Source organism: Lissotriton helveticus, chromosome 8, assembly GCF_964261635.1.
Source record: "Lissotriton helveticus chromosome 8, aLisHel1.1, whole genome shotgun sequence".
Lineage (NCBI taxonomy): Eukaryota > Metazoa > Chordata > Amphibia > Caudata > Salamandridae > Lissotriton > Lissotriton helveticus.
This window is the reverse complement of record NC_136069.1, coordinates 602,559,759-602,703,937: the sequence shown is the minus strand read 5'-3', so window position 1 is coordinate 602,703,937 and position 144,179 is coordinate 602,559,759.

Sequence of the window (144,179 nt, the reverse complement as noted above, 5' to 3'; positions counted from 1 at the left end):
TTTTGAACGTTAATTTCTCAAAATCCACTGGAGCACACATATTCAGACCTAGCAAAGGCACATCGGGCTACCAGTCCCTAATATTTTACCAAGTTTCGTGCAAATCCATTCAGCCGTTCGATTATTATTATTTTTTTTTTTTTTTGCCCCGCGGGGCCCTTTTAAAACCTCCACATCAAACCTAGGGGGTCAGCGAGGATCTACTATGCCCCCTTATGGTCATTTGCCCCTTCGCTTTGGCCTCCTCTTGTCTCTCGATCCTACCGAGAGACAAGATGGCGGCCGCTACGGACTGTTTGGAATGTTTACAGACGCCGGAGAACCAATCAGCTTCGCTTCACAAAGCTCCGTTGCGCGAAAAGTACGCGTCCTGGAGCGCTGCCCGGTCCGCTGTTACAGATATATATCTTTTTTTAAACGTTAATTTCTCAAAATCCACTGTAGCACATATATTGAGACCTACAAAAGGCACATCGGGCTACCAGTCCCTACAATTTTGCCAAGTTTCGTGCAAATCCATTCAGCCGTTCGGGCTAAAAGTGAGGCCAACCGCCCTATGGAAAACTCAATGTTAAAAACACGTTTTGGGACCCCCCTTTTTTCTCGGCCCCCGCTTGACGAAACCCCCCCAAACTTTCAGGGGACGCTCAGAAACAAAATGTTCCATTTTCCTGAAAATTTCAGCTAATTCCGTCCATCAACGCCAAAGTTATTCAACATAGAATTTTCAGAAATCCCTATTAAAAAAAATCCTAACAATATATACCTACTGGCGACCGCCAGTAGGTAATATATATATATATATATATATTCGCCTCACCACTTCAATCTCCACCGAGGAGTATTACGAGAGCAGGCCCGATTTCTGTGCAGATTATTGCTCACATCATTCGCCATAACTTGTTTTGCGTTTTCGGTATATATATTTATATATTACCTTCTAGCCTATATTCATTTATATGTTTCGCTTAGTGGTAACTTTTTGTGTGGTAAAGGATATGCCTGGTAAAGGCATTGCATTGTAATTGATATGTGGTAAAGGCCTGCGCGCTAATGTCATAAAGAAGACCTCGGATGACACCATGGTGCATTCCTATCACTTAGATTTTTTATTTTGTCCCACACCTCTTCTTTCTTAAGTTCAGTAAACTGTGCTGGGATCATTCTCTTTGTGTGTCCTTGCTTGAACTCAATGTAGAATTCGTCTCTCGCTGGTATTATATTCAGGCGTTAAAAAAAATGGGAATTCTTGATAATCTCACACCATCCCATTGCCTGATTTATGTGGGCAGATGTACTTGCTTTAATTCATCATTTTGAGACTACCAACAGAAAGAAGACCAAGAGATCCTTGCTGGCTCTGCTTAGGGACCATTGAAGTAGGGGAGGTCAAAGAACAACTTCTCTGATATCTTTGTGAATCATCCCCTAAATATTAACTGAATATCTAACCATATTATTATACACATACATCCGATGGTGGGTCTAGTTAGTCCTTAATTGCTATACCCCAGGTCATTTCTCGAATGGGTACACTATCAATATACAACCATGCAGTTTCCATTCAATACCTTGTTACAGTTTATGATCAAATAACTAAACCCTTGACTAATCAGATAGAATTGGATATTTCAGCTTGTAATTGTCACTATCCTTTCAAGAAATAACACTATCTTATGTCAGCCTCAGTGAATAGTGGTGGTCCAAAGACTATTATTTATGGTGTCACAATTAGTCAACAATTTCAAATTTCGTAATCAGAGTATAGTAATCTACTCTAATCAAATGAATTGGATAATCTCAAAACGCAACAGCAAAAACAAGCATTCAGTAGTGGTTTATTTGTTTTTCTACCACTCTAAGTGATACACATAATTATAAAAATACATCTGGGTCAAGTTTGGTTGCCCCAAGTGGAGCGTGCAAAAATAGAAAAGAGTGATAAAGTTCAGTGATAAGAAAAGAAAGGAATTGCAAAGATAAGTGACATAAAAACACAGTAGTTATATTAAACAAAAGGATCCATTAATCATCCCCACACTAGAGCCTAGCCTAACCAAAAATCAAACATCAATTATAAGTTAATCAAAAACCTATATTGGTAAATTATAGTGCACGGGGGAACAATCTATAGGTCCAGGCAGATTTTAAATGGGCGTCGACGTTTCGACTCAGCTTCTGGCCTCCCGGTGATTTAAACCTGGGCCTTGCGAGTCTTCATCAGGACTGTATCGGGCAACCATACACCAATGAATGACCCCTAGCGATGAAGAAGATTCTGATATATTTATTCTGTTAGTCGATCAATGAATGAGGCGTCCTCCTTCTCCTGCATGTATCCAATGGGAGGGTCAGTCAGAGTTTTTTCCAAACTGAAGTGTTCTGTGTCTCTCAAAAGCGCACCAAGAACCGTCCGTGTTCAGTTCGCGACCGAACACGGGACATACCGGAATGCTTGAAACTGTACTCCGCTTAGTGATCCCTTGAATAGACTGGACCGTCCACAATCCGAGGGAATACTCTGAACCTGTGCTCCCTTCTGAAAAATTAGTTACTTAAGATATCGGCAACAGCTGTGTGGTACAATTTTATCTGACTGTACGGATTTTGACGGAACTCCGGTTCTTGGTGCGCTTTTGAGAGACACAGAACACTTCAGTTTGGAAAAAACTCTGACTGACCCTCCCATTGGATACATGCAGGAGAAGGAGGACGCCTCATTCATTGATCGACTAACAAAATAAATATATCAGAATCTTCTTCATCGTTAGGGGTCATTCATTGGTGTATGGTTGCCCGATACAGTCCTGATGAAGACTCGCAAGGCCCAGGTTTAAATCACCGGGAGGCCAGAAGCCGAGTCGAAACGTCGACGCCCATTTAAAATCTGCCTGGACCTATAGATTGTTCCCCCGTGCACTATAATTTAACAATATAGGTTTTTGATTAACTTATAATTGATGTTTGATTTTTGGTTAGGCTAGGCTCTAGTGTGGGGATGATTAATGGATCCTTTTGTTTAATATAACTACTGTGTTTTTATGTCACTTATCTTTGCAATTCCTTTCTTTTCTTATCACTGAACTTTATCACTCTTTTCTATTTTTGCACGCTCCACTTGGGGCAACCAAACTTGACCCAGATGTATTTTTATAATTATGTGTATCACTTAGAGTGGTAGAAAAACAAATAAACCACTACTGAATGCTTGTTTTTGCTGTTGCGTTTTGAGATTATCCAATTCATTTGATTAGAGTAGATTACTATACTCTGATTACGAAATTTGAAATTGTTGACTAATTGTGACACCATAAATAATAGTCTTTGGACCATTGTTTTATAATATTGTCAAACACCCAGGTCCTAGATCATTTGGGTTACCCCATTTTCATTAATGGTCAGTGAATAGTGGTTGCAGAAATGTAACTCTCAACTCACTTTACCTGAGACAAATTAGCAGGATATATTGTGACATCTTAATCTGACTCTGCTTCATTTTCATTTGTAACTGTAATTTATACACAAGAGTTACAGTAACGGTACCTTGGTGCATAATCACCAATGAACAAGAACTTTATGCATGTTGAATCTTGTAGAGACAGGTCTGCTCGTCCGTGAAGGGCCAAATATTTTGATAATTAGATTTGTGATTGTAAAATCACAGTCTTATCTCTATAAAATGTGCATGTGGAACTGATAAAGTGTAATAAAGTTCAGCTTATAAATCCTAGCATTGGTCCACAATGTCACTGATGCTTCTTCATTCATACAACACCACACCATCACACACACACACATTTACTGTTATATCATGAAGTGCAGCAAGCAAAGCTGCTGAGGCGATTGCATGAAAGGGGGAGAGCAGGATATCATAATTTGTTCTAGGATGCGGTGCTGCTGCTCTCTTCCCTAGGATTGGTCCTCGAATTGGCTACCTTGCACTACACACACACACACACACACGCACACATATATATATATATATGTTCAGATAGATAGATAGACAGATTGATAGATAGATAGATAGATAGATAGATAGATAGATAGATAGATAGATAGATAGATAGATAGATAGATAGATAGATAGATAGATAGACAGACAGACAGACAGACAGACAGACAGACAGACAGACAGACAGACAGACAGACAGATAGATAGATAGATAGATAGATAGATAGATAGATAGATAGATAGATAGATAGATAGATAGATAGATAGATAAATAGATGGCCATTTCCCTTGCAACCACCTATGAACTCTGAGACAAAGCTCCAAACCCTTAAATGGATGCCCCTTGAAGCATGGGTAAGGTTTAAGAAAAGTTTTTTTTCCAAAACCTTTCAAACTGTGCATGTGTGCTGCTTTGTACAACACACAAAAAATGGGGAAAGTGTTAAACTGTGTTTAAGCATAGTATTTAGAACTGCGAGGGTTTACTTCCAGTTAAAACTCTATGCTTTACATCATGCACACTCATGTGCACTACCTTGCAAGAGTGTGTGCGTTGGCCCAAGGTAGCCTAAAGTGTGCCAGCGCACGAAGTGGTGGAAAGAAGTAAAGCCATATTGTAGAAGATATAGTGCTGCTCTACTCTGTCCTTTCACACAACTTGTTACTGTACTGTATTGCTTAGAGTGTGAACTTCTTAAATCTGCCTCTATATTTTAGTGATTCCGTTAGTAGTATGTGGTCTTCTTGAATGTAGTCCTTTTAGCTTTTTTGGAAAGAGGTATGGCTTTTTAAGAATCATTAAAATCCCGTGAACACATCCGGCTCGCAGACTTTTATGCAATCATCTTTTATTCATCCGCACTTACAGTGTCCACCTTTCAAATGTTTTCCACTGAGGTGCCTGATTCTCACTGAGTCTGTCAAACTTCCCTGAGAATGCTATGCACTGTGGAGGCCTACAGCAGTCTGACCCTGTGATGGCCCCAAACATTGTTCTCAAACCACAAATGCAGCTCTCAAAGGGACCGTTTAGAGGCAGATGTTGCGTTTTCAGAAAATGCTATCCAGAGTTCATAACCCCACCATTTCAGCATCTTGTTATGAGTCACAACCGTCTATCACCAAGGGAGCTCCCTGGCCTGCCTGATGACCAGACAGAATAAACATTAGGGATCCCCACTAAAATACAATTGGCAGACAACTTATTTTTGTTGTCATTTGTATGACAAAATAGGGCAAAGAGGCTAAAACCTTTACTATTGCACTACAAGATTCATATTAGGGAAGATACAGTTTTGCTAGTAAAATAAAATATGATTACAGTGTTCTTTCTAATGGCCAACAGCAAATGCAAGCCACGGGGCATTGTGGGAATCCCCAGTCCCCTATGGACATTACGGTACCTCTACCTGCACCCTTGGTGGGTGCAGCGGAAGCCAATTGCAATTGTTTGCTCTAGCCCGGCAGGAACAGAGCAGCTTTTGTTCCTGCTCCCGCCAGGCGGGTGCAATGCTATGTTCCCTGCCTGCAAAAGCGAAGGCAGGGAACTTAAGTACTCCTGCCCATTATCGTACCTGCAGGGACAAGCAGTGTCCCGGGAGTAGGGTTTCCCAAGACACTGCTGTCATTGTGCACCAAGGGATGGGGTCCCTGGTGCCACAGGATGGCTCTTTATGGAGGCTCCGGGTCCCTCTACAGAATGCTTAGGCCTCAAGGGAAGGGGTCTCAAAAGCCCTTACGTGCCTCGGACAGTAGGGCTTTATGACCCCACCCCACAAAAATGATTCGGAGCTTAGGAGAGGTCCTCCAAAGCCATCCCATGCCTCCATAACATCACTTTAACCTTTGCTTGTTTGAGTAAATATTTTGTGAGGCTCCGGTGAAGCAAACAACAAAATTATATTCCATGAGGCTATGCAAAGCCACTTTCCATGGCTTTGAATGACCTCATAGATATGGAGTAAGGCAAGGCAGTGCAAATTGCTGCATTGCCTTACTCTGCGCTCGGGAGGCATTCCATGGACGTTGCGGTAGGTGTTCCCATTGATTTTGATGCTTCCCCAGATTTTTAAGACCATGTAAACATGGGTATATACAAAAACCTTACTCCTCCCAAGGTGAAGCGTAACAAGGAGAAATAACTTTATTTCTCTTTTCATGTGTGCTGCATTATGCATTTAACAGCATCATACAGCAGAATAAGAAAATCACACACTGTTAAAAAGACATGACAACAATTTACAATAATAGAGTGTACCTGTATGAATTTTTAAAGACCTTGACCATTACAATTCACTAGAGGGTTCCGGAGATACAGATTTTATAACTTTTTATCACTTTTAAATGCAACCACAAACAAGCATTAATGTACGGTTTGAAAACTTTTGAAAAGTTTTGAAAAGTTAGTGCGAGTGTGCAGGCCTGGCTTGGGTGACCAAATCCGACAGGGATGAGGAACAGGGGGCCGGAAAAGATACTTTTACTTTGAGGGTCATCCCTCGAAGTCCTCTGCATTGCTATAGTTACTCAGTGGCTGGTGCACTACTGGTTATGAAGCACCGCGGTTCGATGCAATACCTTTGGTGGGGGATGGTGTTGATTACAAACAACAAACCAGGCCTCTGACAGCTCTCTCAGGTCGAGAGATCCTCTCACAAGAGCGCAAAATAAAAACTGGAGCACTGTGATTGGTCGAAAGGCCGGTTTTTGCCAAGAGCCTTCACACCCTCACGGGAGCGACAACCTACCATGAGCCCAGCAAGAGCAAGCACTCTGATTGGTTGGCTGTTGGAATGTTAGAAAAATAATGGTTACCGTTTGCTGTGAAAAATTGGAGGTGCTGTGGAAATGAAAATTAAAAAAAAATATATATATATATATTTTTTTTCCACTGAAAAAAACATAGGTTTCACACACGTTATAGTTAGCTGGTCATTTCACTCATACAAAACCATTGAAATTCCCCCGTTGTAGTTAACTATAACTCGCGCGCCCGCAATGCACTGCTGTTGACGTCACATATTACATCACTCATGACATGGTCAGTGACATCACTGATGACATCTCAAATGACATTACTAATGACATCACTGATGACATCAAACAGTGAATGTGTGTCTTTCTGAAAAATAAATATTTTTTATATATGTATATCTAAAGGTCGTCAGTAGAATAAATGGATAAATAAGTGTCGAAATTGATGTTTTTTAATAAAAAAGATTGCATAACTAACTTATTAAGTGTATCTTACTGAATACATGTATTAGCAAGTAATGTTTAAATATGTAAATAGCTGTATCAGTGTCTCACTTTGTGTATAAGTGGCTGCAAGGGTTGGTGAGTAGTTACATGAGTGTGTGTATGGGTTATTAGTTGTTTTTTTGAGTAGCAGAATGAGTGTCTGTATGGTTTGGTGGGGTGTATTACTTAGCGCATAGATGCATGAATGGGTGACCCACTGTTTGTATGTGTTTTGAAGACAGCATGTGTGCAGGACTGTATGGGTGGATGAGTGTGTATATGGGTGTGTTAGTGAGTGAATGACTGTCTCAGTAGTATCTTTATGAGTTATTACATATGTTTTAATCTAGTACATATGAGTATTGATGTATATAAGTGAGTATATGTGAGAGTGACAGATTGGAAGAGTTCCTGTATAAATAAGTATGTGTTTTTATAAGTGATTGTTTGAGAGAGTAAGTATGTGTATGTTTCTGTAGAAATTAGTGTAGTGGTGGGTGTATAGCTATATATGCAAGTAAATGGATGTTTGATAGTTGATTTGCATGTGTGAGTATGTGTGTGAGTAACTCTAAAGATGAGTGTCGGTGTGTAATAAGATGTATAGGTGTATGAGTACATATGATGAGTGAGTACATGTATGAGTGCCTATATAGAACTGTTTGTGAATGAGTGTATGTGTCTGTAGATGTTGGAATTACTGATGAGGTTGTTCTAACTAGTATTGGTATCTCCATTGTTTTGAAAATGTTAGTTTCTATTTTTGAATGTGTGTGTCAAAGATTATATTAGGGAGAGAGGAGGACTGTCACTCTGTCACAAGGATGATGTCATCAGTGATGTCATCACTAATGTCATTTGAGATGTCATGAGTGATGTCATGAGTGATGTCACTGACCATGTCATGAGTGATGTAATATGTGACGTCATCAGCAGTGCATTGCGGGCGCGCGAGTTATAGTTAACTATAACGGGGAATTTCAATGGTTTTGTATGAGTGAAATGTCCAGCTAACTATAATGTGGGTGAAACCTATGGTTTTTCAGTGAATTTCTAAGGTTTTTTAAATGCTAATTTTTAACTATAACGTGTGTGAAACCTATGGTTTTTTTAGTCAATTTCAAAGGTTTTTTTATGCTGATTTTTAACTATAACGTGGGTGAAACCTATAGTTTTTTCAGTGAATTTCAAAGGTTTTGTAAATTCTAATTTTTAAATGTTTTAATTGTTATATTTTTTTATACTGATTTATTACTACACTATTTTAAATTATTTATTTTTAGATATTTTATTTTTTAATTACATTACATATTTTTTATATAAATTTAAATAAAAATGTTTTTAAAAACATTGAAATTGTAATATTTTTGTAAAATATTTTTTTATGTATATATATTTTATATAGCTGGCAATTATATCCTATGGAAGGAAATTCAAGTTACTGTAACTACGATTAGAACTACTTTTCAGGATCAGCAGTGGGCTGAAAGATGCAGCACTGAGGTCTCTCCTGATAACAGGTGAGTAAATCGGAATTCGTAGTTCAGATGATTTTTAAATAATTTTCTTATGTTCCAAAACTCCACACTTCGAAAAAATTCCAAGTAAAACCAGTCAATGTTAGCCTATGGAAGGAAATTCAAGTTACTGTAAGTATGGTTACAATTACTTTTCAGGATCAGTAGTGGGCTGAAAGATGCAGCACTGAGGTCCCTCCTGATTGGTGGGTGCAGCGGAAGCCAATTGCAATTGTTTGCTCTAGCCCGGCAGGAACAGAGCAGCTTTTGTTCCTGCTCCCGCCAGGAGGGTGCAATGCTATGTTCCCTGCCTGCAAAAGCGAAGGCAGGGAACTTAAGTACTCCTGCCCATTCTCGTACCTGCAGGGACAAGCAGTGTCCCGGGAGTAGGGTTTCCCAAGACACTGCTGTCATTGTGCACCAAGGGATGGGGTCCCTGGTGCCACAGGATGGCTCTTTATGGAGGCTCCGGGTCCCTCTACAGAATGCTTAGGCCTCAAGGGAAGGGGTCTCAAAAGCCCTTACGTGCCTCGGACAGTAGGTCTTTATGACCCCACCCCACAAAAATGATTCGGAGCTTAGGAGAGGTCCTCCAAAGCCATCCCATGCCTCCATAACATCACTTTAACCTTTGCTTGTTTGAGTAAATATTTTGTGAGGCTCCGGTGAAGCAAACAACAAAATTATATTCCATGAGGCTATGCAAAGCCACTTTCCATGGCTTTGAATGACCTCATAGATATGGAGTAAGGCAAGGCAGTGCAAATTGCTGCATTGCCTTACTCTGCGCTCGGGAGGCATTCCATGGGCGTTGCGGTAGGTGTTCCCATTTATTTTGATGCTTCCCCAGATTTTTAAGACCATGTGAACATGGGTATATACAAAAACCTTACTCCTCCCAAGGTGAAGCGTAACAAGGAGAAATAACTTTATTTCTCTTTTCATGTGTGCTGCATTATGCATTTAACAGCATCATACAGCAGAATAAGAAAATCACACACTGTTAAAAAGACATGACAACAATTTACAATAATAGAGTGTACCTGTATGAATTTTTAAAGACCTTGACCATTACAATTCACTAGAGGGTTCCGGAGATACAGATTTTATAACTTTTTATCACTTTTAAATGCAACCACAAACAAGCATTAATGTACAGTTTGAAAACTTTTGAAAAGTTTTGAAAAGTTAGTGCGAGTGTGCAGGCCTGGCTTGGGTGACCAAATCCGACAGGGATGAGGAACAGGGGGCCGGAAAAGATACTTTTACTTTGAGGGTCATCCCTCGAAGTCCTCTGCATTGCTATAGTTACTCAGTGGCTGGTGCACTACTGGTTATGAAGCACTGCGGTTCGATGCAATACCTTTGGTGGGGGATGGTGTTGATTACAGACAACAAACCAGGCCTCTGACAGCTCTCTCAGGTCGAGAGATCCTCTCACAAGAGCGCAAAATAAAAACTGGAGCACTGTGATTGGTCGAAAGGCCGGTTTTTGCCAAGAGCCTTCACACCCTCACGGGAGCGACAACCTACCATGAGCCCAGCAAGAGCAAGCACTCTGATTGGTTGGCTGTTGGAATGTTAGAAAAATAATGGTTACCGTTTGCTGTGAAAAATTGGAGGTGCTGTGGAAATGAAAATTAGAAAAAAAATATATATATATATATATATTCACTGAAAAAACCATAGGTTATAGACCATATATAGTTAGGAATTAGCATTTAAAAAACCTTATTTTACTCACACAAAACCATTGAAATTCCATATATAGTTAGTTGCACTAACTATATATCGCGCACCCGCAATCCACTGCTGATCATGTCACATATTACATCATTCATGACATGGTCAGTGACATCACTGATGACATCACTGATGACATCTCAAATGACATCACTGATGACATCACTGATGACATCTCATTTGACATCATTCTTGTGCTAATACGATAAACCTCTTCAGACTCTAATATAACCTTAGATACACTCAGTGTATACAGACACTCACACACTGCCACTCATCCATGGAGTTACTCACACACCCAGTCAGTCATGCAAAGAAACAATCTCAGCTCCATTTCTTCAACTATACAGTTAAACACACCTTACTTATTGAAACATATACTAACACATATTTACTCTCTTATACAATCCCTGATACAAGTTCACAATGATCGATACAACCACTCACTCATTCAGTGGCTCTCATGCACAGTTATTTATATATGCCAACTCTCACATGTACTGTGTTTTACATATGTACTTACTATGACATGTAGCATTGAGATATCCATTCACTCATCAATACACTCATGCACACAGTCAACTGCCCATGTAGCTGTTTCCACATGCACTCTTGAACTCATACACCTAGTGAATAAACTGCTCACACATCTATGCATAGAGTCACACACCTTCCAGCCACCCCCACACAAACTCAATCTCCCATAGAAATACTTGGGCAACCAATTAATAACACATATAGCCTCTCGTATAGCTAATGATCAACACATGCAGCAGTTTACAGAACAACAGACATAATGATGCACAAATTAAGACAGTTTAGTCACTAACCCATGCATTCAGTGAGACACATTTAATCACTCACTCATACAGTCAGTCATGCACCTACTAAATCCTTCATCCAGACACTTATACATCCACTCAAGACATATTTTAACTTTACAGAAAAATACAGTCACTGGATGTTGTCATCAGTGATGTCATCAGTGATGTCATTTGAGATGTCATCAGTGATGTCATCAGTGATGTCACTGACCATGTCATGAATGATGTAATATGTGACATGATCAGCAGTGGATTGCGGGTGCGCGATATATAGTTAGTGCAACTAACTATATATGGAATTTCAATGGTTTTGTGTGAGTAAAATAAGGTTTTTTAAATGCTAATTCCTAACTATATATGGTCTATAACCTATGGTTTTTTCAGTGAATTTTCAAGGTTTTGTAAATGCTAATTCCTAACTATATATGGTCTATAACCTATGGTTTTTTCAGTGAATTTCAATGGTTTTTTTAATAGCAAATATCATAAGCTGTCGAATGTCAAGTACGTGGTAAGTGAAAACATTTTCGTGTTTATGCACACTGATCTGCTTTGAATGGTGCCCCCCCCCTCATTTCTATTAGGAGTACTCTCTCTTTGCAGATAGTGAAAGGTAGTTAACGCAGGCGTTTGCCCCCGTTGTAATCCGTCGCGCCTGCTTCTCTCTCCATTTGATTGATTGTTATCCAAGTATTTACTGTTTTAGAATTAGTTCTCTTTGGTTCATTCTCTATTTACAAACAAACACAGAGTCGCAATACTCTGTTTAGTCTTTGCAGATAACGAAAAATCGTGTAAAAAAAAAGAAAAGGAATCGAGCAAAATCAGTAGGCCACTAATGGGATCTCTTTTTGACCTCGCTAAAATAGAAACATTAGGAACAACCCCTCATGACAAATACAAAACTAGTGAGATGAACTGAACTCCACACAATGATGGCTGCAAAACAGCTCGGCTCCGCCACCCACCCGCCCAAAATAACGATAAAGAACGGCTGCCATGATTGGTTGCGGAATGACCACGACGGAGCTACGAAATGGTGCTGCTCTCATGCTAACCCCAGCTTCAGTCTGAAACATCCAGAAACACTGTAGACTACCAATTCGATCAGTTCCGGTAGCGCCCCAATGTAACCCGGTAGAGAAGAACTAGCCCTCTCCTCTTTGACTGATGGTTCTTGTTGCCTGTCCCTTCTGTTGCCATTTAACAGAACTATTTAGCCTGCTGAAAGGGGTTGTGTTCCGACCGCTGGTTGGTGGAGACATTTTGACAATATTCTGTACCTGCGTTGTCGCATAATGCGTCATATGACGCGCCGCGTTAGCGCATCCGGAAGTCATCCGGGGCGCAGCGCGTAACGTAAGCATAACAAGTCATGTGACTTGTAAATAAAACTTTTCATTGGTTCATTTTACTTTTCTTATTGTAATGATGAAAGGCTTGGTCATATGACCTAAAAATTACGCTTTTCATTACTTCCGAACATTATTTTTTCTTAAATATATGTTATAATGTTCCAGGCTAATGTACTTTCCCGGAAATTTTACAACTGTCCTGCAAGTAAAATATATTCTTTTTTCGAGAAAAAGAGCGTTTCTTCGTCCCATGACGGAGCCGTTGAGCAAAAGAGGGTCGACCTGCTGTCTTAGTCGCCGATACGCCTGAATATGAGATTCTTATCGATCACTTTATGTTGCAGGAATAGAAAACACAACAGCCCTTGACCATTTATCTTTACTGCGTTCCTTCGTATTATACCTTTTACCCTTCATGTAATTGGTCTGCTTTATTTCACTTGCCTTTTAATGATTCTAAAACAGTCACTATTATTAAAAACTTTACCAATGTATATACTACTACCATGTTTTCTTTTAAAAACCTTTATTGTGAAAATGTCATTATACAAATACGAGCCTATAACCACGTGGGCCTGCCACAGAGCAAACTGTAATCGTATATGATGAATAGACATTTACACTGTAGAGCAGAGGTCTTCAAACTTTTGGATGCCGAGACCCCCCTTTCAACATTTTCAGGTGTGAGGACCCCTTCCTGACAAAAATGTCTAAACCTGTAGGCCGGGCTACTGGAATTATTGGGCAGGTGAGGACCAAATTACGCGACAGGTTTGACTAAATTGTGTGGGAAGAAAACGTAAATAATATTATGTTATTCTGCGTATTTTGGGATAGCATTGCTTCATTATTTTGACTTTTTTTACTCACAGTAACACGGAGGAACGATTTCACCACATCAGTACCAGTTTATAACCAAAATACAGCAATTAACATCAGAATGAGGTCTAGTCAAACTTTGTGAAGGCCACTCCACTCTGCAGGAATACATGCTGCTACATTAGAAGCCCACTTGGCCCTGGCCATGAGCAGCAGGGGTAACTTAAAACCCTGGCGGTCTTGTGCAGAGTTAAGCGGTTTACCAATGCTGCTTTCCTCTCACCCCCTCCCTTCCATCCCTCTCTTCTCTCGTCTCCCAACCCTGGATCCCTCTCTCACTTAGCAGGCCATTTTCTTTCACCCCTTTTTACAACATCTGAACTCTCCCCATGCAACCTCTCACTTCACCTTTAATCACCCCTTGCCATTCTGTATTTTCACTGCCCTCATCTCTAGCAGACTCTCGCATTTATCGCATTTATCTCATCGCCTCTCTGGCCCCGTCACTTCTTGTGCTCCTCAGCACTTCCCATTCACCTCACGTCTCTTAATTCAAATGTTTGTCTGTTTGTATCTTACAACTCTCCAGTCCCCCATTCATCTTTCACATCTCCCCTTTGTTCTTCCACACCTTCTTGAACCAACGTCCCTCTCCCCTGTTACCTCAGCACCAGTGCCTAATTTGAGCAGGTGGTTTCCGGTGCTCCGTACTGGCACCTAACTGTCTCATCCTCTCATCTCTCCTCACGGAGCTTACGGGTCGGACTGGTATGCTCCTCCCGGCCTGTGCCTTTCTGCTTATTGTTCCCTAGTTCAGGAAGGCATGAATTGTCTGTCTCACTGCTTTGGTGCAGGCCGCACAGTTATGGAACTTGCACCCTCCTTTGCTTCGCTCCACCAAGAATTTATAACTAAATCTGCATATTCATCAAACTCCAGCTCTGGTCCAGGCAGCGCAACAAGTCATACCTCGTCGAAACTGGTGAAGGTAGAACGCCGGATTTGCGGCGGGGCGCATAAGAAGGTCCAGGGACATACGGACTTTTATCGAGATACGAAAATTTAAGTTTCCAGTTAACACTTTCACCGACTGTGCAGCACCGTTTATAAACACTGCCGATCTGTCTTTACGGATCAACTATATTTCAATCACGCGCCCCAGATACGGCCACTTTCTGATTTACACGATCCCTGCGGGTAGGTGAGTCACTGAACCAAGACGTATTAAACCATATCAATTGAATGCGCAGGACACCCTTACCGGGTTGGAATTATCACCGGTCAAGTGGATTCACAACAAACGCCATCATCTCGAGAAAGCCCTGAAGAGTCAGAGCAATTCTGTACTCTGACGAAACACGTGTCGGCTGGCGTAAAGGTTTTTTTTGGGCAATAAAGAACAACAATTGCTCAAACAGAAGAAGCGAAATATTATTTTCTAAATCTAAACCTATTGGATAACTGTTCAAAATACGATTGAATCTATGTATTGTGTGCACAGGAATTTGTGTTGTATATAGTCTAGGTGTTATTTTCAATACCTGGTAAAGGGTTCAGAGGGTTTCCCTTTTCCTGTGGCACCAATGGTAAACGTGGTCTCCAACCTAACAAGTTGTCAGAAACTTATGTAGAGCGCAAGTGGTCCCTGTCCATAAAACCCAGTGCCTTTGAGTATATAGCGCAACAAGTTTTGGTCCCAGAGCAGGAGTGGGCAAAAAGCATGGATTCATGGCTCTGCCAATGCCGCAGGTTAACAAACAGTTCCCTAAGCCTACATACTCAGTGCTTTAAAATTTTTACAACTCCAGCACATCCACCGGCAGGGGCGGCTGGTGACATTTGAAAGTGGTGGACGTAAACTAATTTGCATATTGCAGCGCAGCGAGCGAAGCGAGCGAGCCCGAACCACCTTGCATCCATCCATACATCATTCATGCATCCACCCATCCACCCAACCACCCTGCATCCATACATCATTCATTCATGCATCCACCCATCCACCCTTCCATCCTGCATCCATCATTCATTCCGGCATCCACCCATCCACCCATCCTGCATCCATCATTCATTCATGCATCCACCCACCCATCCATCCATCCATCCATCCATCCATCCACCCACCCACCCACCCACCCATCCATCCATCCATCCACCCATCACCCACCCTGCATCCATACATCATTCATTCATGCATCCATCCATCCATCCATCCACCCACCCACCCATCCTGCATCCATCATTCATTAATGCATCCACCCATCCATCCACCCACCCACCCTGCATCCATACATCATTCATTCATGCATCCACCCATTCATCCACCCATCCATCCTGCATCCATCCTGCATCCATCATTCATTCATGCATCCACCCATCCATCCATCATCCATCATTCATTCATTCATGCATCCGCCCATCCATCCACCCATCCATCCATCCATCCACCCATCCTGCATCCATCCTGCATCCATCATTCATTCATGCATCCACCCATCCATCCATCCACCCATCCACCCATCCATCCACCCTCAATCCATCCTGCATCCATCATTCATTCATGCATCCACCCATCCATCCAACAATCATTAATGCACCCACCCTGCATCCATCATTTATGCATTTTTATGTATACATTTCTACAACTACACACCAAAATCGGAACATACATATTGAGCCCAAAGTCATGTATACATTTCTACAACTACACACCAAAATGGGAATCCCCGCTTTCTCCCATGCGAGCGCATTTTGAAATGCGCTGATAGTCACTAAAGAGGGCAGCATCTGATGCTGCTTGGGAGGCAGAAGCGAACCCCCCTCCCCCCCCCTCCACCGGACCAAATTCTCACAAGTTGGAGTGCCGAGATGCAATGGGACTTGCATATAATGTTTTTATAAGATAAATTATTCTTATAATAGAAATTGGCAAAAGTGGAAAACACTTTGTGTACAGAAAAAAACCTTTTAAGATATATGAACCCCGGGGAATTAGATGAAAGGTGGGATATTGGTGCTTTACAAATACACAGATAAGTTGTTTCATTAAGGGACAACTTGCTTATGTGCTGTTTTCAGACAAGCACTATCAATAAACACCATGTAAAATAAGTGTTACTGCACACGATCCCTGCTAAATGGCTCTCTTTAATGACCTCAGATAAAGGAAAGGTTGTGCAATCCCTCAATGATTTGCTCACGAGACTTGAAGTCTGTATGAACATTTATTCACTTATTTGTACAGCGCTATTTCACCCTTCTGTCACTTCTGAGCGCTAGGGTGACATTCTTAACTTCCTGGAGTTTTATTCACAGCTGTGTTTCATAGAACTGTTTGAATGTAAGGAATAGGCAGAGTGGGGGCTCAGGGAGTGCTGGAACCTGAATAAAAGAACGAAGCCTTCGTAAGCATTAGAAAGGCAAGTAAATATGCAAATGTTCTTTAACGACCTGTCAAAAACTCGGGAGTGCCGGAGATAAGACTCCAGACACTGCCCAGCCAAGCCCACAGCTGCAGCAGCCCGGCTGAGACACACGAAGGGAGCAGGGGGGCTGAAGCCATTAAAGTTCGATGGGCCTGGGCAGAAGTGTGAATGGGAGTGCGCGACCCCCTTTGTATTACTCCAGGCCCCCCCTGGGGGTCGCGCCCCACAGTTTGAAGACCCCTGCTGTAGAGGAACGTAACGGGCGGGCCATTAGGTTGCAAGAACTAAGGTGTCTAACAGTTACGGAATCGGTGGACGTACATTTTATAATTAAAATACGACAGGGCCAGTTACAATAAAATTATCTAGATATACATTTGCGGGCAAGTACCATGGGTGACGTTAATTCGAACTTTCAACAGTACAGTAATCAATAACACATCAGAACTTAATATCAATAGGGATGTCGAAATAGTCAATCAATTCTCGTCCCCGCCCGCCATGTACTTCAAAACTGCATACGTATCTCGTGATTTCAAGGTTCTGCAACCAGTACACAACAAGGAGTTACGAGTCCCATTTATTCCGGCGCCATTTTGGGCGAGGACGGGCAGGTCCAGGATATAGTCAAAATGTCTCTACCAACCATCGACTATGATGATGTTCATATGCTGTATTTATTAGAGTAACACTCATCTGTCCACATGAAATTAATTTGCCACAATCTAAACATGTCATTTTAATCTTTCCAAAGTTCTTCTAAATATTTGGGACCGTTTCCCTTGCCTCTGAAGCTCTCAGTGCCACTTCTTTGATGAATGTACTAGCAGGTCAGGGGTTCTCCTCCAAATCTCTCTTTTATGCAGCACTATAATTAATTGGTGCCACCTCTCCATATGACGATGCATGCTATAGTTACCACAACTATATTTTTTTTCGGTTCCTCTGGAGAGTTCATCGTGGCAGATGAAGCGTGTAACGTACCGGGCATTTACCTTTTTTTGCATGTACAGGAAAGGAAAAAAAAATCGAGCGTCCGAGTTCTAAGGTGTGCCAGGGCCATTTTAGTGGACCAGGCCCAAATCCAAAGAACAGGCCGCCATTTTGAGAGTCCTCTTGCAGCCGCCTGTCGCTGTAGCATCAAGAGCAGCCGAAACTCAGCTGAATGGCAACTGAAACGGTAAAGGGGCGCCCCACTACAGCAGACGAGCCTCCACCTAGGAAGGCCCATTCACGCCGGCTCCCCCCCCCTTCGGGCACCCCACGCCGTTATTCGGAGCAGTATTGTAGGATGGCCACACCAGTGCGGCAACTTGCTAGACATCACCTCGGTGGTAACCGAATCTCAACGCCTTGTGGTGTCTTCTATTCAAAAAACATTGTTATGCTGCCTTCGACCTATTCGCCGCAAGTGCGCACACAACTAAACTGCATAGCTTGCTAGACACCACCTCGGTGCCATCCGGATCTTGGAATGTCAGCACCTTTTGGTGTCTTCTCTTCAGAAAATATTGTTGCGCTGCCTTTGGCCCCATTCGCACATCAGTCCGCTACTGACGCCATCTCACAGGCTAATGGGGCGCCCCACGCCGACTTTCAGCATTGTAGAATGACCACACCACTACAGCAACTTGCTAGACATCACCTCGGTGCCATCCGGATCTCGGCGCCCCACTGCAGATGAAGTGCCTCTCAACTATGAAACCACCACGGTGACATCCGGATCTTGGCGCGTTGTGCTGCCTTCGGCCTATTCGCACATCGGTCCGCTACTGACGCCATCTCACAGGCTAATGGGGCGACCCACGCCGAGTTTCAGCATTGTAGGATGACCACACCAGTACAGCAACTTGCTAGACATCACCTCGGTGCCATCCGAATCTTGGCATCTCAACGCCTAGTGGTATCTTCCATACAAAAAATATTGTTACGCTGCCTTTGGCCCCATTCGCACATCAGTCCGCAACTTAGACATCACCTCGGTGCCATCCGGATCTTGGCATCTCAGCGCCTTGTGGTGTCAGTCAGAAAATATTGTTGCGCTGCCTTTGGCCCCATTCGCACATCGGTCCGCTACTAACGCCATCTCACAGGCCAACGGGGCGCCCCACGCCGACTTTCAACATTGTAGGATGGCCACAGAAGTGCGACAACTTACTAGACACCACCTCGGTGCCATCCGGATCTTGGCGCGTTGTGCTGCCTTCGGCCTATTCGCACATCGGTCCGCTACTGACGCCATCTCACAGGCCAACGGGGCGCCCCACGCCGACTTTCAGCATTGTTGGATGGCCACACCAGTGCGGCAACTTACTAGACACCACCTCGGTGCCATCCGGATCTTGGCGCGTTGTGCTGCCTTCGGCCTATTCGCACATCGGTCCGCTACTGACGCAAACTCACAGGCCAACGGGGCGCCCCACGCCGACTTTCAGCATTGTAGGATGGCCACACCAGTGCTGCAACTTGCTGGACACCACCTCGGTGCCATCCGGATCTTGGCGCGTTGTATTGCCTTCGGCCTATTCGCACATCGGTCCGCAACTGACGCCGCCTCACGTGCCAACGTATTTTCTACGCATTTTATACCCTATGCCGCATAACAGGTCATGTGACTTGTTTATAAAACTTTTCATTGGTTCATTTTACTTTTGGTTTCCTAATGATGGAAGGCTTGATCATATGACCTAAAAACAACACTTTTCATTGGATGAAAACTTTTTTTTTTTTCCCAAACGATGAAAGCCCCACCTTGTTTCTGGATGTTTCAGACTAAACTGGCGTCAGCATGAGAGCACCACCATCTCGTAGCTCCGTCGTGGTCATTCCGCGAGCAATCATGGCAGCCGCTCCCCACCAGAAGCCTGCAGGAGTCGGGGCCCCCAAAACTTTTGATGAATTCTCAAGGCGGAGGGGACGCTTTCGAGAATGGGGTCCAAGACCTAGCAGACAAGCGTCCGATTTCCAAGGTGTCCCAGGGCCATTTCAGTGGACCAGGCCCAAAAAGGAAAGAGCCTGCCGCCATTTTGAGAGTCCTGTGACAGCCGCCTATCGCTGCACCGCAAGAGTGGGCGCAACTCAGCTGAATTGCGGCTTTTGACACAGTGGACCAAAAACGGACGGAATGGCAACTGAAACGGTAAAGGGGCGCCCCACTACAACAGATGACACTCCACCTGGAGAGGCCCGTTCACGCCGCCTCCCCCGGGGCGCCCCACGCCGTTATTCGGAGCAGCATTGTAGGATACCAAAACCAGTGCGGCAACTTACTGGACATCACCTTGGTGCCATCGTTCTGCTGCCTTGGAACTATTCGCACAACAGTTTGCTACTGATGACCCACCCCCCGCGACGCCCCACGCCGTTATTTGCTGGGTGGCAACTTACTAGACATCACTTTCGTGTCATCTAGATTTCGGCGCGTTCTGCTGCCTTGGAACTATTCGCACAACAGTTTGCTACTGATGACCCACCCCCCGCGACGCCCCACGCCGGAAATCTGGACGTTGTGCTGCGTTGGGACTATTCGCACAGCCGACCGCTACTTCGTTGTTTTTCCCTAAAAATGTTTATATGTTATTACTATTTTTGTTTTCTTGTATATATTTATAAATTATTAAAGTTTTATAATCTTACTACTTTGTCGGAGTGCTATATATTTTTAATGTGACACATAATTGTAAAAACTTTGATGTACAAAGAGTCATCCCTGGAATATTCCGCTTCACGCTCGGTCCCCTCCCCAATCACAATACAGGATGGTTTTCAGATAATAGCAACGCTTTTGCTGTGACGGATCTCATCGAGTGTGGGCCTTGATCTACTATAACTCCTTTGAAGAGGGGTGATTCTTTACAGCTGTGGCCATAAACTACATCTGCAGGGCTAGCTGATAGCCTAGGACCGGCCTGGACAATCGGACACAGAGGAAAAGAAGTGTCAGAGGGTGCGGTAGTGAATAGGGCGAAAGGGAGGTGTCGGGCGGGCACAGGGTGTGATTCTCAGGGAAGAGCAGCGCAGATGGGGGGAGGTTTATTACCCATGCATAAGACAGAGAGCGGGGGTGACCACTGCCTGGGTGAGATGCTTGCGAGGGTGGGGAGCCATGCTAAGGATCGACAGCGTGCACAGAGTGGGTCTGGTCAAGGCATCTAAAATGGCTGCCGTGCACGACAAAAGTGTGGCATTTGAAAAAAGACAAGATGGCGCAGACAATGTTTTTCAACACTTCCTGATTTCCTTCGAATCGAACGTTAACAGACGTTGGGGCATATTACCAAAGTTAAGCGATATTTATCCCTAACGATGCATTGCAAAGATTTTTTTACTGTCAGAAATTATCGCAGATAAACCTTGCTATTATCAAGGTTTATCGCAAATACGATAAAAAACGACCGCAATGCATTAATATCGCTGAAAACTCAGCGATATTCATGCATTACCGAGCTAATGCTCTTAGCCATGTTATCCACCTCCCATTGGATAACATGGCTAAGAACTGCTCAGGGCAGCTGTTACTTTTTGGAGATATTCGCGCTTATCTCGAATATTTCCAAAAGTTGATAATAGGAGATAGCGATGTTAGCGACTGTTTCCAGTCGCTAACATCTTGGCATGCCCACTTTGCATGTCATTAGTGATAAATATCACTCACATGCAAAGTGGGGCCCAAGATGGTCGCTATCTCCTACTAGCCGTCGCTAACTGGTGTTAGCAACAGCTAGGTAATACAGATATAATTTTATCTCCGCGAAGCGGAGCGCTGTTACAGATATATATCTTGTTTTTGAACGTTAATTTCTCAAAATGCACTGAAGCACATATATTGAGACCTAGCAAAGGCACATCGGGCTACCAGTCCCTAATATTTTACCAAGTTTCATGCAAATCCATTCAGCCGTTCGATTATTATTATTATTATTTTTTTTTGCCCCGCGGGGCCCTTTTAAAACCTCCACATCAAACCTAGGGGGTCAGCGAGGATCTACTATGCCCCCTTATGGTCATTTGCCCCTTCGCTTTGGCCTCCTCTTGTCTCTCGATCCTACCGAGAGTCAAGATGGCGGCCGCTACGTACTGTTTGGAATGTTTACAGACACCGGAGAGCCAATCAGCTTCGCTTCGCAAAGCTCCGTAACGCGAAAAGTACGCGAAGCGGTGCGCTGTTACAGATATATATCTTTTTTTGAACGTTAATTTCTCAAAATCCACTGAAGCACATATATTGAGACCTAGCAAAGGCACATCGGGCTACCAGTCCCTACAATTTTGCCAAGTTTCGTGCAAATCCATTCAGCCGTTCGATTATTATTTATTTTTATTTTTTTTGCCCCACGGGGCCCTTTTAAAACCTCCACATCAAACCTAGGGGGTCAGCGAGGATCTACTATTCCCCCTTATGGTCATTTGCCCCTTCGCTTTGGCCTCCTCTTGTCTCTCGATCCTACCGAGAGACAAGATGGCGGCCGCTACGGACTGTTTGGAATGTTGACAGACGCCGGAGAACCAATCAGCTTCGCTTCACAAAGCTCCGTTGCGCGAAAAGTACGCGTCCTGGAGCGCTGCCCGGTCCGCTGTTACAGATATATATCTTTTTTTAAACGTTAATTTCTCAAAATCCACTGTAGCACATATATTGAGACCTACAAAAGGCACATCGGGCTACCAGTCCCTACAATTTTGCCAAGTTTCGTGCAAATCCATTCAGCCGTTCGGGCTAAAAGTGAGGCCAACCGCCCTATGGAAAACTCAATGTTAAAAACACGTTTTGGGACCCCCCTTTTTTTCTCGACCCCCCCTGGACGAACCCCCCCCCAATTTTCAGGGGCTGCTCAGAAACAAAATGTGCCATTTTCCAGAAAATTTCAGCCAATTCCGTCCACAAACGCCAAAGTTATTAGACATAGAATTTTCAAAAAACCCATAGAGAAAAAATCCTAACTATATATACCTACTGGCGACCGCTAGTAGGTAATATATATTTTTTTTCCACTGAAAAAAACATAGGTTTCACACACGTTATAGTTAGCTGGTCATTTCACTCATACAAAACCATTGAAATTCCCCCGTTGTAGTTAACTATAACTCGCGCGCCCGCAATGCACTGCTGTTGACGTCACATATTACATCACTCATGACATGGTCAGTGACATCACTGATGACATCTCAAATGACATTACTAATGACATCACTGATGACATCAAACAGTGAATGTGTGTCTTTCTGAAAAATAAATATTTTTTATATATGTATATCTAAAGGTCGTCAGTAGAATAAATGGATAAATAAGTGTCGAAATTGATGTTTTTTAATAAAAAAGATTGCATAAATAACTTATTAAGTGTATCTTACTGAATACATGTATTAGCGAGTAATGTTTAAATATGTAAATAGCTGTATCAGTGTCTCACTTTGTGTATAAGTGGCTGCAAGGGTTGGTGAGTAGTTACATGAGTGTGTGTATGGGTTATTAGTTGTTTTTTTGAGTATCAGAATGAGTGTCTGTATGGTTTGGTGAGGTGTATTACTTAGCGCATAGATGCATGAATGGGTGACCCACTGTTTGTATGTGTTTTGAAGACAGCATGTGTGCAGGACTGTATGGGTGGATGAGTGTGTATATGGGTGTGTTAGTGAGTGAATGACTGTCTCAGTAGTATCTTTATGAGTTATTACATATGTTTTGATCTAGTACATATGAGTATTGATGTATATAAGTGAGTATATGTGAGAGTGACAGATTGGAAGAGTTCCTGTATAAATAAGTATGTGTTTTTATAAGTGATTGTTTGAGAGAGTAAGTATGTGTATGTTTCTGTAGAAGTTAGTGTAGTGGTGGGTGTATAGCTATATATGCAGGTAAATGGATGTTTGATCGTTTATTTGCATGTGTGAGTATGTGTGTGAGTAACTCTAAAGATGAGTGTCGGTGTGTAATAAGATGTATAGGTGTATGAGTACATATGATGAGTGAGTACATGTATGAGTGCCTATATAGAACTGTTTGTGAATGAGTGTATGTGTCTGTAGATGTTGGAATTACTGATGAGGTTGTTCTAACTAGTATTGGTATCTCCATTGTTTTGAAAATGTTAGTTTCTATATTTGAATGTGTGTGTCAAAGATTATATTAGGGAGAGAGGAGGACTGTCACTCTGTCACAAGGATGATGTCATCAGTGATGTCATCACTAATGTCATTTGAGATGTCATGAGTGATGTCATGAGTGATGTCACTGACCATGTCATGAGTGATGTAATATGTGACGTCATCAGCAGTGCATTGCGGGCGCGCGAGTTATAGTTAACTATAACGGGGAATTTCAATGGTTTTGTATGAGTGAAATGTCCAGCTAACTATAATGTGGGTGAAACCTATGGTTTTTCAGTGAATTTCTAAGGTTTTTTAAATGCTAATTTTTAACTATAACGTGTGTGAAACCTATGGTTTTTTTAGTCAATTTCAAAGGTTTTTTTATGCTGATTTTTAACTATAACGTGGGTGAAACCTATAGTTTTTTCAGTGAATTTCAAAGGTTTTGTAAATTCTAATTTTTAAATGTTTTAATTGTTATATTTTTTTATACTGATTTATTACTACACTATTTTAAATTATTTATTTTTAGATATTTTATTTTTTAATTACATTACATATTTTTTAAATAAAAATGTTTTTAAAAACATTGAAATTGTAATATTTTTGTAAAATATTTTTTTATGTATATATATTTTATATAGTTGCCAATTATATCCTATGGAAGGAAATTCAAGTTACTGTAACTACGATTAGAACTACTTTTCAGGATCAGCAGTGGGCTGAAAGATGCAGCACTGAGGTCTCTCCTGATAACAGGTGAGTAAATCGGAATTCGTAGTTCAGATGATTTTTAAATAATTTTCTTATGTTCCAAAACTCCACACTTCGAAAAAATTCCAAGTGAAACCAGTCAATGTTAGCCTATGGAAGGAAATTCAAGTTACTGTAAGTATGGTTACAATTACTTTTCAGGATCAGTAGTGGGCTGAAAGATGCAGCACTGAGGTCCCTCCTGATAACAGGTGAGTAAATCGGAAGTCGTATTTCGGCTGATTTTAGAAGAATTTTTTAAAGTTCCAAAACTTCACACTTAGAAGAATTTCCAAGTAAAACATGTCTATGTTAGCTTATGGAAGAACATTCAAGTTACTGTACGTATGGTTACATTTACTTTTCAGGATCCGTCTTGGGCTCAAAGATGCAGCACTGACGTCTCTCGTGATAACAGGTGAGTAAATCGGAATTCGTAGTTCGGCTGATTTTACAGGAATTTTTTAAACTTCCAAAACTCCACACTTAGAAAAAATTCCAATGCGAAACCAGTCAATGTTTGCCTATGGAAGGAAATTCAAGTTACTGTAAGTATGGTTACATTTACTTTTCAGGATCCGTCCTGGGCTCAAAGATGCAGCACTGACGTCTCTCGTGATAACAGGTGAGTAAATCGGAATTCGTAGTTTGGCTGATTTTAAAGGAATTTTTTAAACTTCCAAAATTCCACACTTAGAAAAATTTCCAAGTGAAACCAGTCAATGTTAGCCTATGGAAGGAAATTCAAGTTACTGTAACTACGATTAGAATTACTTTTCAGGATCAGTAGTGGGCTAAAAGATGCAGCAATGAGGTCTCTCCTGATAACAGGTGAGTAAATCGGAATTCGTACTTCGGCTGATTTTAGAGGAATTTTTTAAAGTCCAAAAACTTCACACTTCGAAGAATTTCCAAGTAAAACATGTCTATGTTAGCTTATGGAAGAACATTCAAGTTACTGTACGTATGGTTACATTTACTTTTCAGGATCCGTCTTGGGCTCAAAGATGCAGCACTGACGTCTCTCGTGATAACAGGTGAGTAAATCGGAATTCGTAGTTCGGCTGATTTTACAGGAATTTTTTAAACTTCCAAAACTCCACACTTAGAAAAAATTCCAATGCGAAACCAGTCAATGTTTGCCTATGGAAGGAAATTCAAGTTACTGTAAGTATGGTTACATTTACTTTTCAGGGTCGGTCCTGGGCTTAAAGATGCAGCACTAACGTCTCTCGTGATAACAGGTGAGTAAATCGGAATTCGTACTTCGGCTGATTTTAGAGTAATATTTCGCTCAATTGTCAAGGAAGGAGGCGGGGCCTGAGGACATATGTATGCAAAGACGCCCTGTGGCTCATTTTAGGTTGGAGAATATATTCCTCTTCAATCCTGAGCTCACCTGTGAGCCAACTAGCCCATAAGGTACCTCCAGTTTGCGCCAGGGAGCTGCATTGTAGAGAGGTGTTCAGAGACCACGCCCCCTTTTTACAACACTCTGCAACACAGCTCCGTGGCACTTACTAGAGGTACCTGTTGGACTAGTTGGCCCCTAGGGGACCTCTGGATTGAAGAGGAATATATTCCCCAACCTAAAACGCACCACAGGGCATGTTTGCACACATGTCACCTCAAGCCCCGCCCCCTACCTTCACCACTGTGCAAACATGCCCGTAACACGTTCTAAGTTGGAGGATTAAGTCCCCTTGCATACTGGGGGTCCCTGGGGGCCAACTAGCCCACCAGGAACCTCCAGTATGCGCCAGGGGGCTCCTTTGCAGACAGGTGTAATGAGGCCACGCCCCTTTTTACACCTCTCTGCAACGGAGCCCCCTTGCATATACTGGAGGTAGCTTGTGGGCTAGTTCGTCCCCAGGGACCTCCAGTATGCGAGGGGAATTACTTCCCACTTTGCAAAGGGGGCGCGTTTGCAGAGACATGCAGGGAGGAGGCGTAGCCTCCTCCCGATCCCGTTTTAAAAACAACAAAAAACTTTTAAGAAGGGGGGCCCGCAATGTTTAAAATGATTTTATTTAAATCGGAAGGGGGCCCCCCTCCTATGCCCTCCTTAAGGCCCCGGGGACCCCATCCCCCGGAGCCTTTCTTTTTTTTATGATTTATTTTGGGAGGGGGGACACGTGGCCCCCATCCCGGGCCACTTCTGGCCCCAGGGACCCCATCCCCCGGAGCCTGGCCTTCCTTGTTGGAGGCCGTGGAGGGGTCCCCAAGCCCCCCACGGTCCCTGCCGGCTTCCCGCATCCTGCGGGAGCCGGCATTGCTTTTCTGTATGGGGAGCAGCTAACATGCTGCTCCCCATACAGAAAAGCAATCGCCTTTGATTTTTGAAAGAGAGAGCAGGTTTCCTTCTGCAGGGGGGGCCGTGAGCCCCCGCATACTTTCAAACGAAGCCTCGGGGGGGGCAGTCCCCGGGGCTGCGGGGGGGCCATGTGCCCCCCTGCTAGCACAATAACTTTGCCCCGGGGGGTGGCGGTCCCCGGGGCAGTGTGGGGGGGATTGGGCCCCCCCACACTTTTTTTATAAAATATGCCCCCGGGATTTGGTCCCCCCGGGGGCTAATATTAAAAAATAAAACACGATGATTTTATTTTTTTTGCGGAGTTCGCGCACCGTGCATGAACCCTGCGATTTAAATAAAAAAGATTTTTTTTTTTTGCCCTTGGGGATCCTTATGAACTACTGAACGGATTTACACCATTCAACAAAAAGGCCCATCTACGAACAGAACTCTACCTTTTTGCCAAATTTGGTGTAATTCCGTTCTGCCGTTTGGGCTGTAGCCCCGGCTAAAGGTCCTATGGAAAATTGCAGGGGGAAACATGTTTTGGGACCCCCTTTTTTCTCGGCCCCAACTTGAGGAATCACCCCCAAACTTTCAGGGAAGGAGAGGAGCGGAGCAGGCCATTTTCTTGGAGAAATTCGCGAACCTTCGTCTACCGGCGCCAACGTTATTCCCAATAGAATGTTGCGGATTTTCTATGGTAACTAGGTTTTAACTATAACTACCTGCTGGCGACCGCCAGTAGGTAATACATATATATATATACATATACACAAAAAACGATCACCTCTTTCAAGCAATCCAAGGCCACAGCTGGGTACTTGTCGGGAAGCCTTTATTCACAGGTAACAGCTGGGCATTATGCATTTCGGCTTGTCGCCTTCCTCAGATGCCGCTTGTTTACCCATGTTATACCTCCTCCCACCTTTGAACTTGTTGTGGCACTCCCATTGGAGGGAGATTAGCTGACGCCGCTGCTGGGGGCAACTGCGTCAATGGTGCAACTACAGTTCCCAAAATGCACCTCGATGGTAAGTACTGCAGCAGGATGTATTTAAGTCCATTGGACTTAAATAGTCCAATGGACTTAAAAAAAGTTGTCTAATAACATTCCAACATTAGAGTTTTAGTAATTTATAAGGTTATATAAATATAATTACTTATAAGGAAATCCTGTTCTTAAGTTTTCTTAAATTTTGAAACAAGTCACTCTTTATGACTATAGGAAAAGACTCAGGCTGTTATAGTAAAATGCAGTACTAAAAAATTTAGAATATGTCTATGCACCATACCCGATCCAAACTAGTAAATGTGTTTTAGTAAAATGCAAGGAATACTGTTGGTTGTCCAGAATAACACTGTGTATCTGTGTATATTTAGGTACCATTATCACACTAGTTTTTGAATACTTCATGTGTTTTCACACACATCAATTCTTAAAGACCTATCCAGTACTCACCTTTTAACATAATAAGAAAGTAGTGATTCCTTATATAAGTCGAAAATACTCTCAGCAACAGGTATAGAACACCACTTCAACACAAAGTATTGTGTATGAGGAGGACATATTTACATTGAGAAGAAAAACTACACACAGTAACTTATCCTGTCCTTCTAAACATAAAAGAGTATTTGAAAACACTCTCTGTGACATATTTTATGTAGAATAATTTGATCTCTTTTAATCCTAAAACCCTCTGGTCTCTACTAGTCAAGCATGTCTTTCTATTCAATACCATACTGGTACGTTGCAGAAAGCTGTTCTGAAGCCATGTACCATTTTAAAAATCTCTATAATAAAAGTCTCTGGCATTTTTTAAATATATGTTCAAAGATAGTAGGTCCTCAGGTACACTCAATATATATGTTAACTTTCTCAAATGTATTTAAAACATACAAACCATCTTTGCACAGATATGTACTCCATCCATCTCTTGTTCCTTCAGCTCTGTAGAAGCACATCCCATTGACCAATTTTTATAGTTACTTATACTTACCTGAAACATAATAAATAATAAAAAAAAGTATATATTATAAATTTAGCATCTGTGGAAGACAAGAAAAAATACAGTTACAATATATATTTTACAACACAAAATAATTTGAAAACATTTCATTTGCCTTTTCTGCTGTTCTCAGAATATATTGAATTTCACTAGAAACAGTGAGTTCAATAGAACTCATCACATAATAGCGGGCAAAAAAAAAGACAATTAATAAGATTATCTTAAAAAAAACATTCAACATTCTCAATAGCAATCTAAAAAATAGAAATAAAACATATGTTAAATGTTTTTCTAAAAGCACTTTCTTACGTAAATATGAGACATCTCAAACAATCATAAAATAACAAAACATTATGATTAATTTTCATACACTGTAAATAATGTTACTTACAAATATATGCTGACAAAATATACAACAAAAAAGACCTTAATGGTTTTACATACTTTTCCTCATGGCCAAATAGTATGTGTCAAATCCTTAGTTTGAAAGTTGTTCAATAGTAATCTTCAGCGTCCGCCTCCCAGCCTTCTGATCCAAAACCACCAACATAATTTGCGGCATCCCCCAGGGCTCATCCCTCAGCCCGACGCTATTCAACATCTACATGGCCAACCTCACTCAAGTGGCCCGCCATCACAACCTCAACATTATCTCCTAAGCTGAAGATACCCAGCTCGTCCTCTCCCTCACCAAGGAGCCACATACCACCAAAAGCAATCTCCACGAGGGAATGAAAGCCGTCGCCAACTGCATAAGGATCAGCTCTCTAAACCTCAACTCGGACAAGATGGAGGTACTCATTCTTGGACCCACTCCCTCAGCCTGGGACGACTCCTGGTGGCTGACTACACTGTGAACAGTACCAACACCTACCGACCATGTACACAACCTAGGATTCATCCTCAACTCCTCCCTCTCCATGTGTAAGCAAGTCTACACCGTCTCCTCATACTGCTACAACACCATCCGCATGCTCAGCAACATTTACAAGTGGATCCTAACCGAAAGAAGAAGAGCAGTGACACAGGCCCTCATCAGCAGCAGACTACACTATGGCAACACACTCTACACAGGAATTCCAGCCAAACACCTACAACGACTACAACAAATCCAAAACACCTCCGCCCGACTGATCATCAATGTCCCCTGCTGCAGCCACATCACCCACCACCTGATACACCTACAGTGCCTCAACGTCAACAAGAGGATCATTTTCAAGCTCCTCACACTCACTCACAAAGTACTCTACAACACCAGACCAGCCTACCTTAACAGCAGTAATCCTGAAAGACCAAATTTTGTTCTTAAAACTTTGGCTTTAAAATATTAGGTAAGAATTTGGTAACTCTAGGCAAACGTTTAAAAAAAATTGACTATCATTACAATATATCCAACCTTTTGGACATTTTAAATAAACAGTGTAATGTCCAGATGTTGTAGAAGGACCATCATGAAAAATAATTGCTACAGCTACAAAAGTTCTTCCTGATATTGATACTTGAGTAGCTACAACATTTTTAATTAAAGTTTCCAATTTTCTTCCATCAGCTCTACAACGTTGCAGCATTAAAATTACATACTTTATCTTTGTATAACTAATCTTGATGACATTTGTGATTTACATTGGCTACACTCCATGTTTTGACTTGCTCCTCTAAATAAATTGTTAAAAGACACTGATTCACAGTCTAGTAAAGTCAAATATATAAATCTTTCAGTGTCTACGTTAGTACTACATGTAAACAAACAATTTTCACAGTCATGTTGCCATTTATAAGAAAGGACAAAAAGGTTTTCAATATCTATACCTTCATCTTCCAATACAACAAGCATATACATTAGAAATTCCTGACAATCTTGCTGAATATTCTGTGTAAATTGAGTAGAACCAGAACATATGTCCAAACATTTCGAATATCAGAAACACTTTGTATTTTACTTTTATCACTACTACATTTCTCATAAAGAGAATACAACAATGAACAAAATCTTTTTTCCCGATTTTCAACAATTTGCTGTTGCTAACTTTCTAGAAAAAAACAACATTAACAACTACAGTAGCATAGCAGTTGACACCAGAACTATTTTCAAACTGATAACCAACAATCTCTTCAACAGTGTCCTTTTTCCTTTTGTTTTTTTTTTCTTTCTCTACAGCTTCACTACAGATATTCTCATATCTTCTTTTTCTACCTACCACACGCTTTTCAAATGCTGGATATTGACCTAAATTGGGTGCATATTCTCTTCTTCACCTATTCTACTCTTCACACAATTTGCATCTGCACTAATCTTTCTCTCATTAAATTCAGTTGAGTACAATCCAGATAAAGTTCTCACTGGAGACAAAGCAACATATGCCATACCCTCTTTAAACACAGTACTTCCAATATTCAGTAAAGCACTATCTACACTTAAACCTTGAGATTTATGAATGGTCAACGCATACGCCAAAGAAATAGGAAACTGTTTTCTGCGAACATACAAATCTTTTACAAGCAAAAACTGAGCTGAACAACGACTAAATTGCTGTACTTCTTCAATTTGATCAAATTTGATTTTCAAAAATTCAATACCATCTCTATTCACGTAATTAACGAAATCAACAACTTTACCCATTGCTCCATTTACTAAACGTTTTTCCACATTCAAATCACGTCGTAAAATTACCCTACAGTTTACACATGCATATAAATTCTTTTCTAAACCAGCAGTTTTACTTATCTATTTCTCTAAAGAATCCAATTTCCTCTTCAACTTTTCTGTCAAAATAATAGTGATTCCTTCATGTTCTATTTTATCAATAGCTTCCAATTTCATAATTTCTTCATTTTCCAACTTTAAAATTCCTTAATTGAATATAGAACATTGACGCAGTGTTGGCATTAAGCAGATTACAGATTTGTTTTCTGCAATTCTCATATATATTTTCTCAGGAACAATATTTTCATTGAGAAACAAATTGGAAAGTAATCATCTCTGTAACGCTTGCTTGCCATGTTCAGTCACCTTTCCAATTCTTATATCTTGAAGAATAGTTCCATAATCAACATCATTTGCCTGTCGCATATTTGTAATAAATTCCTTATACTCAAAATATACCCAAATGTTAACATTTCCAATGCTCCCAAAAGACTTTCTGGTATCTTCATGCGCCAGTGTTGTAAACACTGGTTGTCCTTTTACAGGAGTAAGTTGTAGTAGATCTCCAAAAACTATGACATGTTTTCCTCCAAATAATATGTCATACTCTGTTTTAAGAATTGGCTGCATTCTTAAATGCACAAAGGCAAGCATTAGGTTGGATACCATGCTTACCTCATCAATAATGAAAAGTTTCATTTTCTTCAAGACTCTTGAAACTTCACAACAAGCTTCTCCAGATAGCTTGTGGTATTCCAATTTGTTTTCATGCTCTACTGGTAGCATTAATAAACAATGTAAAGTAATTCCTTTACTATTGTGTGCTGCAAACCCAGTTGGAGCAGTGACAACACAAGACACATGCAACTCAGTTGTTTTCTGTAGATCAGTTGTAATTACTTTAATTAACAAAAAATGTCCTGTTCCAGCTTGTCCACTCACGTACATTCGGATAGGTTGAAATGATGAGCAAGAGGACTCTTTCTTTTCATGAAGTAATCCATGGTAAATCTGTTCTCTCACTTGGTCATATATTTGTTTCAGCTCAACATTTAGTTGTTCTTCCAAGTTTCCTAAGTTTGTTACATCTTCTTGAGCTTGATACATTGCTGTTTCCTCCTCATCCATGGCAGTTGCTGCTTCATTTTGAACAATTGTTCTCCTAGTGGATCCTGACTCAACGGAGCAGAAGTTTGACTGTCTTGAGAACTGTCTCTAGCAATCTCAGCTTCAATTGTAGCTTCTTGCTCAATTTCGTCATTCAACATTTTCACATAATTAGCAAAAATAGGACATTGTATAGTATCTTTAGTTGTGTTGAACGAATCTTCATAGCTCCTAAAATCTCCAAGTAATTCCAATTCTGAATGCCATGGCTTGAAGAGTTGCAAAAGAGCTAAATAGTAAAATTCCCTTTTTGTCAGGAGTTTTGCAACTCAGTTTACGGTGATTAATCAAATGTCCTTTTCTTTGCTTCACCAAACATCCTTCAGAACCAATCACGGCATATATACCATTATTGATGTTTTCTGTAATATTCCGTTTAAAAATATAGTTTTGCAGCACTTCATAGAGACAAATGTTCTCAATACGATGACTTCTATTTGGCTAATATGTATCCAACATATTTTCTTTCACAATATCTGTACTTTCTAGCTCTTTTTTAGCTAAATATTCAATTTCTTGTACAGATTTAAGTACTCGATTTCGTGTTGAAGCAAGACCTAGACTCACCCAAATGATTCTTCTAGATTTGGAGTATAGACTTGCAGATGATAAGTGATCCGAGCATTCATACACTCCAATTTCTCAATGAGATAACATCTTCAAACTGTAACTATATAATTTCTTACTCAGACTCTTCTCTTGGAAAATCTCTTCCCACATTTCCTTCAATTCTGTCTTTTCTGATTTTGTTATGTAGGATGTTACATATCGAGCAACAGCAATGAAATTGTCCGCAACGTATTGAATATCCCTGTTAGCATTCCACATGGACAAAATAAATGGGTTGTAGTCATTTATGTATTTTGACTCTTCATTTCTTCTTAAATTGTGGGTATTTTTTGGAGACTTTCTTGTGATAGTATGTCGCAAAGATGACATAAAACTGTTCACTCTTCCTTTCGATATTACAGGACGTGGAAATCCAAAACGACATTTGGTGTAGAATTTGTCCTTAGATTTGTACTTTCGACGACAGTATTTCCCACAACGATGGCTTTGGAATAGTAAGACTTGTTGTCTTGAATCCTTTTCCTCTGTACTTTTGGTTATAGCACATGTAGCATATTCTTCAATAAAAGACAACACAGTATCATCCGAATCTGTTCCAAATTTGGGGGCATCTTTGATCCATATTAGCATATGTATGTGAGGAGCACTTCTCGCTTGATACTCCTTTCTCCAAAAGAAATCCAGAACCTCTCCAAGAGGAGGATTTTGTATTGGTGATAAAAGACATCATAGCTTCAAATCTATGATTGAAATACCTGCATATATTAAGTGGATCCAAAGAGCACAATTCTACAGGTGTCTTGTATTCAATATTTACTATATTTGGATTTGCCTCTCGAAGAAATTGAAGTAAATCACCCCAAGCATATTCAGCACAGCTTAGAGTAAGGAACCATGTAGGAGTTCCTAAGTTCCTTAGCATACATTTAAGTTCTCCATGACCACGGTACCAGTACTCATTAGTACTGCGCTGACATGTCATGAGATTAATCAGCTGAGATTCCAAAACATTATCTTTCTGCTGTACTTTATCCATAAATTTCTTGGCCGAAACATTTTGCAGATGTACACCTGTTTTCAATATATGGTTGACTGCATAAGAAAGTCCAGACAAGTCACTCTCAAACAAAAGATGAAACAAATACGGAATACATTGTCGAAATCTTGGATCTTCTGCATACAATATTGATGTCCGGTATTCAGATGCAGGGATCCACACAGGTCGGTCATCATATCTTCCTCCTTTTCCTGTTGGAAACAACTGAGGGAAACAACAAGCTTCCAAGCTTTCTTCCCAAACACTAATTGGACTTCCCTTTGCTTCTTTCATTTGGAATAACTCTATAGCATTCCCCATCACTTCTTTAGAATGAAGTGGATGAACTCTGTAATGTTCGTAGATTTCTTCAGTTCTGGACACATCCACTTTTTCAATTTTTCCAGTTGACGAGTCATAATATTCTTCTACAGTTATTTCTTCTTCTCCCACATACATATTTTTACAGAATTGAATATTTTGACCAGATACAACGTTGCCTTTTTCACTTTCCTAACATCCACTAATTCTTGCCAGATTTTCTTACTCTTAGTAGGAACTCCATTAATAAGAATAACTAGAGGTTCATCTTCTACATTTTCTACGCCAATTGTTTCAACATTTTTCTTTAAATCTAGAGGCAAATATACAACTCTTCCCTTTAATCCTCTCTGTAAATCTGAAGGAGGCAATTTCCCTGTCTTAGGCTCCATAGGAACAATAGCCTGAAATGGATGCACACATTGAATAAAAATAGACTCATATGTATTTAAACCATCAGTTCAGAAGGAATATTTACCAACTCAAGATTATTATGCACAGCTCTAGCAGGCATTTTGTTCTCGTCTAATTTGTTATAACAATATTTACAAATACGCTGATCAGAACCCAAATCAAAACAATTCTCTATCAACAAATAAGTTGCAAAATCCTTCCACTCATTATTATTTTCCTTTTCACTTTTTAAATACAGATAAACAGTCCTGGTCTGATTTTTGTAATGAGTTCGTCGACAACAAATACAAGAATAATTTGGCCTTTCACCTTAAATCACCTTAAACTTCGTAATTTCCTGCTCAACATTTTCTGTACTACAATGTTGTAAATTCTCTTCACATTTACTTCTATTAATGTATCAGTTTCTGCACTGTCTTCCTCAGGACCAAAGTAACTAACCTGAATTTCTTCACAAACGTTCATTACATCTGATACAGATCCACGCAAAAGAGCACTGTTCAACTTTTTAACATTAGTGCTGGACTTTTTGCATAATACAATGTTCTGACTAATTTCCTCATTTGAGTATGTTGAACAGCTAACATCCTGAAATAGTGAAAAGCACTTCAACATACTTTTTTAGAAAGACAAGCAGGAGAATGACCTTGCAAACCAGTATTTTCTCTCACTCTGCAAGGGTCTAGTCCTTGCAACATCTTAATCTTTTGTTTAACACTTTTCTTATTATTCTCACATAAGAAATTGCGTAAAAAATCAATAGATTCCTGCCGTACACTACAAATACTACTGCAAATCCAAGTGTACACTGGAGCTCTAGGACGTCTCCCTAAACCTTCATCAGCTAACACCTCTTCTGCATTTCTAGGACCAATTTTCTCTTTCTCAATAGGACAACCATTTCTAACCTCATAAGCACGGCCAATAGTGTCAACTGCATGCAACAAATCATTACTCTGAAAATAACTCTCTTCATTAAAAAAAGTGCTCAGAACTTGAACTATGTTTCCATTCACCCCAAAAAAAATTGAAAAATTACTTCTGTTAATTACTCTTCTCCACTTACTTTTGGCCTTCATTAAATGGATTGGCTTATCTAGTGATCGAATTCTATTGATTACTAAAATAAACAACTTCTTTTTCAATTCAAAAACCTTCTCAACTATATTTTCTTTACGTTTCTTCTTCTTATAAAATGTTGTTTTTCTTTTACATTTCTTCATTTCCTTCATCAAATTCAAAACAACTCTATTATAAAACATTCATTTTCTAATTTCCTGAAATTGATTCTTCCACCTTGTACTACACAGTGTTTGTTTAGAAGATGATTTCCCATTGTTTTTCTCTTTTCTCTTGTTTTTTTGTTGCAGATACACTGTTTGTATTTTTCACATTGTCTAAACTACTACTAGTGTTTGATAACTTTTTCAAAAAAATCTTAGTTTTCTTACCAGGAGTTTTTTTCTTTTTGTTCACACATTGTTGTTCAGATAAATCTTGTGGATGACTTCTCTTTAAATAATCAGCTTTATTATGTTGTTTCCTCTGTTCACTTTTTGAAGGCATGATGAATTTCTTTTAGTGTTGATAAATAGAATCTGTTAAAATAAACATTATACAAATAAATATATGAAATATACAATTCTATTACTAAATAAATACAATGTAAAATGACTAAGTATAAAAAACAACTGTGTAACTGATAACAGAAGTGCATACATACTACATAAAACTTTCAAGGACTACATCTGGAAGAAGAGTACCTTAATGAATTTATTAGTAGTTGAACTTTTGAGCAGTGAATGGATTAGTACATGCTACTAAATGCATCACTAGAACAGTACAAGGGGAAACACTTACCATAACAATGGAACTGAAGGTATAAAAGACAAGTTTACAGGTACATAGAAGACTGCATGCATAGTGTATAGGGGTTTGAAGCAGTCCATGGCCTAAGGCCTACTTCAATGCATCAGTACTTGGGTACTGACTAAATAATTACAGTTCTGTAAGTAGATTGCCTGACTGAATGCATAAGTCATTCAGTGTTAGTGCAGTGAATGGAATACCTCAGACTGCTAAATTGGTCACTACAGTACTGCAAGAACAGTCACAGAGTGTTTGGTGGAAGTATAAGCATACAGAGTGGAGAATTGAAGATATAAAGCTCAAGTGTACACGTTAATAGAAGAATACATATATACTGGATAACAGTTTCAAACAGTCCATGGCCTAAGGCCTACTGCACTACATCAGTACTTGGGTACCGACTAAATGATTATAAATCTGTAAGGAGAGTGCCTAACTGAATTTATAAGTGCTTCAGTGTATGAGGACAGACGAGGAGTATGAGAAAAGAGGGAAGAATATGAAGAGAGACGGGGAGAATGACGAGAGAGAGGGAAGTATAAGGAGACACAGGTGTGTATAAGGAGAGAGGGGTGTGTATGAGGAAAAAAGGTGGAGTATGAGGAGAGAGGGGGGAGTATGAGGAGAGGGCGGACTATGAGGAGAGGGGGGTGAATGAGGAGAGAGGGAGGAGTAAGAGGAGAGAGGGGGAAGTATATGGACAGGGGTGAGTATGAGGAGAGAGAGGGGAGAATGAGAAGACAGGGGAATATCAGGAGAGAAGGAGGAGTATAAGGAGAGAGAAGGAGAGTGTGAGAAGAGAGAGAGAGGAGTATGTGGTAAGAGGGGTGAATATGAGGAGAAAGGGGGAGTATAAGGAAAAAGAGTGTGTATGAGAAGAAAGGAGGGAGTATGAGGAGAGAGGGGGGAGAATGTGAAGAAAAGATAAATATAAGGAGAGAGGGGGTAGTATGAGGAGATGAGAGAATATGAGGATAGGCGGGAGTAGGAGGAGAGAGGGGGAGTATGAGAAGAGGAGGGAATATGAGGGGAGAGGGGAGTATGAGGAGAGGGGGAGTATGACAGGAGAGAGAGAGTCTAATGAGAGAGGGGAGTAAGAGGAGAGTGAGGAGTATGAGGGGAGAGGAGCAGTATGAGGAAAGGGGGGAGTATGAGGAGACAGGGGGGACTATGAGGACAGAGGGAGGAGTATGAAGAGATGTAGGAAGTATGACGAGTGAGTGGGGTATGAGGAGAGAGGTGGGACTATGAGGAGAGGATGGAATATGAGGAGAGTGGGGAGTAGGAGGAGAGAGGGGGAGTATGAGAAGAGGAGGGAATATGAGGAGAGAGGGGAGTATGAGGAGAGGGGAGAATATGAGGAGAGAGAGGAAGTATAAGAAGAGGGGGCAGTATGAGGAGAGAGGGGGGACTATGAGGAGAGAGGAAGGAGTATGAGGAGAGAGCTGGCAGTGTGAGGAGATAAGGGGGAATATGTAGAGAGAGGGGCAAGTATGAGGAGAGAGGAGGAGTATAAGGAGAGAAGGGGAAGTATGAGGAGAGAGGTGGGAAAATGTGGAGAGAGGTGGAATATAAGGAGAGAAGGGGTGTATGAGGAGAGAGGGGATAGTATGAGGAGAGAGGAGGGAGTATGAGGAGAGGGCGGAGTTTGAGGAGAAGGGATGTATGGGGAGAGAAGGAGGACTAAGAGGAGAGAAGAGGGAGTATGAGGACAGGGGAGAGTATGAGGAGAGAGGGGGGAGTATGAGGAGAAGGGGAAATATGAGGAGAGGGTGGAGTATGAGGAGACGGGGTATGAGGGGAGAGGGAGAGTATGAGGAGAGTGAAGAGTATGAGGGGAGAAGGGGGAGTATGAGGAGAGAGATGGGAGTATGAGAAGAGAAGGGAGAGTATAAGGAGAGAGAGGAGGAATGTGAGAAGAGAGGGGGAGTATAAGGAGAGATGAGGGAGTATAAGAAGAGACAGAGGGAGTGTGAGGAGAGAGGGGGAGTATGAGGAGAGAGAGGAGGAGTATGAAGAGAGAGGGGGAGTATGTGGAAAGAGGGGAGAGTATGAGGAGAAAAGAGGAGTATAAAGAAAGAGAGGTGTGTATAAAAAGAGAGGGGAGAGTATGAGAAGAGAGGGGGAGAATGTGGAGAAAAGGGGAGGATAAGGAGAGTGGCGGTGTATGAGGACAGAGGGTGGAGTATGAGGAGAGAGGGAAGAGTAAGAGCAGATGGGGGAGTATGAGGAGTGAAAGGGGTATGAGGAGAGAGGGGGAAGTATGACGAGAGGAGGAAATATAATGAGAGGGGGAGTATGAAGAGACGGGGAGTATGAGGGGAGAAGGTGAGTATGAGGAGAGGGGAGAGTATAAGGAGAGAGGGGAAAGAATGAGGAGAGAGGTGGGAGTATAAGGATGGAAGCGATTGTATGAGGAGAGAGAGGGGGAGTGTGAGGAGAAAGGGGGAGTATAAGGAGAGAGGGGGGAGAATATGGAAAAAGGGGCGAGTATAAGTCCTAAGTGTACACAGATGCACAGTGTGATTCTAGACCAAAAATATAAGACCATGTATTTTACCAAAACACATTTACTAGACTAAAACGGTTAAGTGACTGCACACATTCCATTTATATAACTACTACATTTCAGTGGACAACCCTGACTCATTTTGCAAATACATATGCAATTTGCTGCATTATTTTTGCCAACATTACATCAAAAAAGTGACACAATAGAACAATAAAGAGGCGCAAGAGGCTTGTAAATCTGCCCCAGAATGTATGCAGCAGTGTGTGTATACTGACTGGGAAATTGTTAAGGGGAGGTATGAGGAGAGAGGGAGGAGTAAGAGGAGAGAGGAGGGAGTATGAAGAGAAGGGGGAGTATGAGGAGAGAGGGAGGAGTAAGAGGAGAGAGGGGAGAGTATGACAACAGGGGAGAGCATAAGGAGAGAGAGGGGAGAATGAGGAGAGAGAAGGAATATGATGAGAGAGGAGGGAGTATGAGGACAGAGAGGGGGAGTATGAGGACAGTGGGAATATGAGAAGAAGAGTATGAGGAGAGAGGGAGGAGTAAGAGGAGAGACGGGGAGTATGAGGACAGGGAGGAGTATGAGGACAGGGGGGAGTATGAGGAGAGAGAGGTAAGAATGAGGAAAGAAGGGGAATATCTGGAGAGGGGGGAGTATAAGAAGAGTGAGGGAGAGTGTGACAAAAGAGGGGGGAGTATGAGGAGAGAGAGAGGAGTATGAGAAGAGAAGGGGGAGTATGTGGAAAGAGGGGCGAGTATGAGGAGAAAGGGGAGTATAAGGAGAGAGGAGTGTGTATGAAGAGAGAGGACGGAATATGAAGAGAGAGGGGAAAGAATGTGAAGAAAAGAGGAATATAAGGAGACAGGCGGAGTATAAGGAGAGAAGGGGTAGTATAAGAAGACAATAAGAAGTATGAGGAGAGGGGGGAATATGAGGACAGGGGGGAACATGGGGAGTATGAGGGGAGAAGAGGAGTAAGAGGAAAGGAGTGAGTATGAGGAGAGAGAGGGTATTATGAGGGGAGAGGGAGGAGTGTGAAGAGATGGGGTAAGTATGAGAAGTGAGGGGGTATGAGGAGAGAGGGGGGAGTATGGAAAAAGAGGGGCAAGTATGAGGAGAAAAGAGGAGTATAAGGAGAGAGAGGTGTGTATGAGGAGAGAAGGGAGAGTATGAGAAGAGAGGGAGAGAATGTGGAAAACGGGGAGTATAAGAAGACAGGGAGTGTATTAGGAGAAAGGGGGTACTATGAGGAGAGAGGGAGGAGTATGAGGAGATGGGGAGTATGAGGAGTGAAGGGGTATGATGAGAGAGGTGGAAGTATAAGGAGAGAATAGAGAGTATGAGGAGAGAGGAGGAGTTTAAGGAGAGAGGGGAGTATAAGGAGAGAGGGGTGTGTATGAGGAGAGAGGGGAGAGTATGAGGAGAGAGGGGGGATAATGTAAAAAAGGGCCAATGTAATTTCTAAATGTACACAGACACACAGTGTGATTGTAGACAAAAATATAAGACCTTACATTTTACCAAAACACATTTACTAGTCTAAAACGGTTCAGTGACTGCACACATTCCATGAATATAACTACTACATTTCAGTGGACAACCCTGACTCATTTTGCAAATACATATGCAATTTGCTGCATTTTTTTTGCCAACATTACATCAAAAAAGTGACACAATAGAACAACAAAAAGGCGCAAGGGGCTTGTAAATCTGCCACAGAGTGTATGCAGCAGTGTATGTATATTGACTGGGAAATTGTACATTTAGAACACAAGTCTGATTCTAGACAAACAACACTACTAATTACTCTTGAAGGGCTAATATCACTGCACACATTACAGAAATATACTTATTGCATTTTACTGTACAACCATGAGTCATTTTCCGAATACAAAACCAATAACCGGTTTTTAATTCTATCAAAACTAGAAAAAAAGATAGCTTTATAAGCACTTATGTATCTGAAAACACAATACATACAAAAATGCTTCTCTCAGAACAATTACTAAATGCAGACACGTGCACAGTGTGATTCTAGACAAAAAATATTACACCTTGCTCATTTTGCAAATACATAAGCAAATTGATGCATTTTTTGTGCCAACATTACATCAAAAAAGTGACACAATACAGCAACAAAGAGGCACAAGGGGCTTGTAAATCTGCACCAGAGTATATGCAGCAGTGTATGTATACTAACTGGGAAATTGCAGATTTAAAACACAAGTCTGATTCTAGACAAAAAAACAATTAATTACTCTTGAAGGGCTAATATGAGTGCACACATTACAGAAATATAATTACTGCATTTTACTGTACAACCATAAGTCATTTTGCAAATACATAAGCAATTTGCTGCATTATTTGTGCAAACATTGCATCAAAAAAGTAACGCAATGGCAGCACAAAGACGCACAAGAGGCTTGTAAATATATCCCAGAGAATTTACAGTAGTGTGTGTATACTGACTGGAAAATTGTAGATTTAAAACACAAGTCTAATTCTAAACAAGCAACACTATTAACTAATCTACAACTGAAAAAGCGACTGCACACATTCTAAATTTTTTAGTACTGCACTTTATTGCACAAAGCTTACTCACTAAACACATTAACTTACCAAATGGTTTTTATCACAATAGTTATCCAAATTCAGACAAACTCAGAATGTGATTCTACACACTTTAGAAGGATAAACACATTACTCTTACTAAAAACAAAATGCACCACATACATTCCCTTACAAGTTATCAACTCACCTTTCACATTGATTTGTAGATTAAGAAGAATGCCAGTCACACAGCAGATATTCTTATACAGAATCTCTCTACTTCAGTGTTCGCAGCGAAACCAAAAAATGGCACATTTTCCCTCTCAATTTACACATATATATATATACATGTAAATAACAAATCAAATTGCTTGACACATTAATTCAAAACCAAACACACATTTCTATTGGTTGAACATTTGAACCCTTTCCAACTGACATAACTTTGAACCCTACCCCCAACAGATCATGCAAAAGTCAACTGTCCACAGAGGTCAAAAGTTCAGCACACTGTAAAACACTCCTCCTCAACAAGTTTAGACTCTGCTAAAGGTACTTACTTATAAGTACCAATAAAGAGAAAAGCTCGTCTAAGAACCAACCAACATCTAAACACATAAGCTTGATAGATATCTGTAAAACATATTTTTTTATTCTCTTTTTCTTGCTTAGGTACGCGTACGGGACGACTTAGGAACCTCGCACCATATGTCGTCCGTCCGCGCATGGTACGCGTACTGAAAATTTACCGTAAATAAAAGAATAGCCCCTATCACAAATTTTTATTATCCCCGGGGACCCCATCCCCGGGGCTCAAATAAAACATTTGGGATAGTGGGGGAAGCCCTAACGCCCCCACGGACCCAGCCGGCTCCCCACGTCCTTCGGGAGCCGGCATTGCTTTTCGTCAGAGAGAAGCTTACATGCTGCTCCCCCTGACGAAAAGCAATATGCTTTCCTATTTGAAAGAGAGAGCAGGTTTCCTGCTCTCTCTTCCAAATAGGAAAGCAGTTTGCTATGGTAGGGTGGGAGCCGCGAGGCTCCCGCCCTACCATAGCAAATAGCAGTGTCCCAGGGGTAGGCACCCCAGGACACTGCAGAAGCCGGCCCTGGGGGGTGGCGGTCCCCAGGGCCATCAAGGGCTCCTTGAGGGGAGCCGCGCGGCCCTGCTCCCATCATTTGTAAAGCCCCAGGGATGTGCCGGTCCCCGGGCATGTGGGGGGGTGTGAGCCCACCCAAACAGGTTTATTTCATTTTTCAAAAAAGAAGCCCTGGGGGCTGGCGGGCCCCGTGGCTGCGGGGGGCGTGAGCCCCCCCGCATACAAAATATTAAAGCCCCGGGGGGGGGGCGGTCCCTGGGGCTGAGGAGCCCCTCTGGGCCTCCCATTATTATAAAAAAAAGAAGCCCCTGGGTAGGTGGTCCCCTTGGCTGTGGTGGCCTCAGAGCCCCCCACCCTATTAAAATAAGCCCCAGAGGGGGGGGGTCTCCGGGGCTGGGTGGTCTCTCTGGGCCCCCTTTAGAAACAGTCAATTGCCCCGGGATTCAGCCCCCCGGGGGCTAAAAAAGAAAACAAATAAGCTTTATTTTTTCTTGGCAGGGTACGCGTACCTACGCGTGTCCTCCAATTTCTAAAAAAACAAATTGGGCGGCCTTGGGGGCCAGGGTGTTTCTACCCTGCCCCCTTTTTGCGTTTTTTGTGTTTCCTTTTCTGTTTTCTTGTGCTTCGGTTCTACCGAGGCACAAGATGGCTGCCAACACTTCCTGGTTTGGAGTGTTGACAGGCACTTTTTAGCCAATTAGCATGCAGTTCGTGTTCGTAATGGTACGCGTACTGTCCTCGGACGGTACGCGTACGGTACAACTTTGCAAATATATCTATGTTACTGGAGTTACCTGGTGGGCTAGTTGACTTCTAGGGGACCTCTGGATTGAAGAGGGAGTCATTTCCCAACTTAAAACACGCTACAGGGCATGTTTGCACACATATCACCTTAGGCCTCGCCCCTTACCTTCACCACTGTTCAAACGCACCCCGTGGCAAGTTTTAAGTTGGGGGATTAAGTCCCCTTGAATCCTGAGGTCCTCTGGCAGCCATCTAGCCCAACAGGTACCTCCATTATGCACCAGGGAGCTGCATGGCACAGAGGTGTTCGGAGGTCATGCCCCTTTTTACACCTCTCTGCAACGCAGCTCTGTGGCACTTACTGGAGGTACCTGGTGGGCTACTTCGTTTGCAGAGTGATGCAAGGAGGGGGCAAGGCCTTAGGATGATCATGTCTTTAGCAGGCCTAGGGGGTCAGGGTGTGTCTACCCTGCCCCCTTTTCGCGTTTTGCGGCGTTTGTTTTGGGTTTTTTGTGCCCCGTTTCTACCGAGGCACAAGATGGCTGCCAACACTTTCTGATTTTGACTGTTGACAGCCAATCAGAATGCAGCTCGTGCACAGCAGGGTGCGTGCAGGCTGCGCTTTGGGTACGCGGATAGATACGCGGATCCACCGCGCCCATAGATATATAAATGACTTTAACCGTAATTGTCTCAGGAGCTACTGAACAGATTGACTCCATATAAGCAAAAGGCACAAGTCGGAACTGAGGACTACCTCTCTGCCACATTTGGTGTAATTCCGCTTAGCCGTTCGGGCTGTAACCGTGTCTAAAGGTCTTATGGGAATTTGCATGGGGAAAACACATTTTGGGACCCCCTTTTTTGTTGGCCCCCGCTTGACTAATCACCCTCAAACTCTCAGGGAAGGAGTGGAACTGAGCTGGCCAAATGTTCGGAAAATTTCAAGAAGATTCATCAATCGACACCAAAGTTATTGCCAATAGAATGTTGCGGATTTCCTATGGATAATAGGTCCTAAATATAACTATCTATTGGCGACTGCCAGTAGATACTATATACCAATAACATAAAATCTTTACTAAACAAACCATTCTAATGAAATTGAAAAAGTAAATGACTTAAAATTTTGTTAAAATATTTTACAGATTAAAAACTTTAATCATTCTAAATCTTATAATTTGAAATAAACATAAAACATAATAATATAAATTATAACAAAATGAAATAAAATATAACATTTAATACATATAATATTTCCACTACAATTTGCACAAAACTACGCAAATCATTATAATAAATATATAAAAAATATACTACTCCTGCATCTCTCCGGTTAATGCAAAATTCACTATTTCCACTCCAGTCAGTGCAACAGTAAGGACATTGTTAGATTGCAGAGGTACAATTTACTCTTCCCAGTCCAGTCACTACAACAGTAGGGAAATTGCTAGAAAGCGAAGGGGAGACATTTACTATAGATTGTTCATAGCATTGCACATAATAGTTTTTTGATTCAAATTGATGGGTGATGGGTGATGAATACATTATCCCCATAGGCAATGTTAAACGGACCAATTCTATGATTTTTTCTTGTCAAAATCAATGGGGTGGCTGAATTATATTGGGCATACACCCTTTTATAACATACTTATGTAGGATTATTATCATTCCAGTTTTTGTTTCCCGTGTTGTTGGGATCCCCTCCACACAAGTTGATTCAACTGGAATCTCGTGTGATCAGTTACTTGGTACTTTGACCGAACTACGGTTTGACCAATAGCAGGACTGGTAGCAACATACGTCCTGAAGAAGACCAGGGTGACCTCCTTGGCGCAGTAAGTCGGTCGAAACATGTTGACACTAGCGGTATCAGGAGAGTTGTTTTGAGAACTTCATTTTCTCTTGGAAACACTACCCATCCTTTTTTCTCCTTTTAATCCTGGTTGTGGAACCTATGAATAAAGTTTTGTTTGGTATCCCCAAACCAGTTTTAAACACTTCCCTATTAACTGCACGTGTTGTACACCAGTTCTAGTCACAGGGTGACATTCACTGATCACTTTTTGTTGTGTATATATGTTGTTTGGTTTTGTATTGTGTCCTTTGGTCTTTTATGTTCAACCCCTCCCTTATGCTCCGTCCAGAGTGTGGCTACAAATGGGCGTATTGTAAGCAGACCCGATGATGAAGCATGTCACACACTTCGGTGTGTGAGTGAGGGCAGTATTTTCAAATCAGTTACATTTGTTCTGTTTTGTGATGTTATATGTTTTTTTTTTAGTCCCTCCACCCCTCTATGTGTGTATGATTGTGGTTCAGGGGGTTCGGGGTGAGAGAGTTGTAGATACGGTTGACCCTCTCCCCTTACTTGTGTTGAATGATATTTAGAGCGGCAGCTTAGCCGCGGGTTTTTTTTTCTTGTGACCCTGTGACACAGTCTATGTTCTGGACACATTGCAATGCTATATTGACTATCTACATTTCTTCCCTCAAGGTCCCTTTCATCTCCATGTTTCTTATCATTACTCTTTTATGACTCAGGCCATCCACTGTTTAGATAGTGGTGGTGGTGGCCTTGTTGGATTTTTTCTAACCTCACCAATATGGCCCTGATCCCTGGTTTATCTTTTGGGGAAGACATAGTGTCAGATATTTTGGCGGGACCTTCCCTTTTAGGTGATGCTGCCGTTTCAGATGTCCTGGCACAAGGGGAAGGCTGGGACAAGCTTTTGGAATTAAAGAAAACCCAAGTCAAGACGATTTTACATGGGGCAATTTTTACTGAGTACCTACGGGTTAACGTTGCCCCAAAGGGTCTTCTTGTTACTAATGAGCCTTTAATATTTTTAGAAGATGAGGCCTTTAGACGCGATTGGGCCCTTGTGGCATGGAAGTGCACCCGTGACTGGTTAGTTTTGATTATCAGCACGGCTAAGCGACTAGCAGATGCCTTATTGATCCAGATTCAAACCACTGAATCTGGACTTCAAACTATGGGGCCGATTAGGATGGCGGACGGACTTGCGTCCGTCCGCCATCCCAGAGGTGGAGGGACCGTCCGCATGGGCTGCGGCGGTCCCTCCGTGCAAATTAGGATGTGACCGCCACCCTGGCGGTCACATCCTGGATATTTAACATTGCGGCGGGTGCTGCTTCAAGCAGCACCCGCCGCAATGTTAAAAGTGCATGTTTTACATTTACATGCAAAAAGCGGCAGGCACCGCGCGGTGCCTGCCGCTTTGTGCATGTAAATGCTGGGGGGTACCATAGGTACCCCCCATGTGCACCCCCCACCCGTCCACACCCTGGGGGCCCGCAACGGGCCCCCAAAATCAAAAGTACACATGCTTTTCCACGGCGGAAAAACCGCAGCGGAAAAGCATGTTTCCAAATGTTTCCTAATTTGGCTGGCGGTGTCTGATAGACACTGCCAGCCAAATGGGAGCTTTTCCGCCGCGGTTGTAATCCGACCGCGGCGGAAAAGCAGCGGACAGAAACCAAGACCCACCAGCCATCGTAATGCGGCGGTGGGTCTTTGGTGACTCTGCAGAGGATTTTCTGCCTCCTCCGGGCCGGAGGTGGCTTCCGCCGGCCCGGAGGAGGCGGAAAATCCTCCATCCTAATCGGCCCCTAAGATTGTAATGACTGCATTTGACCACAAATTGGACTTGATCAACACAGAATTGTCTGAATATAGGGACCATTTAATACACTCCAAAATCTCAAAGTTACAAAAGGATTTTAAAAATTTCTCCAGGGAAAAAGCTTATCCCTATACCAATGATGATGAATACGCCAAACAGAAATTGGCGGAGAACAATAAGAACAATCAACAGTGCTGACCTCGCCATTATACCACCAGTAGCTCTAGCGAGGGCAGTGAAGAGGATTTTCAACAGAAAAGGAGAGGAAGGGGCCGAGGGCAGTGGCGGGGGCCGAGGCCACTGATGTCCATCAGCCATTCCAACAATACCCTAACCAGCCGTTTAATTGGTCTGGAATGGGTTATCTTCCCACGGGACCTTTCCAAAATCCTCAGTTTCAAAACCCACAATTTGAGAATCCCCGTTTTCAAAATCCACAGTATCAGAACCCACAGTTCCAAAATTACCAAGTGCCTTTTTTAGGGAGAGGACGGAACAAGGGGCGTGGGAAACAGAGAAGTCAACAACAAGTAACCTGGGAGGATCCGAATCAGGAGATCACGCAACGGCTCACCAGGAGCATGGCACAGAGCAGCCTTCTGAGTACCAGCAGTAGACCTCCCTAGTTGTTAACTTATCTTCCTATTCCTTATCCACTCTACAGGAACAGGTACTGAATAAGGGACTGGGTTTTGTCCCTACGAACCCTCCTGATTTATTCAAACTCCGCCAAGATTTGGCAGCCTTTTTTCGTAACCTGAGACTTAAGGTTTACTTCCAAGATCAGGAACCTTTGGATTCTGATAGAGGTGATACCTCCTTTCAGCCGAAATCTCAATTTACCCCTCAATTATCTCTGTTACTACCACAATTGGCGTTTTTTGAACAGGCGGTTATCCATGATTTGGAAAACTCGAGTCTGGAACATCATTATTTTTCCAATTTGTCCAACTTAGAAAGACAGGCTCTTAAGGAACTATCTGACAATAAAGAGATCATCCTGAAGCCGGCGGATAAAGGTGGGGCCACGGTGATCCTTGACCAGGAAACCTACCGAAATGAATGTATCCCCTTACTCTCAGACTCGAGAACCTATCACAGATTGATGGAGGAGCCCACTAATACCGTCACCAGGGGGATCACCATGGTGGTTGAGGAGGCTCGTATTAATGACTGGATCACAGGACATGAGGGGAAGTTTTTGATAAACAAACTTCCAAAAACTCCGTACTTTTATATCTTGCCAAAGATTCACAAGGCAGCTAGACCCCATCCCGGGAGACTAATTGTCTCCGGGATGGGGTCACTGCTCGAACCTCTTTCACAATTTTGTGATTTTTTCTTTAAACCCCTTGTACAAAGACTCCCTGCATACTTGAGGGATACCCTGGACATTTTGAACCTCCTCAAAGACACCCCCTTTGACCCCGACACATTGAGTTTCTTATAGGCCTGGACATAGAGGCTTTATACACCAATATTCCCCAAAGAGAACCCCTTCGAATGTTGTAAACTATTTTGTTTGAGGAGGAATGGCGATACCACACACCTAGAGCTTTCATTCTACACTTGGCGGAAATAGCCTTAATGAGAAACTTTTTTGAATTGGTGGGCACGATGTACCTACAAACCCATGGTACCTCCATGGGGAGTGTCTTTGCCCCCAGTTTGGCTGGATTATATGTGGGGGCATTTGAACAACTCATAATCTTTGACACCATGGGCCCCTGGTTCTCTCATTTGAGGTTGTGGCGTCGCTATATTGACGACGTCTTGGTGATTTGGAGAGGTGATGAGACAACTGTGGGTTGTTTCCTTGAATGGCTAAACTTGAGAAACCCCCTCCTCCATTTCACCTCGACTTTCACTAAGACCAGCCTCCCCTTTATGGATTTGCTGCTTGAACCTAGTAAGGGCATTTTGAAAACTAGGGTTGTGCACAAACCTACAGACAGGAACGCATTGCTGGCATACGAAAGCTTTCACCCTAAGTCCCTATGGGAGAATTTACCGGTGGGCCAATTCTTTCGGATACGTCGCAACTGTTCAGATCGTGTAGATTTTGTTACAGAGGCCAATGCTCTAACACTGAAACTACAGCACAGGGGGTATGCATTGAATACCATCAAGAGAGCTAAGAAACGGACACTGAACGCCAACCGCGACTCCCTTCTTTCCATAACTACTAGACCCAAGACAAATTAACCTGTCTTTGTTGCTACCTTCAATACAGCATCCCAGCAGATTAGACGACTGGTTTTGCGTAACTGGAAAATTCTAAACACAGGGGGGTTGCACATGGAGAAGCCTCTCTTTTCTTTCAGACAGATCCGGAACCTGAAGGACTTGCTAGTCCACACGAGACCCAGAGTTACAAATGTGACCACGGACATCGTGTCAGTGACTGGACTTCCTAGATTGATGGGCCATACCAAATGTGGCTCCTGCAGTGTATGCACTTTGACGTCCAACACCAAACATATTGACTTGGGCCTTCCCACCCCCTGGGAACAGAGATCCCATACCAACTGTAATTCTCAGGGGGTGATCTATCTTATCACATGCCCTTGCAATATATTTTATGTGGGGATGACGAGTAGGAGGGTGCGTACAAGGATTACACAGCACCGGAGTACAGTAAGATGTGGCAGATCGAACACCAGACTGACAGCACATTTTTTAGAAATGGGACATTCGGCTGATGAATTAAGATGGACTGTCATTGAGAAACTGAACTTAGGTAGGCACATGGCAGATGAACAGTGCATTTTACTTCATCGGCAACAGAAATGGGTTTACCGCCTGAGAAGTCATATTACAGGTCTTTATGATGACATACCTTGGCAATCATTGGGAAGATACTAGTTAATTCATCACGAAAGGGCTGGTATAGCAACACCAAAAAAACCTGGATATCGTGTTGCACCTACTCGGGATTAGACTGCTGGAGTAATTGATGGTGATGGCTATTTTATCTGTTGCCTTGTTACCTCACTACTACAATCGGGACTAGATACATTCATCCTTCTCTATCATGCTACCTGCTAAGATTGTCACTGTACACTGTCACAGGGGTCACTCTGGACTTTTTTATATGGCGGTACACTTGGCTGTTGCATTGATATAAAAAATAACCCTGTATCAACCACTCTTTCAGGCAGTCTGAGGGGGCTGTCATTCCATATTTTAATCGACTGTGATGCTGTCTTAACCACTGTTTCAGGCAGTCTGAGGGTTCTTATTCCAGATTCCAACCTATGGTGATGTTTTCTCATTGTAGAACCTATTAAGTCGTACTGAGTCTCTTTGGTCGAATGATCCGGTTGCTTTTCCGGCACCCGCGACCTGGAACTAAATTTCCCATGACCACCGTGGTCTTCCCGTCGGACGTAATGACGTCGGACGCGGAGCCACGTGGCGCGCGTAGTGCGCAAACTGACGGCAGGACACAGAGGGCATTTCAACGAACTCCCGGAAGCCGCTGTTACCTACGCGGCGATCCGGAAGCAGGCAGCCGTACGAGGTTTCTCCCTCAGAACAGTAAGGAGGATGTAGGGGGTCTGGCAATTGTTCTATCTTTTGACGCTGGCTCTCCTCTACGGGCTAACGCTTGTTCACTTCGTTATACCTGGCTTACTTACGTGTTGTCATTGACGCCTGGGGCAGGGGCTCATTTTTTGATCGAGCTTTATATGATAGAGCCTTGTCGGTGCTATTTGTCTCTCTTACCTTGTTCCCTTGAATACAGGTTGTGTTCTTGGAACACCTACCTGCAGGGCGCCATGTCGAGTTTACATCTTTAATAAACTCGGTGAGTATATGAACGGGAGTCACATTATACATCTCTCAGTGATGTTGCATGTGGGTCATATATCCTGTAAGTTAATACCACTACAGGATACACGTTCCGGACCTATGAAGATATGTAGATTTCTGTTTGTTCATAGCATTGCACATAATAGTTTTTTATTCAAATTGATGGGTGATGAATACATTATCCCCTTAGGTTATATTAAACGGACCAATTCTATGAGTTTTTCTTGTCAAAATCAATGGGGTGGCTGAATTATTTTGGGCATACTCCCTTTTACAATATACTTATGAAGGATTATTATCATTCCAGTTTTTGTTTCCTGTGTTGTAGGGATCCCCTCCACTCATGTTGATTCAACTGGAATCTCGTGTGATCAGTTACTTGGTACTTTGACCGAACTATGGTTTGACCAATAGCAGGACTGGTAGCAACATACGTCCTGAAGATGACCGGGGTGACCTCCTTGGCACAGTAAGTCGGTCGAAACATGTTGACACTAGCAGTATTAGGAGGGTTGTTTTGAGAACTTCATTTTCACTTGGAAACACTACCCATCCTTTTTTCTCCTTTTAATGCTGGTTGTGGCACCTATTAATAACATTTTGTTTGGTATCCCCAAACCAGTTTTAAACACTTCCGTATTAACTGCACGTGTTGTACACCAGTTCTAGTCACAGGGTGACATTCACTGATCACTTTTTGTTGTGTATATATGTTGTTTGGTTTTGTATTGTGTCCTTTGGTCTTTTATGTTCAACCCCTCCCTTATGCTCCGTCCAGAGTGTGGCTACACCTGGGCGTATTGTAAGCAGACCCGATGATGAAGCATGTCACACACTTCGGTGTGTGAGTGAGGGCAGTATTTTCAAAACAGTTACATTTGTTCTGTTTTGTGGTGTTATATGTGTTTTTTGAGTCTCTCCACCCCTCTATGTGTGTATGATTGTGGTTCAGGGGGTTCGGGGTGGGAGAGTTGTAGATACGGTTGACCCTCTCCCCTTACTTGTGCTGAATGAGACATTTACTATTCCCACTCCAGTCAGTACAACAGTAGGGAGAGTGTTGGATTGCTGAGGGGTAAAATATACTATTCCCACTCCAGTCAGTACAACCGTAGGGAAAGAGTTGGTTTGCAGAGGGATAACATTTATTATTCCGACTCCAATAAATGCAACATTAGGGAAAGTGTTGGATAGCATAGGGGTACATTTTATAATTCCCACTCCAGTCAGTACAATAGTAAAGAAATTGTTGGATAGTGGAGGAGGTAACATTTACTATTCCCACTCCAGTCAGTACAACAGTAGGGAAAGTGTTGGTTTGCAGAGGGATAACAGTTACTGCTCCCACTACAACACATGCAACAGTTGGTAAATATTGAATTGCAGAGGATTGTTCCCACTCCAGCCAGTACAACGTTAGGGAAAGTGTTGGATAGTGAAGAGGCCAAAAATATTATTACCACTCCAGTGAATACAACAGCAGGGAAAGTGTTGGATAGCGGAGGGGTAACCTTTACTATTACCATTCCAGTCAGTACAACAGTAGGGAAAGTGTTAAATTGCAGAGGGGTAAAATATACCATTCCCACTCCAGTCAGGACAACAGTAGGGAAAGTCTTGGATAGTGGAGGGGTGAAATTCACTATTCACACTCCAGTCAGTTCAACAGTAGGGAAAGTGTTGAATAGCAGGGGGGTAAAATATACAATTCGCACTCAAATCAGTACAGCAGTAGGGAAGGTGTTGGTTTGCTGAGGAATAACATTTACCATTCCCACTCCAATAAATGCAACAGTAGGGAACGTGTTGGATTGCAGAGGACAAACATGTACTATTCATAATCCAGTCAGTACACCAGTAAGGAAAGTGCTGGGTAGTGGAGGGGTAAAATTGACTATTCTCACTCCAGTAAATGCAACAGTAGGGAAAGTGTTGGATTGCAGAGGGGTAAATTCACTATTCTCACTCCAGTCAGTACAACAGTAGGGAAAGTGTTACATTGCAGAGAGATAAAATATACAGTATATTTTATCTCTCTGCAATCTAACACTGTTCCCACTACAGTAAGTACAACAGCAGGGAAAGTGTTGGATAGAGGAGGGGTACAATGTACTATTCCCACTGCAGTCAGTACAACAATAGGGAAAATGTTGGTTTGCAGAGACATAACATTTACTATTACTACTTCAATAAATGCAAAAGTAGGGAAAGTCTTGGTTTGCAGAGGGGTAAAATGTACTATTCCCACTCCAGTCAGTACAACAGTAGGGAATGTGTTGGATAGCAGGGGGTAAAATGTACTATTCCCACTCCAGTTAGTACAACAGTAGCTAAAATGTTGGATTGCGGAGGGGTAAAATTTACTGTTGCCACTCCAGTCAGATTCGAATTCGAAAAATAAGAAAATAAAGAAAAATATAAAAATGTAAAAAACGAATATATTCAATAAATACATATCACTATGTTAAATACATATCACAAATAACTACAAATATTATTATAAATAAAATGCAAAAATAATTTGCATACAAATAAATATTTTTATTTAGAAATTATATATTAATGAAAAACATTAATTACATACATTTTATTTAGTTACTTCACACCCTTTAACCCCATAAAACTCAAAACCTGCACCTGAACCTTAACTTTAAAAAGCAATATTTTTGCACAATTATTATAAATATTTATCAACAACCGACTGCGTTGTCTACTATTAAATTGGTTAAACATAGCAAAAAGTGCACAATTCTCTTGGAGAATCACAATATAAAACGTGCGTTTATCACGGAGTCCTGGACAGAACAATGCCTCGGGACCTGATCCTGCTAAAGCCACCCCACCTGGGTTTCTTTGTCACACACAGGATAGGCCTCTCAGGAGAGGGGGGACTGACAGTTATATATCATAATTCATTAGACACTGCCTTTCTGACAGCATCCAGTATGGCATGCAAGCATTCTCCTATAGTTTTTATATCCCTCATCACCACTCCTTTAAGGGCATCCTTTTGTACAGACCACCTGGCCGAAGAAACGCGTTCCTAACTTCGGTTGGAACTCTTATCGAGGTTGGGCTTTGCGCTGACTCCTTCACTATCCTTGGGAATTTTAACTTTAACTTGGAAGCATTCACTGAACCTGATACAATAGCTCTTGTTGATGTGATGAATAGCGGAGAATTAAGGCAACAACTAGAAAGTCCCATTCATGTTGCAGGGCACACCTTGGATAGGATTTTTTTCCAAACAACCACAGCTATCTTGCTGCCACTTGCTTGGACAGACCACATTGCAATTTAGTTTGAGCTGGTCCCTCCCAATCCTCATTATAGCTTGGGAGTTTTCAGGAAGCAGATAGAAACAAGTGCCTGGAATAAAATTAAGGATAGAGAGTTGGAAGATCTAAATACAGCAACAGTCTGTTCTCTTCCCACCGAGGTGGAACAAGCTACAACCGGCTATACAGAGTGGATAGAGACAACTTGTAAAAAAATTGCCTCATTGAAAACATGGCTTCCTAAACTTTCTTAACCAACAGCCCTCCGGTATTCTGAAGAACTTAGAAAACAAAAACTTGCCTGTAAGCACCTAGAACGCAACAGAACTCTTCAGGACGGTAACCAAACTGGCCTCCCCAATCCCTCTGAAAATTCAGAGTAGTCCAGAACTACCTGAGGAAATCGTTGCCTTCTTTTCACAGAAGGTGGAGGCTATTTTCTTGTCCTTTACACTCTCCCCGATAGGAGGAACAGATGGGCTATCTGTGAGGGCCAAAACTGCAACTGACCCACAGCCTACTCTGGATAGGTTCTCCCCTCTGGATACGTGTGATAGGATAAATCTCTTGGACTCCACCAATTCTGGCTCCCCCTACAACCCCTGCCCAGTTTTTGTGATTAAACAAGCTGCAGAACGTATTGGAATTGCACTCACTCCCTTATTTAATGCTATGTTTGAGTCTGGGTATTTTGCCAAAATATGAAACTCAGCATTGATTTTTCTTTTGTTAAAAAAACAAAATCTTGACCCCAAGGATCCTAATAATTAATGGCCAATTTCTCGACTTCCTTGCCGGCGAAACTGGTAGAAAACAACATGAACGTTCAACTGAGTGCGTTCCTCCAGGCAAACAACATTTTAGATCCTACTCAGTATGGATTTAGGGAAGGACACAGTACAGACTCTGCCCATATAAAATCCACTGAAGATATAAGAGAAGCTCTGGACCAGGGAGAAAAAGCTGATCATGCTGGACCTCTCTGTGGCCTTCGATAAGGTCCACCATGAAGTCTGGATTGACAGTTTGTCGGCTTGTGGGGTTCAAGGCACAGCCTGGAAGATATTGAAATCTTTCCTGATTGGAAAGAATTGAAACTGTGGATTTGGACTAAGTCCACTCCACACCTTTCTCCTTACCATGTGGAGTACCACAGGGTTCCTCCCTTAGTCCCACACTTTTTAATGTCTATGTTTCGCCCCTGGGTGATCTGATTAGATCTTTCGGATTTCAGCTAACATCTTATGCAGATGATATAAAAATGGTGGTGTCTCTGTGACTGAGGCAGGAGTCAGAGAAAGGGAAAATGTTCAATGACTGTATGAAATTGGTCAAGACGTGGATGACTCTGAACTGCCTGAAGTTAAACTCCAGCAAAACTGAGGTCCTTATTTTGGGAAATAATGCCAATTTCTGGACCCCAGATTGGTGTCCAGAAGTACCGGGAACTCTCTCTAGACCAACTAGAAAAGCCAAAAAATCTGGGGGTCATAGTCAGCAATAAACTAACCTTCAGGGACCAGATAAATGCAGTCGCTTCCGCTAGCTTCCACCTCCTAAGAATGATTAAGAAAATAATGCCCTTTCAGTTGGAAGACAGTCAAAGTGTAGTTATAACATCTCTCATTCTCTCGAGGGTGGACCATGGTAACAGCCTCTACCTAAACATTCAAAAACGATATTTAAACAAACTTTAACTCCTGCAGAATGCAGCAGCTAGACTGCTCCCTGGCACACAAAAGTTTGTATACGTTACTAAGGAAATGAAAAGGATGCACTGTCTTCCAGTCAAATAATGGATAGAATTGAAATCCTTTTGCATCCTTTTTAAAGCCCTTCAAGAAACAGGGCTTGAATATCTGAGAGTACATTTTCAATGGTATGTCCCTAGAAGACCCCTACGCTCTTTAGGAGCCAAATGTGTGCTAATACCCTCCTTTAAATAAGTCAACTGGGGAGGAAGAAGTTTCACCACTTGTGCTGCAAGGGCCTGGCATGAGCTTCCTTTCCATATTAGGAATGCCACCAAACTAATGGCATTTCGGGAAGGACTGAAAACCTGGCTTTTCAATGCATAGGCCGTCATGTACTTCTCTGTACGGAAGGCAAAAGCCAGCGTCAAGACACCTTCGGGCAACCGTTGCAGTTAAAAAATATAATTAACATAACAAATTAATTATCATTAATTCATTATTCATTATTAATTATTTATAATTAATTTACTTCCCACAATATACTGCCACAAAACACACAATACACTTATAAAATGTAACCAAAAAAGTATTTACACAATTAACATAATTAATAATCAATTTAATAATTAATATTAATAAAAAAATTACACACGCTAATATGCACACCTGTCATCTGAGAGAGAGGTCGTTGAGGAAAGGGCAGTGCTTCCCCCCTCATTACTACATACACCCCACATCTGAGAGAGATGTCTCAGCGGAGACGGCATTCTCTCTTCACACACTCAACTATGCGCACCTATCATCTGAGAGAGATGTATAAGACAGTCTTTCTCTACACACTATGCACACCCCTCTTCTGAGGCAAGCATCCCAGTGGAGAGGCTAGTCAGTTCCGATAGGCCCTACTACACACACCTGTCATCTGAGAGAGAGGTGTGATAAGAGAGACCAGTCATCCACACTGCGCTAATCCTATGGTTAAAGACTTTTCTGTTGAAAGGGCAAAATATTTTGTCCCTTTCTATCTTACCATGTATGGCACTGTTCTAATCATATGCTATAAAACTTTGATAGAAAAGCAGACCTTTGAGGTGAGCATATTCAGAATGCGCTGGTGTTGTAGGGTACTCTATGCATGAGCTGCTCTCCACCTAAACATGGGAACTACCCAGAGTTCTCTGCTTCTTTTTTGCATAATTTATGTGTCACTCTATGCTTTAAATGGTATTGTTTTGACTTATACTGGGTACTTCCTTCTGCCTGGACAAAGCTAAACATCTCTGAAAAGCTATAATGAAAATGAAACACATATCAGGGGTTGCATTTATTAATTTCAGGTTGATTTGGTTGGTATTTTACCAATTCAAAGCTGTAATCCTGTGCCTGGAGTGGTAAACATTTTTTTTATTTTACAGATCAGTGTAGATGGCACTGTGCTAAACTTAGGGTTTAAAGACTTAGGGACCTATTAGGATCATGTTGGGAAACTCTTCCAAACGAATCGGTTTCTGAAGCATTTCAGAACGCTTAAGTCGGATGCTTCCGGATACGATTCACTTGGACGGCCATTGACTTCAATATGAGCCTGTGTTTCGAACAAGAACATAGGCTCCCATTGAAAAAAGGGGTGGTTGGGGAAAACCTTGCACCCTGAGGCAGGCACCCTATGGTGCCTGCCACACTGTGCATGGTTGGAAAGGGTGGTCCCTTGGGTACCCCCACAGGCCCCATTCAGAAGGCCCCGGATGTAGTGGGGCCTGCTACGGGCTCCCAAAGACAGATTCCGACAGCCGTTTCACTTTGGGCAAACTGAATTGGAACTGCTGTCCGGATCAGTAAACATAATTGCTCGCTCGGAAACCGTGTCCATAGAGCTGTAGCTCTAAAAGACTCAACCTGTCCAAATGCCTTTTGGAACCGCTTCCGATAGTGCTAAGGGTTTTCAGTGTAGGTGTCACTGTGCTAATCCTATGCTTAAAAACTTTGATAGAAAAGCAGGCATTTGAGGTGAGCAAATTCAGAGTATACCTTGTGTTCTAGGGTGCTCTATGCAGAGGCTACTCTCCCCCTAACCCTGAGAACTACCTAGAGGTCTTTGCTTTTAAAAAAAAAAAATCTCTGTCACTCTATGCTTGAAAGGGTATTGTTTAAAAATATACATTTATGTGTGTATAGCAGGTATTGAATGGTAAGAGAATAAGATTTGAAACGTTGTAATGAAACTGGATCTATATTAGAGTGCAAATGGTCAAATATTTTATATTATGGGATCATATACTGTTGGGTTGACAGAATAGATTTTGGATACATTTGAGGAAAAAATAAGTTCTGAGGAATAAGGGGAATGAGGCAGAAATGGTTAAATGTCTCAAAAAAATGGAGGTCAGATTGTGACATAAGAGGAATCAATGTAGTGCAATAATGGTCAACTGGGCATGAAAATAGTAGAAGGACAGTTGATAAGGAGGGAGTAGGAATCACTGTGGTGTGACAAAAGGCCCAGTAAAAGGCAGAAGCCGTAATGCATCACTCTGGTAGATTAATGCTGTTTGCTGTTTAATTTGCTCTTTAAAATCAGTGTTACCTGTTGGAACATTGGAGTGATAACGAATTGAGAAATAAAAGAAAAAAGTATATCACTCACAAGCGATGGCGTCTGAGGAGTTTGGGCCGACATGTAACCAGTCAGGAAAAAAGACCACATAGTGCCAGTAGGTAGTTATAGTTAGGACCTGGTTTCCTTGCCTATAACTTTGGCGCCGTTTAGTGAATCTTCACAAACGTTTCCCAAAAAGTGCTTCTTGTTACGCACGGACAGTTTTCAGGCAATCTGTCAAGGGCCGAGAAAAAGGGGAGTGTCATTAAACGTTTTTAAATTGTTAATTTCCATAGAGATTTTTAGATACGACTACAACCCAAATTACACCAAATGTGGTAGAAAGGTACCTCTTGGTCTAAAAAGAACCCTGTTTGGTATTTAGTGTAAATCTGTTCAGTGTTTTTGAGAAATGTAAAAATAAAGCTAATTTGTATGTATAGGGCTGCAGATTTTCTTAGGATCCAACAGTCCCCATGCTGAAATGTGGCTGGCTGCCAAAACTTCAACCAGGAACTATTGTCAGCCATCTTGGGATTTGGCTTCAGCCGAGTTCCAGAAAAACCTCAAGAAAAAAGAGAAGGGACATGGTAGGAATGCCTTGACCCCCTAGACATCTTGGGGGGGGGTCAAAAAAGGAGCTTGCCTGGGGCAAAAAATGATTTTATTTGGCTGAGGTTGGACTGGATCCGCAGCTCCCACCAAAAAATTTAAAAAGTAGCACAGGCTCCTGTCCTTTTCTAGAATTAAGCCTGAGGTGGGCCAGGTCCCGGGGGATTGTGGGCTGCTAGAACGGGGTGCACATTGACCCCTCCTGACGCTCATTGAGGCTGAAGAAAGAGGCCACATGAACTCCCCAAGTCCCAGGGACCACCACTTCCCCGGGGATAAATAACACCCTCAAGTAAGTCCCCCACAGTGGATTGCTCAGACCTCATCAGAAGCCCCATGCCCCTTTCCCAACCACTCTGCACAGGGGCCTCCAGGTGAACTATTGGTTGGGGGACGAAGTCCCCTTGGCTTGTGAGGGTCGTTGAGGGGCAAGAACCCCTATTGTTGCCAGAAGTAAGTCCCCCACAGCAGGACTGCTGAGATCTCATCAGAGACCCCACCCCCTTTCTCAACCACTCTGCACAGGTACTTCCTAGTGCATTACTGGTTGGGGGATGAAGTTCACTTCCCTGCTGAGGGTCGTTGGAGGCCAAGAACCCCTATTGTTGCCACAAGTAAGTCCCCCACAGCGGGATTGCTGAGACCTCATTGGAAGGGCCGCCCCTTTTCTCAATCACTCTGAAAAGGGGCCTCCTAGGGCACTAATGGTTGGGGGATGAAGTGCCATTGCCTGCTGGGGGTCATTGGGGCAAAAACCCTTCTTATTGCCACAATAAAGTCCCTCACAGCGGGATTTCGCAGAACTGATTGGAGACTCCACCCCCTTTCTCAACTACTCTGCAAAGGGGCCTCCTGGTGTACTACTGGTTGGGGGATAAAGTACACTTGGCTGTTGAGGGCCGTTGGGGGAAAATAACCCCTATTGTTGCCACAAGTAAGTCCACCACAGCGGAACAGCTCAGACCTCACTGAAGATCCACCCACTTTCTCCATCACTCAGCAAAGGGGCCTCCTGGCACACTACTCGCTCAGCGATGAAGTCTTGGGGTGAGCGTACTGGTAAATTCCGCTCTGCCAGCGGTTGGCAGAGAATGCTTGGCATTCCAAGCAGAGTGTGGAGAGACAAAACTCCACAAACTTGATGGTGGAGCAGAGTTTACCACCCACCCCTATAAGAGACTCATGCACCCACTCACTGACCCACTCAGATACTCATTTACCCACTTGAAGCCCCACTTATACTCTATCAAACCCACTCACAAACCTGCTCAGACACTCACGCACCCACTGCGACACTCATTCACTCACTCACACACTTATGGGCTGATTACAAGTTTGGCGGTGTGGCAGCAGGACCACCTCACCACCGCACCATGAAACCTGCGTGAGAACTGCCCGCCGTATTAAAACTTTTTTTAGTCACAGTCTGCCGATTTTCTGGGCATTCCACAGCGGTGACTATAAAATAGGCATTGCAATGGAAGTTCCAGCATGGCTGTTAAATCCATGCTGCGCTGGAACTAGGGTTGCTTGCATACAGGGGAGAGTGAACATCCCCATGGAATGAGGCACCTTTCCTCACCGTCACTGTTTTCATGGAGGAAAGACCTCCATGAAATCAGTGGCGATGAGGAAAGTCGTAATATGCTTGACTGGACCATGTCAGTCCCGCCAAGCATATTACTGCCGAAAGACCACAATGCCACTGCCAGGGAATGGTGGATCTCAGGGTAGCATGACCCCCAAGGTCGTAATGTAGCATTTGGAAGACTAATCTTTAACATAAGAGGGAGGGAGAGGGAGTAGTGGATTCTGTCTCCCCTAACAAATATCATAAACAAAATGGAATCCACAAGGTGGAAGATGGTTGTTACCACAATGGTGGGGAGCAACCAGGGTTGTTAAAATACCCCTCACACACCAACAGGCCCCTTGGTGTCATGCTTCATGGTTGTGGTCTACTAATTAGGGTAACTGACATGGTTGGGTTACCCTAATTAGTAGACCACAACCATCCTAGCACTTTTTTAACAATACCAGCCGGAGACTTAATAAAAATTTTTAGTACTCACGTGCCAGGTATTTTTTTATTTTTTCATTTTCACCTCACCACTCACATTATTTACCCACACACACCAAACACATAGTTCACAATTAAAGTGCTCCTGCGTAGTCGTGAAGTCGTAGCACGCCGCATCCCGCAGAGGCTTGCGAAGACCCAGATGATGAAGCATGACACCAAGGGGCCTGTTGGTGTGTGAGGGGTATTTTAACAACCCTGGTTGCTCCCCACCATTGTGGTAACAACCATCTTCCACCTTGTGGATTCCATTTTGTTTATGGCATTTGGAAGACTGCCACTGCTGCTCCACCACAAGTCTGGCGGTCCAAGGGCCACCAAACTTGTAATTAGGCCCTTAGTGTCATAAGTTAGTGGTTGCAGTTAAGAAATATAATTTTAAAAAACTTACAATTTCACATAAAAACAAAGGTTACATGGACTTAATAGTTATGTAAATAGAATTTTAAAAAACATAGAAATTCACTGAAAAAAACAAAGGTTACATGGTTGTTATAGTTAGGCTCAGATTTCACTCATACAAAACCAGTGAAATTCAGCAGTTATAGTTACCTGAGCTAAACACACAAGATGATGGACGGAATGTTGCACAATGGCAAAACATTCACCCCCAGTCACAGATCTGGGTTTAATCCATCGTTATTTTGCTCACCAAGCCACCCCAGCTCAGACATGGCCATATGCAAATCAGTCTTGGCCCTGTGCCTCATGGGAACAGTCCAGCCCAAACTGCCAAGCCATGTCTTCCCTGGACCGGAATCAAGCATCCTAGGACCGGTTTCTGGCTATCAGCCGTCTTCAGCCAGGATTGCTTGACTCTAGTGGCTTAGTGAGCACGGACCCACGTCTGGGCATACCCTTCCCACATAGGGTGAACAAAAAAACACACAAGATGATGGATGGAATGTTGCGCAATGGCAAAACATCCACCCCCAGTCACAGATCTGGGTTTAATCCATCGTTATTTTGCTCACCAATCCACCCCAGTTCAGACATAGCCATATGCCAATCAGTCTTGGCCCTGTGCCTCATGGGAACAGTCCAGCCCAAACTGTCAAGCCATGTCTTCCCTGGACCGGAATCAAGCATCCTAGGACCGGTTTCTGGCTATCAGCCGTCTTCAGCCAGGATAGCTTGACTCCAGTGGCCTAGTGAGCACGGGACCCACGTCTGGGCATACCCTTCCCACATAGGGTGAACAGCAAAACACACAAGATGATGGACAGAATGTTGCACAATGGCAAAACATTCACCCCCAGTCACAGATCTGGGTTTAATCCATCGTTATTTTGCTCACCAAGCCACCCCAGTTCAGACATGGCCATATACAAATCAGACTTGGCGCTGTGCCTCATGGTAACAGTCCATCATCTTTTGTGTTTTGCCTTACTATAGTTGTGCCTTACCAGCATTCCAATATATGCTAGACACTGATAGCCACTGCTAGAGAAAGTGGTAGTGTCCATCGGACAAAGAAAGTCACCCAGAAATAGGGGAGTAGCAAAGAGTGTGATAATTTGAGGTAGAGGAGAACAGCAGTGTAGACAAATCAGGCTAGATATAGAGAGGGTAGGAATTACAGGCGAAGGTTTGGCTTGGGAGAGGGAGCAACTCAAGTAGAAACTAGAGGTATGATCTGGAGAAGACGCAGTAAGATCAAGAGTGTGCTTAAAGAAAATCGAGGAGGATAACAGAAAGCTCTGGATATAAGGCAATAGACAAGAAAGAGAAAGAGGAGACCAGATGGAGTGGATCAATTTTTCTAGGGCCTGATATGCTCTCTTCTTTTTCAGCCCTCACAAACCAAATTTTAGCAAGGGATCATTCTGGCTTGCAGACTTGCGAAGCAATCGCTTACACCCAGATGATGGTAGATGGCATGTAAATAGAAAGTAAAGCAACTTAAGCCTAGATAGGGATCCTGTCAAGAAAATCCTTAGATTTAAAGACTATCATACTAAAACCTTGGCATCCATAATCATATGAATGATGAGCTCGTTTGCAATACTTGTTGAATTTCAATTTGAGGATAATGCAGAGTGATTCAATTCAGAAAGTTTGTTAAGTTTGTTTAGTGAGTTCAACAGTTCAGTGTGTGTACAGACTAGCAAACCAAAAGTAAGCAATAGAGCTGGGATTGTATTATCTTTGGGCAACCATCTTGTCTCATAACTGAAGTCACATTTAGACTAATATTTGCGCTACTCTCCATTCCCTATGTCAATGAAAATAAAAACGAACCTGTGTTCAGGAAGCTAGAGCTAAAAAAAACATGATCGATAAGCTTGGAGACCTTTGTATGACACAGGTGTTCTAAAATGTTTAGAAAATGAATGATCAAATGATAACGCAGGGTTTTTTCCACAGGTGATCTTATGCCAAATAATTGTTGAGACAATTGGACATTTGTTAGCTTAGTTTAGGTGTGAGGTGTTGGATGATGATGACATTGATATAGAGCTGTCTTTCAGTTTCGTGCTATTTTTTGTGAATCACGAACTAGTATGAACCCCGTTGGTCTACATTATCAGCACAGTTTTTAAATACAATGACAAAATGTGCACACAAAAGTAGGAATTCTGCAAAATACTTTGTGACGGTATCAGTGTCAACTGCCAAAGCAGAACATTCTTTTAGAAAACTAAGCCTGTGCTAAAAACCTGTTGGAGATGATGGATCCATGTACTATAAAGACTAAAATACCTCCTGCCATACAATAAAATACAACATGAAAGTCTTCTCGGGGTTCCATGACTTTTTAAGGGAACTAATCCTCTTTCTGGTCATGGAACTACTCCATGGCTTGCAAAATCAACATAATGAACAGCAGGGGGTATTTATCATATATATAATACATGGGAGCCCTCAATAGCTGTACACAAGCCCCCCCAAGACATGTCACAAGTCGCCTGCAATAAAATAATTACATAGCTGCTGAACTGTATTAAATTATTACAACTGAGTTCTGACACCCCAATGGCAGCTGCCAAAGTCAGCAGCCAAGGGAAAGGCAGGACACAGAACATATTTAAAGCTGCATTTTAAAAAAGACCCCAGCTTTTCCTTATTCTGCCGTGTCTTCCTAAATGACCTGTGACAGTAAAACGAAGATATTCGTGGCAACGTTTATTTTTTGCAGACTTTAGGTAATTAGGAAAGACGGTATCTTCAGCATGTTTGTACATATTTTGGGCTGCCTTGCATGTTTTTTTTTTTAATATGACTTGTATTAAACTGATTCTAATGGCGTATTGCAACACATATCTAACTGCTTTTTGGTGTTTTTAATTTTGCACCTTTGCTGCCGTTTCTGCCCGTGTGGATTCCAGTGACTGCTTGCCCAGGATATTTACCTTGAGGAGACCGGAGGAGCTGCGTGTTCGTGAAGCCAGGCAGGCAGGTAGAGAAACGCTGCAGGGACTCGCTCTCCCAGGAGTCCCTGCTTGACCTGCCACACCTGGTCTGCGCTCCCTGCCCGCCACGCCCACGGCACACTGAGGTGTTTAAAATCCCACCCTTCCTTCCAAGCAGTGGGACACCTTTGCTGCCGTTTCTGCCCGTGTGGATTTCAGTGACTGCTTGCCCGGGATATTTACCTTAAGGAGACCGGAGGAGCTGCGTGTTCGTGAAGCCAGGCAGGCAGCTAGAGAAACGCTGCAGGGACTCGCTCTCCCGGGAATCCCTGCTTGACCTACCACACCTGGTCTGCGCTCCCTGCCCGCCAGGCCCACGGCACAGCACAAGTGCTATTCATTTGCAACACCCTCCTGCTGTGCGGGAGCGCGCGGTAGCACGCTGGGCTAAGCCCGGGCAAAGGGCGGGCCGTCTGTGGCCGTCCGGGGACGACGAGGGACAGGACGGGCTATCCCCCTAAGAACCTTACTTCGGTGGTCTTTTGACTTTGACTTTGGGTATGTGGACTGCTTGTTCTATCATCCTTGTGTAGCCGTAGCAGTTGTATTACCATCCATACCCACTGTCTTATACTTGCAGGCTTTCTTTCTCTTACATTATGTCAACAAGGTCTGGGAAGAGCTTGAGAGGGGGAGGCGGCTGTGTGAGTGGAACCATGGGCCAGTTCATCACTCGCACAGTCACGCTGGTAGAGAATGAGATTGCATTAACAGAGCGCTGCCTTTCCCGGAATTCGCTCTCGCACAAACGTTCCTTCTTGGGCCCCTTGGCATTGATCCCCTCCCCTTTGCATGTTGCTATTCCCTTGCTCAATGACTGTCCAGGCCCAGATGAACAATTGGTTAGTACTGTTAGAGCTAGCCTGGACAGATTATACTCTATAGCTCAGGGCGGGGCTAGAAATTCTGTTCCATCTCTAGGACCTGCCGATTCTCCCTGCCCCTCAGTTGTCTTGTCTTCACCCAACACCCACGAGATCGCTACTCCCCAGTCTGTGCTGACCATGCCGGTAGGAGAAGGAGCAGCACCTACCAAAAGGAAACGCATTGCTAGCCCTCGCAAGGGTAGTTGTTCTAAACCCAATGAGAAATTAAGGAAGAATTGTAGCAGGGGTGGTGGAGTAATGAAGAGAATTGGGGCTGGAGGCAAACAGCCTGGTACCTTCTTAGGAGGTGGGATTATCCATACTCAGGGTGACCAACTAGATGGTGTTTTGCAAACCCCCCCCACTGTAGGTGCCTTAGCCGAAACTACGCTTCTTACTCAGATCGAGCAATTAATGACATCTTTAATTCTCCCCGTGACAGAAAGATTGAAAGGCCTGAGTGAACGTCTGGATAGATTCGAACAGGTTTCCCTGGATAATTTCTTTTCCCTGAAATCTTTAATTAAATTACATACTAAAATAAGGGAGGATGAGATGGCAGGGGACCTAACTTCTAGGGCTACAACCCCAGAGGTCACCTACCGTCCTAACCCAGTAGGGACAGCCCAAGGGCCGACTAAGGTAAACGCAAATACATCAAAGGTACACCTGGCTGTCTCTTCAGGGTACTCCCCAGGGGAAGGGACAGAGGTCGCTGATACTCCAGTGCACTCGGAAGCCCCTAGGAAAAACAGCAAAGTGGTCACTAAGGCCAAAAAGCCCACCCACTCTATAGTTGAGTGTCCAGCTAAGAATAGGACCCCCGCCCACAGTAAGAAAGATGGAATAACTGGATCTGGCAACCAGAATATAGCCTCAAAAGGTCACTCTATGGTCGAGTGTCCAGCTAAGAACAGGACACCCGCCAATAGTAAGAAAGATGGAATAACTGGATCTGGCAACCAGAATATAGCCCCAAAAGGTCAGCAAGATGGAGAAAAGGTAAAAAAATGTAGGCCAACACGTCAATTTACCACCTGACTGCCAGCCGTTTGTTGTTCTTTTAACGAGGGTACCTCCGCTTTTTCCAGGCAAGCAGGAGTCCTATAATGAATTGAAAAATAAAACACTATTTTGGCTTAAGGAAAATAGACCCTTACCTAACTTTTTGGATGGTCGGGTTATGCATGTGAGAAGGGTTAGCTGGGTAGGCACTAGGCCTAAAGATCTAAAAGGAGACTGTATCTTGGTAAACTTTAAAGACCCTAGGGCAACTAGCTTTATTTGTAATTATGAATCCAGTGGTGGTCACACTGGTATTGGCACTCGTGATCTTAGTTACTTTAATCCACGCCCAATAAATTCTGGGGCAAGCAACTGGCTATATGGGGAGAGAAAGAGAGGTGGACATCCACTTTATGACCCTGCACCTTTTCGTCTGATGCAACGGAACACGGGCCTTAGCTCCCATTGGCCATCGTGGGCCTATTGACCCGTTGACCGCAATCTGATTAGAACCCCACTTGTCCACACCAAATCAGCCACGAGTAATGGCATGACTAGTTCTGTGAATGTGGCCCCTTCCGACTCACACGAAACCCCTACCCTTACTTCCCCTGGTCCTTTACTCACGTCTGTTCCCGCTGGCCTATGTCTGAGTAAATCTAATACAACTGTAGTGGTGGAGGCCGCAACAAAGGAACCTAGTCCTGAACCCAGTTCGAGTATGCCCCAATATCTAGATGAACAGCTGGCAAGTAACAATGAGTTAAGAATTGTCAGTTGGAATATAACGGGCCTTTCCCGCAACTTAGGGTCACCAGAGTGGAATTCCTTTATCGAGTCCTTCAGGATATGTATCCAGCAGGAGACTTGATGCCTGGAACCACATCACAAGGTTGGATATACAACCTACTTTGTGCCCGCTACTGTCTCTTCCTCAGTTATCCTACAGGTGGCCTACTTGTTTGGGTGAGTATCTCACTGGGTTGCCAGATTAGGCATATAGATACTAGGTCTCCCGATCTACAGAGAATTGTTATGAGAGGGCCCCATAGGGGCCGTACCCTGGAAATTCTCAATATATATGTAAGAGGCCCCAAAGGGGGCTTGGCATCCCCGACTCTAGCGGCCCTCGAGGACGAACTTAGAACTTGTAGCCCTAATGGTTATCTCTTGCTTGCCAGCAACTTTAACTGCTCTTATGAGCCCCTGGCAGCAGATGACATCTTGGGTACCCTTGAAGAGGATGCCAGGAGAGGAATCCCTCCTCTAACTGTAGCACCAATTAAGCGGTGGTCCAATATGGCGATACAATTAAATGCCCTCACATTAGAATTTGGACTAAGGGTAACCAATGGGAGAACAGTCTCTGATCCTGATGGCGCTCACATGTTCAACAGGATTGACCATTCATCCAGAATTGATTACATCTTACTGGATTTCAAGCTTTGGACATTCCGTCTGGACATGGTAGTTCAGCCATCTGTGGACAGTGACCACAACCCATTAATCTTATCCCTAACCACCCTATGGAGGGCTGACAAAGACAGCCAGGCGCCTCAAGTTCTGAGGTTGACAAATTTTGTCTCCCCCCAAACTGCGGGAGGCGCCTAAAATGGGCTAAGGTTGTCATTGATGAGGAGAAGGTCTCAAAAATAGGGTCAACCATGGTTGAGACCACAAACAGGTTGAAATCTACCAATATGAACCCTGAGGAGATATCTTCTCTTTTTTGCCTTACCACCAAAACTTTGGGGGATCTTTTTATTATAGATAGTCGAGGGCGTGGAGCATGTAAGCAGGGGCGACATAAGGGCAACCCAGGATGGTATTCTACATCATGTAGGAAAGCAAAAAAGGACTTAATTAATGCAGTCAAAACCAAGGAGCATGGGGCGATTGGAATTGCCAGGAAGAGGTATAGGATTGCAACTAGTGAAGCTAGGAAGGGGTGGGAAAACCAGTTTTGGTGTGACAGTAGCAAGCGCAGCGAGAGATCCTAGGGCCTTTTGGGACTTAGTGAGATCTAAGAATAGACCCACTGACTCACTTATAACTTGTAATATTACTGAGGGAGTATGGTTGGAGCATTTTCCTCGCCTTTATTCTGCTATTGTGGAAGATGGGCCAGCTCCACTTAAACCCTTTGAACTCCCAGTGCCGAGCACCCTTGGGGTGAGGGAGGGCATGGCATTTACTGCCAAGGAGGTAGAGAATGCCATTCAAACCCTTGTACCCAACAAAGCTGCAGGACCGGATGGTATACCGGGGGACCTGCTCCGTCTTAACCTGTCGGAATGGGGGACCCTCACTGCCGCCATGCTTAATGCTACCTACCGTGGTGCCACATTCCCCGAATCTTGGATGGGCGCTGTGGTCGTCCCGATTTTTTAAAAAGGGAATCGGAACGACCCAGCTAACTATCGTCCCATAAGTTTAATTGACTCAACACAGAAAGTCGCAGGGAAGGTGGTCCTTGGGAGGGTGCTCCAGTGGGCGGAGGAAAATAAGATCTTGTCCGATTTTCAAGCTGGTTTTAGGTCCGGCATGGGGACTATTGAGCAGTCATTTCAGCTGCTGATGCTATACTGGAAGGTGGTGGTACTGGGCAAAGGTAGTTTGTATCTTGCTTTTATCGATTTGCGAACCGCCTTTGACCTAGTGCCCCGGGACCTCCTATGGAGGGTATTGCATGAATTGGGAATGCCTCCGTATCTATTATCACTAATAATGAAGCTCCACTTAGGGAACTTCGTCCAGGTACGGTGGGGCAACCAGGGTCAAAAAACTGAACGGATCCCAATAAACAGAGGAGTCCGGCAGGGGTGCGTCCTTGCTCCCACTCTGTTCTCATTATATGTCAACGGAGTGGTGGAGCATCTTTTAAAAATTCCAGCTGACGCACCATCCCTGGCGGGGAGAAGAATTCCCACTTTATTATTTGCAGACGATACCTTTTTAATTTCTAAATCCCCGGTTGGACTACAGACCTTACTGGACAATTTTCAATCCTTTTGTGAGACTAGGGGGCTAAAGATCAACACAGGAAAAACTAAATATCTGGTCTTAAATCCCCCCCAAAAACTTGGCTGACCTCCTGCCCTAAATAATGTACCTCTGGATAGAGTTCGGGAGTTCGACTATCTTGGTATCCGCCTTTCTGACACTATGAGGTGGAATAGTCACCTCCAAAAAATGTTACTTAGCCATAAAAGGGTGGTGGGGGCTCTCCTTAAGGAACAGAGGTTATCTTCTTTTAAACCTATCGCCCCGGTACTAGATATCTATATGGCAAGAGGTGTTAGCGTGGCACTCTACGGGGCAGAGCTTTGGGGAGCTCAGAATATAGACCAATTATCCTGCTCAAAGAATAAATTCCTGAAGGAACTTATGTCTCTTTCCAACAGCACTCCCACCCTCCCACTGTTTATGGACATGGACTGTCGTCCTATTAAAGACTTAGCCCGACCAAGACCCCTTCTTCTTTGGGCTCGCATATGGAGGGTTCCTGAACATGGCAGCTATGCAGAGGGGTTGAAGGAAATATTATCCACGCCCGGCTGGTCAAAAATAAGGTGGTTAGTGGATGTAAAGAATTTGCTAGAAGAGCTGGGCCTTGGTGTGGCGTGGCACACTAGGTCCGCTCCCCCGAAGGAGGCTCTGAAAAGAGTGTACTGGAACTGGGTAATGAATAAGAGAAATACCGACCCTAATCTATGTAAATCCTCCAATGACTTTTTGTTGGTAAAAGAAGTAGCCCAGCGGGAACCGTATCTCGACATTATCTCAAAACCCAGAGATAGGGCCTTATATTTTAAATTTAGACAAGGTGTCCTTCCTGTGGGCGAATTGACGCCACGTTGGAAAATTCCGATGCAAACGATTCCTTATTGCTGCTTTTGTCCTACTAGGATTGAGTCAGTCCCTCACCTTTTATTTGAATGCCCCGCTTACAAAGCGCCCCGAAATAGATGGTTGAAACCACTGTGCAAAGATTTGGATACTAGAGACCACAGTTTGGCAATACGAATCCTAAAAACCGATACGCGGCCCCTGTTTACATGTGGTATGGCGAAGTTTCTAAGTTGGGCATGGTTAATTAGGTCAAAAAGGCTTTTGTACATTGTTTAATTCAGGTCATTTTGCTTGACCGTTTTTTAGATAATTTATTATTGCTCTTTTAAACTGAATTTTACTTGTTATTTTTAAATGTAATGTATGCCACGCTCTTATTCTTTTATCATCATTGTAATATGTATGCATTGCTTTTTAAGATATTTTGTATATCGAAATAAAGCCAATTTGACTGACTGACTGAGTTTTGCACTAGAGAGTCTACTTTTATTATTCATTTTTGCAAACATACTATCTCTTTCACATGAAATAGAAATTCACCAAGGATTTAAGCGGTTACTGTGAAGAGTGATGATGTCAGCATGTATTACAGCGAATAATGTATGGCTTGGCGTACATTATATGGATGTTGCAATCGACCTTGAAGTTCCATGACGTTATATAGAAACTTGACCTTCGACCTAGCTCCATTGTATGGCCAGGGAGTCCTCAGTGACTTGCAATATCCGTATAATATACGGCTGCAGGTGCTTTATCCCACATAAAATCACTTTTTAAAGCCCATTTCTATATTCCTTATTAAAGGTGAGCTGTCATGTATCTAGTCACTTGTAATAAAGCAATGACATAGCTGCTTACAGGGAGAAGTTATTACAGATGAGGTGTGACGCCACTGCCTGCTGATAGAGCAAAGGAGCTAGGGTGAAATGCAGGACAAGGAGCATAACTACAGCTGCAGATTAAACAAGGAAAACTAAAACTGGAGTTTCTTCCTTATGGTATAGTTCTCTAATAAGAAAAAGTGTTCAGTGGTCAGTAGATGTTTAGAGCAACATGTTTACTTTTTCCACCTTGTGGGTCATTGCAGGAATCTCTTCATGTTTCTATATAATGTTAGTCAAAGGATTTCTTTAACCTGACACGTTAAACTCATATCTTTTTGCAAAAATGACTAACTGCTTTTTGATGTGTTTAATTTCTGAGTACAGATTCTGCTTTTATTTTAATTGTCTGCACTGAACATGAAAGAGCAAGACACCAAACATTTAAGCAGTTTCAAGGAAGGGTGACCATGTATTATAAGGAATAAAACACCCTCTAAAGTACATTTAAAGGATATTGCAAGTCACCTTGGAGTCCAATGACCTCATAAAGGAACCCATTCCAAAATATGGTCATGGAACTCCTCAGTGACTCGCAATGTACAGCAAGGGGGTACTTTATCCCATATGTGTTGCATAGTACATGGAATCCCGACATGAAAATATTTTCGGAAAGGGATATGGCGGGGTCCAAACAGGGGCCCCTGCCATCGTTGGCCACTGAAAAGTGACCCTGGGGGAACATGTTGTGCCCCCTCTCACCTCTACATGCCATGCCCGACATCAAATCAAATCAAATCAGGTGTTTGTTAAGCGCGACTACTCACCTGTAAGGGTCTCAAGGCGCTGGGGGCGTGGGGGGGTTTGCAGGTTCCAGTCCATCAAGAAGGGGATCTGTTGAAGAGTCAGGTTTTGAGGTTTCTTGCGAAGATGGGGAGCGATGTTATCTGTCTGAGGTGGAGCGAAGGTCGTTCAAGGCACTGGCGCGTAGGTTCCTTTGGGGTGCTTGGAATTTGAGTCGGCTGTTCAGGTAAGCTGGTCCGGTGTCATGGAGGGACTTGTGGCCTGGGTTAGCATCTTGAAGGTGACTCTAGCTTCGATGCGGAGTGCAGGTGCTGGGAGATGTGGCAGTGGCTTGGCAGGTTGAGAACCAGTCTTGCTGTAGCGTTTTGGATGTTCTGTAGCTTGGGTGAGGTTTTTGTTTATTACGGCATAGAGTGCGTTGCTGTAGTCTAGCCTGCTGGTGACCAGGGCGTGAGTGACGGTCTTTCTGTGTTCAAGGGAGATCCATTCGAAGGTCTTATGTAGGAGGCGGAGGGTGTGGAAGCAGGAGGATGAGACAGAGTTGATCTGGCGGTCCATTTTGAGGTCTGAGTCCAGGATGATTTCCAGGTTGCTTGCATGGTCCTTGGGGGTGGGCGGGCTTCCGAGGGCGGGGGCCACCAGGTGTCATTCCAGGTGTCTGAGTTTGGGCCCATGATGAGTACTTCTGTTTTGTTTGTGTTTAATTGTAGGCAGCTGTTTTTCATTCATTTGGCGACGGCTTCCATGCCCTCTTGAAAGTTGTGTCTGGCGGTGTTGGGTTTGTTGGATAGGGAGAGGATGAGTTGGGTGTCGTTTGTGTATGACACAATTTTGAGTCCGTAAGTTCTGCCGATGGGGGCGAGCCGAGCCATGTAGACGTTGAAGAGCGTAGGGCTGAGGGAGGACCCCAGGGGGACTCCGCAGGTGGTAGGTGTAGAGTCTGAGAGGAAAGTGGGGAGTCTGACCCGCTGCATTCTGCCGGAGAGGACGGAGCGGATCCAGTTGAGGGCCTTGTCTTGGATCCCTGCATCGTGGAGTTTGCGTATTAGGGTGCGGTGAGAGACTGTGTCGAACGCCGCTGAGAGGTCGAGGAGGATGAGGGCTGCTGTTTCTCCTTTGTCCAGTAAGGTACGGATGTCGTCTGTTGCGGGAAGGAGGGTGGTTTCTGTATTGTTGTTTTTCTGAAGCCGGATTGGGAGGAGTTGAGGATGTTGCGCTCTTCGATGAATGTGGCGAGTGGCTGTTGATGGCTTTCTCGACGACTTTCACTGGGAACTGGAGAAGGGAGATGGGTCTGTAGTTTTAGAGGTCAGTGGGGTCCACCAAGGGTTTCTTCAGGAGGGGGTTGATCTCAGCGTGTTTCCAGCCATCAGGAAACGAGGCGGGTGCATGGCACACGGTGCACAGACGAGCAGAAGGCGCTGCAGCATCTGCTACAGCTCTTCTAAATGGACCTCCAGCTTTCCGACTGCCAGTCCGGCGGTCATTACCTATTTTGACGGTCGAACTGCTGCATGCTTGTCAGGTGGTCTCCTGAACAGTGCAATAGCGGCTGACAGTCTGACCGCCGGGCATTGTAAGATGCCATAGGTATTTATGTATTTATTTACTTGGTTTGTTTTCCTCTGTAGCATACTGTCACCGATGTGCATTTAGGGGCTTTACATTTTACCAGAAAAATAAATAAAACAACAAGCCTTGGTAACCCGCTAGGATAAATTGTGCAAAGCAAACTGGAAGCCGTATGGAGAAGTAGGAAGGGTAATGCAGGAAGAAATGGGGTGAATGATATAAAGAGTTCCAGTAGAGGGTTTAGTTGATACTTAGATTAGGTGAATTAGGAAGGTTTTCAATTGAGTCTGCTCCATGATGGGATTCATAGAGGTGAAGAGAATCAGCCAAGCAAGATGTGGAACAAGTGGGTTTTCTGATTGTTCCTAAATGAAAGAAGCATTTGCTGTAGTTTGACATTTGTAGGTTAGGATTTCCAGGCAAAAGCAACTCCTCCAGTGAAAGATCCATTTTCAGCAAAGGAAGTTCTGAGACTCTTTAGTCAGAAAAAATTATTTGTCCTACTGAGATGGGGACCAGCTTGAAAATAATTCTAGGTCTCTATGAACCTAACAAGCTGAAAGTGGCTGCGGGTTATCCTTATTTTCTATGTGAGAATGCTCTAGAGCGTGTGAGCTTTTATAAAGAAAGCAGGCAGTTGAGGGCTTTTTATAATGGGAATGTTCAGGGATAAAGCCACTCCCAATGTGTAGGAAGTATATCATCACTTTTTCTGGCTAGATTAAGAGATTGGTCTTGGGATCATAACATCCTTTCTGATCTCCAATATGGTTTCAGACCTGGAAGATCAACTACTGACCAATGTTTGAACCATTATTTCATTTTGAACAAATACACAGTGGTGTGAAAGGAATCTATCCAGTTAGCTTTCAAGGAATTAATAGTGGCTTTTGGCCAGGTTAATAAGGACAAACTCAGAAGAATTATCTTGGACATGGGGGTACACCATGATATAGTTTATTTTTTGAGAAATCTTCATACCCACTCGACGGCCTCAGTCAGATACACCTCTGATTTTCAATGCACACGGAGTTTTAACACAAAGCATGGTGTCAGGCAGAGGTGCATCATGTCACTCTTTTTATTCAACTCATATTTCAATACACTAGAACAAACTCTGATGGAGGGGGGAATCGATTGCCCACAAGTAAAAAGTCATCCCCTGCCTGTCCTGCTTTATACAGATGATGCCGTGCTCATGGTTACAACGGCCAGGGGTTTGCAATCTCTCATGAACTTATTTGTGAGTTTTATGAAAGAGTTGGACCTTAACACGAATGTCAGCAAGTCCCACGTGATTGTAGTAGGCCCTAGCAACATCAAGTCTAGAATCTTTAAGATAGGCACACAGACACTCATGAGGGTGAAAGCATTTCGGTACATCGGTATCCTGTTTGACTACAATTTATGATTGAACCCCATATTATCCAGGAAGCAGTTAGATCTTTCTCGGACCAACACAGCTATCTGAAAGTTTGCCTCTGGGCTGGGTAGGAAACCAATCTGCGCCCTGCTAGTCTACCGAGCCAAGAGTGTCTAAAAAGCTTGCTACGGGAGTGTCATTTGGGGCTATAGAACACATGCCTCCCAGCAGGAGGCTGAAAACATATTTTTGAGATGTCTTATTTGTGTCCCCCAGAGTACCCCCTTCTATATAATACATGAAGAGTTGGGAGTAAGCTACTTTACCGACATTATAGCCCTACAACCACTTTTAGGTTGGATTGATATTTGGACCAAAGGAGCTCACTTAAATAGAGTGATACTGCAACCCTGTCTCTTGACTTCACCCTGGAAATCCCGTGGCTAAAAAAAATTTAAGACATCCTTTCAGAATGAGGAAGGGGAGATCTATTTATAATTCCTGACAAGATTATAAAGGCCGATCGAGGCTGGGTTAGACACAACTTCTTGAGACACAGACTTCATGGGATATAGTATTTGGCCCTTCAGAAAAATGTCGGGGCGAGGATATGTTTTATTGAGAAACAAAATTAGGTGTAGAACCTTACCTGACTTATGTTACGTCTAACCATGCACAAATTTTGCTAACCAGATTTAGGTTAAACTTGTTACCCAAGCTGCTTACATTGCCTTGGGGTTGGCACGCTCCATCTTCCTTGGCACCTTGCAATTGTGGCCAGGTGTCTCCTCATGATACCATGCATTTTACAGTATTTTGTACATTTTACAAGTTCCCAATAAAGGCTTTTATAGCTCCTCTTTTCAGAGTACGAGAATTCAAACAAGTGTGGCCAGCTATCTTGTTTTTTAGAACAGCTCTCTGTGGACATTGGGGCATATTATCAAGGGGGTTTATGTCCGCTTTTTTGGCTTTAAAAGCCAAGAAAGCGGAGATAAAATTATCTCCCTATTACCTAGCTGTCGCTAACACCAGTTAGCGACAGCTAGTAGGAGATAGCGACCATCTTGGGCCCCACTTTGCATGTCAGTGATATTTATCACTAATGACATGCAAAGTGAACGTGCCAAGATGTTAGCGACTGGAAACAGTAGCTAACATCGCTATCTCCTATTACCAGCTTTTGGAGATATTCGCGTTAAGCGCAAATATCTCCAAAAGCTAACACCTGCCCTGAGCAGTTCTTACGATTCAGAAAAGGGGGTGGTGATGAACAGAGTGTCTGAATTAAGCAGACCACTCTTACCCAGTCCAAAGATCAGGGCTTGATCCATCACCATTATTTAGCTCACTGCCCCATCCCAGCTCAGAACCTGGCTATATGCAAATTAGTCTGACCCTGGCCCAGTGCATCATGGGAACAGGGCAGACCAAACTACCAAGCCAATTCTTCACCAGAAAGGAGACAAGCTTCCGGGGACCGGTTTCTGGCATTACAGCCGTCGTCGGCCCGGCTTGCTTGAATCCTGATGGAGCAGTGAGCAAGGGACTCATGTCTGAGTATACCCTGCCACACCTATAGTGGCCAAAAACGATTCAGAAAAGGGGGTGGTGATGAACAGAGTGTCTGAATTAAGCAGACCACTCTTACCCAGTCCAAAGATCAGGGCTTGATCCATCACCGTTATTTAGCTCACTGCCCCATCCCAGCTCAGAACCTGGCTATATGCAAATTAGTCTGACCCTGGCCCAGTGCATCATGGGAACAGGGCAGACCAAACTACCAAGCCAATTCTTCACCAGAAAGGAGACAAGCTTCCGGGGACCGGTTTCTGGCATTACAGCCGTCGTCGGCCCGGCTTGCTTGAATCCTGATGGAGCAGTGAGCAAGGGACTCATGTCTGAGTATACCCTGCCACACCTATAGTGGCCAAAAACGATTCAGAAAAGGGGGTGGTGATGAACAGAGTGTCTGAATTAAGCAGACCACTCTTACCCAGTCCAAAGATCAGGGCTTGAGCCATCACCGTTATTTAGCTCACTGCCCCATCCCAGCTCAGAACCTGGCAGTTCTTAGCCATGTTATCCAATGGGAGGTGGATAACATGGCTAAGAGCATTAGCTCGGTAATGCATGAATATCACTGACTTTTCAGCGATATTCATGAATTGCAGCCGATTTTTATCGCATTTCCGATAAACCTTGGTAATACCAAGGTTTATCTGCGATAAAAATCGCCGCAGCTCAGCGGTAAATTTTTGTCTCTAACCAAGCAATAGCGATAATTATCGCTATTGCTTGGTAATATGCCCCATTGTTTCTAATGTTGCTACTTTTTAAAGACTGACATAAGATCAAGAAACACGATAAGGGATTGATAGCACCACGGCACAGTGGTATGAATTGTTCATGATTTTAATCATTTGTATGGCTTTATCTGACTGTGTATTTGGTGTATACATTTATGTTTTTTTTAATCATAACCGAAGAAAGCTTAATATTGATTGAACCTCACTTTCGATAGAAAGCTATGCACAGTGCTATGAATTTGATTCTCTGGGCACGAGGATCCAGTGTAAAGCCTTGAGGGCGTGGGTAATGAGATCGCCTATACTTAAGTTTAGTATTTTTCGTGCCTGCTTTGCAACATTTACTCCCCTAAACAGTCATTTGAACTGCATCCCTATAAGATGGGATTCATATGCTAATGTATTAACAAACTAGGCAACAACAACTATTTTCCTTGTATGTCCTTACTTGAGTTGATATTCATGTTTGGGATTAGATCTGTTTATTGTTGTTTTTGTAAACGCATAAACTCATAGACATGCGGGGCCTAAAAGATAACGAACAACCAGCTAATAACTTCTGTCTAGCTGTTATTCAGCTCTCACAATCATGCAGGCTTGCAATGGATTCCTGGGTGCCATGCTATAAGCCCCATGAAGTATCATGCACTGTATCCAAACTCTCATCTCCCTCGGTGCTCGTAGCAGGTGAGTCTGTAATAATGAACCGAGGTTCCATCTGTCCCTTTAATTGCATGTGTTGTGCAGGAGTATAGTGAGAAATCTGGGGTTCTTGGGACATGCGAGACCCCCAAACACTGATTAAAGAAATATCAGAAATGGAGCTTATGATTCTTCAAAGTCTTCATTTCTCAGATCTAATGCCATAGAGATCTTCTCCATCCCCAGTGTGTCCCAGAGTCTGTTTCTGCCATTCTCTGTTGTCCAAGGAGCACATTTTCCCTGAGAAGGCAGAGATGTCATGTCTAGCCGGGCCACAGTGCCAGTGCCAATTGTTTACCTCTCTTGGAAAAAAACAGAACTGTTTTTTTATTAAGCATGCTCACTGTCATGTTTGCGGGCAGCCTGGGGATGGAGGTTCCAAACAATTTACCGAGGTATCCACAACATCCTTCCAGTAGCCATGTACCTTTCATCCTCACCATTTTAAATTAATTAGGGTACCCGTGTTGCCACCCCGCTGCCAGCAGGTATCTGCTGTCTGCAGATCCCAGATGGTTATGTTCGCAGGAGTTTTGTACAAATATGTCATTATTTTCACTATTGCCTACCTTATTGCTGTACATTTCGATGCTAAATGTTCCCTGACCAATATCTCCTCCCCCTCAATATCTGTATTCTCAGTTCCGGCTCTCATCTCTTCAACCCCAAACCATTCCCCTCATCTCACACTTGATTGAGGTGTTTATATAACCAAAAGTAGTTTCTTGTCATCCTTCCAAGTGAAGAGACATTTTTGAAAGTGGTTAGTGATTTCTAGCCACTTTCTTGATTTTGGCATTGAAAACCCTTGTAGTATTTGGTAACGGTGATATCATTCTGCTCTGGGACTCCACATATGTGATTAAGGCGATGAAAGGACCTCACCTTTTGCCCAGTCAGCGAACCTTCTATATATGGAAGTTTGCTAAGGTCTGGTCCACATAGCACCAGTTTTTTTTTATTCCAGTGTACCTCATTCTCCTAACAGTTGGGTCTCTGTCACTTGGTAGTGCCCAGAAAAATTAGGGAGTCTCAGTTCCTCTGCATAGTTAGATCTGCACATAACTCTTTTGCCCAATCTTGATGCTTTCCCAACCAACAAAAAGTCATTAATCAGCCTCAGAATTTTTTCAAGGATTGCCCTCAGTCCAGTCAGAGGTGAGACCTGGAAGATATGGCGAAGTCAGGATAGAGCAGTCATTTTGAATGCCACAATCGTGCTGCATCAAGACAGACCATCTGCATGCTGGGATTGTAATTCCCTTTTCATCTCTTGTAGCAGCTGCACATAATTTATGTGCATTCTCTGACAAGCCATAGGAGTTATCCATATCCCTAAATACATAACTCGTTCTCTCTGCCAGAGAAATGGTAATTAAGCCCAGAGAGCGAAATTTTTGTCCCACGGGGTGGAGATATTTACTATCTGAGAATTTGCAGCATTTATTTTGTACCTAGATGCCCTCCAGTAGTCATTTAACTTCTCCATTAGGTGGGGTTGGATTGGCCAGGGTTATTGGCGGACATCAGACAATCATCTGCGTACATAGTGAGGACCAATTATGAGTCCCTGGATTTTTTTGTGTCACTTTGATCACTAACAGCTCCATCGTTAGTGTGAATAGGACCAGAGACAGAGAATAACCCTAGTCCCTCTTTGGGTCCTGATTATGGGAGCTAGGCCCCCATTTACCCTTACACAGGCTATTGGTATTTTACATAGTCAGTCCAGAACGCTGCAGCCAGACCGATCCTTGACATTCCCCGGCACAACCACATCAGCCAATACCCCTGCGATCTCCACTCGCTCCCCGTTGAAAGAAGAATAACATTCAAGCTGCTCACGCACACATACAAAGCCCTCCACAACAACGGACCAGAATACCTCAACAACCGTCTCTCCTGCCATGCCCCCAAGAGAAACCTCTAATCAGCTGACCTCTACTTGGCCACCATCCCATGCTTCTACAGGAGCAGAGTGGGTGGAAGGTCCTTCTCCTACCTCACAGCCAAGACCTGGAATGACCTCCACCTCCATCAAAGCCCTACAATGTTTCAGTTGAGGAACGACCTCAAGACCTGGCTCTTCAGATTACCCCAACGAAGCCGCACCCCCCCCCCCCCCACAGCACCTTGGAGCCTTCACAGATGAGTAGCTGTGCATTACAAACCCGATAGATTGAAAGGATCCACTTCCTAACCTATCTCCTATTTGAGGGATTCGTGGGTCCTCAATAGAAATGTCCATTCTACACAATTGAAAGCTTTCTCTGTATCTAAAGAAAGCAGTGGAGTATGCTTCTGCATTTTCTTTTGACATTGGCTGTGATGTACTTCACCCTTTTGATGTTGTCTGCACACCCTTTCCGAGGGTTGAAGCCCAACTGATTATAGTCAACTAGCCCTGGCATGACCCATCACAACCTGGCTGCTGGTATACTGGGAAATATATTGGCATTCACAGTTAGGAGGTGGTATTGGCCTGTAACAGCTGTAGCTAGCAGGGTCCCTGCCAGGTTTTGGTGTTATTGCTACGAGTGCCTCTAACATTGTGTCCAGCACAGTGCTTGTTTTAACAAATTTGTTATATATGCATGTCTGTAGAAGGGCTTATAACAGACTGGTATAAGCCAGTCCAGTTCTGAGGATTTGCCTGGGTTAAACTTCTGAATGCCAGTTATGACATCCTCCATCTTAAAAGGTTGTTCCACGAGCTCAGCTTGTTCACTTGTACGCCAGAGAAGATTGATGTCCCTGGGAATGGTATCTACTCTGCTCAAGGGAGAACTCTTCTGCTTCATGCGAGGTATCTTGAAAGCTGGGAAATGCCTGGCTGACTCCCTTATCACTTCTTTTGAATGATCCCCATGGCCTTTAATTTCAGCTACACTTTCTCAATCTACATTTCAATTGGTTTTCATGCTAGTAGCTTTCTGGCGCTGTTGCACCCTTGTTTAGCTCTGAGAGGTGCATGTTTAGCTTTTTCGGTATGTGAAACCTTCATCATTCTCCAAGCCGCTGTGAGTTTTCATCTTATTTTATTAAGTGTGCCCTTTCATGAACTACCTCCAGTTTTTAAAAGTATCCTTCGATTTTTATCGGCTTCTCTTATCTATCTTTGTTGATCCCGGCCAATATAGAGATCATTGCTCTTACTACTATGGCCTTGTACACCTTCCACAAGGTATTGGCAGCCATTTCCCTCTGTCATTAGTCTGTCTATATAATGCTGAATCTCATTTTGCACCCATGTGGCTAACAGCAACCCCTCCATCAACTTATAGTATCTATCAACTATCAGACCTGTGAGTGAGTCCACTGTTATTGTGTTAGACAAGTGGTCTGTTTGCACTATGTGTTCAATGTCTGATTGAGTAGCTCTAGGTAGGGTTGAGGCATAGGCTAGGAAATGGTCCAGCCTTGTACAAATATGGTGTGGGGTTGAGTAATATGCATATTCAGTGACATGTAGCTGGTGTGTTCTCAATACATTTTCATGCCAAGATTCACACACTTCCCACTTGAGTCAAGATCCTTACCTGTCCAGATCTTTGGGTGGGTGTTGGACCTTGCCCTTTTTGGCAGATTCACCCCTGAACTTTTTGCCTTGTCTGTAACCTTGTGTTGCTGATTTTAGACCTCTGGGCACTTTAACACTGAGGTCCAGTGTAAAGTGCGTGCGCTCTCTGTGTACGTGTGGTGAGATTGGCATGCCCTCACGTAGGAATGCATTGGGGATAAGTGTGTCCGTGGTAGTTCCTGGTATGAGAGGAGTGGCAGGGTAGAGTTTAGTATGTATGAACTCGTGAGAAGAAATGCTGCGCAATGGTATGCGCAGATTTATGATGACTGGTGGAGAAATACCAGTTTTAGAAGTTTCCATTTCTGTGTGCTATCTGTCTGCCTGCCTGATGTGAATTGCATGTCTGGCTTGTGAGTGACAGCGGCTGAGAGGTGTGGGTGGCTCCAGGAGGGGTAGGGTATGTCAGTGGGAGAGGTAATCCCTGACTTTGAATAGGATGGTACCTGCCCTAGTGAATACTGAATGCTGGCTCCGCTCCCTGTGGTGTGTCTGATGACAAGCCCCCACCTGACAAAGGGGAAGAGGAGCTTGGAAAACTTAGTGCCCCAATTCTCCCCCGAACCAGTTGCATTTGGTTCCCCCATGCCCTGCACTTTAGACAAAAAGAAAGGTTGTATAAAAGAAGGGGCTGTGACCCCATGAAGGTTGTTCAGTTCTGGTTGCTATTCCTGAACATTTGGGGGCTTGCTGCTGCTGGGGCCCGGGAAGAACACCTATGGGGGCTTGCCTCCCTGCTGGAGGGCCCTGTGTGCTGGCCTCCCTGGGCCCCGTTGTGCCCCTGAACTTTGCTTTCAAATCATGGGACATCTAGCGCCTCGCGAGCGCTGTGTTTTGGTTTCCCAAAGAACAGGAGCCCTAGCCTCCGCAGCGCTGGGCTGAAGAGGCGTCCCAAGGGAACCCCAGCATGGGGATTCCCCTGCACGATGCTGGAATTTAGCAGGAGCCCACCCCGCTGTTTCTTGGATTTATCGTGGCGGGTGCCCACCCCGCATTTTGGCGGGTGCCTACCCTGCTTCTCCGCTATTTGAAATATGCGGGTGCTCACCCTGCCTATGCTGTATTTTGGCAGGTGCCTACCCTGCGTCTCCACTATTTGAAATATGCGTGTGCCCACCCCGCCTTGAGTATTTAAGTGACGAGCGTGTGCCCACCTCACATCGCTGCCAAGACCCAAATGAGGATCACTGCTGTGGCCCGGGTGAAAAGAGGAAGTCAGGCCAAGTTGCCTGGCATTGGTCGGGACATGCACAGGAAGTCTCGCCCGCTACCGGAAAAGCTGCCTAGAGCCTCGTGGGCTCCACAGCAAAGTCCTGGGTCCCAGGAGTGGGGCCAGGTGAAGAGGTGAAGCGTCCGAGGACGCCGATGGAACTGCAGGGATCCCATGAGGAAAGGGAAGCCCGGCGTGCAGGAGAAGCTACTCCAGTGCGTCCTCTGCAGGTGGAGAGAGGAGCAGAATGCCAGTCTCAGCCGGGAGCGAAGGCCAGAAGAGCCCCGCCCCCAGAGCCAGTGGGTGGGGCTCCATAGTGGTTCTCGGCATGTGCCAATCGAGGCACAGTGTTATCTCCGCATTCTGAGCAGCCCTGTATGGCAGCGGGCAACTCCAATGTTGGGGGCATGTTTGCAGTGCCATGTGGGGTTCCAGAGGGCACAGAGGTGCCAGGTCACCTCTGTGAGGAGTGTCATAGCTGTGCCGCTGTAGCGGGCAGCTGCAACAAGGGCACAATCATACATAGGGCCCCAGTGGGGGATCCAGAGGCACAGTGGTGCCCATGGGCTGTTACCAGCTGCACTGCGAGAGTGCGGGCAGCTGCACCGAATGGGGGCCATTTGTCTTGAGAGTCCCTGAGTTGGACAGGAGACACAGTGGTTCCAGGGCCTTCACTGGATTCACAGATGCGCAGCACTTAGTGCCAGCTGCTACGTTTAGGCCACAGTTCTTTGGGGGCATTGTGTGAGATGGGAGTGAGAGACACTCCTTTGCCCCAGCGCAGTTGTGCGCTTTTGGAGATTCTACTGCATTGGCTGCGCACCCTCACATTTTGGGACAGAGGGCATTTGAGCCCCAGCGACAGGCCAGTTAGCTTGGGGGTCATGTTGTTCACTGTGAGTTATTGCACAATCAATCAATCAATCAGAACATTTATATAGCGCACTACTCACCCGGAGGGTCTCAAGGCGCACACTGTGTTTATGATGGTATGCCTAATATGATTATTGCATGATGTCTCTATGCATGTGAACATTATTGCCAAATGTGATGTATTCACCTGGTCAGTGTACTGTGGTGCACTGTGTTTTATTGCATAATGTGTTTATGCTTGTGATGCCTAATGTCATGTTGTGATGTTTTGATGTAGTACCTATTTGCGTAATGTGTTTATGCTTATGAGGTTAGTGGAGAATGTGGTTATGCTGGTGAGGCCCATTGCGTAATGTGTTTATGCTGATGAGGTTTGGGCCTAGTACGGGTTTATGTCTAATGTGATAATGCTTAGGTCATTATGGTACCAGTAATTACTGGTTGTGGTTTATACTTACTTACCTGATCTGATGGTTCTGACCGTGGCCCGATTGGTCTGGTCCTGTATATAATTCCCCTGTGAATATTGCCCGTGCCAGTTGGGGCAGTGTAAATGTGTGATAACATTTCTAATGTGTTTAGGATAATACAAAGGTTATTTTTTATATAACCTTGAGTGGAGTTTCTCTTGTGGTGTGCCTAGTGTGTTGCGGCTGTATGTGTGTGTTGGGCAAACGCTTTACACATTGCCTCTGGGATAAGCCTGACTGCTCATGCCAAGCTACCCAGGGGGGTGAGCAGGGGTTATCTTCAGTTTGTAACTCCCTTGCCCTGACTAGAGTGGTGGTTTCTGCCTGGCTTAGGCGCAAGCCCTAGCCAACCAGAAATCCCATTTCTAACAGTGGGCCTTTTATTTACGTAGACCACAAATACTTTTTGCTCTCCACTTATGAAAATATCTTCATCCACTCCAAAGACTGCTTCTGTTATGCTGTTCCTGAAGAAGTTCTCCTGACTGCTGTTCAGGACTTGCATACTGCTCACAGTGAACAAATAACTTCCGAGTTGAGTGGCCAGTAAACATGACCTTGCTTTGATGTCTGCCTCTACTTAGCAGACCTCTCATCAAAATATGCAAGAAATAAGAATGGCCACTACCACCTGCTTCACAAGGGGGAATATAGCCCGGGGAACTACTTGGATCTCAGGCAGGCCCAATCCCTGAAAAGCAGGTGCCTTCATGTATCATACATATCTCCCCACCCCCAAGAGCTATGTAGTGCTTTCAACATTGCTAATGTTTTAACTGGGATGTTTAACCGTCTACAGTACAGCAGTTAATTTAAATGTTGAGACAGTGTGTTGTGGTGCCGTAAGGTATTGTGTCCACCATCACGTCATGGTTAGCTCTACCCTTCTCGTTGCCTAGACCTATCTGCCCATGTAGGCTTCGGAGTTGACTCACCCCTAATTGAAGCACAAACAAACAACAAACTGCAACAGTGTCTCTTATCCAGTGCACTTCTCTCCTTACTGTGCAAACTAATCAGGCAGAAAAATAGGTTTAGACTTGAGTCCAGTCTAGGTCTGTCCCTCACAGCCCAAGTACTGGCTGTTGTTTGTGTCTGCTAATATGTGGATTATGCTTTCACGATCTGGGAAGGACATGCACTTCTCCTCTCCTTACTCTGTCTCCTCTATCCTCCTCTCCTGGTTGTTTTCAACTGGATCACCTGGTCCAGAGATGTTTTAAATCATGTGCAAAGAGGGCAATTGCCCAGAGACCCCACCTTCTAAGAGGCACCCTGAGAAAGTGAATTGTCTCTCTGTTTGACATCTGTGTATTCTATTTCTCTCCATCTCTAACTACCTCTACCGCTGACTCTGTGGCTCTACCCAATATCACCTGAAAGGTTTTTGGGGTCTCACACAAGACATATTTTAGCTGTTTTTGTGTGACCCTGTCAAAGATAACTTTTAATTAAATGTTGCTTGGCATCACGGGGCTGGAATTAGCCAGAAAAGGGTACTAAAGTTACAAAAAGGACCCAAAATATGTCTTGCAGGTGCCCCCAAAATCCATATTTGATACTAACCTGGTCCCCAGAGTTGTGAGATGACCTCCTGGTATTGACAGCACCCTGGTACTTACACCATAATCTTTTAGTAAAGTCATTGAAGAGTTGTCCCCATTGATTTTATTGACCTTTTTTGGTTGACTTGAAGTGATGTAAGGTAGAAGACACCAACAACCCATACCTAGCGTGTGCAGCCAATGTGACCCCACAATAAGGACCAGGAATCACCAAATACGGTTTAATCAATCCAGTGTATAGGCATACTAAGAATACGTTCAAAAGATACAACAATACAGTTGGTAAGCTGAAATATTTCAGTAGATTGAGTGGCAATTAAATGAGATACATACTAGTTATAATAGTGACAGCCACAGCCACAAAGAAACTAAATTTAAAGCAGAAACTTCCCTTCTCTCTTCTAAACCTAAATCACCTACAGCATTGTCTACTCAGTAATTCTTTTTAGGGAGCATACAAGGTGTCAGCATAATATAGACTTCTGTCAAAGTCTTGGAAAAGGGATTGAGGGCCTAATTTTCAACAAAATAATGCAGTGCGGCGCCACAAACCATTTTGCTGCTTCGAGCATCATCATTTTTTCCCCTGCAGTGGCACACAAGCGACACCTTCCTGCACATTGATGGTGCTCTCCTGCAGCACACATAGAAAGAGGAAAAATAGAGGAGAAATAAAAGTATTTCTCCTCTTTATGCCTCCTTATGCTCTGGGTAGGCATAGGTTTCTGACGCATTCCCAGGTTTAAAATATGTCATAAATCTGGGATTGTGGCAAAATACATGGATGTTCCGTGGAAACACCTACATCAACATTCATGCCACACCCCTTTCATGCAAAGTGATTCTGAAAAGGGGCCATATTTACAAAGCCATGAAAAGCCACGCAGGGTGGTTTTGCATGACCTTGTAAATATAGGCCAGCTTCCTGCGCCACTGGTGTGTCTAAAAAAGTAACGCACCAGCGGAGCAAGGAGCTTGTAAAAAAGTGTTTATCTTAATGCTTCACACTTGTAAGAATAAGGCAAGCAGAAAGTCCTGCACCTCTCTAAGTCTTAGTGGAATCTGAATCTGCTATCTGTGGGAACAACAATTAAAATAACAGACAATTCAGAAACATCATGATCTCCTTTCACACCACCAGGAACCAACCAAATTGTTACTTGAGAGGAGCATTTGTAACCTCCCTTAAGTTTCCCATAGAATCAAAACTCAAAGTGTAAGCAGCAATCTTGAACATCGCGTCATCCTTGTACATGATGAACAGAAGGCCTCTTCTGACCATTAATTCTCCACGCTCACTACCAAGTTCTTCCCTCCAGGCCTTACTATCTGCAGTCTAATACAAACAATAAATCTTTCTCTAGCTAATGAGAAACTTGATAAGGCACCTGCACACGAAAGAAAGAAGACTCTGCCAAAGCAAAATGCATTTCAACTGAGGTCTGTAGTCAGGCTAAGATAGCTGAGCAATTAATATGAATTTAAAATACATATGTGCGTATGGCTTTAAGAATAAATGTAAAATTTGAATAAGAGAAAATATGATTACATGTTTCAACTGAACATTAGTATACATGTATATATATTTCTAATCTTTACAATGGTTACAGTTCATTAATATGTTTAAATGTGTCACACATTAATGAAATTAAAGCATACAGTGAATATAATATCAAAGTCAGATATCAGAGTATATAACTGTAAAATGATGATGTATAAAGTTAGAGCCTGCTCCAATTCCTCTAATGATGATTTTAGCCATCATAATCAACACATATATCTTATCAGATGAGACCAGCTCAAAAACCTCATGTTTTCAAAATGTTACATCTATAGTTTTCCAAGTGTTTCACCTCATCATAAACAGTTCCACATCTGTTCTCTTTCTATTTATTTCCTTTTCATTCCGCTCCTTATTTCTTGCTTGTATATAGTTGTAACTTTTAAAGATTACAAACAAACAAATGGCAATGACTACAAGAGGTTTCAAAATAAAGTCAAATAACTCACTTCCAAGGTTTGCAAACCACTTGTCTACTGTAGTAAATCAATTTCCAATCGCTTCCCAAGCACATGTAGCCTCCAATTCCTGTAAATCACTCATTAAGTCTGTAATATTTTTAATGTTCTCCACCTCCTCCTCAATATATGTGCAGCATTGTTTAACCTTCAGCATCTTACAGACTCCGCCCTCCTTCTCGAGAAGGATATCTAATGCTAGGCGGTTCTGCATTACCATAGGCCTTATAGCTAATATTTCAGTGTCCATGGCCAACAATGTATTTACAATACTAGTACCGCTCCTACAGCAGGAATCAGGGCACCAAATATGTCTTCACTTATTTTTGAACCACTGCAACTATGTTTAGTTCTAGCTTGTGTTCCTCAGACTGGATCATCCAGTCGTTCAACATGATAAATCTTTGGGTATACATATCCATACCACCCTCCATGTAATGTAAAATATATGTGTTCCCCAAAACATAATAAACTCCACAAAGAACAGGATCTTGACCTCCCATGAATAATGCCCAAGTTCCCCCATATTCAAAAATGAGACCACAATCACTCCCTCCCATCAATTTAGTGCCAACTACAGATTTACCTCCATTTACACACAGTCTTATCTTCTGTTTCCAATCTAAAGTTAGTGTAGGCATAACTCCTGACTCTTGATTTTCTAATTCTTCTTTAGCCTACTGATTCTTATACTTCTGATCCTTTCTTGTTCTCTACCTAGCATCCATTGCTCGTCTTCTGTCTTCCATGGAATCTATAAATGTATTATCAAGATCAGTTAAGGAACAAGTCAAATTATGTCTCAGAGCAGAAGCAGGGTCTAATGTTGCAATGGATTCAAAGAAACAATCAGCTGTGTCCATCTCTTTAGCATCTGGGTGGCAGTTCAAATGTTTAAAACATAGGGACTTCAGTAAAGACTAGGTCACGATTCGAGAAATAATACAGAAGATGACCTTGTCCACACAAGAGGCTAAATGAAAGGCTCCAAGTAATACCGTATATAACAGAAATTTGGTGATAGATAATCCATTCTGCAGCTGACACAGGTAGCTGTGTACATGGATAGTTATCCTTAGCACCCATAGTGTGAATTGTATTCATAAAGCAGCTTAAAATAGGAAATTGAGGTGAAATTTCCTCACAATGAATCTCTTTATGTAAATAAATTAAATGTTTACAAACTACTGTCCATGGGAATCGGAGTTCGAGAAGTAGTCTTAGATCTAAGTTCTGCTGAATTCAGAAGTGTAGGTGAATATAATCCTAAAATCAAAGCAATTAGTCTTACAACTATAGCTATTAATACACCAGCTAATATAAGCCTAAATCTATTATGAATATTAGTTTTTACTACCTCACTAGAATCAGACCATTGTGTTTAAATTAGCAGCAAATAGATTTCTTTCATTCATTTCTAATTGTGCAAATGGCAAATCGATGTGCATGAATCAGATGATTAAATTATTTACAAAGTCTTTGTGAGTATTCCTCCGCCCAATTCCATCTTTTCTTAAAATAACATCCTTATGCCCCTTCTGCAGCCTCGGGCCTGTGGAATCTTCCTAATTCTTTAATCAAAGTTAATTTAATTGTCTCTAAGGAACCTAAAGGCCAAAGTGCAGCCCAAAGACCATACTAATGTCAGATTGGGTCAGTACATTAAATGTTGAAGCAATTCAAAAAGAAGTTATGAATTCAGATTCACAGAGGTTTAACTGGAATCTTACTATTATCCTCCAACTCACACAATCCTCGGTCACCATCATTTGATACAAAGTATGTCCATTCAGGGGTTGAGCACCTCTAAAAGGGTACTGTAGCTCTTTTTTTATCTCCTGAGTGCAGTTTGTTTGTCCTTACTGTAACGCACATTAGAATCCTCAGTATCCTCTAGAAGGGTGCTCAGTACACATTCTGGAGGTAGGGTTAGTCTCCCCCTCGCTTGTCTTCCTGGTCAGCTGTCTCCAGCTTGCACTTGGCTTGCAACAGTACTAGGCTCTTCTTTGGGGTCTGAATCTAACTCAACCAGTACCACAGGTCAAAACCCTCCTGTCTCAACCCCAGATATTGACTCATCAAGACCACCTCTGGCCAAGAATATGTTGTTGTAGGTTCTTGATGATTTTCTGCAGCTCATTTTACCTCTTCTCATTGCCCTTCTGTTGAAGTCTGCACTTCTGGGAGAGGCACTGTCACATCATTGAGGGGACGCTCCAGTCTATGAGTCTGGGTGGCATGAATCTAGTTGAGACCCCAATACTTATGGCAGTGTTTTTCACAAGGATCACCTGAAAAGGACCCTTCCATTGAGGTTCCAGACACCTTTTCCAAACTTTCTTCTTCACCAAGACCCAGCCAGCAGGACAGGAGTCATAGCACTGCTCCTGATGTGGTGGAGGGGAGTGGTACAAAAGGGGGTGGTGATGGACGGACCAGCTGAACCAATCAAACACTCACACCCAGTCAAATGATCTGGGTTTAATCCATCACCGTTCTTTAGCCCACTCTGCCACCCCAGTTCGGACATGGCTATATGCAAAACAGTCTGACCCTGTGCCTCATGGGAACAGTCCAGCCCGAACTGCCAAGCCATGTCTTCCCTGGACCGTAAACAAGCTTCTGAGGACCGGTTTCTGGCATTACAGCCATCTTCAGCCCGGCTTGCTTGAATCCAGTGGCAAAGTGACCAAGGGACTCACGTCTGAGCATACCCTGCCACACTTATGGCGGCCAGAGCGGTACAAAAGGGGGTGGTGATGGACAGAGCATCTGAACCAATCAAACACTCACACCCAGTCAAAAGATCTGGGTTTAATCCATCACCAATCTTTAGCCCACTCTGCCACCCCAGTTCAGACATGGCCATATGCAAATCAGTCTGACCCTGTGCCTCATGGGAACAGTCCAGCCCGAACAGGCAGAGTGGGCTAAAGAACGGTGATGGATCAAACCATGATCTTTTGACTGGGTGTGAGTGTTTGACTGGTTCAGATGCTCCGTCCATCACCACCCCCTTTTGTACCGCTTTGGTGCCATAAGTGTGGCAGGGTATGCTCAGACGTGAGACCCTTGCTGACTTTGCCACTGGATTCAAGCAAGCCGGGCTGAAGACGGCTGTAATGCCAGAAACCGGTCCTCAAAAGCTTGTTTCGGTCCAGGGAAGGCATGGCTTGGCAGTTCGGGCTGGACTGTCACCATGAGGCACAGGGTCAGACTGATTTGCATATAGCCATGTCTGAACTGGGGTGGCAGAATGGGCTAAAGGACGGTGATGGATCAAACCCAGATCTTTTGACTGGGTGTGAGTGTTTGATTGGTTCAGATGCTCCGTCCATCACCAACCCCTTTTGTACCGCTTTGGTTGCCATAAGTGTGGCAGGGTATGCTCAGACGTGAGTCCCTTGCTCACTTTGCCACTGGATTCAAGCAAGCCGGGCTGAAGACGGCTGTAATGCCAGAAACCGGTCCTCGGAAGCTTGTTTCCGGTCCAGGGAAGGCATGGCTTGGCAGTTCGGGCTGGACTGTTCCCATGAGGCACAGGGTCAGACTGATTTGCATATAGCCATGTCTGAACTGGGGTGGCAGAGTGGGCTAAAGAACGGTGATGGATCAAACCCAGATCTTTTGACTGGGTGTGAGTGTTTGATTGGTTCAGATGCTCCGTCCATCACCACCCCCTTTTGTACCGCTTTGGCCGCCATAAGTGTGGCAGGGTATGCTCAGACGTGAGTCCCTTGCTCACTTTGCCACTGGATTCAAGCAAGCCGGGCTGAAGATGGCTGTAATGCCAGAAACTGGTCCTCAGAAGCTGGTTTCCAGTCCAGGGAAGGCATGGCTTGGCAGTTCGGGCTGGACTGTTCCCATGAGGCACAGAGTCAGACTGATTTGTATATAGCCATGTCTGAACTGGGGTGGCAGAGTGGGCTAAAGAACGGTGATGGATCAAACCCAGATCTTTTGACTGGGTGTGAGTGTTTGATTGGTTCAGATGCTCCGTCCATCACCACCCCCTTTTGTACCGCTTTGGCCGCCATAAGTGTGGCAGGGTATGCTCAGACGTGAGTCCCTTGCTCACTTTGCCACTGGATTCAAGCAAGCCGGGCTGAAGACAGCCGTAATGCCAGAAACCGGTCCTCAGAAGCTGGTTTCCGGTCCAGGGAAGGCATGGCTTGGCAGTTCGGGCTGGACTGTTCCCATGAGGCACAGAGTCAGACTGATTTGCATATAGCCATGTCTGAACTGGGGTGGCAGAGTGGGCTAAAGAACGGTGATGGATCAAACCCAGATCTTTTGACTGGGTGTGAGTGTTTGATTGGTTCAGATGCTCCGTCCATCACCACCCCCTTTTGTACCGCTTTGGCCGCCATAAGTGTGGCAGGGTATGCTCAGACGTGAGCCAACAAAAAAATACCAACAAAAAGCTCAAACAATACCAACAAAAAGCTCAAACATTCAAATAATTGAGTTCACACGTAGGTCCCCGCTATACCTGATTAACTTCTATAACAATGACTTCCAATCAATTCCTAACAGGAATTATATAGAACTATTCGGGAACCTAGCGGAAATAACTGAATCCCCCAACAGCTGTGCGAACAATAGGATTATCCTAGCAGGGGACTTTAATGCTAAAATGGCCAAAGAAGGTGTTACTCAATCAGACAGGGCCACTAAACGTGGAAAGGAACTAGAAAGTTTCATAAATGCGCATACCTTATTGGATATAATGGACATATGTAAAACTAGTGAATCTGCATATATTCCAACTTTTAGAGGCAGAGACTTTTCAAGTACGGTGGATTACATTTTTATGTCTGTAGAACTATTAGATAGGGTCACCCAGGCAAGAGTCCTAGAAACAGCTTTTGGAGACCATAATGCACTGGAAGTAACATTAAGACTGGGATCGTCCCAAGCGCCTGCCCGCACTCTGGGAGCTAGGGATATTATGCCTTCAACTAACAACTTAAGGCTGAAATGGAAAGGGGTGGATAGTGGCTGCATTATGAACATAATCACAAGCAACCACCAACCACTAGTTGATTCGTGTTCACTGACCGATGGGAATCACCAAAGGATAGTCAAAAACTTTGAAAATCTCTGCAATGTCATAAAGACTCTCCTAACCGTCCCCAACAAAAAACACAATGATGAGCCTAGGTGGTTCGACAGTCGCTGCTCAGCGGCAAACAAGGCTCTCCGCATGGCCCTAAATTCGAAACCTAGGAGCCAAACAGATGTACGGACCGCTAGACAAACCTATAAAACAACCATAGGGATAAGGAAGGCTGCCATGGTGGAAGATCATTGGAAGGAACTAACGGTCTCAGCTGCTGTGGGAAATAGCGCTACCTTTTGGCCTGCTGTAAAGAAGATGCGGGACATGGGAAAACAGTTATCACCAATTAGCTGCACCATCTCAAGCCAGCAATGGGAACAACACTTCTCTGAAATATATGCCAACCCTGTTGCTTCTACAGCTGGGTATAGTCCTGGCGAACTGACTTCACTAGACATAACCCAGGGAGAGGTTATCTTGGCTATTAATCAAAGCCTCGGGAACAAGGCGCCTGGGCCGGATGGCTTCCCAATCGACCTAATTAAACACAAGCCGGAATTCTGGGGACCCATTTTGGTCAATGTTTTTAATTGTTTGCCGCTGGTCCCTATTCCTGACACCTGGTCAACAAGCATAATAGTTCCCATTTACAAAAAAGGTGAAAGATCTGACCCTGCAAATTACAGGCCCATTTCGCTCTTAGACAACACCTTGAAAATTCTGGGTCGGGTGTTGTATAATAGAGTGAATGACTGGGCCGAAGAAACAGGGGTGATGGACAGAAGCCAAATGGGCTTCAGAAGTAAGGTTGGAACAACTGAACAATGCCTGAATCTCAACCTCATAATTGGCAAATATACCATAGCTAGGGTCTCACCTATTTACCTAGCATTCATGGACCTGTCGTCCGCATTCGACTTAGTGAATAGGTCAAAATTGTGGGCGACTCTCCTCTCTTATGGCCTTGACGAACCTCTGGTGCATTTCCTGGCTTATTTACATGCAGACACTAAAGCACAGGTACGGATTGGTATGGAGGGCGAGATCTCAGGGGCAATCAAGGTTGAAAGAGGTGTCCGACAGGGGTGCGTTTTAGCACCCCTGCTGTTTATTATTTATATAAACGGACTGAGCGACTCCCTGAGAAAAACGACCACTGACGCACCGAGAATTCAAGGGAGATTGTTACCCGCACTTCTGTACGCCGACGATGCGGTAATTATGGGCCTAACACCAAACGCCCTACGTTCTCTGGTCAATAATTTTGCATATTTTATGGGAATTTGGATTTGAAAGTGAATTTTAAAAAATCGTTCATTATGGCCTGTGGGCCAGGGGCCAAACATCTTAATTCCATCTCTATCGGTCAAGATAAGTTGTATTCTACAAAAACATTCCCTTACTTAGGCATGGTCTTTGCTGCGAACGGCCTGTGGAGTGGGCATCTCGCCCACGCCACAGGCAAGTTCTCAAAGGCCATAAACTCAATTATTTCCCTTCCACGGCCAAAAAGGACCGAAACAACTAATGCAATTGTGAAGATATACAGACTGCAATGTGCCCCGGTAGCAACCTATGGTGCAGAGATTTGGGGGATAGTGAAAGCACCCAGCCTGCAGACAGAAGAGAACCGATTATGCAGGAAACTACTTGGCGCCCCAATCTCCTCATCCGGGTACATTTGCCATGCTGAACTCAACTTGCCCTATATAACTGATTTTATTGCCACACGGCCTGCACTATTTTGGCTGGCCATTTGGGCCAATGACCGCGCCACTCTAACTCAGGAAATTGTGACGGAGTGTTTAGCTTGCGACAAAGGTATGAGTATCCCGTGGCTTCGGGCGACACAAGAAAGCCTAAACAGCATAGGCAAAATCCATCTTTTCAACGACCCCTCTCAGATTAAGAGCACAGACAAAAATGATGTACAATTTGAACTATATGCCCTTTTAAGGGAAAAGAGGTTGGAGGAAGAGCTGCAAAAACAAACTGTTAAGTCATATGTGAATAACGTAAATAATGACTCATCTCCACAACAAATTCCTCTATATCTAAGACTTCCATTGACTAACGGGGAAAGATCGTTATTATATCGCCTGAGAGCTGGGACTATAAAATACTCACTTTGCTTTCCTATGGGCCATAGTATGATGACCTCTGGAAACACGCCATGCCCCTGTCCCTGTGACGGATTCAGCAGACAAAATGATCTACATTTCTTTTTTAACTGTAAATTTTACATGAAATACATTAAATGGTTTTTAGCCCCATATTTTAAAAAACACAGACCAGTTTCCCTGACTCAATCCTACTCCATGCTTTTAAAACTAGAAAACGATGAACTGATCTTCCGTGTAAGTTCTTTTTTGAAAGTTATTTCCTCTACACGCAAATCAATGGAACCACCTTGAAAAGCTTATGCGCCGTACATTCCCCAATGCCTTTGCACTTTAGTAAATTGGACTGCATTTTAGTAATCGGTATATACTGATTGTTTACATTTATGCTTGTATGCTCTTTTTCGCAGTCTCTAACTACTTGTGATAATCTTTGTAATTTTAAATGTATTTTTAATTATGTTGCTTTTATGGATTTGCTGAAATCCGAATAAAGTATTTTTGAATTGAATTGAATTGAGTTCTTGCTCACTTTGCCACTGGATTCAAGCAAGCCGGGCTGAAGACGGCTGTAATGCCAGAAACCGGTCCTCGGAAGCTTGTTTCCGGTCCAGGGAAGGCATGGCTTGGCAGTTCGGGCTGGACTGTTCCCATGAGGCATAGGGTCAGACTGATTTGCATATAGCCATGTCTGAACTGGGGTGGCAGAGTGGGCTAAAGAACGGTGATGGATTAAACCCAGATCTTTTGACTGGGTGTGAGTGTTTGATTGGTACAAATGCTCCGCCCATCACCACCCCCTTTTGTACCGTGGTGGAGGGGAGTAGCAGCTCCAACCTGGTGAGACACAGAATCCACCACATTAGATAGCCTCTCGCAGTAATCAAGAATCATGTCATCTGTAATGTTCACAAACTCATTTGCAGTCACTGTTGGCAGTCTCATTGCTCAACCCATGATGATTTCATGTGGGGACTGTCCTGTCCTCAATCAGGAATGCAACAAAGACTCACCAATACAAGAGGCAAAGCATCAGGCAATTTCAGAGATGTTGATGCACACAACTTGGCCAACCTGGATTTCAACTTGCCATTTACCTGCTACACAATTCCTGAAGCCTCTGGCCTATAACTGCAGTGAAATCTCTGCTCCACTTGCAGAGCTGCACACAACATTTTTGGGACCTCATTAATAAAATTAGTACCTTGGTCTGACTTCAGTGAAGTCAAGAAACCAAACCTGGGTATCAGTTCCCTCAACAACTTAGCTTCTGTGAGGCTATCATTTGTACTGGTCAGGTATGCTTTAACACAATGCGAGACGATACACACAATCACCATTGCATATCTCAGTCCGTTGCACAAAGGCATTTCAATGAAGTTCAAATGCATCCTGCCGAATGTTCCTCCTGATCTTCGATATAGCTTAATGTCACTGTGGTCCTTTTCCCTACATTCAGCTGTTGACACACAACACATCTGTGACACAATCCTACAGCCATCAATCTGAATCGGATTGTTAAACAAATTCTGTTGAAACAAGTGGGCCATAGCATCTCTCCCAAGGGGTGCTGGGCAATGACATTTTCTAGTGATTGGAGACAGCAAACTATCTGGCAATACTGGTCTTCAATCCGCTGAAACCTAAATATCATTCTCTGTTTTAGAACGACCTTCTCTGACCCAACCCTGCTGTTCTGCCTCTGGTACTTCCCCCTGCAACCTTTTCATTTCTTCCCAGTCATCAGCAATTGGTAACATAAGGTTGTAATTGGCCTCAGCTTCAGATTCATTAGCATATTCTCCATTAAGTGTTTGGGACACATGAGCACAATATTGTATAACCTCATCAGCATATCGGTTGCCTACTGTCACATAGTCATCCTCTGTAGGCTAAACAGTTTGCAACATCAATTTTAGTAGGCAACTGCAATGCCCCCAACAATCTCATTACATTTTCTCCATTCTGGATATGGGGTCCTGGTGACATCCCGAATCCCCTGTGACCATAATTGTCTGGAGTCAAGTACCACAACAAAGCCATAAAGACTGTTGTTAGACATGGCATATTTTGGCATGTTTCTCCTCTCTTTATGCTTCCTGACCTCCTGGTTTTGACTCTGTTCTTGCTGGTTTAGTGTCTCTGCGCACTTTCCCACTGCTGTTCAGTGTTAAAGTGCAAGTACTCCTGTTGTAAAATGTTTTTATGGATTGGTGTTTCCTTGATTAGCATATTTGATTTACTAGTCAGTCCATAGTATTGTGCACTGTGTTCCCAGTGCCTGTAAATCAAGTGTTACTAGTGGGCCTGTAGCATTGATTGTGCCACCCACATAAGCAGCCTGTAAATGTAACTCAGATCTGCCACTGCAGTATCTGTGTACAGTCTAGTAGTGGTATGTCGACTTAGCAAGTGCACCCACTTTCCAGGCCTTACCGTTCCCTTTTCTTACATATTAGTCACACCTAAGGTAGGCCCAAGGTTCCCCTGTGGGCAGGGTGCTGTGTATGTGAAACGTAGGACATGCCCTGGTGTGTGTGGCATGTACTGATAGTGAAGTACTGCCAATTTCGTTTTCCACTATTGCAAGGCTACCTGTTCCCATAGGATAGAATAGGGAGTTTGCTTATAACATCTTATAAACATAACTACCCCTGGGAACAAGGTAGGAAAATAAAGTTTAGTATGCCTGAACTCAGAATCTAAAAATGCATATTTTAGTAAAGGTGATTTTTATATTTGGAGTTTGAAAATACCACTTTTAGAAAGTAGGTATTTTCTTGTTTAGCCATCCTGTGCGCCTCTGCTAGGATGTGTATTGACTGTCTGGCTTTGGAGTGACAGGGGCTGGGGATGTGCAGTGACTCCAGAGAGTCTTGGGGAGTCAGGCCTGAGCTGAATAGACCTGGGCTAAATTTAGAGTAGGGGGAGGAGATTTCCTTTCACCTGGGTCAGAGAGGACAGAACTGGTTTGTACTAAGCACAGACACTCTGCCTGAGACAACAAAGGATTTTGTGGTATAAATACTGGGGACCAGACCCCAGAACTTTAGAACTCCTTGGAACTAAGAAGACTGCCAAGAAGAAGAGCTGGAGAAGCTGTGAGGAGGGATTACTACTTTGCTGTGTGCTTTGTTGTGTTGGCCTGCAGTGGATGCTTCGGTCTTGGGTAGTGAAAGGACTGGACTGAACTTTCCGCAACTTCCTTTTTGTGAGTTTCTCCAAGTGCTTGAGGTAGAGCTTGCCCCCTGTTCAAGAAGTCTCAGGAACAACAAAGTCTTCAAGTTCATCTGTCATCACCACTGGGGGCTGTATGTTTTATGCTGCAACAACAAAAAAAGCAACCCGACAGCGCCTATGATGCCACTGCCAGCTCCATGTCCTGAAGGCACCTGAGGGCACCACCGCATGCGGCACCACAACCCTGGTCTCACCGACAACACCACATGATGCTGCCACCGAGCCACTGCTTGCACTGCAACCTGTGGACACCACGCTTCGCACCGCCTTGCTTCACGATGCCACCTTGGTATCCCCGACGATACCGCTCCTGCCAAAGTTGATGCCGCTGCTTGCACCATGGCTTGAGGGCACCGCTCGTAGGTTACATGATGCACCATCCTCATCCTGAACTGCATCCTTGGTCTCAACGCCAGTGTCATCAATTTCAGTTCATTAACCGACGACAGCACTTCAACAATGATGATGCCGCTGCTTGCACCGTGACCTGCCAGCACCGCGATGAGCACTGCATCACTTTGCACCGCAGCCCTGGTCTCACCGTATAGTTGCCTGCCCCATGACCTGAGGGCACCGCATGCTGCATCGCTGCACTTTGCACTGCAGCACCCGATGCCTGCCGATGCCTGCGCTCCCAACTTCAACCGCAAGGAGTTCAATCTGCAATGTCTGTGACTCCAAGGGCCAGATGACTCCGGAACCGACTTCCGGAACCGATGCCTACTGACACCGGTTCATTGGAGCTCAATGAGAGGCCGCTGACACCCTACCTTTCTAAAAGTACTGTTTTGCCGGTCTTCCCTACACCGTAGCTGGCCCCACGACGCCGTAGTCAGCCAGAAATGTTTGGATTTGTTGTTCACAACACCATGATAGCGCCAGACGGAGCTATCGACTTCAAGGAATTGTATTTCAAGTGCTGATTTCTGACGCTTTCTGAGAACTGTATGGTGGATTTTTATTACTTTTGGTCTTGTTTTAAGTATATAAAATATTGGATATTTTTCTAAAACTGGTGTGGTGTGTGTTTGTAGTGTTTTCAATGTATTACTGCTGGTTATGTGCAAATGCTTTACACACTGCCTTTAAGATAAGCCTGACTGCTCATGCCAAGCTACCAAGGGGGTGAGCAGTGGTTATTTTATGAGTGTAACTCCCTTATCCTGACTCGGAAGAAGAGTCCCTACTTGGACAAAGGTGCAAACACTTGCCAACTAGAAACCCCCATTTCTAACAACTGTCAGTACAAATAGTCACACTCAGCTGTTCAGAAACACAGCAAGCTCTAGTAAGAGTAATCAGTTTAGCAACTTGTGCAGAACACATCCCTCAGAGCCAGGAGGCTTCCACTGCCCCCATGACTGTGCAGACTGCGTATTTAGCTCCTAGGGTTTCTCCATAATCTCATAGGCAAGACTCGTCAACAATCAATATGTAATCAGACTCTGACAGTGGTTCATCTTGTAGAACTGTGAGAAGCAGCCATCCCTCTCACTGCACAAAAGCATAAAAGCTTTATTCAATAAGGCATTTCCAGTGCCAGAGCATGACAGAGAATTTCTCTGAGCTCCAGTAAGGCAATCAAACTATTGTTATCCCATGGTACCATATCCAACACATCCTTGTGTGCCAGCCTCTATAAAGTCTTGGCCACTTTTCTCTGAACATCAGGTGGATTCATTTTTAGAATCGCCAAGATTCTTTCTTGTGACATCTTCCTCGCTCTCTTCTCGATATGATGTCTAAGACACAGAGCTTCTCTTCTGCAGTACTTCAAGTTACTCAGGACACTTTAAGCCCATTTCCAGAAAGTTGGTTTAGCAATGCAACGATGTCTTGTATTAAAACTTCTTGGGTATCTGATGTCACTAATAGATTGTTGATGTACTGCACCAAGGCAGAGTTACATTTAAGGATTTGATTTAAGATCGGGGGACTTTCTGTATATCCCTGTGGGACTTGGCACCATGCCAAAACATGGTTCTGGAACAGGAAGGTGAAAGGGTACTGACGGTCCTCATGTAAGGGTATAGAGAAGAATACCTGGCACAAATTGAACATGGTAAACCGTGCTGCCTCACATGGAATCTGAAATAAAATTACAGATGGACTTGGCACCACAGGTCAATGGGATAAACAATGTTAGTAATCGTTCCCAGGTCCTGTACGATGTGGTACTTACGGATAGGCTCAACTCATTTATGAGACCTATGTCCTTTCCTGAGAAGTTGTAGTGTAGTTCCTATCATCCCAATAGGCTCTGCGCATTGGAATAATATCTTCAATAGTATAGACGTAGGACAGAGGTTAATTAGGTCTTCTACTGTCGATATTAGACTTAAAGTTATGTGTGTGCCAGCTAGCTCAGAGTTCACTAGAAACTTTCTCGAATAGACAAGGAGGAGTTTAACTTCCCTGGATAGACAAGAAGGGATTTAGTTTCTAACAACCATAGAACATGACAACTTTGCTCTCCCCTAATCAAGAGTGTATCTCTAGAGTCGTGTGAAAACAAAAGACAACTTATTTTACTCAGTCAGTTCAGTGCATTCTTAGTTTCACCAGATTGTAGAGAAAAGGAAGAGACGGGCGTGTTCAATAAAAAGATGTTATTTATTGATCAGTCTCTTTTCTCATACAAGAGAAATGAATCGCTAGTATCGCAATACTTAGAGTTAAGTAAAGTGCATACAGTAATAACAGAATTATAAAATAATATTGTATAAGCATTGATATGGTTTCTTAGCCATATGATACTTAAAATGGATAAAATAGATACATACATATATACATTGACTAATCGTACTCAACTGGTGCTTCTAACTACGCCTACCCCAATGTACCTGACCTAAGCCTAATACGTGGCGGGAGTAGATAAGTAGCAGTTTAAGTTAAGTTTGTTTTGCCAAGAGTCTGCTTCAAGAATTCTCTACAAAGGATGATTCAGTTCAGTACCTGGGAGTTTAGAAGGCTGGAGGGCTGGTATCTCTATCTCAGGTCTTGATATTCCAGCTGCCTGCGAGGGCTGCTTGGAAGCGCCGGAGCTGGATTTCTCGGCAGGAGAAAAGGCAGCGTCTCTCTCTCAGCGCGTCAGAAAGGAGGGGCAGCGTCTGTGGGCTTCGCTGTCAGCTGGGCTCCTCGGCAAGTCTCGCTGCTCCAATCTTGTCACCACCTCGTGTGTTTGCTTAAGGCAATGTCGGTATTATTTATACCTGAAAGGTGCCGGGATTGACGTAAGGATGGACATAAATACGTCAATAAGGATGTCATATGAACTGGTCGTTCGCACATTCTTTACTGAAGTTCTCGGCTAAATCAAAACAATGGCTGTGGGGATTTCCCAGATCGTGGTAGGTTTGATTTGTTTTGAGAACGCCGTATGCCTATTAGGGGGCTGGAGGAATAGTGCTTGCCTAATGAGATGGCATGCGCTATGACCTAATCAGATAACGGGCTTCTGTGCCGTTGTGTGGCTAATCAGATAACGGATTTCTGTGCAGTTGAATGGCTGCTAGTTAATTATTAACCAGACAAGGGTCAGAAACAGGGGGATCGATACAGTACCCATAATAAATACACCACACCCACTCCACGTAGTCTATGTCCATATTTACAAGTCTAGGCATAGTAAACATACTAGTAGTGCATGTGTATACCGAACCACCCCAAAATACAATCATTTGCATAATGAAATTTGGAAATGAGAAATACACGAAAAGATGAGTATAGTTACTATATGCACTTCAAGCAGTATAATAAATGCTAAATCTAAACGCATATTTTGAAATAAGCATGAATGAAATGCGGAAATTACACATGAAATGGCTCTTAATACAGAAGAAAAAGTCGAGACCATCTCATCACAAATTCATAATACTCGTGAACATGCTAGAGGGTAGCTAATGTGTCTTGAGTAGCTAAATATAGAAATGTTGTTCTCTAAGAATAGTCTTACTTTAAGCAGAAGATGAGTGTCCCAAAAAATTCGTAAATATTTTGGAATGGAAGGGGAAAAAATGTCTCGCTCTCTGTAAAAACTGGTGAGAAAATTTCTTATTGCTTTATTTTCAAAGTTGAAGGCCAAATACAGGGTGTATGGAACGCCGTGTGCTAGTTTGTTCAAAGTCATTCTTTCTGCTCTGGTGAAAACATCATATTGTTGAGACTTTCGAAAAAACTGTCAACTGCTTCTTGTGAAAGTTCCACTAACTCGGGTAAATTTTGTAACATGCATTCATGAGCATGATTGCCTTCATTGATGTTTCGATCTGCATAGCTGACAGAAGGTTGTACCTGATCGATGCTGCTTTCATCTTGAACTTCACAACTCTTCAATCGTAGTGCTGAAGTCTCCACGAATGCCGTCATCAGGATTGGTAGCCGCTGGGGACAGCACAATGCATGAGCCGTTACCGGACCCAACAAAGTCTCTGCGTCCATTGGCACATCCGATTGTAGTGTCAGACAGGTGTCCAACACGCATTTTTTGCCGCATAGCAAGCACCTTAATACAGGCATAACACAACTTTGCCACATCGGTCTGAATGAAAGAAACCAAGTCATGTTCAAATCTCGTAGCCGTGCTAGTCCAAGGACTTTAGTTATGCGGTCCCGGTAGCCAATAGCTCGGATTGTTTCTTCCATTATCGCTGGTGTCTTGTCTGTGACGTGGTTTGCCATAGCGAAGTAACAGGATCAAAAATAGGATGCCTGCCACTAGTCCCAAAAGGAGAGGAAGTCCGCCAAAGATATAATGGACAAAATCAGGAAAAATACCCAAGATGGCTTTGAATGGGGTTAAAGCTCCTGAAAACACTGTCTTAAATACACTCGCGATTCCGCTTGTATCAGAAATATTTAAGATTTCGCTCAGTATTTCTGCGAAATGTATGGGGGAATTGGTTGATAACAGTGAATGAATCTCAGCCGTTGTCCTTGCAACTTGGAGATCATATGTTTCTTTTGATGACAATAACATGGTTGGCGTCTGTAGGAGCACTGTCTTCATTCTGCTTAAAGTATCAATTCGAATAGAATACATTTTCAAACTGGGCCACAACCTTGCCTCCCTGTCTCGGGCATCGTTCGGGTACAATACTCGTTCACAGCACATGACCTTCGTAGTCACGGTTATGAGATAAGGTTTTCCGGGCAGCAGACTGCAACATCTGCGATCTACAATTAGAATGTAACTCCCATTCGAGAGTCTCTTAAAGAATGGTTCTATTTGTGTTGCAGGTGTGCCTAGCTGGTGGCATGAAAGGTTATTTGAGTTCCCTTCACATGCTCCATGCAAACTAATACCCTGACACAGAAGTGTACCGCTTAGTGACCTTTCACAATTATTGCCACTAAGGAACACACTTTGTCCTTTATTACTAACACATGCGTGTGTATAGGGCAAGTTCCATGTTGACTTAATGTATCCTTTACCCAACCTTTCATACTGGCCTGCCTGTATATATTTTTGGCAGTATTGAAACTGGAAAGTTGTTATCGGAATATTTATTATCCCATGTATTATCCATTCAATGACAGGTCGTTCTGACATTGTCAATGGTAATCTCTCAAGTTTTTCAATGCTCAGAATTGTATAGTCAGCACCCTTCTGTGCCAAACTGATTTGTTTATCAGTAAGGTTAAAGATATTAAATAGTGACGTTGTGTTGATTAAACGCCAAGGCACATAGCCTGAACGCAGATTTTGTAACGTCCAGCCAAGTTGTACAATACAACGCAATTGGGACTGACCGTGTTGTAACATCAGTAAGTCTTGCGATATTATATCGATTGCTGAAGATACAATACTGTCCAGTGAATATATTCTGGAGGACAGAGTCATTAACCCATTGTCCACAACAGAAAGTGATTTTTCCAAATTAATACGGTCAATTTCCCGTATTTTTTCTGCTGTCTCAATTTGAGTTACTTTCCAAACTTCATTGTAAGCTGCATATATAGAGGCCGCTATGAAACGTTTTTGACGTTGTTTGCGTGGTCCCATAATGAAATCACGCAAGTCAGCACCTTCTTGAAGTAAAGTTAGGTGTTGCTTAATTTCTGCCAGTGTGGATGTTTGTAGCCATTGAAGGCAGAGCTTGCCCACACTGTAAGTAGTTACTATCCCTGGATGTTGTCTTTGGGAATATTTAGGGTCTGGCCTGGTCAATTTGAACCCCTGTATTTTGTTCAGGAATCTGTCTTGACAGTTATTTGTGTCTGTGGGCCAGATCAACCATTGTTTCCAATCAGGATGTGTTCTGTTTTGGTTTAAAATATGGTTCACGTCTATCTCAATATCTATAGAGTTATTACTATTCGTTGTTGGCTTTGGAATAGACGGTTTGTTTAAGTCTTTGATTTTGGCTAAGCCAAGACAGGTAGTTTGTTGAATAGTGTCATTCAAAAATATAATTTGTTCTGGGATCATGCAGGCTCTGAACAATGATTCTATACCTTGTCCTTGCCAATCTTTTGTACCCCAAACAGTTTTTGTTTCAATGTTACTGTTCCAGAAGTCAAAACCAAATGTATTCATTTGCTCAAAAAATGAATCTGAATATATCAATTTTGTGTTGGTAAGCATGGTCTTCATACCTGTCTTATTTGACAATTTGAAATAAAATGTTTCTGCATTACTTGTGTTAAACCCTGAAAAGTATGAATATTTATCAAAAAATGTTTTGGAACTACCCTTTGGTGGAGTAGCACAATGTTCCCATTGGTTATAATTTAAAACATTTCTAGGTTGTGCAGATTTATGGAGATAATGGTTACCATAGTGGTTATAGCAGAACATTTGATCATAATTAGATGAACCCTGCAAATAATCATGTTCTGTAAATTTAGCAGACATTACTAGGTCAGACATCATATCATTTATACTTTCAAAGTCCCAATCATCAGCAAATGTGCTAGGTTTTACAAAGTCACTTAACGAGATCTTAAATTGGTGTGGATACTTCAGGATTTCAACCGGGCCATAGATTTCATAATCAGTATTGTCCCATGCTACACCGCCTGGTATAGGATTGGCTGTGAAGTTCACTGAAGAAAGTTCTCTTTTCTTGACGTGTGAAGATGTCTGTGGTTTAAGGACCAAGTTGATTTTCTGGCTTGCTGTGTCCATTTTAGCATATTTTCCCTCAATGAAATGTCCCAAGCATAGTACCATGATGAGCCAAAGTATGAGGATAAATGCACCTAATGTCACCCAAATTTCAATCCATGGAGAAGTCAGATAGGTTCTCTTTAGTTGATGAAAAAGTTCCTTTGCTTTGTCTTGAAAAGTTTTTGTTGATGGCTTTACTTCTGGTTCGCTTTGTCCTTCTGAAGAATCATCGAAGTTGATGAAGTAGCCGGATGCTGTTCTGTCAATTGTTCCAATTGCTTCTGGATTACTTTTTGCTTTTGGCTTTTGCTTTGTTTCATTAGAAGACTCTGTAGTTACATCATCGTAGGTTGTTGTTTCTTGATGAAAAGCTTTGATTTGGGTTTTAAGAGGTTCAAGTTCCATTGCTTTGTTGCATAGTCCTTGTTGTTTCACTGTAGATTTTCCAAATGTGATCAGTCTTTCAGTTAGAACCTCTGTGGATGTAGCAAACTTTGGTGTTCTGCTACTTCTTGGGAGTCCACTTGGCCTACTATTTGTTATCGGCCACATGATTGTGGTTTAACCAGGTCGATGGATATGACTCGGTTCTCCTTTTTACCAGCAAGTGGCGGTAGTACTACTGATCTTGTCCCGTTGATGGACAAGACAGGAACTGCTTTTCTGTAAGAAGGCCCAAATTCCTTCTTTACCGCGATCTTTTCTCTGACCAGATCCCCGACTTTTGGAATCCAGACAGGCCTTGCTGGGACAGGTGGTTTTTCTTCAGTGGTTGCTGGCTGCTGTTTCAACTTTATGTTGCTCAGGTCTTTTCTTGTTTCATTTAAGTCCTGTAAAATAGCCAAGCGATCTTTGATATCAAAGCATTTTTCTTTAACCACTGAAGTCTGACTATCTAAGTCCTGGATTAACATTCTAGTCCCAAACAATAGTTCGTACGGACTGAGTCCTTTCAGAGAATTTCTTGGCAGGTTATTTAGACTACGTTGGACACTTATTAAATGTTTGACCCACCCAACTCCTGAACCTAATATCTTTGCTGTTATAGATTGCTGTATGCCTTGGTTTTTTCTTTACACCATCCCGTTTCCCTCAGGAAGGAAGTGAGAAGAGTCCCGCAATGCAATGTTCATTCTGGCCAGGCACCCCCCATAAGCTGTTTTTAGAGCTAAAGGAAAGATTTTGGTCAGAACGTAACATGCTTCTAGCGTATATGCCATTCTAGACTCGCAAATCTTTGTATAACAGTTCCGACGTCAGCCGAAAGTTGGGGTCTACTATATAAGTGAAAATAGTCTTTACATGTTAATGTGACGCATTATTCATACTGGTTTTTATTTTTTGTTGATTTGATACTTCTGGAGTGAAACGCCATGGTATTAAACCGTTTCTCTCGCCACTGCGATCTCTATTGCAGTCTGGGCAGTTTTTTACAAAAATGTGATGATGCAGGCTCATGCCTGGCCACCAGTACACTGATTGTAATTCTTCCAGAGAATCTTTTAGCTTAAGGTGTCTGAGACCCTCACCCATATGTGCGTCTGCTATTAACAAGCCTCTCCTGTCCGTGTTTGGAATTACTCTATCCCCCACTCCAGGGATTCGAGCAAAAGGGACTGAGTTTGCATCGATTATGTATGTATAATTGAGTGGGTAATTGATCGGTAGCGCTGAGCAGTCGCCTTTTGATGACGTTTTTACTGCCAGCACAGTTTCCCCATCAATGTATTTTACTGCACGCTTTTTTGTAGCTACGGAAGCCGATTTAGTTGCTACCGCTGTGGCTGTCTCAGCCAATGAATTCCCTGCAACGTGAACGCCATCACGCTGGTGACTCAGTGAATGTATCACGTGAGTTTTTGGTAGTTCTTTCTGTAAAAGAACTACTTGTTCCCAAAGCGCTTTTTGCTTTATTGTTGCACCTGTGTCATCTTTGTAACCGTTTTGAATCCATTTCTGTAAATCGTTATTGTATGATTTGACGCAGTAATACGAATCGCACACTATAAGTGTCGGGAATTCGCGATCGGCATTATCTAGCGCCATTTTTAACGCTATTATTTCAGTTTGTTGTTCTGAATTATTTTCCACTGAGTGTGTTTTTGTAAGTAGAGGTCTTAATTTACCTCCGCGCCACACTTCTTTTACAATTTCGCATGTGGCGTTGTAAGCCAGCTCTCCCCAAACTGAGGGTTGAGCATGACCGTCTGTATATATTACACAGGCGTACTGTCGTAAAGGCAGAATGTCGATTGGCAGAGGGTATTCTCGCTCATATTCTAGATATTTTAATTCTTTCATTTCCGGGTCAAAATAGTATTTTACTTTGTCTGTAGCAACAGAATTTACCCATTGTATCCATTCTGGATTCAGTGCCGTTGTTGGTAAATTACATGGTGTTGTTAATGCCTCAAAAGCTGATTCTGCTATTCTGACTGTAACCTGTCTACCGTCGGCTTGGTATTTTTCTTTTGCTACAGCTGTTTGAACCGCATGAACAATGTTTTCCTTAATGCTGAACCTTTTTTCAGCTTCTGTGTACAAATGTGATTTGTATGCTATTGGTACCTTCTCTCCCTCATTAGAGGTCAGGTATGTGAATCCGCATCTTCCTGGGATGACTCGAATAACAAGGTTGCGTGTGTTGTCACGTGTTTGTAATTTTGTTTTAATTAACATATCTGTTTGTAAAGATCTCAAAATTTCTGTGTGTTTTTGAGTCCAATTGATTCTTTTAAAATCTGGTTTTATAAGGTCATAGAGAGGTTTAACTCTCTCTGCATAATTTATAATGTAAGTTCTTCCAAAATTTAGGAAACCTAGAATTGATTGTAAGTTTTTTAGTGTTCTAGGTGCTTGGATTACAGCACATTTCTCTAGGAAATTGTCAGCCAGGCTTTTGCCTTCACTTGATAGGTCATATCCTAAAAACAGGACAGTTAGATGGGCAATTCTTGACTTTTTAAAGTTGAATTTGTAACCCTCTGCTGCGAACCCAAGTATTATGGTGTTCACTCTCTTCAAGTGAGTATCCAAGTCATCATCTGTTAGATAGATGTCATCGACATAAGATAATGCCTCATCATCATATATTTGTAGTAACTCTGTTACTCTTGCTGAAAATAATCCTGGGCTGTTCTTGAACCCCTGGGGCAAACAACAGAAATTCTTTTGCGCGCCATTTATTGAGAACGCGGTCAAATATCTGCTCTCTGGTGCTATATTTTGAGAGAAGAATCCATTAGAGATGTCTAATGTTGTTTTGTATTTTTTGCGCACTATGTTATTCATTAGTGCAGCACTATGCGAATTTTGTACTGCAAAGGTTTTGCAACACGAGTTAAGGTGTCTGTAGTCCAAAGCAAGACGATATGAATTGTTTGGTTTGGAGACAGGAAACAAAGGATTATTCATTTGTGAGGTGCAAGTTTCAATCACCCCCTGGTATTCAAGTTGATCTAGGATCTCTTTTACCCGTTTTTTAGCTTCTTGCTTAATTGGGTACTGCCTCTGAGCAGTAGGTTGTGATTTTAACTGGATTTTGTGAGGAGGAGAGTCCTCATCCCATCCTACATGGTTTTTATATAATGCAGGAGCTTGGGCTACTGCCCACTTTCTTGCAAGTGTATATTTTTTTATGAATTGGAATATGATTTGAGAAGGCAGGCATAATTATTTCTTCGCCATGAGGGCACTCCCTGACAAACTCTGGTGGCCAGTCTCTTTCAGCTAGAAGGATGTCATAGCCCTTGGAGAGATTATCCCAAAAGAGACCCCTTATTTTCCTAGTCTTATCCCCCTCTATACGCAATGTTATTTCATATATTTTATGAGGTTTGCTAACTCTGGTATCTGCAGTTTCCACCTGAATGTATTCATTCGTGTCCACTGTCTCCAGATGATTCATAAGGATCTTGCGAGCTATGCTCACTTCTGCTGCGCTGTCTAGCATTGTCTGAGCCCATTCTCCGTTTTTCAGCTGTGTCCTCAGTATTCTCGGCATGGTTGATTACTTTAATACTGGCTACCTTCTTTTTTGGAAACTGTAATTTTTTATTTTGATGAGCAGGTTCCTTGTCTTTGGACTTGACGTGCTCTTCCCTGTGTTCTGATCATCCTCTCCTTTCCGATTTCTGCGAGGAAGTCTGAAAAGATTGAGAGGGACGTGTATCAATATCTTGATATGTATCAGGTTTTTTCAGATTATCCCTATTTCTAAGGTTGTATTTTTTCTCAGAGGGCTCCATTTGGGGAGACTTGTGTCCTTGGTCCGGAGATCTTTCTCTCCGCCGAGGAGACCTTCCTCTGGACTGGAATCTTTTTTCTTTAGGAGTGGATTGTTTATTTCCATCCCAGCTCTTTTTTTGAGTGTTTAGATTATTTTTAATAAATATTTTTTCAGGTTTTTCAATTAGTTGGGGTTTCACCGGTTTTCCACCCAAACTATCTCTTCCTAGTTCTTCATAGGATTTTTCTATGATTCTGGCAATTTCAAATGGTTGGTCTGCTATATCTGTCTCTTTCAACCTCTGGCGGATCGCCACATTTGCTGCTTCTCCCTTTATATTGGCTAGTAATATTGCCGAGACCTGCTTGAAGTCTTTTTTAGTAATTTCATACCAAGAGTTAAAGCAGGTTCTGGACCGTATTCATCTTGAATTTGTTTTAGCACATCTGGTATTACTGACATGGATGGAACACCATGTGTTTTTGTGTAAATGGAAGCAAAGACTGTACCCCAAGTGTCACAGTCCTCCACATGTGGTGCGATTCCCATTGGAAGACAGATAGTCAGAATCCGGTGTTTCTCAACCGGGGTGGTATCTGGAAATACCGCCTCTATATGAGTGATTTTTTGTGCTAACCAGAATGGAATTTGTTCCCGTTTTGCGGGTACTTTACCTAGACAGGACTGTATGTTCTGTGGTGTAATTTTATTTGTGTTCCCTTGGTGAGGGATCAGCTGTGGAATTTTAATAGCTGGTTGGACTGTTGAAGTCCGCATTACATATTGGACTAATTGTCTGTGTATTTTAATTAGTTGTTTTAGCTGTGCTAAAAGTTCTGGTGCAGACATTTCTTCAATGTCTGGATGTGGTGTGTATCCGGATAGGACCGGCCACGTTGCTCCTGGTCTACCTAGTGGACCGAGCCTGGTGATGTGATTATTATGTTTTAGGGCGCCATTAAACCAGAGCAGGTGCTCTTGGTATTTGAGTGGTATTTCCACCTCCTCGAAAGGAGTGTACTCATTTGGAGGTTCCTCTATTTTGTAATAGTGGAAGTCCTTTGTTACAGCGTTTGCTGCTGGAAAGTTTATTTATTTATAGATTTCTAAATTTATTTATAGATTTCTAAAGCGCGTAGTCACCCCCAGGGGTATCCCAGCGCTGAACCTATTACCACCAGTGGAAGATAGTCGGGAGTGGGAAGGATGGCTCAGGGAAAGAGTAGGGTTTTGAGGGCCTTCCTAAACCTTAGAAGGTTTGGTTCTGTTCTGAGGCTCAGGGGCAGTGTGTTCCATTTTTTTCCCGTATTGACCGAGAAGCGGCGGCCACCGAACCGGGCCTTCCTCACCTTGGGGACCGTGATGAAGTTCCCATGTTCGGAGCGGAGCGCTCTTGTGGGTCGGTAAGGAGTGATCCAGTTCCGAAGGATAGGAGGGCCAGCATTGTGCAGTACCTTGTGGGCCAGACATAGGGCCTTGAAGGTTACTCTTTCCCTAATAGGGAGCCAATGCAGTGTCCTCAGGGCGGGCTTGGCAGATGTTCTTGCCGGGGTGTTTGTGAGGAGTCGGGCTGCGGCATTTTGGGCTTTTTGAAGAGTTTGGAGCGAGGCCTCTGGGGATCCTAGGTATATGGCGTTACAGTAATCCAGCCTCGATAAAATTAGGCCCTGGATCAGCAGGAGGCGTGATTGGAAAGGTAGTAGGGGGAGTACCTTCCTGCATGATCTCAGTAGTCCGTAGCAGATGCCGGCCGTCTTTCTTGCCTGAGTCCTAAAGGAGAGATCAGTCTCTAGCCATACTCCGAGACTCTTGACCTCAGTCTTGGGGGTGGGGGGTTCACCCATGCAGGCGGGCCAGATGTTCGGGGGGAGGCTCGTGGTGTTATGCCCTAGGAGCAGGATCTCTGTCTTGGAGCCGTTAAGTTTCAAGGCAGAGTTGCTCATCCACTGATGTACACTGGCTAGACAGTCGTGGAGATTGGAGGGCTCTAGCCTGGGGTGGGAGAGCGTTACCACCAACTGAGTGTCGTCGGCGTAGCTGACTATAGATACTCCAAAAGGTGACACTAGTTCCTCCAGTGGGGCCATATACACGTTAAACAGCGTGGGGCTCAGGGATGAGCCCTGAGGCACGCCACACTGGAGGGGAATGGAGGGGGAGCGGCTTTCACCTTCCCATACTTGGAAGGAGCGTCGGGAGAGAAAGGATGAGAGCCATTTTAGTGCCCTGTCTTTCACCCCGATATTATCGAGACGGTGAGTCAGGACCTGGTGACTGACCGTGTCGAAGGCCGCACTCAGGTCCAGGAGGACCACTGCCACTGATCCTCCTGTATCGATAATTTCCCTGGTCTTTTCTACTGCTGCCAGGAGGGCGGTGTCCGTGCCCTGACCTGGTCTGAAGCCGTCTGGGAGTCATTGAGGAGATGGTTTGACTCCAGAAAGTATGATAATTTTTTATTTGCTAATTTTTCTGCCACCTTGCCTATCCAAGGGAGGAGTGAGATGGGTCTATAATTGGATAGGTCGGCAGGATCTAGCGATGGTTTTTTAAGGAGTCCTTTGACGATAGCCTCTTTCCAGTTCGAGGGGACTTCTCCCAGTGCCAGTGAGGTGTTAATAAAGGCTGTCAATTGAGGAACTATGGCCTGAGAGATGGTTTTGACGAACCGTACAGGCACTGGGTCACTGGGGGCTCAGCTCTTGGTTGAAATGAGTGCGGCCATCACTTCCTCTTCTGTGACTGGGCCGAGAGCCGCTAGATGTGGCTTATTGGGTGTCGGCAATGGCTCCTTGGATTTTATTATGATGTCAGGTTTAGTGACAGGAAGGGAGGTGATGATTCTTTTGATTTTTTCGTCAAAGAAGACGGCCAGCTTTACGCATTTTTCCTCCGCTGCTTTGGGGTCCATGGGTGTCTGAGGGGGGTCAGGGACATGGAGGAGTTCTTTAAGGATGGAGAATGTCTCCTTAGCTGAGCAAGAGGAACCCTTTATTTTTTCCTCATAAAAGGCACTTTTTGCGTCGCGGAGGGCTCGTTTGTATGCTTTCATGGATGACTGGTAGGCACTTTTCTCCGGTGTCGATTTGTTTCTCCTCCAAGAACGTTCGGACTTTTTGCACTCTTTCTTGAGGGTGTTGAGAGCGGGTGTGTACCAGGGAGCGGGAGTGGTCCGTTTGACGTGTCTTAGGGTACTGTTAAGGGGAACGAGACTGTCTAGGGGAAGAACTAGCCAGTCGTTAAATTCTCTGTCAGCGGAGTTGGGGTCCGTGGGCAGGGGACTCATGGTTTCCCGCAGCATGGATTCCCATTCCTCTGGTACTAGCTTATACCATCGTCTGGTGCGTATCCTCGTTTTCTGTTTAGTGACAGTGGTGGGATTGATTGACCAGTGCATAGGGATCAGCATATGGTCTGTCCAAGGCAAAGGGGTTGGGTCCCGTGTCTTTATGTTCTTAATGTTGGTGAGAATAGGATCCAGGAGATGGCCTTTCTCGTGGGTGGCTTTAGTATTTTGGAGGTGGAGATCGGCAGTGTTCAGGTCAGCCAGTAGGTTGGATGCGGAATTGTCCGCGGGATCCAGAAAGTGTAGGTTAAAATCCCCTAGGAGGAGGAAGTTCGAGACTGAAATCGTTTTAAGTGAGATGTAATCCATCAGGGTACTGGATAATTCTCCCAGTGCGCCCGGCGGCCGGTATACTAAAACTCCCGAGAGGGAGATAGATGGCGAGATCTGAATAGTGAAGTTGCAAATTTCACAATCTTTGATGGTTCCATCTTCTATTCTGCATTTAAGATGGTTTTTGTGGATTATGGCTAGGCCACCACCTCTCCCGATTGGTCTGTTAAGACCGCAGATTTGGTAACCGGGGGGTGTTGCATTGACCATGTCGAAGTCAGTGTGTGGGGTCAGCCATGTTTCAGTCAAGAACAAAATGTCTAACATCCGGTCCTGGATGAGCAGGTATGTTTCGTGAGCGTGTTTTGCTAAGGATCTGCAGTTCAGAAGGCCAAGGCGGAGTCCTTGGGAATCTTCTGTGTGCTCGGGTATGTTACAAAGGTTGCAGCCTTCGAAGGGGGTGTCTTCCTTGGGAATATATTTGCATTGAGGATGTTTTATAGGGTTCCGGGCGAGCAGTGCATCACGGGTGTAAGTGATACGTTCCCGTGAGTTGGGCAGAGAATGAATAGAATACCTCTGTCTGCCGATATTCGTGTGCCTCGATTACGAATATGACTGTACCACCTCTCGGTGTCAGCCCATTTTCTATAAGTTTTAAAGTTATAGATTTTCTTATGTTGACCGGGATGAGTATTGCATCCGGGTCTTGCTCTTGGAGACTATTGTCAGCCGCTAGGAGTTGAGCTGCTATATTAGCTGTCTCCCTTTCTTCTTCAGTTTCTGACATTCTACTGTCAAGAAGGTTATTTTGTTTATTTGCAGATCAGGTTTCTATGGAAACAAAGATTAGATGCACAATATTTTGGAACAGTGTATCCTTCAACGTTGAATAAACCAAGAACCATACATAGGAGTCTCCTCCTACTAAGTTTGGCGGATTTAACCTTTCACCCACTCCAGACGTCTTTGGAGTATTATGGGGAAAAAGGGGTCTGTGTGAAAAAGCACGACTGAGTTACTCTAATGTCTTACGTTAGATTTATCGCCCATCCAAACACGTTGGGCGCCATGTAGTGTAGTTCCTATCATCCCAATAGGCTCTGCGCATTGGAATAATATCTTCAATAGTATAGACGTAGGACAGAGGTTAACTAGGTCTTCTACTGTCGATATTAGACTTAAAGTTATGTGTGTGCCAGCTAGCTCAGAGTTCACTAGAAACTTTCTCGAATAGACAAGGAGGAGTTTAACTTCCCTGGATAGACAAGAAGGGATTTAGTTTCTGACAACCATAGAACATGACAACTTTGCTCTCCCCTAATCAAGAGTGTATCTCTAGAGTCGTGTGAAAACAAAAGACAACTTATTTTACTCAGTCAGTTCAGTGCATTCTTAGTTTCACCAGATTGTAGAGAAAAGGAAGAGACGGGCGTGTTCAATAAAAAGATGTTATTTATTGATCAGTCTCTTTTCTCATACAAGAGAAATGAATCGCTATTATCGCAATACTTAGAGTTAAGTAAAGTGCATACAGTAATAACAGAATTATAAAATAATATTGTATAAGCATTGATATGGTTTCTTAGCCATATGATACTTAAAATGGATAAAATAGATACATACATATATACATTGACTAATCGTACTCAACTGGTGCTTCTAACTACGCCTACCCCAATGTACCTGACCTAAGCCTAATACGTGGCGGGAGTAGATAAGTAGCAGTTTAAGTTAAGTTTGTTTTGCCAAGAGTCTGCTTCAAGAATTCTCTACAAAGGATGATTCAGTTCAGTACCTGGGAGTTTAGAAGGCTGGAGGGCTGGTATCTCTATCTCAGGTCTTGATATTGCAGCTGCCTGCGAGGGCTGCTTGGAAGCGCCGGAGCTGGATTTCTCGGCAGGAGAAAAGGCAGCGTCTCTCTCTCAGCGCGTCAGAAAGGAGGGGCAGCGTCTGTGGGCTTCGCTGTCAGCTGGGCTCCTCGGCAAGTCTCGCTGCTCCAATCTTGTCACCACCTCGTGTGTTTGCTTAAGGCAATGTCGGTATTATTTATACCTGAAAGGTGCCGGGATTGACGTAAGGATGGACATAAATACGTCAATAAGGATGTCATATGAACTGGTCGTTCGCACATTCTTTACTGAAGTTCTTGGCTAAATCAAAACAATGGCTGTGGGGATTTCCCAGGTCGTGGTAGGTTTGATTTGTTTTGAGAACACAGTATGCCTATTAGGGGGCTGGAGGAATAGTGCTTGCCTAATGAGATGGCATGCGCTATGACCTAATCAGATAACGGGCTTCTGTGCCGTTGTGTGGCTAATCAGATAACGGATTTCTGTGCAGTTGAATGGCTGCTAGTTAATTATTAACCAGACAAGGGTCAGAAACAGGGGGATCGATACAGTACCCATAATAAATACACCACCAAGTCTCAGACTACAGGCTTCACCATATCTCTGAGATTTAGTGGCAAATCATCAGTTGTCATCAAAGGGTACAGTCCAATAGTTGACCCTTGACATGCTAATTTGAAATCAACATCCTGAAACTCCACACCTTTTCGTGTGCAATAAATAGTGCCATTTAGTTTACACAGCAAATTGGGTCCTAAAGGGTTCACAAGACTAGAATCACACACCACAAATTGATGGCTCTCTTCAAGGGACCCTGTTTTAACATGCACTTCTCTTGCTACAGGGTTTGTAATTTATTTATTTACAACTTCCATGACTTGGATAGAGGGGCAGGTTTGGAAAGTTTGCTGTTCTAACAGTGGAACGGGTACCACGATTGTCAATCAAGAATGATAGGGATGGTCATTCACATCACCTTCCACAAATGGGCCACTCTGGTCTACCTCTAAGACTGCGTCAAGCACACAATCTTTCTCCCCCCCCCCCAGGCAGTGTCGTTGTGACAGATCTGAACCACAGCCCTCAAGCGTGTTGAACACTGGAATTTGCTGAAATGGGTTTTGGTTCTGAAAGGAATTCTGGTTAAAATTTGGGAGCTTGTTGCCATCAAAGTTAGGACCATTTACATCTTGCTGAGGAGTCAGAGTTTGAGGAACTTGTTGTATATTAGGACATTGCATCCTTTGTCTTGGCACATTTTGTGGCTGTACGAGGTTGCTAACCTGCGTCTGCACCAACCCTGAATTTTGATCCTGATTTTTGTTAAGTACTCTGTTGGTATAAAGATGACATTCCTGCTTCCAGTGGCCTAATTTGTTACAATAGTGACATGATTTCAATTTCCTCAATGTGGTCAACCCCAGTAATAGGATCAATCAGGACACCACAACCTCTGTCCTGTTGTGGCTAAGCATTTCCACCCAACATCACAGGAGCTCTCTGCTGATGCACCCCTTGCATATCACCAACGTTCCCTACATACAGTTGAGTCTCACCTCCTCTTTCTGCATTTACTAAAGTGCATAGAGTGCAAAGAGATTCAGCGTTATGATCCGAATTCCATTTTGCTATATAAGCTTTAATTTGAAGGCTACCATAACAAATGTTTAGATACACAGTTCTTACCAGAGGATGATAAACAACATCCAACAACTCCTCAAACCCTGGAAAAAGCTTGGATTCTAACAATTGTGTGGGTAATCTACCTAATCTCGCGTTACTATGCAGTATATTCAACTGATACTTCTAATATTTCTGCTTCAATTGTTTCTTGGAGTTCTTGGACAGTGTTTGTGGCTTGTCCATGTAATCACTTAAACCAAACTTAAGGAGCCATGCTTTCACATAATGCAGTCAGGGAAGGGTTGGCAGTTCATCTAATGCTATCTTTTCTTTAAGGGCTTCTCTGTAATGATCCATCTCCTGTATCCTTCACAACCTTACCCAAAAGAGCAAAGGTCTCAAGTTTGCACTACACTCTATCCGTTTTACGTTTAGATCGTGGAAAGAGGTGTAGTGTAGTTCCTATATTCCCAAAAGACTCTGCGCATTGGAATAATATATCCTATAGATGTGACGTAGGACTGAGGTCTACTAGGTCTCTATCGAATATATTAGACTTAATTGTGAGTGCCAGCTAGCTCAGAGATCACTAGAAACTTTCTCGAATACACAAGAAGGGATTTGTTTCTGATAACCGCATAAACATGACAACTTTGTTTCCCAAGAAGAAGAAATGTATCTCTAGAGTCGCGGAAACAATAGATAGATATTTCACTCAGTCAATCGTGCATGCTTCGTTTCACCAGAGGTGCAGGGAAAATAGAGAGACAGGCGTTTTCAATAAAATGGTATTTATTGAACAGTCTTCTTTCTCATGCAGAGGAAATGAACAGCTACAATCGTAATACTGGTAGCAAAGTACAATGCATACAGTACGAAGAGTATTATAAAAAAATACTGTAAAAGCATGGTATGGTTTCTAAGCCATAAAATACATAGAACACATACATTAATAAATAAAGACTAAAAGTACTCAACTGGTGCTTCTAAAATACGCCTACCCCGGTGTACCTAACCTAGGTCTAGTACAAGGGAAGAAGTAAGTGAGGTGTAGCTTAGTTTTAGTATTCTTTGCCAAGAATCTATCCAAGAATTCTCTAAGGGTCTAATCAGCTCCGTACCTTGGTTTAGAATGAAGGAGGTCTGGTATCTCTCTCTCAGGACTTGATTTCCCAGCAACCTGCAAGGGTAGCCTGGAAACACTGGAGCTGCATTTCTCGGCAAGAGAAAAGACAGCGTCTCACTCAGTGCGTCTGCTGGAGGGTCGGCTTCCTTCAGCACTTGCTTCAGCGAGATGCGTCGGGCAAGTAGTCGAACTGCTCCAAACCACCCTGTGTTTGCCTGGGCAAGTGTGGGCAAATTTATACCTTGAAGGTGCCTAGTTTGACGTAAGGTTGGACATAATAACGTCATCAAAGACTCATTTCTTTGAAAACTCCATGAGTTCTTGGATAAATAAATATTCAAGCAAGGGGAAGTCCCTGACTGCTGAAGGCGGGTTTTTCCAAGAAATGGTTGTGGATTTTCGGAACTAGTGGAAGTAGCCATGCCATATTTGGAGTGCATAGGCTAAGTCTAAATATGGTTATGATTTCTATGCCTATATAAGGATAGGGTGATTTATACCTATATATGGGCATGAATCAGGAAAATTACACTAGGGTCCTAAATTCATATAGAACAGAGGCATTAGTAGTGTCGCTGCCGGTAGCCCTATCAGCCCCCTCATAAATTAATTTTCTTCAATGGAAAGCTTCCTCTAATTTACTAGGTCCCATAGCTCAGCCCCAATCAATTCTTCGCTAGTATCTTTTCTTTCAAAAGGTAATCACTTGATACACTTTCCTCACCATAGACAAAGGGGCGTGAGATATCGCACTTCTCTGGGGCTATTTCTCTAGCCACTGTTTAGCCACCTTACAGTCTGCTCTCAAATCACTCGATACCACAATGTCTAAAAGTGAGTTCAAATTCACCCACAATACCTGTGAAATTTCACAAATTGATATACTTGGGTATACACTCCACTGGATTCTCGCAAATTAGGGGAATCCTTTGCAAACAAAGCAAGATCACTCCTACTCCAAGGTAAGTGAATGTAATCTCCACCAGGCATCTCTCTCTGCTGGAAATTTGAAACCCCTTCCGTCTCTATCTATCAAAGATCTTTCTTTTTGGCCCATCTGCCTTCTCACTTGTCCAGCTCACTTCATTTCCGAATGCTGCCAATTAACTCCCCAATTTGCATTTTCATCCCTGATGTGCTCATACTTTCTCAAACCATTTCTGCAAGGATTTGGTCCTTCTAAATCTACATAAAAGACTTGAGCTTATTCAGGCAGCTTATCATGAGCTTGTCCTCCATGCTTAGTAACATGCTTCCACATCTAAATTCGGACTGTAAGCGGCAACCTTGAACATCTTGCCATCATTGTGTGTGAAGGCTTCTTCTGATCATCAATTCTCCAAGTTCTTCACACCAGGCCTCAATATCAGCAGTTTAATACAAACAGTAAACCTTTCTCTAGCTAAAAAGAAAGAAAGAAAGAAAGAAAGAAAGAAAGAAAGAAAGAAAGAAAGAAAAAAAGAAAGAAAGAAAGAAAGAAAGAAAGAAAGAAGGCACACTGCCAAAGCTAAATGCATTTCAAATGATGTGAGAAGTTGGCCTGGCATATGCTGTCTAGTGGGCACATTGCACCAGTCCAAACGACCCCTTATTGATGGTAGGTTAAAGACAACCTTTATAGAAAGCTATCCTAGTGGTAGCTGTGGGGAGCAGACTTCAGGCTAAGTCTTGGAGGAATTTAAAGCAGCATGTTTTACCAGTCTATAATCTTGTGAATGACCAAATGAAAGGAGAACCACACCAGGTATATATATAAAATATATGTATTTATTCTAAACACATCCCTCTAGTCTCTTTATGAGGCTAGAGGCAAAAGTACATAAGGAAAAAATAATAGCACACAGTAAATTAGCACAATATACGTTGAGCCCTAGGGGAGTACCAAACCATATATCAATAAAGTGGTATAAGAACCTCGACTTGCACAGACACAAGGCCTAGAGCCTTTAGAACTGCTGGGGCCACAAGGAACCACCTAAGGTAGTAACACAGGGGACCCACTGGGGACGCGTGCAGTGTGTGAACACAGCCACGAATCACCATTAACTTCTATTGGGAAAGTCACAGTTGGAATATTAAAGATAAAGGACACTTAGAAGAGTAATTGGAGCAAACCCCTGTAGAACTAGGAGGTCCTAGAGTCAACAACCACGGGAGCACCGGAGTACTTGAGTTATCTCACCCGGGGAAGCCGGGTGCATAGGTGTCTTTTCGTGTCGGGTTTCGTCGTAGTTTTCAATGGCGATCTGCTGCAAAGTGCTGCTGGTGTCCAAGTGGAAAGTGTCCAGAGTGATCCATGCCTGGATCGGAGATTTGAAGAACCTGAAAGCAGAGGGGACAGAGTCTGGGTCACTAGCCAGCGACTGGGAGCACAATAGGCGGGTGCCCACCGATGTCGGGTGATTACAGGTGAAGAAGAAGAAGCTTGATTCTTCAGCCACGAGAACCAGGAGGCGTCGACAACAACCAGGTTCTGGATTCGGGCTGTTCCACAAAGGATGTCGAGTGCTGGGGTGTCGGTTTCCGGATTGGACCCAACAAGCCTTGGCAACAGCAACCCACGCAGAAAGCAGAGATAGGCTTCAGTGTAGACCATCAAGGTCTGAGGGACTCACCACATGGTGGAGAGTCAGAGCACGTCTGGAGCAACCAGAGAAGCCCAAGGAAAATAATAAGAATGGCCTACGTGGAGACCCATCCGTCAACAGACCAGGGATCGCTAAGGAGCCTCAAGCGGAAATGAAAGAAGCGGGCTCATTGAACACGTGTGAATTGTAGGCTTACAATCCTCAATGCAGCTAGTGCTCGGGGCTTGGGCTACAAGTAACCCAAAGCACAACTTCTGGAAAGCTTGGGAAGTCAATGCACTAGCAAATGTGCACGGTTACCAGGAGTTCCGGTTCCACATCACTTGTGAGGGCTGCGGGTCTCAGCTTTGCTGGGGACTTGGGTCGGCCTTAGAGAAGTCTGGAAATTCTCTTCCTGTGCTCCGGATACTTCAGAGTCTGTCGGAAGCTTCAGAGATGCAGACCAGCAAATGCTTTGTTGGTGCCTGCTTGAGCAGGGGAGTCACTCCTTGACCCCAAGGGTGGTTCTTCTGTCCTCTAGTGTTTAGTAGAGCATCAAAGTTCCAGGATTCAGTTTCAGTGTTTCGTCCAGGTGTAATCTAAAATCCTGTTGCCAGGGGTCCCTTACCTATACTCAAGAAAGGAGTTGGATATACTCTAGGGACCCATCTATGGGAGGGTTTGGAAAGAGGGGTGGCTACACCCATTTACTTTTTCTAGTTTCGCACCAGAGCAGGGGCTGAGTGTCCCTGCCACCAGTTTGAACTGGACTATGCACATGGACACCAAATGTGCCCGCAGTGCAGACTTTCTGGCACTTTCAGAGTGCACCCACCCAGCCCCAATACACTTAAGCCTGACTGGGAGGCGGTTAAACCTCCAAGTGACAGGAAACCTATTGTCCAGGCCTCCTCTGCTGGAGTTTCATCCAGCAGCAGGAGGTCAGATGCCTGTCTGTGGCTGCAGCATCCATTTTGTGACGCTGGGGCTCGTTTAAACTATTACCGAGCAGACCAGTGTGTACATGTCTTCTCCCTCTATAGGGGGGAATTCTACCCCTGCTGCCAGGACTGGTGGGGGGGTAGGATTCATAAGTGTTTGACACCAAACATGACATGTTTCCATGCGGCCATTCCAAAGTTAGCATTTACCCCGATGTTATAATGCACTTAAGAGTATTTGGTCTGGCTGCATCACAAAACAGCTTCAAGGAATAGGCTCCGAACGCTGCAGAGGGGTCCTGCTCACACAAATCCAAGCACTCTGCCTTCAGGATTGATAAGGCCTGCCATAGGAGTGACTAATAGGTTTATATCTGTCAGTGATTAAAGGTAGATATAGGTAACCTATACCTTAGTACGGGGTGCAAGCACCACCTTACCCAGGCTGCAGTAGCAATTATGTGATGTCATTTTGGAAGGCTCCTCAGGGGTGGCATAATACATGCTGCAGCCCCTGGTAGGCCTCTGGGGTACCTATGCCCTTGGTACCTGAGGTACCATATACTAGGGGCTCACAAGGGTACTCCAGTAACCAAACTAAAGTGTACCTAAAGTACGTGAAATCATTTTAGAGAGGAAGCAGCTAGGCTGGGGTCCTGGATAGCAGGGCCTCAGCCAGACTAAAGTTGAGAAACAGTGAAACACCAGCTAAAAGTAGGGGTAAACATAGTAAGCAGATCCTACTCTCCCACAAATAAGACATGTAGTCAGGGTAAGTGAAGTGAGCTATTAATATGAATTTAAAATACATGATTTTACATGTGCAAAATAGGTTTAGGAATAAGTGCAAAACGTGAATAAGACAAGGCATGATTACATGTTTCAACTGAACATTAGTGTACACACATATAAATCTTTAATCCTTACAATGGTTACAGTTCATTAATACGTTTAAATACTCCACGCATGTTAATGAAGTTAAAGCATACAGTGAATATATTGTCAAATATAAGTATATTACTATATAATGGTGACGTATAAGGGTGGAGCATAAACTGCACTGCTCCACTCTCTTTTGCAATGATATTTATGTTTAGCTTTGTTCTGCTTATTGGCCTTCCTACTTTCTTCGATTTATCTGTCTGTGGCCAGTTGGATTTCCACAGCTGTGTCAAGACTCAAGAGCAGGTGAGTTGTCTCTTATTGATTCTGCTCATCCAGCTGGTGAATTTTCACAATGTTTTTCACAGGTCATGTATGCCTTTGTTGACTCTGACTTGCAAAGATCTGGCAAAAGGGACAACCTAATCATTATCTTATCCTTTTCTCTCAGAGAATGTGTGTGTCTTACCAGAACAGCTGGATCCTGAGTCTTCTAAGCAAATTTTGTTTGTGTGTCTGCTTCCATAATTGTATATTTTTGTTGTAATCTGTATATTCTGTCAGGTTGGCAGGTACTGCATTTGAGGAATGAAATGGGCCTGTCATTCTGTGCATTTCGTCAAGTTCAATGTGTTCTACCTTCTTGGGCCCATAGGAGAGTTGAGAAAAAACACTCCTTGTATACTTCAATATCTCCTTTTTCTTAGCCTCTCAGGCTTCCAAGATTCTGACATTGTGTCAAGCTGTGCCTTGATCCTTTGGAATAGTTTTCCATCTCTAAGTTTGGAGAATAATACAATCCTGAAGCATCCAAAATACTGTTTTAGAGATCTGTTAATCAAATGAGTAACTTGCAAAGGTAGAAAGATGCATTATACCCAACATTATTTAGACTTTTAACAAATATTTTCATGTATGGCACTGCATCATCACAATATAAGACATATCACAAGAAGTAGGTCTCCTTAAGGAAATCAAATTATTTTCTGTTGTGATTTTTAGCAGCCTGCAGATCAAAATGCACTAGTCCAATGCAAAGTATCTCTTCTGCAAGCTGGTTATCTTTACCCAATCATATTTTGCTCAAAGCATTTCCGCACTGTGAATTGGTAGACTGTTATTTCATGGTTCTCTGAATTTTACAAAAAGGTGTATTTTTGTGAATTATTTTAGAGGCAGTGACTGAATATATACATACATGTTAATAATATTATTCCTTTTTTAAATTATTTCGTGATTATATGTTATGTGGTTTTGTAACAGTCTACCATTATCTAGAAGGAATTCTGATGCCAGAACTGGGGAAGAGTAAGAACACAATCAAGTGGATGAGTAAATTGGGCCTTTAGAGATAACAACAGTTTGAGATATTTGCAAAACTTAGGAGGCTGAGTTTCAGCCTTAAGATGAAGGGGGGGGGGGAATTCCAGAGTTGGCATCCACCAATTTGGGGACAGCGAGCAATGTAGCCAAGGATGGCTTAAGATCCTGGAATGGGGCTTAGATCTTGAATTTCTTGCATAAGTAAACTCTACCCTGAGGATGAATGGCTTTGAAGACCGTGCAAAGGGCTTTGAATGTTATTCCTTGAGAGCTGGGAAGCCAATGCAGCTCTTCCTGTATTTTGATGGCCAAAGATTGTGATGGAAGATCCAGAACTAGTCAAGCCACTGCAGTCTGAGGACATTGTAGGAATTTGAAAGTGCAATCAGGGGCAACAAGAAAAGATGAATAACAGTAGTCTAAGCAGCATTCAATTGTGGCTTGAGATACACCAATCAAGCCTGTTGACATTTTTAAGGAAGGATTTTGCACAAGAGAAGCAGCATCAAAAACATGTAGCTGCTAGCGTATTGATCTGGTCATTTAAATAGACCTCTTCATCAAGAATGAAGCCTAAGTACTGAAACTGGGGTGGGGCATGACATAGGTGTGAATGGCAGAAATTTACAGGTTGTCGCCAATGGAAACTCTGGCCAGGAATGAGCAATAACTCTACTTTGTCTGTATAAGGTTTTAGTGAGTTCAGTGACTTCCAGTCTACCCTCTGAGTAATGGAACCATTAATGTTAGAGGATCCTTGCTTGCTGAGGTTCCTCATCAAAGCAAAAAAGGTCTGAGTATTGGCTCAATAACTTATTGATTGCAGGGCAAACTATCTGATTCCCTTAGCTAGGGGATAAATGTAAATCCTAACTATGTGGGGAGCAAATCTGCCAGAGATTTGAATTCAGATCGATAAGGAGACAGGAATACTGCTTGTTAGTGATCAGTGAGATATGAATTAAGCCAAGCCAGTACTCTGTGTTGGATTCCAACTTCAAAAAGGCTTAAGAGTAATAGGTCATGAGAGACTGTATAAAATGTCAAAGGAAGATCTAAAAAGGCTAAGGCCTCAGATGTGCCTTGGTTCACTAGTACCCAAAGATCATCCAGTACAAAGATCAAAGTTGCTCCCATAGTATGTATTAAACAGAAGTCATACTATACTTCATGGGGGAGCTTGTGTTCTTCAAGATAATGAGAGAGCTACTGATGATTAGTTTTCTCTAAAATCATAGAATAGTGCAAAAGGAAGAATGGTTGAAAATTACAACACAATAGCAATCTGAACCTTTATTTATGGAACTCTTCACCAGGTAGGATTCGCAAAATATAAAACAAAGTAGTTTTAGGGAGCAGTTAAATGCATGGCTGTTAGTAAACTAGGTACTTTTGTCTGAAGCTGGGTATACGGTTTCACTGAGTGGTTGCAGTCTGTTTAGATGTTTATAGTGCTGGTAGGCCCACTGGGGTTGTCATGCACTCTATACATTTTCTAGAATAGAATAGAACCTCAGTCCCAACACCTAGCACCTGCTTCACAAGCTACCCACACTTAATTAACAAGCCAATAAACAGACCCACCAGCGTGAAGATTGTATGTATCTACAATTATGTCATGGTCGATCTTACACCTCTTTTTTTCTACCAATGTTTAAGTGCAGCAACAAGTTTGAAGTGACACACATGGAGCAATCCCCCAAACTCACATATGACAGTAAATGCTTCCTACAGAGGCCACAATATTAACCCACATTCTATCAACCATACATAACAATATTTACCGTATCTGACCACTCAGAAGTGATTACACAATCATAATATGATATAATGCAATGGGGTTGGCGAGGCCCACTCAGGGGATCTTCAACAGTTTTGCAAAATTAAACAATGGTAAAATTAAAAAGGTAACTACAAATAGTGAAGAAAAAATTAAAATGTGAAACCATTTTCTATATTTGATTGTGAATTTAAATATTTAAATATTTGAGTATTTGATGTACACTTGTTTTTGTATTTTTGTGTATTGTTTTGAGGTTCCCCGGATTCAACTGATGATTCAATGGGGGCTCCAGGGCTAACCCCCATCTCTCAAGATGCAGTAAGGAAATTATCTCATACGAGATCATGTTCATTAACTTCCAAGGACTGCAGATTTTCTGGGAACAAGTCCAGTACCAGCTAGGGGATTTTATGGGCAGACACATGACTCTTTGTCACAAGACCCATCTTACAGGTCTCCTGATAACCTTTGAACTGAATTGTCAATTTTCTATAACTGGAGACTCTGAAATTCATGTACTTTGTTTGGGAGATGAAGGAAGGACCCAAGACCTTATGAGGGTGGATGAATGGAGACCAGAGATAAAAATAATAGCAGTTTGAGTGAGATGTTCTTTAATAAGAGTAAGAATCTCTATAAAAATTGATAAATTATGGGAGCATTTTCTTAGGCAAATTTCAGAATCGTTAACGCTTAGGTACATGTGTATTTTATATTCTTTTACCATATTTGTTTCAACCTTTTTTTGATTGAGGGCTTAGGGTCCATATTCAGGTTTGCACTTGAGACACAGACACTCTATTACCTCAAGCATTTACCTCTACATTGAGGAGTAATATCATTTTAAACAGCCACAAAGGCTAATTTGTTAATGTTTAAATTAAGTCGGTAGATTCCATTTACGTGGTATGAAGATATGTGTTACATTTTAATTGTGCATTTGTTCTGATCACTATTAGGCTAGGAGTTTTGACTTGTATAAATGCAGAGAACTCTAGATGTAGAAGAATGGTAGTATTTGAGATTGCTTCTAAGGCAAAAGCTAACTTCCTAGATTTTTTCTTGAATCATGTTAGGACATTTGCATCAGTTCATTTGAATATGAGGTATTTTCATGGATTAAGGAAGGCTACTTTAAGTTTCTGTCAATATGCAGAGGTTTCTTTATGACTCAACTAAAAGATAAAGAAGAAATCCTGAGCCAGCCCAATAAACGTATGTTAAAATAAGCACAATTCATTCACTTTGATAACCTGTTTGCTAGAGAGCTTCATACGAGGAGGGGGCGTGGCCACGAGCCAAGCATGGTGGATGCGTTTTGAGCTAGCTCCGTCCTCTGCCCTATAGTACTAGCTACTTATCCTATTTCCCCGTATCCCACGGGACGCCCACCCAGGCTCTGAAACCGCTGAGTGTGTGGCGAGAGCAGCGACGCGGACTGCGACCCCCGGGACCTCCCCCGGGAGAGAGCGCGAAGATCGGCGCCGGTGAGGCGCCGGTGAGGCCTACCTCCGGGGAATAAGCCGCGGTCTGTTGTAGATGGGCGAGCCGGACTCAGAGGAATCGGCCGGTGCTGAGACGGGCGGAGACTGACGGACCTGAGCAGCGCCCTGTTGCGGCGGAGTGGCCGACAGAAGAGGCACCTGGTGCGGCTGTTCACAGCACGACTAGTGCGTGTGTGGGGCATAGAGGGCGCAATATACTGGGCTTGTGCCGGAATCATCCTGGAGACGCGTGTATGTGAGGTTTAGAGCACCGGCGCCTGAAAAGGTTGTAACCCCGCGGTCCTCGTGGGGGAGTTACAGTGGTGCAGACGACTAGCTCCGGAACCCACGGGCCATAACAGGGCATGTGTAGACCTTGCCGGGGAACTCCTTCATTGAGCGGCTCCAGATATGCGCCGCTGCGACCGAACCTGAACGAGCAGACGCCATCTTGGGCTCTCTCTAACTACCATCACGCAACCAAGCTAATGGCGGCCTCTCTGCGACCAAGACCCGAACCGATGCCAAAACATTGATGAACGTGCCGAACCACCGAAGTTCATTACAGTGGGTGACGGACTGCTGACTGCATACCGTGCTGATCTCTAGGGCACTGAGAAGGACGACCATCCGCATCCCCGACTGTTGCGGCGCGACGGACACCGGTGAGGGGAAAAGCGGAAGACCCAGCAAATACAGAGCGGTGGTGCTGCAGGGGCCTGACGATTACACCGTCTGTGCTCCTGGAACTAAGGGTCACCTGACACCTCACACGTACAGGTGCAGGTGAAAGTGCCTGCGACTAGTGGATGAGCGGCAACAGCGGGCAAGCACTGCGCACATTGGCATTGAGAGAACAAGTGGGACCTCACCACTGCCATCCTGCAGACGAGAGCCATGGGAAGGAACAGAGCCAAAGTACAAGACTAGAGCGCAAATGTGGACACCCACTCTACTGGCTCAGAAGACCCACTGGCCTCCTGCAACATGGAGATAATACCACCAACAGGTAAGTGAACGCAGGACGCCAAACTGGACCTCATACTGGCTGAAATAAAGGCATCCAGGGAGGCACTCGAGTCGCGTATGGACAGCATGGCGACTGGCTTGTCACTCCTCAAGGCAGACCACAACAAGTTAGCCGAAAAGGTATCGGAGCACAAGATCGCGCTTGACGACCTGATTCCGCAGCAGACGGATCGCTCTACGAAACTCGAACATATGGAGGAACAGATCAAACTGCTCTGGGACAAGATGGATGACGCAGAAGGGCAGGCCCGCTGAAATAATGTGCGAATATTAGGAATTCCGGAGCGCAGTGAAGGGAGAAATCCCACGCAATTTGTTGCAGATTGGCTAAAGAAGGTTATGGGACCACAAGATCTTACCCCATTGTACAGCGTGGAGAGGGGACACAGAATGCCAGCGAAACCGCCCAAGCCGGGGGCGCCGCCGAGACCGTTAATAGCACGCCTTCTGCACTATAAAGACAGAGATTCAGTGCTGAGAGTGGCAAGAGAAAAGGCACCGCTGAGATATGAAGACAAAACTGTCTCAGTATACCCAGACTTTACCCCGGCGGTGCAGAGGGCCAGGTCGACATTCCAGGGGGTGAAGCGCAAACTACGGGACAGAAACCTGAAATATGCACTGCTATTCCCGGCCCGCCTCAAAATAATACACGAAAACAAATCATATTTCTTTGACACGCCTGAGGAAGCGGCGGAGTGGATGGAAGTGTCCCTGACACCGTTGAACATGCAGGACCCATTTGCGGACGATCAGGGTGAAGGACCTTTGCGCCAAAAGGAGCAGCGGGCTGACACGAGTGGGAAAATCACAAAGGGGTCATCGGCAAGTGGAGGATCAACATCGGCTCGAGTTAAGAAGACGCTGGAGATTGCCCAACTGAGGGAGGCAGCGCTAGCTGCTCACGATGCAAGAGACGAACTGAACATGGGCGGCAGCTCTGACACACATACAGAGGTGTCGCGCTCTGCCAGCAGCCTACAGCTCTTTCCCAAAATTACCGCACAAGTGGCGCATGACTTTTGATTGTAACGGTAGAAGCCTTCGGATGGTAACGTATGAGAATTGCACAAGAGCGTGGGTGGGCTGACGGGAAATGGGAATGCACTAGCTTAGGGCACGCTGTGGTAACACCAACAGGTCCCTAGCGGGTATCGGTGGGTTGCACCCCCCAAAGCTTCGACATGTTCTGGTTTACCTATTGCCCACGTTGGGCGATAATGTTTGGACCTCAGGGTTTTTCACTTGGGGACCTCAAAGTTAAGGGGTTACATGTTTTGGTGGCACTTGCAACATTACCTACACTGCATACACTGTTTCTAGTACGGGGCCTATTAAAAAAACCAGACACAGACCGAAATGGGGACTTTTAACACCTACAAAATGTGCACCTGGAACGTGCGAGGCATGGGGTCCATCCATAAAAGGCATAGACTTTTAGCTCAACTTAATCGGAGGAATGTCATGGTAGCATGCCTTCAGGAAACTCATCTGAACAGTGCAGAGAGCGTGAAGCTACGAAAAAAGTGGAAGGGTCAGCTGTACACTACCTCTTATTCTGTGTTCTCGAGAGGGACGGCCATATGGCTAAGAAACTCTGTACCTTTCAAACTGGTGGAAAAGAGACTGGACACGGAGAGTAGATACGTGTTCATCCGTGGGATGTTGGATGGCTCCCATGTGGTGTTTGGCAGTGTCTACGCGCCGAACTCCGGCCAATCGGATTTCTTAGCTACCCTTAGCAGAGTGCTGGCAGACTGGTCAGAATATCAGTGGCTCATAGGTGGGGATTTTAATGCAGTATTAGACGTGTCACTAGATAGGTCACACCCCCCACTACACGCCACTGAAAGCAAGAGGCAGGCAGACGCGCTCGCGCAGTGGGCGGAGGGTTGGGATTTGGCTGACACATGGAGATGTAAACACTCACTGAATAGAGAATATTCCTTTTACTCCCCACCCCATGGACTACACACCAGAGTAGACCGTGTATTCAGTACTAAATCATTAATGGGAGCGGTGACAATAGCGGAGCATATGGGTAAGACTCTCTCTGATCATAACCCGGTAGAAGTCACAATACAGTGGGGTAGGGTCCCAACACCTATACCGACATGGCGCCTCAACATGGAATTGCTGGAAGACACTGTTTTTAGAGCAACGCTTACAGACGCCATAACAAGTTACTTTACCACAAACACTGATACGGCCAGTTCACGACAGATGGAATGGGACGCCTTTAAGGTGTACATAAGAGGAGAGGCGATGGGTACAAGGGTGGGCATGAGACATACTGTGATGGAGAGGCTCCGGGAAGTAGAGGGACGCCTGGCTCTGCTTGAAAGTGAGGCTGCAGGTACAAATTTGCCCTTCACGCCGCTACAGGAGGCGCACATCCAACATGCCAAACTATTAGAGGAACTGCGGGTACTGGATTATAGGGAATACACTTGCAGGCAGCAGGCGCAGGCTGAGAGGTCGGGCCATTACTGGCCCGTATGGTGCGGGATGACCCAGTGCACTTGCCCATACTAGAGATTACCGATCAGAGAGGGACGCCAGTCACGACGCAAATAGACATTAATACTGCTTTCAGGGATTACTATAAGACGCTATATGACCCACTCCGACAGCTGTCAGAAGCAGCGTTTGAGGAGTTTATGACGGGATTCAACTTGTCACAGCTTGAGGAACACCAGGGAAGGGATCTGGCGCGACCCATCACGATCGCGGAGATACGCCAGGCCATACGTGCGCTCCCACGGAATAAAACCCCCAGGGCAGACGGCCTCCCGGCCGAGTTCTATGGAGCCTATGCTGATCTTCTTGCCCCGCGCCTACATTTAGTGTACCAAGAAGCGTTGAGGTCACAGGGTCTGCCGCGGTCATCACTGCAGGCATTGATAGTGTCGCTTCCGAAGCCGGGTAGGGATGACACACAACTGGCTAATTACAGACCTCTGTCCTTACTCAATACAGATTACAAAATACTGAGTAAGGTCCTTGCGACGAGGCTAGCCCAATACATCCCGCATCTGATACACCCCGACCAATGCGGCTTCATCCCTGGCAGGAATACGGCTATGAACCTACGAAGGCTCAGCCAACTCATGCTGCACGAGCAAGCACTGACTGGGATGGAGGGCTGTATTTCCCTAGACCTGAAGCAAGCATTCGATTCCCTCATATGGGACTTTATGTTTGCGACGCTTGTGAAGTTTGGGATACCGCCAGAGTATGTTGCCTGGGTCCAACTGCTATATACCCGCCCAACGGCCCGGGTTCACATGAATAGATGTATCTCGGCACAACTGGACATAGCCAAGGGAACCAGACAGGGATTCCCGTTATCCCCGCTAATATTTATATTAGCATTAGAACCGTTGCTGTATAAGCTTCGCAGCTCGGCACAACACCGGGGCATACAAACGACCGGGACAGTACACGTGGTGTCGGCATATGCGGACGATATTATCATATATCTACGGGACCTGAGGGGCGGGCTTGACCCTATCCCCGAGATCTTTGAGGACTTCCGGGAACTATCAGGCCTCAGCATCAGTGAGCCTAAGTCCTATGGGTTCTGCTTCAACGCTTCCGGAGAAACTGCCCGACTGCCCTTCCCACCACACACCTTTCAGATAGCGGAAACAACTTTAAAATACCTGGGGATACAGATATATAGAGAGGCGAAAGATATGATTGATGGTAACCTGGGAAGGGCGATCACAAAGTTGAAATCACAGATACATTTCTGGACCACATTGCCGCTGTTAGTGGCGGGCAGAGTGGCCATCTCTAAGATGGTAGTACTCCCTCGTCTTATTTATTACTTCACAAGCCTGCCTTTCGTGATCCCCGTTCCCATGTTTAGGATGTTGAATACCTTGCTTACGGAGTTGGTATGGGGACCGGGACGGAGACGCATTGGCTTGGCTAAGCTGCAGCTTCCTGCGGCAGCAGGTGGTATGGGGGTCCCGGACTTCCAGGCGTATAGCCATGCCTGTCAACTGCAGTGGCTGGCCTATTGGCTAGCGGGACACAACTTACATGAAATTGGCATAACAGAGGTGGACTGGGAGAGAGGGGTCATCCACACACTGTTGCTGCCAAGAGCGGAGATCCCTAGGTGGACGCCGCCCCTGCTCAGACTCGCAATCAACTGCTGGAGGAGGGCGGTGAAATACATGACCCCCGCGTCCTCTTACGCCCCCACGATACCGCTGTTGGGGCTCCCGACGGGAACAGGCCCACTGTCGACTCATATACTCAAAGTGTGGCACGATGCAGGAGTGACTCAAGTAGGGGACCTATTCGCGGATGGCCGAATTATGTCCTTTGAGGACTTCCGTGACACGCACCATACCTCGGGGGGATTGTTCCTTCTACACGCTGGGTTGAGACGTTATATTACTAAGACTTGGACTCCGAATGGAGTAGAACCGCCCACGAATCCGCTACTCACAATGCAGTACCTCATGGGATCAGGTAGTCACCTGACGAAATGCATAACGAGTGGTATAAGGACGGGAAGGGCAACGTCGCTAAAGCCACTGAGAGACAAGTGGGAGGGAGATATAGGGGAGCAGTTAGGGACAAGGAGTGGGAACGTATCCTCAAATTCCCGATGAAAGTGTCGAGGAACCCGAAATTCAAATTTATACAACTCATGATACTGCACAGGGCGTACCTCACACCCTTTCGCTTACATGCAATATTCCCTAACACACCCGCTACATGCCCCCGATGTGGTGCAGACGATGCACGTCTACTACACATGATGTGGAGTTGCCCGAAGCTGGGGTACTATTGGAAGATGGTCCAGGACACTTTATATAAACTGGCCCCTTCCAAGCCGTACACTTCTTTGGAATATACCATACTGGGGCTGGGACCTGTTGAACGGAAAAGTAGCGTGGCTACACGTTTTACTGACCAAGCCCTATTACTTGCCAAGCGTGCCATTACAATGAAATGGAAGTCGGTTAGAGCACCAGACCCAAAGGTGTGGCAGTCAGAAGTAGTGCGCTGGGGGAAGGTGGAGGGTATGACACTGCAGCGCGAAGAGCGTAGGGGCCTCAGGAAGACCCTAATATCATTAGATTGGAACGCTATGTTGGAGGCTTTTGCTACAAGTGGTGACACTCAATCTACTTTGTATGACAAGGAGAGAGGTAGGGAGAGTACTCTGACACTCTTGTTCCCCGGTCAGTATTCAATAAACAAAAGAAGAGTGTCCATAGAGAAAGGACTATGCCGTTCACGGGAGCACAAGAACAACCACACTGAGATGTTAAGGAAGGCCCTCACTCACCACCTAGTGATGACATGCTTCATCATCGGGCCCCACCAAAGAGACCGAGTGTCTCTGTGGTGTGCTGCCACGCCAGGATTACTGCGGAGCGGGATGGTGAGTAGAGGGCGTGTTGCGTGCAAATGAAAATTAGTGAGTGATGGAGGTATTAAAAAATGTCAGTAGTGTATCTGAGATAACAATTTATTAAGTGATCACTAAAGACAATAGATCTTAAAAGATGTGAGGGACCAGTCCACTTTAATTGAGTGGTGGGTTCCTACAGAGTAGTCGACATGTTTCTTGCCATTGAAATGGTGTTAAATTACCCGGCAATTCATCAGGACTGGGTGTGATAAACCCCGGCGGTATGGTCACACTAAGGCCCACCCTTACCTAGGGACGTGGGTGTGAAAATAATAAAAAATGTGAAAAGTGCAAAAAAATTAGGAATAGTAAACTTATTCCTAATTACTCCTGGTTTAGGAGGTTTCTACTGATCGTTTCTGCACCTGGAAGAAAGAGGACAGAGACATACAAGTAGAACAAGACAAACATTTAGAATTACTCTTGGTTGTCATAGGTTCCGTAGTGAATAACGTGCTCCAAAAGTGAAAGGTACTCTAGCTGTGGTAGAATAGCGCTATGGTTAACACCACCTATTAGCCCCGGGTTCACATGAGCTAGGAGAGGTGTAGTGTACTATTCGTGGTACAAACTAGAAGTGACTAAGGGATAAAAAACAGTGAAAATCTTCATAGAAGATCGTCAACCTTGCGATCAATATAGAAATACGTAAAGATCGCCATCAAGTTAAAATTGTCTCACTTTTAGGGTGTTATGGATAAACACCATGGGTCTCAGGAGGGGGGTGGAAGCGTATTCGGCACACCCTGTAATATGACAGAGTAAAGGAAAAACACAAGCGACATTAGAATAGTGTAAAGCCCCTCGGAAAACGGAGCGCGATCTGTACTTAGCTCCATTTCAGCAGAGGACTCCCACTTACGCCCTTGACGCTCGGCACCCGTAGTCCACCTACGTCACCCTCGAACTGGACCCCGAAGATGATAGCGCGGGCTCGGTTCAGTGTTTAAAAGCAAAGAGGCAAGGCGGCAATTGCTTCCGGGTGGGCGTGGCAAAATGACGTGTTCATACCAGCACTGCCGAACAGAGCGTTCGGTTGGCTATGACTAACGGTCACGAGGTTACTCGTTACTAGGTGCCCCGTGTAAACACGGAAGGGGTGTACAAGGAGCGTAATCGGTCACGTGATTGCTCGTTGCTTGGTGACCTGGTTAGACACGGAAGGTGTGGGATTCTGATTGGCGCATACACGCTGTGCAGACTCTGACTTTCGGTTGCAAGTTATGAACCGGCACATGGCAGATACCATCATTGGCAAAGCTAAACCCTATGTGTCAACTATATGCAGTGTTCCCTAGAGGGATGTATATCCAGACAACTATTGGCAAACAGTTAAACACAAAGGTAAACTTAGCAAGGGAGTTCAAGTGGATGGTCGTCGATATTGCAACCAGCTACTGCCAGAATCGGTTGAAGGGGGTTAGGGTTATATATTAAAGAGCCCGTTGTGCAGTTCTATGTTGTCTGAAATCCACTGACTCTAATCTGGTTCACTTCATTACCGTATTCCAAGGGATATCGTCATTAAGACCTACAAGGTGGGTACCCAGTCTGTACACCCACCTTTGCTCTTTCTCAAAAAGGAGATTAGGAAGGTTCAGGGTGCCAGTCACATGCTCGATGACAGTCCAACGCAGGTCGTTGGGAGTGTGATTGTGCTCCAAAAAGTGGTGGCTCATTTTGGTGGTCAGTTTCTTGCACCTGATATTGGAACGGTGTTCCCCTATCCTTTGCTTAACTTTGCGGGTCGTCATTCCTACGTAACGTAGGTCGCAGGAACAGGTGATCAGGTAAATAACATTTTGCGTGTTACAATTGGTGTGACATTTCTGTGTCCATACTTTCCCTGGTTCAAGCTCAAGAGTTTTTGTGTGTGTCGTCAGATGACATACACTACAGTTCGCACAGGGGAAGTGTCCAGTGATTTGTGGTAGACCCCAAATTTTCGTGATTGATCTTACTGTGGTCGGTGCCTCAATTTTGGGTCGAGTGTGAACAAGGGTGTCTTTCAGGCTGCGCCCTTTCTTGAAGGAGAACAAAGGTTTCTCCCAATCTGTTTTAATACTGGACACAATGCGCCAATTTTTGTTGATTGATTTTTTCATGTAATTGGACATTGTGCTGTATGTGGTTACACAGGTCAATGGTATGGTTTGATTGTTGGTAACCCTGTCTTCGAGGAGAGACTCTCGTGGTTGGTTGCGAGCCCTCTTGTAACCCTTATTTAGTATCTGGGTGGGGTAGCCTCGAGACCTCAGTTTGTCTGTTAAATCAGCAGATTGGATCTTGAAATCTTGGAGCTCAGAGCAGTTGCGTCTGATTCGTAAGTATTGTCCATAAGGAAGGTTTTCTTTCAAGGGTCTGGGGTGAAAGCTTGTGAATTGTAGTAGGTTGTTGCGAGCTGTAGGTTTTTGGTAGGTTTTGGTTGTAAGCTTTGTGCCACAGACCTGGATCCTTACATCCAGAAATGTAACTTCTGTTTTGCTCAATTCAGAGGTGAACTTCAGGTTGGCGTCTAGTGTGTTAATCCAACCTAGAAAAGCCTGTAGTTGTTCATCATCGCCTGTCCATATTATCAGGACATCATCAATGTAACGTCTCCATATCTTTATGGATGACGTATAGGGGCTATTAGGTTGCGTGATATGTCTTGCCTCGAAGTCAGCGACGTACAGCCCAGCCACGCTGGGGGCAAATGTACTGCCCATCGAGGTCCCCGTAGTTTGTAAGTAGAGGTTGTCCTTGTAGGCAAAGAAGTTCTCCTTTAGAGCTATGGTGGCGCAGTCTAGGATGAAGGTTTTCGAAGCCTGGTAATCCCAGTTGATGGAGTCTAAAGCCGTCCCCAGGACCTTGATGGTGTCGTCCTGGGGAATGCTGGTGTACAGACTCTCAATGTCTAACGTCACAAGTGTGACTGTGTTTTCTGGGAAATCAATATTTTGAAGCAATTGAAGTAAACTTTTGGTATCCTTCAAGTAGGTTGGTGTATTTTGTACTAAGGGTTTGAGATAATAGTCACAAAACCGCGAGAGTGGTTCTAACAAGGAGCCGATACCTGAAACGATCGGTCTCCCTGGTGGTGGTAGCCGGTTTTTGTGTGTCTTCGGGAGAGTGTAAAAGTAAGGTATTCTACTCTCACTCGTGCTCAGGAAGTCCGCCTCATTTTTTGAGATCTCTCCGTTATCTTCAGCTCTTTTGACCAGATTGGTGATACGAGCACTCAGCTCGTGTGTGGGGTCTTGTAATAAGGGGGTGTAGTTCCTCCTGTCTGCCAGGAGAACTTCACATGCCTTCTCATAATCTGTTGTGTTTTGAATTACCAATCCACCCCCCTTATCTGCTGGTTTGATAGTGATCTTGGGGTCATTTTGTAGAGATCTTAGTGCTTGGTATTCCTCTGTGCTGAAGTTGCAGTAGGTTGGACTGGCCTGGTAGGTCTCTAGGTCCAGGAATACTGCTTGCTCAAAAGCCGTGATAGCTGCTGGCACTGTCTGAATCGGTGGGTTGAAAGTAGAGTTTAATCTCAAACCGGTGTCACCTTTACGTTGTGCTTCATTTGGGTCTTCTTTTCCCTCAAAAAACGCTTTGAGTTTTAATTTCCTAAAAAATGCTGAGAGCTCACAGTGGAGCTTGAATTTGTCTGGGCGGGCGGTTGGAACAAAGCCCAGACCTCTCTCTAGGACTGAGGTTTCAGTTGGAGTTAACACCTTATCAGATAGATTGTTTATGAGACTCATATTCCGCTCGTGCCTGGTTGTTGTTGTTCCCTGTTGCGGGTGTGGTTGCTCACTGCATCGTCGGTTTCCCATGACACATGGTTCATTGATTGACCCGTGCCTCTTCTCTTTCCCCTTCCTCTCCTGCCCTGGTCTAAAAAAGGCTGGTGGTAATTGGGTTGATAATTGGGAGGAGGAAAAAATCCTGGGTTCCAGCCCATCATGGGATATGGTGGTTGGTGAAAGGGGAATTGGTGGCCCATTGCTGGTATTTGGGGTGGCCCTGGCCATCTAGGCGGTTGGTTGTAGTAGCCCTGTTGGCCACGATTGTTACGATTGCCCCTGTTCCCTCGTCTTCTTCCTTGTTTCAATGACCCCGTACTAGATCCACTGCTGTTAGATGTATTATCATCTGACAGGTTTTCGTTGGACGGATTGTTGGAGGATGGTGTGTATGCTGCAGCTGAGTATGGATATACCTTCTCGTATTCAAATTTTTTCAGATCTTTCTGAAATTTATTGACTTTGGCTTGTGTCAGGTTATCCTTATACTCATTCAACTCCTTATTTATCTCGTCCAATTTCTTCTTGTAACCAGTTATTGTTGCTTTAAATTTGGACTCGGTTTCCTGTATTTCAATTTGTAGGGCATCCGAGAGTCTCAAAGCTGTCTTAATAATCAGAACAAGCCAGTCGCGGGTACAATGCCACGCGATCATGGCCCATTCTTTCCTGAATGTAGCATCATTCAGAAAGATTCGGGGGGCATTCGTGACGAGTAATCCTCGTGGTGCTATGTTTTTCAGAAGATATTGTTTTAATATAGTGCCATGCAGGATAGTACGTATCCTGTCTCTTTTGGTTTCAGTGAGTTTGTCCCACTCCGTGGTATGCGCTATTACTTGTGCAATAGCTGGATCTGCGAACTGATCGGAGTCAGACAGGATGTTAGCTATTTCGGACTCAGAGAATGTTAATCCTAAGTTTGCCATGATAGACCCAAGGTGTTGGTAGTTTGAGACAAAAAAGTAATTAAAAGAGCCAAAAGTGTGCTCAGTTAAACAAGCTCTCACAGCTCTGCGCTGCTAAGTATGTATGACAAGGAGAGAGGTAGGGAGAGTACTCTGACACTCTTGTTCCCCGGTCAGTATTCAATAAACAAAAGAAGAGTGTCCATAGAGAGAGGACTATGCCGTTCACTGGAGCACAAGAACAACCACACTGGGATGTTAAGGAAGGCCCTCACTCACCACCTAGTGATGACATGCTTCATCATCGGGCCCCACCAAAGAGACCGAGTGTCTCTTTGGTGTGCTGCCACGCCAGGATTACTGCGGAGCAGGATGGTGAGTAGAGGGCGTGTTGCGTGCAAATGAAAATTAGTGAGTGATGGAGGTATTAAAAAATGTCAGTAGTGTATCTGAGATAACAATTTATTAAGTGATCACTAAAGACAATAGATCTTAAAAGATGTGAGGGACCAGTCCACTTTAATTGAGTGGTGGGTTCCTACAGAGTAGTCGACATGTTTCTTGCCATTGAAACGGTGTTAAATTACCCGGCAATTCATCAGGACTGGGTGTGATAAACCCCGGCGGTATGGGCACACTAAGGCCCACCCTTACCTAGGGACGTGGGTGTGAAAATAATAAAAAATGTGAAAAGTGCAAAAAAATTAGGAATAGTAAACTTATTCCTAATTACTCCTGGTTTAGGAGGCTTCTACTGATCGTTTCTGCACCTGGAAGAAAGAGGACAGAGACATACAAGTAGAACAAGACAAACATTTAGAATTACTCTTGGTTGTCATAGGTTCCGTAGTGAATAACGTGCTCCAAAAGTGAAAGGTACTCTAGCTGTGGTAGAATAGCGCTATGGTTAACACCACCTATTAGCCCCGGGTTCACATGAGCTAGGAGAGGTGTAGTGTACTATTCGTGGTACAAACTAGAAGTGACTAAGGGATAAAAAACAGTGAAAATCTTCATAGAAGATCGTCAACCTTGCGATCAATATAGAAATACGTAAAGATCGCCATCAAGTTAAAATTGTCTCACTTTTAGGGTGTTATGGATAAACACCATGGGTCTCAGGAGGGGGGTGGAAGCGTATTTGGCACACCCTGTAATATGACAGAGCAAAGGAAAAACACAAGCGACATTAGAATAGTGTAAAGCCCCTCGGAAAACGGAGCGCGATCTGTACTTAGCTCCATTTCAGCAGAGGACTCCCACTTACGCCCTTGACGCTCGGCACCCGTAGTCCACCTACGTCACCCTCGAACTGGACCCCGAAGCACTAACAGCCTGATTCATGAAGCGAAATTGCGCCCGCAATGGCTGCGAAAATGCAATTGCGGGTGCAAAACACGGAATCGGCATTCAAGTACAAAATAGCGAATTCGCAAACACAGAATAGCGATTAAAATAGCGATTACGCTATAATAGTCGCAGAGTCCCGGTAGTCGCGCATTAGCGATACGGAAATAGCGACCAACCACGGAATCTGCGAAATGAATAGCGAAACGCAATTTATTCTCAATCGGCATTCATGAAAAATATACAATAGCGGAAAACCCCAAAATCGCAGTTTTGCGCGGCGCAAATTAAGGACAACTCAAAGCAGGTGGTAACCATAAAAGCCATGATTAAGTAAAATTTGAAAAACAGTTGGCCAATCACCAACAGGTCCAGGCCTGACCAATCACACATAAGGACATTCAGCAGCAGCATTAGGCGTTCCACAATGCCAGGAATGTACATGGTGGTGAGGCGGCGAAGGCTACAGCGAGCAGCACGGAGGAGACGCATGAGGCAGGAAAGGATTTACCGGCAGCGGGTCACCTTGCTGGGCCAGACCAGAGAACAGATTTATGCCAAATACAGGCTGAATGGGGAAATGATCACCTGGCTGATACAAGAACTTGACCCCCTCATGCAGCACCCAACAAGGCGAAACAATTCTGTGCCTACACATGTGCAGGTATTGTGCAGCCTGCACCTCCTGGCCTCCGGCAGTTTCCAGGGCATAGTAGCGGCTGCTGGGGGGATATCCCAGCCCACCATGTCACGCTGCCTCCACACTTTCGTTGACGCCATGCTCACCCAGCTCCACCGCCACATCACATTTCCTACGAGCCAACAGGAATTGGACCTGACAAAACTACAATTTTACAATGTAGCCCATTTTCCCCATGTCCTCGGCTGCATCGACTGTACCCACGTCGCCATCTGCCCACCAGCTGCCACGGAGTATATGTACCGCAACCGGAAGTCCTACCACTCCCTCAACATACAGATGGTCTGCAATGCCAAGACCATCATCACTGACATTGTCGCACAGTACCCAGGGAGTACCCATGATTCCTTTATCTTCAGGCACAGTGGACTCCACACACGACTGCTCAGAGGAGAGTTTGGGGAAGGACACCTACTTGGTAAGTACACTTTGTCGACAATGTCACATTGCAATGAAGTCACTGCGCTGCACAGGCAATCAACATCTGCTCCTCTCATTCAGGTGACAGTGGCTACGCCCTACGGGAATACCTCCTGACCCCTTACCTCAACCCTGCCACACCTCAGCAACGGCGCTACAATGTTGTGCACATCTGGACAAGGAACTGTATAGAAAGGACATTTGGCCTGCTCAAGAGCAGGTTCCGTATACTGCACAAGACAGGTGGGGCCATGTATTACAGTCCTGCTGCGTTCTGCCGCATTGTGGCTGTCTGTGCAATGCTCCATAACATTGCAACCAAGCGCCGGATACCTGTTGACATCTCAGGCAGTGAATCTGAAGGGGACGACCGGCCACCAGCACATGTGCACCATGCACGCGGGGAGAACCCAGCTGAAGGCCACAGACGTCGCAACCACATCACACTGAACAATTTCTAGCCCACCCTCTTCCCCCACCCCACATATCACAATTGCATGCAAAATGTAATGATTACACAAGGCTAATGTGTGCTGCAAAATAAATATATTTGTTTCATTCACAAGAAAAAGGTAATCAGTCCAACTATTTACAAATAACAGTATTGCTTCATACTGCAGTGTGCATATACATGGCAGGCTTAGCGTCAGCCTGTGCCAGTGTTATGCAGACAGTGTCAATGGTGCCTCCTGCGCGTAATGCCCAAGCGCCTCTGAGGCTCTTCCTCTTCCTGGGCACCTGTACCAGCCGTTGCCCTGGTGCTGCGCCTAGGTGGCGGGACCAGTGTGGCCGATTGGCTGCTCACGCTGGAGGCACCCTCACTGGCATCGTCGCCCCCTACAGTGGCCGGTAGCGCAGGTGTGTGTAGTGCCGTTACCGCGGTGGTTAGGTGCTCCAGTACCCTGGTGATGTCCTCACAGCACTGCACTAGTTGGTGCTGCTGTGTGAGAGAGCGCCGCGACAACTGGGTGGTGGCATTTGCTGCCACATAATTCGACCTGCTATAGGCGGACAGCCGGCTCATCAGCTGGTGGTGGCGCCGGCTCGCTACACTGCGGTGCTTGATGAGCGCAGCAGTGTTCTCCTCCATGGCTGCAGTCATGCGGCCCATGGCCGCCGTCATGCGGTCCATGCGGTCTCCAACTCCCGCCACATTGCGCCCAATTTTGTGCAGCAGGAGCTGGATGGCACCTTGCTGCTGTGACTGGCGCTGGTGGATCCGGAGCATGCGTCTCTCTACGCTCATGCAGGCATAGCGATGTCCATTGCCCCTCCTGCTGATTGCCCGCTGTGTTGCCGCTGTCGCAGGCCCAGATCTCTTGGCACCAGCTGCAGGTGGTGTTGCAGCAGGCGTTGCTGGTGCGGCAGGGACTGGGGGCACATTAGTGGGGTGCCTGGCTCTGGCTGCGGGTGGGACGGCAGATCCAGATGCAGCAACGGTGGGGGGCCTGGCCTTGGCTGCGGGTGGGACGGCAGATCCTGATGCAGCAACGGTGGGGGGCCTGGCCTTGGCTGCGGGTGGGACGGCAGATCCTGATGCAGCAACGGTGGGGGGCCTGGCCTTGGCTGCGGGTGGGACGGCAGATCCAGATGCAGCAACGGTGGGGGGCCTGGCTGCTGGTGTTGTTGCAGCGGCAGGGGCTGGTGCCTGGGTTTCTGGTTGTGAATCCTCCTCCTGGGCCTCCTCATCTATCTGCAGCCTCTCGCTGTCACTGCTGTCTGCGCCACCTGTGAGGGTAAGTGGATCCTCATTAGTTGCATGTGACTGTCAGACGTGCTGATGTTACATGCATGCTGGGTGACATTCCCTGGATGGCTGTGGATTTGCGTACTTTGGGACCTGTCTGGCTGCATTGGGGTACTACTACATTGTGGACATACTACATCTCCCACAATGCTTCAGGGCATTCCCTGATGCGCAACAAAGGCATGACTAAGGGCCAATAAGTGAGCCTATTTGGTCAGGGACGGTCATAGGGGACAGGGTCGCAGTCGCATGCCACTTACCTTGGGTGTCTTGGGTGGGGCGGGAGGAGTCCAGAGGGGTCACGCCAACGCACGCCTCCCTCTCAAGGGTGTTCTCGACCTGGTCCTCCAAGGGTGTGTTGGGTGGGACTGTCGGTCCGCCACCTCCAGTGCCCGATGCCTCTCCAAGGCGCTCCGCCACCCTCTCCTTGGCACGACCTCGGAGGTCATACCAGCGCTTCTTAAGCTCCTCCAATGACCTATCGGCCACACCCACCGAGTTCACGCTGGAGGCTATTCCCAGCCAGATCCTCCGCTTGTCTTGCTCTGGGACCTTTCTGGAGTTGGTCCCGAAGAGCCGGTCATGGTTGGCCACCACCCCTTCAATAAGGTTCTCGAGCTCCTGCTCTGAGAACTTGAGCTTTCGCTTTCGTCCTGCGCTGTTGCTGGGGCCAGGGACAGGTTCCTCAGACATTGCAGCAGATATGTCGCTATTTCAGTCGGTAGAGAAGTCGCTATCGCTGGTTTAGCGTCTGCTTTCCGACTTGCTCCCTCGGAGGTTTGCCTCGCTGTGGTGTTTGGGGGTGGGAACTGCCTGCTTCCTGGTTGTGATGTCATCACTGTGCTCGGAAAGCGACTTTCCGTTTTCCCGATCGCGCGAGAATGCGAGTCGCATTTCCGATCGCACGGGATTGCGAGTCGCATTTCCGATCGCACGGGATTGCGAGTCGCAATCCCGACGCAGGTAGCCGGGATTAGCGTTTTTAGTTGGTCGCTATCGGATTTAGCGCCCGCGTGCGAGTCGCTATTTTTTCCCCGAAAAGTACATGAATGCCGTTTTGCGTTTCCTCATTAGCGAGTCGCTATTAATCGCTATTAGGGACACGCAAAACGGCCCGTACATGAATCAGGCTGTAAGATCTCTACAAAATGACCCCAAGATCACTATCAAACCAGCAGATAAGGGGGGTGGATTGGTAATTCAAAACACAACAGATTATGAGAAGGCATGTGAAGTTCTCCTGGCAGACAGGAGGAACTACACCCCCTTATTACAAGACCCCACACACGAGCTGAGTGCTCGTATCACCAATCTGGTCAAAAGAGCTGAAGATAACGGAGAGATCTCAAAAAATGAGGCGGACTTCCTGAGCACGAGTGAGAGTAGAATACCTTACTTTTACACTCTCCCGAAGACACACAAAAACCGGCTACCACCACCAGGGAGACCGATCGTTTCAGGTATCGGCTCCTTGTTAGAACCACTCTCGCGGTTTTGTGACTATTATCTCAAACCCTTAGTACAAAATACACCAACCTACTTGAAGGATACCAAAAGTTTACTTCAATTGCTTCAAAATATTGATTTCCCAGAAAACACAGTCACACTCGTGACGTTAGACATTGAGAGTCTGTACACCAGCATTCCCCAGGACGACACCATCAAGGTCCTGGGGACGGCTTTAGACTCCATCAACTGGGATTACCAGGCTTCGAAAACCTTCATCCTAGACTGCGCCACCATAGCTCTAAAG